Source organism: Aedes aegypti, chromosome 2, assembly GCF_002204515.2.
Source record: "Aedes aegypti strain LVP_AGWG chromosome 2, AaegL5.0 Primary Assembly, whole genome shotgun sequence".
In the NCBI taxonomy this organism is placed as follows: domain Eukaryota; kingdom Metazoa; phylum Arthropoda; class Insecta; order Diptera; family Culicidae; genus Aedes; species Aedes aegypti.
This window is the reverse complement of record NC_035108.1, coordinates 235288466-235423759: the sequence shown is the minus strand read 5'-3', so window position 1 is coordinate 235423759 and position 135294 is coordinate 235288466. Positions and strand designations below refer to the sequence as shown.

Genomic DNA, 135294 nt, shown 5'->3' with positions numbered 1-135294 from the left:
GAACTGATTCTATACGATTTTCATGGGTTGATGAAAATGGTGACCAAACTACAGTATTCTAAAATTGAACGCACATAGGTTATGTATAATGTTCCTATCCAATAGTGCCGATATGACTTATATACTCAAAACGACAATGGAAACTTATTTTTAGATGTTCTGGGTTTCCGGTACCGAGTATGAATGCGAGAATGGTGTAGGGGCAATGGGGCAATATGAACATACGGGGCTACATGAACCACCCCGGATTCGACCTCAAAAACAGTGTTTTAATGTCTAGTGTCATTATCATCTGCTAGATGATGCTCCAAACAGCCACTTCAATAAAAACCGTAAGAATATTTGTTTTAACACTCGAAATATTAACAAAAATGTACAAATTTGTCCTTTGTCATGAAAAGTCTATTATTTTGGCAGTTTTCAATTAAGGCTATCCATTGAAACCTATCCTAAACCTATTAAGGCTATCCAATCCATTGAAACCTCTGATAAATACTGAACAATTCATAAGGGGAATTAGATTTGTTCGTAAACAGAATTATTGGAAAACAGAATATTATTTGAGAAGTGAAGGGGTGCACACTTAGATTTTTCTCACGAGCTCGGCTGTGCGAATCTCGGTTTCCCGATTTTAACCGAGACTCAGCTAACAAATTGTCCGGTTGCTTAGCAACGAAGCACGATTTACTGATACTCGGCTTTTATTTGCTGAGATTCCAGGAAATTGGTTTGCCGACTACTCGGCTGTGCGGATCTCGGTTAAAATTAGTCGAGGCTCGGCATTCTAAATTAAGTGTGTGGGACAAATTGAGCTACAGATTCAAGCAAAACAAACGGTGTTTTGAACATAAAAATGCATTGCCTAAGTATACTATATTATTTTTTTACTGCATAATCATCTTGGTGCACCATTACAAGTGGAACACTTTGCTAGAAAATAGGTTGATCTAAAAGTCACAATTCAACACTAGAATGAAGTGTTCTGTTTACTATGTGTAATACATCTATCAAAAATAATCCGCTAGAATTAATAATTTCAAGCAAAGCTAATAAAATTTCCTTTCCAATATTGTACAGTTAATTATTGAGCAATTCTCGCTGAAACCAGGCCGCCATCGGCACCCATCGTTAGAATTCCAATTTTATGTCACTGGTCGCTAGCTTTCGATAAAACATAAGGGTGGTCCTTTTTGTTTTCTCAAATTGGTGGACCCCTCGTACGCCAGCTAGCTAAACAGTTTGCAAAAAAGCCCATTTTTTGATAAATCTTGGGTTTTTCTTCACGTGATATGTCTCATATTTCCCTTGGAACACATACCAAACTTAATAGCATGGTATAGAGAAAGGATATAGCTTTCATTTGAAGTTAAAAAAAATCCGGCGGCCATTTTGAATTTGGCAGCCATCTTGAATTTTGTTAGAAAAATCGTTTTTTCACCATTAGCGCACCGCTCGTTTTGAATTCTGAGATCACCATCAGAAAGCTGAGGAAAAATTGCGTAAGATAGGCTACAGAAACTAGGTGTGCAATGGTATTTACCCTATGAAATGAACGATTTTCTAAAACATGTTCCACGATTTTGACGTATATGGCGAGTGCAATCAATGCAAACATCATTTTTGTTACAACAAAGATACAAGTTTTCAATAGTTGGTGTATTTTTTGAGTCAGATGAAGAATAGGAGTATTATTTTGAGTGAAAAAATCTGGCGGCCATCTTGGATTTTGACGCCGTCTTGGTTTTAAGTAGTAGAATGAGTTTTCACCTTGATAACACTCAACATGTTGTGTTGGTGAGCTCATTTAATGCCTTTATTTAAAATTTGTAAAATTTGTATGACTCCACATTTAATCGTTTAGCGGAGAGACGTCAATGTGATTTTTCAACAAACTATGAATGGTTCGTCACTATTAGAGTCGGCATAAACTCTTATTTAAAAACAACTTTATACTTTATACTTTAAATTATTCGACACTATGAGTGTAGACTGGCAAAAGTTTTACTTTATTCAACGAACCTTTAATGGTTTGCCACTGTAAGTGTCGGCATAAGACTGTTCAATGATAAGTATCGTAACAATACAAATATTGATATTTTTGTAATTGTAATTGTAATTGTAATTTATTAGCAAAACGATAACATGTTAGTATTTACACTTTAAATCATGTCAAGGAACAAATTATTTCTAGGAAAATACACAAGGAAAGACAGTTAGCAAGATAAGTTAACTATAGGTGCTAATTGTGATTGGCTAGTTGCCTCTGTTCAGTGCTGCTTTAAGTGAAATTAATGTGGGTTGTTGCCTGACGGAAAGTGGTAGCGAGTTCCAGGTTGACGCGCCATACACCAAAACACTTTTACGAACACTGGTTGTATGGTGTGGGAGGATGAATGATCTGGCTCGCTCGTTCCGACCAATCGGTGTATGTTGAGTGATGTACTCTGGATGGTTACCATGATATGCTCCATGCATGAAATGACAGATACGCCGACGATAGTACTCAGGAAGATCGCATCCAACTATTGTGTGTCGTACCATTCCCGTTGTGTCACGTCTTCGTTGTGCATAAACTTTAGTAATTCTGTGACTATTTTTATTTCTGAGTGTGGCCGTTTTTTTAAATCGACTTTAAAGTTTTTTTTTTAGTGTAGAAATTTTTTTTTATTTTTACAATTTTTTTTCTAAAACTTCAGGAAATTTCACGACAGTCCCCCATACAACACTTTTTTGTAGGTCTTACCGTTTTTGAGTTATACGGGTTTATAAAAAAAAGTAAAAAAAAACTTTAACCTTTCCAAATGTTAGTCTAGATCGATTTCGAAAAAACAAAATATGCAAAGTATCTTAGTTTCACATACTTTTGACATCCAGAAAGTTTCATTGAATTCTGAAGGGGTGCTGCCAATCGCGTGTCGAGTTGGCGTGAAATCCGTCTATAAAACGGTATAATGGAAGATGTGGATTAAAAGCTTTCAATCTAAGAAAAAGGAACACGCAAGAAATACCAGCTATTGAAAACAATAAATAACATTGTTGTTCTCAATAAACTTGTTCAATTTGTTGTAGTATAAAAAATGCGTCGAAACAACAATCATTTTTATCAAAATAAAGCAACAATATTGTTGGATTTACTGGGTTCATTTTTAACTAGATTTATTTTTGAAACAACAAAACAAAATCTTTACGTCAAATGAAAGTTTATTTGTTCCAATTTACATCATTATTGATTCTAATAATTATACATGTAACAAAAAAATTGTTTCGCCATTATGTTGCTTATTAGAAACGGTGAAAAAGCGGATATTTCCGATACATGAAATTATGCTGAAGTACATGGCGTGGTTAAAATGTTCGTGCGATAGGCCATAGATTTTAGCGATACTCAGGACATAGATTTTTGTATTGAAGTAATCATAGATTGCCAGTTTTGTAGTAATCAAAATCACATTCAGAATTATATTTGGTAAGTATTAACCATATTTTCTAAAATTTTAATTCCACTAATGCATTCTCCAGTATTGCAGTCAACTCTTACACGAGCTGGTTATTTTATCCCGTCACTTTGTCGCGAAGTGGATAAAGAACATTCTTTAGTTAAATGGATTTTGGGCATGTACCAATACTTATACTTTCACGAAATACAAGTAAAGTAGACGTTTCAAAGCGATTTTCGTTGTTTATTGTTTATTTCCTAAAAAAAAATAAAAATAAAGTGATTGGGACCAATAAAAAAGTATTTTTTTTTTTCAAACAATAAAATTGTCACATCAAAAAACAGTGTAATTTAATTTAAAAAATGGAAGGTTTTATTTCAATGCAAAAAATTGTTGTTTCAAAAGATAAAATAGTTAAAAGAAAAAATAATTTTGTTGCACCCCGTTTAACGCTGCTGTCAATTTCAACAATTTTTATTTTTGAAATAAATTAGGAGTTGTTATTGAAGCAATAAAAAGCAATTATAAGCCGGCAAATAATACAGATATATTGTTGTAATGATACAGAATATATTTGATATTAAAATTGTTTTCTCTGCGTGAAGGAAAACATCGTGGAATGTCGAGGAAAAGCTACAAGTATAAAAAAATAGTTTTTGGTCTCCGCTTAGTAAATACTTTATCAAAAGATTACGTTTCAAAAAGTTATTGCTGTTCAATTTGTCGTTTGAAACGACATCATTTTCACTTGCCCCATTAGCAAGTAAAAAAATAATGATATGTTTTTCAAAATACATTTTCGTTATTTTTACTGAAGTTTTTCACAAAAATCAAAGGGGATGAATATTTTTTTTATTATTTTTCCTTTGAAGCTTACAAGCAATGCAACACCAGTTAAACCAGAATTTATTTTTGTTGAATTATATCCAAATTATTCCAATTTGTGTATGTTCCAATTCTAAATGGGCCACACCTTATTCTTCTTCGCTGGAAGTATTTATGATTTCGAGAACCTTAAGTATACGAATTTCCATACCCACTTGCCCCACGGTACCTTACCAGTACTCCCAAAATTGGAACTCACATGGATAAAAAATTAAACTGCACAAGCCCTTCATAGTTAAGCGAAGTATGCACGTCAACAGAAAAGTAATCGCCTATCTCGATGCGTGGGAAATTTCTTGCAAGAAATGCTCAAGAAAAGCATTTTTCTTTGATCGCAGTACGCAGTTGAAAAGAAATGTCATTTCAAATGGAGCTCACCGTAGGAAATTTCTTGACCATTTCTTGAGTAGAAAGTTTTACTTTTCTTGAGCGGAACAGCATACCTAGCTTTAATGTGGGAATTAGTATGATGCCGTTCATAAACCACTTGGTTATTTGTGGCGGGGAGGGAAGCGTAAGATCTGGCCAAAGGACATGGTCCATTTAAATTTTAACATGTTTGCATGGACAAAAGATCACACGGTTTATTGGACAGCCTCTATGTAAAACTTTGAATGAATATTGAGCAATCTCAGTTTTCAGCCAAATTAGCTCAAATTTTCTAGTCTGTATCTGTAATTGAATGAGCTGTATGGAATAAAACCATTTTTCAACAATTATTGTATTAATATTATATTAATGCCTAGTTTTCGTGCAAACTTTTCGCGATCGCAGAAACCAGTTCCACATGGACCGTAGGAATGTCGGTCAGGAAATGTCCTACGGCAAGATGTTCCCTATATATCCGAATATTTAATGCAAAAATCTCCATCTATTTATTTATTTATTTATTTCAAGTCGTCAATCAGAAGTAGACCATTTTGTTACAATTTTAAACTTAATATTATATAGTTTAAAAACGTTATTTTCTTAATCTAGTTCGAATTTTGATATGACATAAATTTTTGTTTTAGTTCCGATTTCGTCATAGTAAAGTCAATGGTTTCGCAATGTTTATTGTAAACAGACTTTATTTGATTTAAAGGCTCAAATTTGGCATAATTTGTGCGGTGATGATTTGTATAAACAATACTACGACTTCGCAGTTGTCTTGAAGGAGCATAAAAATTTAATTTTGACAAAAGTGTCATCGAGTCAATACGATGCGAAACTATATCGTTTACGAACGAGACCATTGCAAATTCGCGACGTTTCTTCAATGTTTGAATATTAATGAGCATGCATCGTGCTTCATAAGATGGTAGAGGTAACCTTTTCCAACCTAATTTTCGACGTGCGAACAACAGAAATTGTTTTGAACTGATTCTATACGATTTTCATGGGTTGATGAAAATGGTGACCAAACTACAGTATTCTAAAATTGAACGCACATAGGTTATGTATAATGTTCCTATCCAATAGTGCCGATATGACTTATATACTCAAAACGACAATGGAAACTTATTTTTAGATGTTCTGGGTTTCCGGTACCGAGTATGAATGCGAGAATGGTGTAGGGGCAATGGGGCAATATGAACATACGGGGCTACATGAACCACCCCGGATTCGACCTCAAAAACAGTGTTTTAATGTCTAGTGTCATTATCATCTGCTAGATGATGCTCCAAACAGCCACTTCAATAAAAACCGTAAGAATATTTGTTTTAACACTCGAAATATTAACAAAAATGTACAAATTTGTCCTTTGTCATGAAAAGTCTATTATTTTGGCAGTTTTCAATTAAGGCTATCCATTGAAACCTATCCTAAACCTATTAAGGCTATCCAATCCATTGAAACCTCTGATAAATACTGAACAATTCATAAGGGGAATTAGATTTGTTCGTAAACAGAATTATTGGAAAACAGAATATTATTTGAGAAGTGAAGGGGTGCACACTTAGATTTTTCTCACGAGCTCGGCTGTGCGAATCTCGGTTTCCCGATTTTAACCGAGACTCAGCTAACAAATTGTCCGGTTGCTTAGCAACGAAGCACGATTTACTGATACTCGGCTTTTATTTGCTGAGATTCCAGGAAATTGGTTTGCCGACTACTCGGCTGTGCGGATCTCGGTTAAAATTAGTCGAGGCTCGGCATTCTAAATTAAGTGTGTGGGACAAATTGAGCTACAGATTCAAGCAAAACAAACGGTGTTTTGAACATAAAAATGCATTGCCTAAGTATACTATATTATTTTTTTACTGCATAATCATCTTGGTGCACCATTACAAGTGGAACACTTTGCTAGAAAATAGGTTGATCTAAAAGTCACAATTCAACACTAGAATGAAGTGTTCTGTTTACTATGTGTAATACATCTATCAAAAATAATCCGCTAGAATTAATAATTTCAAGCAAAGCTAATAAAATTTCCTTTCCAATATTGTACAGTTAATTATTGAGCAATTCTCGCTGAAACCAGGCCGCCATCGGCACCCATCGTTAGAATTCCAATTTTATGTCACTGGTCGCTAGCTTTCGATAAAACATAAGGGTGGTCCTTTTTGTTTTCTCAAATTGGTGGACCCCTCGTACGCCAGCTAGCTAAACAGTTTGCAAAAAAGCCCATTTTTTGATAAATCTTGGGTTTTTCTTCACGTGATATGTCTCATATTTCCCTTGGAACACATACCAAACTTAATAGCATGGTATAGAGAAAGGATATAGCTTTCATTTGAAGTTAAAAAAAATCCGGCGGCCATTTTGAATTTGGCAGCCATCTTGAATTTTGTTAGAAAAATCGTTTTTTCACCATTAGCGCACCGCTCGTTTTGAATTCTGAGATCACCATCAGAAAGCTGAGGAAAAATTGCGTAAGATAGGCTACAGAAACTAGGTGTGCAATGGTATTTACCCTATGAAATGAACGATTTTCTAAAACATGTTCCACGATTTTGACGTATATGGCGAGTGCAATCAATGCAAACATCATTTTTGTTACAACAAAGATACAAGTTTTCAATAGTTGGTGTATTTTTTGAGTCAGATGAAGAATAGGAGTATTATTTTGAGTGAAAAAATCTGGCGGCCATCTTGGATTTTGACGCCGTCTTGGTTTTAAGTAGTAGAATGAGTTTTCACCTTGATAACACTCAACATGTTGTGTTGGTGAGCTCATTTAATGCCTTTATTTAAAATTTGTAAAATTTGTATGACTCCACATTTAATCGTTTAGCGGAGAGACGTCAATGTGATTTTTCAACAAACTATGAATGGTTCGTCACTATTAGAGTCGGCATAAACTCTTATTTAAAAACAACTTTATACTTTATACTTTAAATTATTCGACACTATGAGTGTAGACTGGCAAAAGTTTTACTTTATTCAACGAACCTTTAATGGTTTGCCACTGTAAGTGTCGGCATAAGACTGTTCAATGATAAGTATCGTAACAATACAAATATTGATATTTTTGTAATTGTAATTGTAATTGTAATTTATTAGCAAAACGATAACATGTTAGTATTTACACTTTAAATCATGTCAAGGAACAAATTATTTCTAGGAAAATACACAAGGAAAGACAGTTAGCAAGATAAGTTAACTATAGGTGCTAATTGTGATTGGCTAGTTGCCTCTGTTCAGTGCTGCTTTAAGTGAAATTAATGTGGGTTGTTGCCTGACGGAAAGTGGTAGCGAGTTCCAGGTTGACGCGCCATACACCAAAACACTTTTACGAACACTGGTTGTATGGTGTGGGAGGATGAATGATCTGGCTCGCTCGTTCCGACCAATCGGTGTATGTTGAGTGATGTACTCTGGATGGTTACCATGATATGCTCCATGCATGAAATGACAGATACGCCGACGATAGTACTCAGGAAGATCGCATCCAACTATTGTGTGTCGTACCATTCCCGTTGTGTCACGTCTTCGTTGTGCATAAACTTTAGTAATTCTGTGACTATTTTTATTTCTGAGTGTGGCCGTTTTTTTAAATCGACTTTAAAGTTTTTTTTTTAGTGTAGAAATTTTTTTTTATTTTTACAATTTTTTTTCTAAAACTTCAGGAAATTTCACGACAGTCCCCCATACAACACTTTTTTGTAGGTCTTACCGTTTTTGAGTTATACGGGTTTATAAAAAAAAGTAAAAAAAAACTTTAACCTTTCCAAATGTTAGTCTAGATCGATTTCGAAAAAACAAAATATGCAAAGTATCTTAGTTTCACATACTTTTGACATCCAGAAAGTTTCATTGAATTCTGAAGGGGTGCTGCCAATCGCGTGTCGAGTTGGCGTGAAATCCGTCTATAAAACGGTATAATGGAAGATGTGGATTAAAAGCTTTCAATCTAAGAAAAAGGAACACGCAAGAAATACCAGCTATTGAAAACAATAAATAACATTGTTGTTCTCAATAAACTTGTTCAATTTGTTGTAGTATAAAAAATGCGTCGAAACAACAATCATTTTTATCAAAATAAAGCAACAATATTGTTGGATTTACTGGGTTCATTTTTAACTAGATTTATTTTTGAAACAACAAAACAAAATCTTTACGTCAAATGAAAGTTTATTTGTTCCAATTTACATCATTATTGATTCTAATAATTATACATGTAACAAAAAAATTGTTTCGCCATTATGTTGCTTATTAGAAACGGTGAAAAAGCGGATATTTCCGATACATGAAATTATGCTGAAGTACATGGCGTGGTTAAAATGTTCGTGCGATAGGCCATAGATTTTAGCGATACTCAGGACATAGATTTTTGTATTGAAGTAATCATAGATTGCCAGTTTTGTAGTAATCAAAATCACATTCAGAATTATATTTGGTAAGTATTAACCATATTTTCTAAAATTTTAATTCCACTAATGCATTCTCCAGTATTGCAGTCAACTCTTACACGAGCTGGTTATTTTATCCCGTCACTTTGTCGCGAAGTGGATAAAGAACATTCTTTAGTTAAATGGATTTTGGGCATGTACCAATACTTATACTTTCACGAAATACAAGTAAAGTAGACGTTTCAAAGCGATTTTCGTTGTTTATTGTTTATTTCCTAAAAAAAAATAAAAATAAAGTGATTGGGACCAATAAAAAAGTATTTTTTTTTTTCAAACAATAAAATTGTCACATCAAAAAACAGTGTAATTTAATTTAAAAAATGGAAGGTTTTATTTCAATGCAAAAAATTGTTGTTTCAAAAGATAAAATAGTTAAAAGAAAAAATAATTTTGTTGCACCCCGTTTAACGCTGCTGTCAATTTCAACAATTTTTATTTTTGAAATAAATTAGGAGTTGTTATTGAAGCAATAAAAAGCAATTATAAGCCGGCAAATAATACAGATATATTGTTGTAATGATACAGAATATATTTGATATTAAAATTGTTTTCTCTGCGTGAAGGAAAACATCGTGGAATGTCGAGGAAAAGCTACAAGTATAAAAAAATAGTTTTTGGTCTCCGCTTAGTAAATACTTTATCAAAAGATTACGTTTCAAAAAGTTATTGCTGTTCAATTTGTCGTTTGAAACGACATCATTTTCACTTGCCCCATTAGCAAGTAAAAAAATAATGATATGTTTTTCAAAATACATTTTCGTTATTTTTACTGAAGTTTTTCACAAAAATCAAAGGGGATGAATATTTTTTTTATTATTTTTCCTTTGAAGCTTACAAGCAATGCAACACCAGTTAAACCAGAATTTATTTTTGTTGAATTATATCCAAATTATTCCAATTTGTGTATGTTCCAATTCTAAATGGGCCACACCTTATTCTTCTTCGCTGGAAGTATTTATGATTTCGAGAACCTTAAGTATACGAATTTCCATACCCACTTGCCCCACGGTACCTTACCAGTACTCCCAAAATTGGAACTCACATGGATAAAAAATTAAACTGCACAAGCCCTTCATAGTTAAGCGAAGTATGCACGTCAACAGAAAAGTAATCGCCTATCTCGATGCGTGGGAAATTTCTTGCAAGAAATGCTCAAGAAAAGCATTTTTCTTTGATCGCAGTACGCAGTTGAAAAGAAATGTCATTTCAAATGGAGCTCACCGTAGGAAATTTCTTGACCATTTCTTGAGTAGAAAGTTTTACTTTTCTTGAGCGGAACAGCATACCTAGCTTTAATGTGGGAATTAGTATGATGCCGTTCATAAACCACTTGGTTATTTGTGGCGGGGAGGGAAGCGTAAGATCTGGCCAAAGGACATGGTCCATTTAAATTTTAACATGTTTGCATGGACAAAAGATCACACGGTTTATTGGACAGCCTCTATGTAAAACTTTGAATGAATATTGAGCAATCTCAGTTTTCAGCCAAATTAGCTCAAATTTTCTAGTCTGTATCTGTAATTGAATGAGCTGTATGGAATAAAACCATTTTTCAACAATTATTGTATTAATATTATATTAATGCCTAGTTTTCGTGCAAACTTTTCGCGATCGCAGAAACCAGTTCCACATGGACCGTAGGAATGTCGGTCAGGAAATGTCCTACGGCAAGATGTTCCCTATATATCCGAATATTTAATGCAAAAATCTCCATCTATTTATTTATTTATTTATTTCAAGTCGTCAATCAGAAGTAGACCATTTTGTTACAATTTTAAACTTAATATTATATAGTTTAAAAACGTTATTTTCTTAATCTAGTTCGAATTTTGATATGACATAAATTTTTGTTTTAGTTCCGATTTCGTCATAGTAAAGTCAATGGTTTCGCAATGTTTATTGTAAACAGACTTTATTTGATTTAAAGGCTCAAATTTGGCATAATTTGTGCGGTGATGATTTGTATAAACAATACTACGACTTCGCAGTTGTCTTGAAGGAGCATAAAAATTTAATTTTGACAAAAGTGTCATCGAGTCAATACGATGCGAAACTATATCGTTTACGAACGAGACCATTGCAAATTCGCGACGTTTCTTCAATGTTTGAATATTAATGAGCATGCATCGTGCTTCATAAGATGGTAGAGGTAACCTTTTCCAACCTAATTTTCGACGTGCGAACAACAGAAATTGTTTTGAACTGATTCTATACGATTTTCATGGGTTGATGAAAATGGTGACCAAACTACAGTATTCTAAAATTGAACGCACATAGGTTATGTATAATGTTCCTATCCAATAGTGCCGATATGACTTATATACTCAAAACGACAATGGAAACTTATTTTTAGATGTTCTGGGTTTCCGGTACCGAGTATGAATGCGAGAATGGTGTAGGGGCAATGGGGCAATATGAACATACGGGGCTACATGAACCACCCCGGATTCGACCTCAAAAACAGTGTTTTAATGTCTAGTGTCATTATCATCTGCTAGATGATGCTCCAAACAGCCACTTCAATAAAAACCGTAAGAATATTTGTTTTAACACTCGAAATATTAACAAAAATGTACAAATTTGTCCTTTGTCATGAAAAGTCTATTATTTTGGCAGTTTTCAATTAAGGCTATCCATTGAAACCTATCCTAAACCTATTAAGGCTATCCAATCCATTGAAACCTCTGATAAATACTGAACAATTCATAAGGGGAATTAGATTTGTTCGTAAACAGAATTATTGGAAAACAGAATATTATTTGAGAAGTGAAGGGGTGCACACTTAGATTTTTCTCACGAGCTCGGCTGTGCGAATCTCGGTTTCCCGATTTTAACCGAGACTCAGCTAACAAATTGTCCGGTTGCTTAGCAACGAAGCACGATTTACTGATACTCGGCTTTTATTTGCTGAGATTCCAGGAAATTGGTTTGCCGACTACTCGGCTGTGCGGATCTCGGTTAAAATTAGTCGAGGCTCGGCATTCTAAATTAAGTGTGTGGGACAAATTGAGCTACAGATTCAAGCAAAACAAACGGTGTTTTGAACATAAAAATGCATTGCCTAAGTATACTATATTATTTTTTTACTGCATAATCATCTTGGTGCACCATTACAAGTGGAACACTTTGCTAGAAAATAGGTTGATCTAAAAGTCACAATTCAACACTAGAATGAAGTGTTCTGTTTACTATGTGTAATACATCTATCAAAAATAATCCGCTAGAATTAATAATTTCAAGCAAAGCTAATAAAATTTCCTTTCCAATATTGTACAGTTAATTATTGAGCAATTCTCGCTGAAACCAGGCCGCCATCGGCACCCATCGTTAGAATTCCAATTTTATGTCTCTGATCGCTAGCTTTCGATAAAACTTAAGGGTGGTCCTTTTTGTTTTCTCAAATTGGTGGACCCCTCGTACGCCAGCTAGCTAAACAGTTTGCGAAAAAGCCCATTTTTTGATAAATCTTGGGTATTTCTTCACGTGATATGTCTCATATTTCCCTTGGAACACATACCAAACTTAATAGCATGGTATAGAGAAAGGATATAGCTTTCATTTGAAGTTAAAAAAAATCCGGCGGCCATTTTGAATTTGGCAGCCATCTTGAATTTTGTTAGAAAAATCGTTTTTTCACCATTAGCGCACCGCTCGTTTTGAATTCTGAGATCACCATCAGAAAGCTGAGGAAAAATTGCGTAAGATAGGCTACAGAAACTAGGTGTGCAATGGTATTTACCCTATGAAATGAACGATTTTCTAAAACATGTTCCACGATTTTGACGTATATGGCGAGTGCAATCAATGCAAACATCATTTTTGTTACAACAAAGATACAAGTTTTCAATAGTTGGTGTATTTTTTGAGTCAGATGAAGAATAGGAGTATTATTTTGAGTGAAAAAATCTGGCGGCCATCTTGGATTTTGACGCCGTCTTGGTTTTAAGTAGTAGAATGAGTTTTCACCTTGATAACACTCAACATGTTGAATTTTAATGCCACCGTTACACTTACTATTCTTCTTGTTCTTCTTTTTCCTGACGTTACGTCCCTACTGGAATAGAGCCAGCCCCTAAGCTTCAAAAATAAATTAACAAGTAGAATTTTTTAACGCTTATTTGCCACCTGAATGATTGTTCTGCATATCTGCGAGTTGAAAAATAGCATTATTTCTTTCATTTATTTGGTCTAAAACCATTGATAGAAATGAACAATCTGTTGAACAGCTAAAATAAGATAAGAAATAAAGAATCTGTTTGTTTTTTAACGGAGATCTTTGATTAATTAAACATGAAGAGCGCATGAGATGGTAAAAAATCATTATACTGCTAAAAACTAAGATGGCGTCGAAATCCAAAATGGCCACCAGATTTTCCAAACTCAAAATGATTCACCTGCGTTTCGGCATTACGTCCACATTAGAACAAAGCCTGCTTCTCACCTTTCAATTTCGCTATTTTTCACATGCATGTTGGGTGTTAGTAAAAACAATACTTTATGATTCAGAAAATCAAGGATTTTTTTTTGCTTAAAAATTTAAGATTTCCATTCTAAATTAATGCACTTTTGGAAATGTTTTACGTTAAAACTACAGATATTACCACAAAACTTACTAATGTCCCAACGCACAATTTATAAACTTCATTCGATGACAAAAAAAGCATATGGTAAAAAAAAAATTTGTTTATTTCAATCAATGTTTTTGGACGGTTTTTATTCATTAAATTTATTTATTCATAATAACTGAATTCAAAGATATGTCGAAGAATTATTCTCTTTTTAAAAATCGTATTATAAAAGGAAATTCCTATTTAATAACCTGTATTTATAACTAATAAAGCTGAGTATCAGGCTCGGTTCCACAAGGGACGTAACGTCAGGAAAATGAAGAATAATAAGAAGAAGAGTATACGTAACCTTGTTTTTATTGGTAACCTCTAAATTCGACATGCTGAGTGCTTTCAAGGTGAAAAATTCATTCTATTAGTCAAAATCAAGATGGCGTCAAAATCCAAGATGGCCGCCACATTTTATCACTCTAAATAATACTCCTATTCTTCATCTGACTCGAAAAATACACCAACTATTGAAAACTTGTATCTTTGTTGTACAAAAAATGATGTTTGCATTGATTGCACTCGCCATATACGTCAAAATCGTGGAACATGTTTTAGAAAATCGTTCATTTCATAGGGTAAATACCATTGCACACCTAGTTTCTGTAGCCTATCTTACGCAATTTTTCCTCAGCTTTCTGATGGTGATCTCAGAATTCAAAACGAGCGGTGCGCTAATGGTGAAAAAACGATTTTTCTAACAAAATTCAAGATGGCTGCCAAATTCAAAATGGCCGCCGGATTTTTTTTAACTTCAAATGAAAGCTATATCCTTTCTCTATACGATGCTATTAAGTTTGGTATGTGTTCCAAGGGAAATATGAGACATATCACGTGAAGAAAAACCCAAGATTTATCAAAAATGGGCTTTTTTGCAAACTGTTTAGCTAGCTGGCGTACGAGGGGTCCACCAATTTGAGAAAACAAAAAGGACCACCCTTATGTTTTATCGAAAGCTAGCGACCAGTGACATAAAATTGGAATTCTAACGATGGGTGCCGATGGCGGCCTGGTTTCAGCGAGAATTGCTCATTAGCTTTTCTCTATATATTGTTTAAAATAAAAATCATACGATTGAATGAGGTGGCACATACTGCCCCACCCAACGCGTTGGGTGGCTCATAATGCCCCATATGGTTTGTGAACAAGCAGAAAAACGTAGTTTAAAAATTTGTTCCGAAAATAATTTTAAAAATTAATGTGAGACATAATATCGAACAAAACATGTTATAGTACAAGTTACTTGCATTTAATCGTTATTTTTTGCTGTTTCCTTTGCATTCCATGACGTTTTCCTTAAAAGACAATTTACACCGTCTTCAGCCAAAGGCTGCACAGACTGAACAATCACGAACATTAGGCAACGGACAACACAGAACACCCAGTAGCCCAGTGGTGAATTTTTCGTTTGACGAAAAGTTTCCACCGACTGGAGCGGGAATCGAACCCACGCTTCGTGGCACAATACGCCTAAACGACTGACGCCGCTAACCGCAAGGACACGAAGCCCACACACATAGGTGGCCCATATGGCCTGATCACCCTAAGCATCTTATCCCTGTACTGTCGTGAATCGCAAGTCAGTCCCATCTGCATTTTTGTCAAAATTTTTCAATAAAACTTCCAATGCTCTTTCAGCTGCAGAGTGTGTTTTGAAAAGCCCGAGCAAGCATAAGTTTAGTTATCGCGTCGTCGTCGATTTTGTTTTTCTTTCTTGATTTTCGCGTTTGTCGGGCAGTGCGGTTTGAAAAGCCCGAACAAGTGAGTGAAGAACTAGCCATATGTGTTAAAATTCACATTAATAAAGCAAAAAAAAAAATACCGAACAAGCATGAGTTTTTCTCGTGGTGTCGCCGATTTTGTTTTTTTTTTCTCGGTTTTCGCGTTTGCCGGGCAGTGCGGTTTGAAAAGCCCGAGCAAGCATGGGATTTTTTGGAGCGTCGCCGGATTGTTGCGTTGAGTGAAGCTGAAAGTGGATTGGGCTGCTCAGTCAAGGATGAAGAATCAATTGGTGAGCTCATTTAATGCCTTTATTTAAAATTTGTAAAATTTGTATGACTCCACATTTAATCGTTTAGCGGAGAGACGTCAATGTGATTTTTCAACAAACTATGAATGGTTCGTCACTATTAGAGTCGGCATAAACTCTTATTTAAAAACAACTTTATACTTTATACTTTAAATTATTCGACACTATGAGTGTAGACTGGCAAAAGTTTTACTTTATTCAACGAACCTTTAATGGTTTGCCACTGTAAGTGTCGGCATAAGACTGTTCAATGATAAGTATCGTAACAATACAAATATTGATATTTTTGTAATTGTAATTGTAATTGTAATTTATTAGCAAAACGATAACATGTTAGTATTTACACTTTAAATCATGTCAAGGAACAAATTATTTCTAGGAAAATACACAAGGAAAGACAGTTAGCAAGATAAGTTAACTATAGGTGCTAATTGTGATTGGCTAGTTGCCTCTGTTCAGTGCTGCTTTAAGTGAAATTAATGTGGGTTGTTGCCTGACGGAAAGTGGTAGCGAGTTCCAGGTTGACGCGCCATACACCAAAACACTTTTACGAACACTGGTTGTATGGTGTGGGAGGATGAATGATCTGGCTCGCTCGTTCCGACCAATCGGTGTATGTTGAGTGATGTACTCTGGATGGTTACCATGATATGCTCCATGCATGAAATGACAGATACGCCGACGATAGTACTCAGGAAGATCGCATCCAACTATTATGTGTCGTACCATTCCCGTTGTGTCACGTCTTCGAAGTCCGTAAACAAATCTCACAGACGATTTGAAGCAGCGGTTGAGTTGTTCTTTTTGCGCCGCTGAAAGCCCAGGATAAAAAGCAACGTCACCGTAGGAAAAGAACGGCATCAGCACTGCTCGAGCCAGCTTCATGCGAGTTTGAAGAGGTAACACTCCCTGGAACCGTCGAAATGTACGAAGGGTACAGTAAACTTTCCTGGTAATGTCGTTAACATGGTTGCTCCATTTCAAGTTGGAATCCATCGTAAGTCCAAGATTCGTTATCTCACTGGATAGTTCGATGATTTCTCCACAGAAACGGATATTGTCTTGCGGATTTATCGTACCCTCTTTACAGAAGACTATTGCCTTCGTCTTCTTGGGATTCGGAAACAGCCTGTTTGCTAAAGCCCAACGTTCAATCGCGGAGAGATCTTCGTTAATCAGCTGGACGAGTCTGTCGATTTCGTTTATTGGGCCAGACACGTAGATCTGTAGGTCATCTGCGTACAGATGGTATTCACATTTTACGACGTTTGGCAGGCTGTTGATGTACAGAGCAAACAGTAATGCACTGAGGCACGATCCTTGCGGTGTCCCTTCATTCAGCATACGAGGTTCCGAAGAGATGCTTCCCAAAACGACACGTTGGCTTCTCTGCTCGAGATACGATGAAAGAAGTTTACAAGCGGAGTCCGAGAATCGAAATTCGCTTTTTAATTTTTTTTTTGCATACATAGATTTGAATAGAACAATAAGATATATTGTTTTTTTTTTATTGGTAAAAAATTCGTTTTTTGTATTGTTTTGAATGGCCATTTGTGTATTGATTTACAATAAATAAACCATTCCACAAAATGCATATTGATTGGTTGTGAAAAGAATAAAAATTGTATTTTCTTTGGATTTTTCCCAACTTAACAAATATTTGTGGTAATAGTAACAAAAGAGTTCCAACTCCTATATAAAGGTACACGCAGAGAAAACAATTTTAATATCAAATATATTCTGTATCATTATAACAATATATCTGTATTATTTGCCGGCTTATAATTGCCTTTCATTGTTTCAATAACAACTCGTAATTTGGTTTAAAAATATTTATTGTTGAATTTGACAGCTGGGTCAAATATGGTGCAACAAAATTATTTTTTGTTTCAACTTTTTTTTCTTTTGAAACAACAATTTTCTGCATTAAAATAAAACCTATCGTTTTTAAAACAAAATTACACTGTTTTTGATGTGACAATGTTTTTGTTTGAATTAAAAACTGATTTTTTCAAATCCCAGTCCCCTGAACCCTTTGTTTTTTTTCTTTTTATAAAATAAACAACGATAATCGTTCCGAATAGCTTACTTTATTTCCACTTACGTAAGAAGTATATGACACTTGCACTTACATAATCCGAAGCAATTGGCGAATGAACTTTATCCGTTCCGCGACAAAAAAAAAGTCGCGTAGGAGTTGACTGCAATAATATAAAATACTTTAGTACAAACGAAAATGTAGGAAGAATGGCCAAAACTTACCAAAAATAGCTTTGATTATGTTTCTTGCCGCTGAAAACTAAAATGGCGGGACTGTTTTTATGCTATACGCATGATTAATTGAATCAACAAAGAAGGAAATTGAAACAAATAAAACTATCATTTGACGTAATGATTTTCTTTTTTATTTTAACAAATTTTCTAGTTAAGATTGCTCCCATTTAATTCAACAATATTTTTGATTTATTCTGATAATAAATATTGTTGTTCCAACGCATTTTTTAATTGCAACAAATTAAAAATGTTTATTGAAAACAATACGAATATTTATTATTTTGAATAGCTGTTAATTCTCTGCGTGTATAGATATTGTTGCATTCGTCCTTTAAAAAATACAGTTACAGCACGTCAGAAATAACGTGAATTTAAACATATATTTTATGTAATTTTATACGAGTTCAAAAGTAATAATGATATGAAGTGAAGTGAAAATTTTGCCAAAAATATATAAACGTTTTAGCTGAAAACATGAAAGTCCTACACAAAAACAAAATGTCATTCTTAATATTGGTTTGCATTAAAGAACGATTGGACGTTTATTCCTTGGATGAACAACTTGCCCGCACTACCCTAGTCGACATTTAGAATCGAATTTTTGCCTTGAACATCGAGTGAATCGCATTTCTCCTTCGGCCCTCGAGTCATACCTTGTATTATATACAGTCAACTTTCGTTCGTTGCACTAAACCTGTAGCCCACTTAGTGAAAGACTTTCACTAATCGGGCTGAGTTTTGAGCTGTCAAATAACAGAGAACAAAAGAAAATCAGAGCTACCAACATTGATACATTGAGTCTTATGTCAGAAAATGACGTTTGCCTTCGTTTTAGGTGGGCTGTAGCCCAACTAACGGGAGCCCAATTAAAACGAAGCCCACCTAAAGATAGTGCAACGAACGAAATTCGAATGATAAATAACTGGATAGTAGGGTGCAGAGCTACATGGGCACTTGCATGATTCACTTTGGCATGAGGGGCTTTTCTCGGCCAAATTGTTTGGAACTTTGCAATAAGAAGCACTTCAATATAACGTAGCAAAATATGGGCTAAGTAGCTTTCAAAGAAAACCCTGCCCAAGTGAATCAAAAGTGGCAAGAATAGAAATATTTTCAGGTGTTTGATGTATGATTTCTAAAGTGTTCTTTTGTTTTGAACATAAATTGTTCTTTCAGCTAAGAATATGTTACGAAACTCGTCACCATCAGTCTTCTAGCAATGATAACTGTCAATGGTTTAGTTGCATGCTTTTACAAAGAATTATAAAAATACGGATTTCGGATCAGCTGTATACAAATTGTAAGTGTATTAATAGATTTTGTGTAATTATTCTAGTTAAATATGAGTACAAGTTGTGAGTGGAATTGTAAACAGTGAGCTATCCTCTTAGGTTAAAACATTTTAATAAATACAATTGCAACTAAACTCAATAGAATTATTTTCGATTACATCAGTACACAGCCGGAAGCTCGTTCAGGTTCTTCTGTAATTGGCATCGATGCTACAGAACCACGGTCGCCGCTTTTTCCTGATGCCATTTTACGAATATTTTCCACCTCCAAATCAGAAACTGATCTAACGAAATTCCCAGCATGTCTAGGAATGTTAGCACTAGAGTTACTCGAACTAGTATTATTTTCGCCACTTCCAACGCTTGGCAAACGATCTCTTTTATTGTAGCTGATCTCTAGCACACTGTTGCTTTTCTTGTCTAACAGATGACGCGATCTTCCGTCCACCTTGTCCATTGCAGCATTCGGATGTCTGCTGCGGGAATTATTCTCAGTATTACCGGAATGCACCGATCCTGTCCCAGTTTCTGGAATGACACCCAAGTCCGATGGGATCGCTCCTAACGGGAGCTTATATTGCACACTAGTATTGGTTGTAGCAGTAAGTGAAGGAATTGCTTCTTGTTGAATCACAAATTTGTCCAGCACAGCCAGTTGAGGTTGCAACGCTATCATAAATGGGCGATAACCCAGACATTCATTAAAGCTCCATCTCGTCATATCTTTGAGCCCGTTTCTTAATTGGCGACAAACCACAAGAGATTTTGATCGTATCGCAGCGTTCGTTATGCGACAAACCGATGCAACATCTAATAAGAGGACCGACAACAGCAATGAAAACTCATAACAATTGGCTTCCGTAAAGATCTGTAACAAATATCGCATTTTGATCTCCAACTTATGTTGTTCTCTCTTGGAGTTGCCATTGTTCTTAGATATGTTCTCCATCGCTCTGTTGAAGCTATCTTCGATTTCTAGATTTAGGGAATTACAGCCATCATCTGACCAATTTGCCACGACATGATCTGATCGTACGCTGACATTGTCGTTCATTGGCGATAAGTTGGCTTCTTTAGTGTCGATGAAAGAAAGCTCCTTTCCATCATTGCTACCTTCTAGTTTTGCAATCGTCATTGCTATCAATGGATCGATTAAGGTTTTTGAGTCATCTCCTCTATCATTCATTCCTCCATCTGTCAGTCTGTTGATGGACAAACTATTGTATCCAGAATCTTCCGTTCGTTGGGCAATATCAAAGGCAGATTTATTGGACACATTCGATGCCGGAGACTCTGGTTGGTGAAGACTTGGACCATTCTGGATCAAGCTAAGATCTAGACAAGGTTTCGGCCAGTCTAGTTCGTCATGCAAGGTTTTCAGTGCTGTCACAAAGTCTTCGATTCTTGCTGCACGGTCTTTTTCCCGCGATAGATATCCAACTAGGTGGAAATCCAATGTGGCACTCATGCGACCCAAGTCTTCCAGTTTCTTTAGTTGCAAAAACCGTCTTGCATGCCGCTGCAGAATTACATCGATGAAAAAATCCTCCGCACTTGATGAATCCCTGAAAATGAAAAGCGAAACAATTTGTTACTTGAGAGTTTTCGAAATCAGTTCCAAATTATAAAACATACCTTTCCTTAGGAGTATTTGGCACACTTTTCTTTCTTTTTTGTACTACGGTGGTATCTACATTGTTGTTACTATTTGAATTGTTGAAAATAATATTTTTGTCCTTATTGATAATGGTTGCATTGTTGAATGTTTCATTCGATTTGGGATTCGCTGTTGTGGAAAAACTTCTACCCCTCGTCATACTGCTTCCCAATATGAGACTCAGATCTTCGGCATTTGGCGACACAGACGGCCCAGTTGCATTCATGCCAAATTTATTTCCAAACACGTATGAAGAGCGGGGTGACTCCACATCATTGGGATCGATCGCGCGGAGAAAACGCACCAAATCTCTCGCCAGCGACCAGTTCCTTTGTTCCAAAGCCGTATCAAGTAGCAATGTTGCATATTGTCTGCTTACCGCTGATGGCTCCAAGTTTTGCAATATTATCAAATAACTCGCAGCAGTTTGGAGCTGTTTTGCGGCCATGCATTGTTGGAATAGTTCTTTCGGCTTGCCTGCACTCGAGAATAAATATGGCCATAGAGCAATTTCAGTTTTTCTAGCGCATTGAACTACCGTCTCCAGATAGACCGGAAATTCTTGAATGAACTCTAATACACTCGGCAAAAGAGCATCCGGAATGGGATCTTTACTAGTGGCTTCCTCTTCAAGTACTTCATGCAACAGCAGCTCCAAAGAGTGAGGAAAGTAAGGTAGATTTGTACAACATCGAGCAATTTCCCATGCGTTATAGCCAAGATTTCGACGAATCAGCTGACGAAGTATTTGGTGTAAATACACTTGGCTGGTTCTCTTCAAAGCACAATACGGTAACGAGAAATACAGAGAAGGATCGCTGGTGTACAGTACGGTATCATTTTCTGCTCCCAGAATCATAGCATCTTCAAACAGAATCACTAGTGGATAGATCTTCAGAGTGAACGAAAGCATTATCCGTTTGCTCATAAAAGTATGTCTATGACTTCGGCTTCCGGTCTCTCCATTTCTCGGAAACACTGGCAACCAGACGCGCATTCCGTGGCCACCACAGTACAGCCAAAGAGATTCTTTTATATGAGTTTTGTTCGAGTCGGACACCCAAATGCATTCCACCGATGAAGCCAAGCAGGTGGATGCTAACTGCGACGTGGCGTTTCCTATGTAATCCGTTTGTACCATCAGCACGCGACCGGAAACATTCAAGATAAGAGTTTCCGATAGGCTGTTGTCATAGCTGCTTTTCACTCCGGCTTCGTTCCTCAGGTTTGTCATTAAAACCGAAATTACACACGCAGGATGAATGCACACATTCTTGATGTCGTAAATGTGCATCTTTTCCAGCTCCACTTGATGTCGGTCATCTTCCAGCAAAGAGAAAACTGTGACATGCCCGTCAGCAGTAAATACGATCTACAAAAAAATATGTTGCAAATGAAAATAAATACTTTTAATTTGTTTTTGGTTTCTGGTGGGTCTCTTTTTTATGCATGAGATCTCTTAACTTCGAATTTGAAGACCAACCTTGTAACAATTATTATTCATTTTTTAACAACTACCGGAAATCTAGATATTTGGGTTTTCTCTACGCGTGGCATGAGGTGAGAATTATCGGTCTTGTATAGCGACGTAACAATTCACGACTCGAGTGAAGTGACTCGCCGTGCAAATCAAATGCAGAGTGACTTCACTCGAGTCGAGTATTTCACCTCGCTATACGAGACCGACAATTTTGACCTTACGCCACTCGTAGAATAAACCGCATCAGGTATACTTTGCAATTTGGTCTAATGGTTAATTAAGAAAAAATCAGTACTAGCCACACAATGCACTATGGTTCGAAGGCGGTCAAAACCTCAAAAATCAAAATTGTTTTCTCCGAACGGTATTATTTTTCCCGACTATCTTAACATCCAAAATGAAATCCAAAATTTGAAGCAGATTCATTGAATTTTGAATTTTGTACAACTCTTTGAGTGGACCGTGGACATGATTTTTAAAGAAAATTAATAATTGCGATCCATAATTCACCAACTATTTATGAATTTAAAGAGAGCTCAAACCGCCATGAAGGGAAGTTGTTTGTAGATACATAAAGTACACCTGAATTGAATAATTGTTTTTTATTGAATTTGTACAAAGTAAATTAGACCAAAAATTCTTTAAATAACATATTATTTTTATATGAAGACATTAGTAGCCCATGAATGCCCGCAATGAGAATAAGTTCATTCGAAAGCTAAAAACAAGAGCTTTCAAGTAGGGTACAAATTGTTTTGCGAAAACTTGCGACACACTACTTTCGACGCGTTTGAAGGAGTGCAATTTTAGATGAATAATAATAATCCTGTGATACGCCAGTACGTGAATTGCAATCGTAGTAGCCATGAATGGCATCCCGAGAAGGAACGAATAGCTCGCACCTGTATTTTACTTCATATTCTTTCTGGCGTTACGCCTCAACAGGGACAACTGCTTTACAGCTTTTATTTCTTATGAGCACTTCCGCAGTTATTGCCTGAGAACTTTCTTTGTCGATTTTTGCATGTGTACCCGTCTGGTAGGTACGATGATATTTTATTATTTGCTGAATAGCTGCACGTTTACTGCTACGTCTCTCTGCGTCTCTATGCATGCAATATTTTGTATTATACCTTAATTAAATATTGTCCACACCTGTATTTGGTATTATTATGGTATTGAAGTGCTTTCAAAGAAAATTTAAATATGGTACTAAATAAATTTACCAAATAAAATAACAAAAATTATCTTGATATGGTCGAACGAAACTGTTTCCTTTAAATACAGCCTCCAGATAAAATTAAACAAATTGTAAAAATCATTCCCTACTTTTGCTTTTCTGCCAAAGTAAGTATGAAAACAGACTAAGGCTGTCCATTAACCCTCTCGTGGTCATTTGCCCATACAAAAATTTTTAAATTTGTGTGGACCGTGGTCATTGGCCAGAACCCCTTTTCCCCAATAAATGTCCACATGGTTTATGGACGACCCCTATAGACTTGACAATCATGCTGAAACTGAGGGAATTGATGATACTTGCATTCAGGAAGGGTTAGATCTGAGATATTTATCGATACATTTGCATGAATTTTCACAATTTTCCAGACTTCACATGAATTGCATCATATATTTTTGATTGATTCTTCTAATCACAGTTCACCATAGTGATTTTCTTTCAAATTTAAATAATCGGCATATTAAACAAATAAAATTGTAAATTTATACGAGATGAACAAATTTGCTTATGATGGTTTTTGTGTAGAGCTTCCATATTTTTGGATAAATCGTTTATAAGTTTTCGTCTAAAATTTCACTTTAGTCAAGTATAGTATAGTAGTTCAATAGTAAAAACTATTGAAGTTGTGCATGGAAAAATTACTCAAAAATATATGTTGAAATTTATGTTATGCCTGACACGCTGTGAAAATTTCATTTAAATCCGTATGTAAATAACTCAGAACTAGCCTGACCAAGTTAACCATTTTGTACGGAAGATTGAAAAAATGCAAATATATTGTCCAAACCTGTACAGTATGGCCCATAAAAAATGCAAAAATCGTCTCTGTTTTGCTCAAAACCTATGAGCTAGTATTGATATAAATTCTCTCTAACCAAAGAAACAATTGATGAAATCAAAAAACTTTTAGAGGTCTCCGTATTTATTTTATATTCAATTTCTACAAAATATGAAGGCATATCAAACTTATAAGACGCAAATGCCCTCAAAATTATGACCCTGGCAAAATATTTTATAGTGACCATGGAAAACACGTTCTCTAAAAACTCCGCCATCCTCTGATACCAAACAAACTAAAAGTTTATCACCAGAGTATACGATAATCAGACGCTGTTTCTATCTTTGAGCGGACAAACCCTTTAAACTTCTTCGCTTTATTACATTATTTAGGACAGTAAGAAAAATATGACAAAAATTGTCCTGGATAGCGAAATTATGTCAGAAGATACTACAATCATCAGAAATAACCTTCACTCGCAAAAACAATGAGAACAGAGCTTGTGGATGCACGTTCACGTTCAAACAATTTTCGCATTTTTTTATGGGCCATACTGTATATTCTATCAGTCCAAAACTTTAAGCATTTGAAAATAAAAGTCCATAATACTTAAATGTGGCATAAAATATATCAAATATATGATTTCAGCTATTTTCAAGAGAGTTTGAGGTTTTGGCCGACATTTGTTCTAGATCGAACCACTGTGCAATGGCACGCAATGTCCAATAATTTTGCCTCCAGTTTGTAAAACTGTCTATCGAATTGAGAGTCGTGAGTTTGATTATCACTGAGAAGAAGAGGACCCTTTTCGAAAATACCACCTCAAATTTGCCCATTTAAATTGCACAGTAAATTTAATGTCTAATTTTTCAGTAGTTGTTCAAAAAAAATAAAAATATTCATTGTAAATTAATCAATTTCTTACCAATTGATCTTTGAATAAGTTGATCAACATGACTGGAGCATTCATTTTCGTTATGCTGGCAAATCTGTTGTCCAATTTGTTCTCCTTTGAGTAGATGCGAAGTTCATCGTGAAGCCCGATTAGCGAGTAACATCCTGCAATGCAAGAAGAAATAAAAAAAAATGTGTTGAGCGAATATTAATATCAATACCTACCCATTATGACAAACTCATTCCACCACAAAAGTCCACCGGTAACGACGAAGTCTTTCTCTTGAGTTTCGTTCCCAAACAATTTCCACTTGCGAGTGCTGAAGGAATACAATGCCACACCAGTTCGGCCGGCCACTGCTACACTAGTTCCAAGGAAATCAATTGCGCTATACTGGAATGATAGATAGCAATTGCATTACAGTAAAAATTCAACTTGAATTGTGATTCTTGACAATAATTACTCTAACTGGCCAGTTGGACGCCGTATATGCCGTTGGAAGATTTAGTACTACCCAGTGTTTGCTTTCCGACAATATACTATTGACTTGCACGTACTTTTCCACATCTGTACCATCTACATTTCTCATATAATCTAAATCTGAATACAAAAAGAGTTAAGCGATGATGTTGGAAGAACTAAAAAAGAATATTATGCCTTACCTTCTTTTGACAACCCAGTATAAGGTAAATTGTTAGAATAAGCTTTTCCATTGCTATCATTGCAATATGCATTCGTATTATGGTAGATATTCTGCAAAACGTCCCCATGATTTATGTACAACTTATCGTCTCCTTGCAAAAGTAAATACGAATTGTAACTCTGCAAACAATATAAATGATGTTATGCCTTCAATATATGTACACATTTAGAAATACTCACCATGCAAGGATTAATCGTTAGGATACTTTTTACAAAGTCTAACTGAATGAGCATTGTCCTAGTACCAGAGCTATTAGATCGCTTCAACGTGGGTTTGTGAACAGATTCACTGATTTCTTTGCTGCTACCGGCGGAAGTGTTCGGACTCGTCGATACCAGTGATGTGGACGAAGCAGACTTTTCTAATTCGGATGGAATAAGTTCATTTAATTGACGCACCATGAACAGTTGATAACCTTCAGTAGACCAGTCCTGAAGAAATAAGATAATTAATATTCTAGATATTTTGAAGAAAACGAAAACTTGACACAACATGCTTACCATGCTAATAATATTGAAGGGATTATTCTTCGATAAATCCACATGTAATCCATAGTCCCAACCGAGCGAGCACATCAACAAGGACCCAAAGGTGCTCCACAAGGATATTCCGCCATTACTCCAGGCCATCATTATAGCACATCCGTCGGGAGTCCATTTGAGTTCGCTTACGTGGCCGGGTGATCCGGGAAAATCCTTCGCGCTTAAAACCAACCGATGCGACAACTCAAGTCCACCCGTTAGGTCGTCAATTACGTACATGTTGGCTTGTGAGTTGCGGCGTCCGAATGCAATCAGCCTGTACTTATGATTGATTACGGCACAAGTTGCATCATCCACATTTTGGCACCAAATACCTTGCACTTGCTAAAATAATGATAAGGTAATTTATTATTCGAAGACGAAATATTATTAGTAGAATCCAAAGTTGTAGCGTGACCTCCTGACGTGTTTATGGAAGGAGTATGAAATTCCCCAACACTTCTCAAAGAGTTTGAAACTGAAATCCTCTTAGATGTCATAAAAAAAGAATAGGTGCTCAGAATAGTTTTAAGTTTTTTTAATCAATAGTTAATGTCCTTGGGGAGACTAAATATTCCAAATTTTCCATTCTTTCCCATAAGAAAGCGGTCTGAGAATGGCTCATATTGTTCCTTAGGGTGGACCATTTTGCCCCATACAGTGTAGAACCACACACAAAAACGCTTTCTAAACCAAGATCTCAGGTAGGGTTTTTTTACATAATATAGCCGTAATATGTAATGAGACACTTTATACTACGAGTTAACCATGTGGTAAGATTGATTTGTGTTGTTTTTCTGTTTTAAGGATTGTTCATTTTATAAAATGGACACCTTGTACATGCTATTCATTTTTGATGAATGAAATCGCAATCGACTTTCTGTAGATCGTTCACTTATTATTGTACGATATAGTGATAATAAAAAGCCATTAAAATTATCAAATTGCAGTCGAAAAAGGAACAACGTGTAGAACAGTTGATTGTTGAAGGTTATCAAAATCAACGGTTATTAGAAATAAGGAATTCGACAATCTATATTTTGTATTTTCAAGAAAGGCTTGTCCTCAAAAGCATCATCTATAAGAAGACTAAAAATAATCAAGTTATTTTAGAGCAACAGTTGTCTAGATATGATAAATGTCATTTTCATGCATTTTTTAGAGAAGAATGTTTTAAATTTAAAGGTAACTGAAATGAGTAAATTTTTTAGTTTATAGTATGTTCTGACGGAAGTACTAATACAGTACATATATAAAAAATAACTTACGCCTTTTGTGAAGAATCACTATATATTTATTTATTTGAAATGCATCAACAGGCAAATTGTAGCCCCAGTGATGCCTAAAATATAAACTCTTAAAACCAAATGTATTTACATGAAAAAATGTCAAGTTTTTTTAGGAAAATTTTATATTTTTTCATGTAAAAAAAATCAGAGTTTTATATTTTTCTGAAAAGTTGAAATTTTAAGCTTTCATTCCATAAAAAAAGATTGGAAATCGGTTGAGCTGTTCAGAAGTTATGATTTTTTTTGTTAAATAAAAAATCTAATGCGCTGAGATCTACAGTGTGTGCCGATAAAAAATGACTGATTTTTTTATTTTCAAAAACATATATCTCAAAAACTAAAAAACATACACCGCTGAAAATTTGACAGTAAATGTAAAATTTTCTGAACTTTTATCTGAAAGCCGGATTCTTTGCGCTGCTCAAGCGCGCCTGAACAAATATGTATTCGAGTTACTGTTCGCGAGACGAACATGTTATGTTATTATGTTATCGACGTTTTCTACGTATTGCCACTGAGAACAACAGATATGCCGAAGAGCACAGATTGATAATTCAAGACCATCAATTGAAAAGGCCTCAAGTCCAAAATGTAAACAAATCGGGTTTCTGCTGATTTAAGTGTATAAGAGCCTATTCTTACTGTAACATACAATAGTCATGCAAAAATATGCATGAAAGTTGAAAAAATATCATTTTTCTAAAAGGCCCCATCTCATTTCCCGATAATTAGGATATTAATCGCAAATGCGGCCTTTTCCCAAAAAGGCCCCATTTCTATATTTCCTTGAAACCGAGTTGAGGCCTATTATACAAACATCAAAATTGCAACTAAAATTACGAAAAAATGTTTCAAATTTACTAAGCAAGTACAAGTTATACTTCAGCCGCTCCGCTCCATGTATTATTTTACACAGCGATAGTCTCAACGGCGAACATAATCAAATTTTCCGTCGGGTTCCTGTCGAGTGATGTATTTTGTATCATACCACCTAATAATACCTGTGTCAGCATGTCTGTACTACACGACTTATTGATAACAACACGATTTCGTTACAATTGCATGAAACATATTATTGCAATATGCAATATTATTTCAATTGAACAAATATTTCCATATAATTGCTCGACGACACTCTCGCTTAGCACATCCATTATCACTACACTTTTTATATTAAATTTTGGGAGGGATTATTAGAGTATGTTTAAAACTACAAATGAACTTTTGCAAAAAGTGAAGTGTTAAAGTTCATTAACATCCATTATGTTTATCGATGACGATGATTGAATAAATCACATATTTAATCGACCGCACGAATCTCCTCTTGCTGCAGAGATCCCTTGTACCTTGCTTTACCACGTAACACTCTTCTACACTTCAATTATCGTATTTTATCATGAATTTTGAATGATTTTCAAAAGGCCACATCTGAAGATGATGAAAAAACAAGCCACAACTAGAAGGCCTCAACACATTTTAGAGTAAACAAAGGCGTCAACTCACAGGCCTCATCAGCGTCGGCCGGCGTCTATGGGCACAAATGAAAAGGGCTGCACAGCTTTTGGTGAAATAAAAGCCTCATTTCCTTTGACTCGTTTTTTTAGCAGGATTTTTTGCTAAAATGATAGTAATGAATATTCATAGCTATAAATCAGTTTATCCATCGACTTTCTGGACGATAAAATAACATAAAATGCTTAAATTCATAATTTAAATTTGATTTATTGTTTGACAAAACAAGATTGCATTTTTCTCATTGTTTACTTTTTGGAGATGTGGCCTTTTGAATTGTTAGTCTTGAATTAATGAATATAAACTAAACACCGGTGAAAAATACCCTGTTTACACGGGAAAAACTGTTCCATTATGGTGCGAGAAACAGAACGATCCGACAAGCAACGATGTAAACAAACGAGCCTCAACTTACGCCTTCTAAGTTGCTTATTTAGTCCCAACGTCATATTTTAAGCTGAATAGAGAAAATATGCGTTATTTTTAAAAGAACTATCAAAGTACAATGAAAATCATCATAATTGGCAACACTGCTGTTAATAATAACGAATTTATTTTCCATGTATTATATTCAAAATATGTAATTCTGAGATTACCGATCAAAATGTTTAGAGAAAAACGTTTTCAAATTGCTGTACATTGGTAAATATGCGTACATGTTTTTAAAAGTATGAGATTTTTCAATGAAACGACCATGAAGAGTAAAATTAATACTTTAGAATGCGAATAAAATCCACACTTTAGCTATCTATTATGCAAATATAGTTTCTTTAGTAGTCTAAACTAATCTCGAACACACTTCTGGAAGTAAAATTTTGCTATTTAGGTAACATTGACCAGACATGAACAAATCACTAGAGTGACCTAATGTCAGATTTTGGTAAAATATTATTCGTGGTTTTAACCCTTTCTTTCCCACAGCTTTGTTCGACAATTTAACTGTCGAAATGGGGTTTCTAAAACAAGTGCTTGAACAAAAGTTGTTGCAAATGAGCTATATTATTCAAAATCATCATCAAAAAATTTGATTGTTTTTCAATAGTTAGTTGATTGTTTTTCAATAGTTTGACACTTAGGTCACTTATTTCGATGTTTGATGAGACAAATGAGCGTATAAGTTTATTCCAATCATTATCAAGCTAATCGTAGCAATTCGGTTTAGTTAGCGTTCGGCGAAAATCGGTGGATCACCTGTGCTACCATGGGAAAGAGAGGGTTAAAGCCCTTCCTTCAGTAGAATAGTGAAGGATACAAAAATACAGTATGTTCATAGAAATAACTTTGAATAACAGCTTTTCTTAGGAGTTTTTTTTTTTGGAAAATTGGAAATTAGTTCTTCAATCAGAAGCATTTTGTTAAATCTTATATTTTCATAACATCGTAAAATAATAGCAGAACGATGTACAGAAAACTAATTTTATTAATTAATAGAAAATATAGCGTAAACATATAATAGAAAATATTTAGCTTCACTTCATAAAATGAACAATCCTTACAAAAACTTTTTTCTTATGTGGCTCATACTGCTCTTAATAACCATACAACACATCGAAAGCTTCGTCAGACTTGATTCCGTTCGCATAATTCGCTCATCATGAATCCTAGAAATATTTCTTCTGTTTACAACTAAAAAGGGAGCCAGTAAGTTACTATTCTCTTTTTAAATAGTAGTAAAGAGGATAGGCGTTGCCAGCAATAGAATCGTTTCTTTTAACGTTGTCATCGTAATCATCGTCATCGTCGAAACTTCAAAAGCAATTTTTCTGTTCAAAACTGAAAATGTGTTCACTGTGTTTCGGTTGGAGAATAGAATAAAGTGAACACATTTTCCTGTAAGTTTTCTTGATTTTGAACGAAAAAACTGCTTTTGAAAATTCCGAAATCAATTACGGATCCTGCCCTCCTAATCTCTGAACTTGCTTTTGTCTTTTCAAATAGCTTTCCACAAGTAACGGAAACAGAAATTATATTGGATTAAGAAAGATAATGATAATAGCATGACAACCACTCTCATGACTATTTTATTAACAACCCAGGACTGTTGTTAGCAAATCTTAATTCAAACAGTAATTACACGAGGAATAAAGGATGTTCAAGAAATTTCCAAAGATTTCTTCTGAAATGCTTAAGTTTATTTTCTACTTATTGGCGTCCCCTAAGGGCCAACCGCACGCTATGGCACTGGTAGTATCTAAAGAAGGTTTATACTCACGTTTGGATCAAATTTTGTATTTCCAGCAGTTAAAAATGCAGCTCGTCCATCGTTCAAGGTAATGGCAAACCCACACAATAGAGGAGAATAGTCAATAGACTCAATGTAGGTGTTGTTCTCCAGTATTGGGACCGCTACAAATCGAAATGCATGTTTTACATGTGACACCAATTTCTCCGGATGAATGGTTTATCTTACCGTAGCTCACTTGCTGATTAATGCTGAATGGAATTCGTTTCAAATCAAGAGCATAATCACGCTCTTCTATGCCGTTCCAATTCAGGCGAATCACGCGACCGTTTTTGGTTGCAACCATTATCTGCGAAACGTTGATGCAAGAAATGCACGAGATGGGAACGTACAGCGACAACTGATGAGTCTGGAAAGGGAAGTAATAAGACAATTAGCAATACAGTGACGGACAAAGCCTCAAGACCGCTTCACTCAAATATTTCATTTTCTCGCGAAATCACTATATATTTCCGTTTAAGACATTTTCAAAACTCATGTATTACTTTCCCTAAAGATGCCTCCAACGATTTCTTATGATTAACTCCAGAACTGTCGTTTAGTTTTTCCAAGACTTCAACCAATAATTTCCATAAACATACCTCTAGAAATTACTCCAGAAATTCCTCCTATGATTTCTTCACAAGGTTAAGCTAAGTATGCTGTTTCGCTCAAGAAAAGTAAATAAATTCCTTGACTGAATGGGTCAAGATATTTCCAACAGAGAGCCCGATTTGAAATGACATTTCTTCTCAACTGCGTACTGCGATCAGAAAAATGTGATTTTCTGGAGCATTTCTGGGAAGGAATTTTCCACGCATCGAGATAGACGATTCCTTTTCTTGTCAGTAGCAAACCAGCCCTTAAGCAAAGAATTTGTCCAGGAGTTTCTACAGAAATGTCTCAAGGTACCAGTCAAGGACATTTTTGGACAAATGCCTTTAGAAAAATCCGGAAAGTATTGCTAAAAGAAATCCTATAATATGTAATCTCTGGGGAAACTTCTATAGAAATTCCTGATTATCTGTCTTGGAATATAGAAACTTCTGATGATGAGGTCTTGGAGATTTTTCTAGATGATTTTCAAAAATAATTACAGGTTACTTTCCCTAATTCCATATTACGTATCTCGATATCGAGTTAGAGAACCATAGTAAAAGTTGGTTTTTATGGCTAAAACATTGTACGAAATCCCTGAAGAAGCTTGTGTAGCAATGGTGGTTCACTTGAAAATTTCCTTGAGAATTGTTTGGTAAAACTGCATGACTAATTCGTGGATGTAATGTCGGAGAAATTTCTAGAGAAATATCGGGAGGAACTCGGCTTTATTGTAGAATTCCTGGAAGCGATCTTAATAGTTCCTACAAAAACTTCTTTAAGTAAACCGTAGAAGGATTCACGAAGGAATGAAAATGGCTAGAGAAATAACTGAAAAAATAGGCATTGGAACTCCTGTAGGATTTCTTATAAGGGTTCCTGAAAAAACGTTCAACTAGTTTCTCCAAACACTCTAGAATATACACATATACCTAAATTTTCTTGGAAGAGCTGCTGTAGGAATCTTTGTAAGATATGCTAGAGTAACTACTAGAAAAATCGGTGGAAAACTGAAATCTTGGACCAGCGTTTTAGATTTGTTTCATAGCAATCCATGTAGAAATTCCTGGTTAGATATTTCGAATCATAACTCACTACAAGAAGGAAAATAAGAAACTATTTTGGCCAAAAAGAGAGCTTTAATTAAAAACAGACTTTTTAGAGACTTGTCTTAAAGTAGAGACCAAGTCTCTAAAATAAGACCTGGACCCAGCCTTACTTATCTGGAAAAATGCAGTGTACTGCTACAAGATAAAGGATAATCTACAAGAAATCAGGTATGGCGTTCTGATCCATATAAATTTGGTAGAATGCTATTTTTCCAGTACTTTTTTTTTTTTTTGTCGCACGTGTTTTGGAATTAATGGAATTGTAATCGCTAAATCACATTAACAATATGCTAAAAACACAGAATTTTAACGAAAATGATAATTTTTAGAGAAGTGCTTCTCTGATTTTATCCGTTACTGTAGGTGTACTTGCCAGCAGTTATATCAGTAAACCTAATCTTACCAAAGAAAGCCTCAAGGAAGGAATCGTTTCTTTTAGAAACAGCTCGGCACTGTCTCTTCGAAGGTTGGAATAGGGCGAATCGTTTTGATTATAAACTCCCTTTGGCGCATCGCTCACTATTAAAGTGTACATAAATAAGGTTCCAGTCGTTGTGACCACCAGTAGCATACTGGAGTCCGGTTTCCACTCCACCGCTGTATTGTGGCCATGCTTTTCCAAACACTTGGGATCACGAACCTTCGCCGCAATTGGAACACAGGGCTGAAAAGACAAATATTTTGTTACACCCTAATGCTTGTTTACATTTGACGCGTAGCGCTAGCGCTCTGCAGCAATCTTACCTTCGTGTACCAAATCGCCAAAGTGTCGTCGGTGAGAATCGTAAAAAGGATTTTAACCCGATCGCATGATATTTTGCGTATGTTTTTGTACGAGCAATTAATCACTCGTGGCCATCCAATCGAAAAATACATCCTGATAGCATTTGATTTCTCTTTCTGTTTTCAGAGTAGCACTGTATTTTTTCTCCAGATCAACATTCAATTTTCTTCACTTCATCACAACCTATCAGTTTTATGTTTTACGGCATAACATACTCGGAATAACAAAGCACAGATTTTTAATATTTCTATACGCTGAAAATACACTATTTACATTAAAATTACGTTTTTTAAACCACAAAATAAAGAGGTCGACGACAAACACCCATTTTCCTTTGATTTTGCTGAGTTGACATCATCGTAATCATCGTATCGCCATCGATGATGACAGCGACTAGCGAGGAGTGCGTTTAGTAGCGTTTAGTGCACGGAACCGCAGATCACTTGCACAATGAGAAATGTCTGAAAAAACCTTATTTCATATCTGAAGAAAATCATAATAAAGTCGAACAAATTAATTCATAAATAGTGAACAAGCTTTCAATTTCACGCTCATGTGCAACTCTTTATTAGGCGCTCTAAAAGGAAAGCATCCACTCTAAGCAAATTTATAGATGCTGTTGTTAATTTAAAAAACTCAAAAGTTTTTGCCCCTAGTGAACTTTTGCCTATTACAATGGACTAGCTTGCAGTACCCAGAGAATTTGTTTATTATAGAGAAGCGCGAATTCTGAAACCATAGGTTCCAATCGAACCGTCAAACGTGGTTCCAATCGAGCAAATTCAATGAGACTCAAAAAGATGTTACGCAAAAGAAACGATGGATGTGTGTTGGTAAACAGCGAAACAAAAGTGACGTCATTGATAAGCTTGGTTTCTTATGGCGACTGGCAGGATGACACGCACACTAAAATTTTGTTTGAATGACCTCAATTGTTGATAGTCGTTGCAAATATTGTTTATAAACAAAGTCAAAATCCTCTCCGCGTTTCTCTAGCAATCATATTCTCTGGCAGTACCCATTGGAGCAGCCGGAAAACGTTCTTCGAGAAAAATGTGCTGTCCTGAAGCGATATTCTAAATCTCGCGTAACTTTTCAAAACGGCCTATCTAACAAATCACACATTTCGAGTAAATCGAGCTTGAAGGTTGTGAAAATATATTTTGAAACTGTATCAAAATGAAACAATTTTCCCCCACTGTGTTGCTTGTAGAGGGAAGCAGTGTAATAGAGTTCAACGTAAGAAATGAAATTTTGTCAATTTATTTGGAAATTACACTGAAATCTATAAAAACATCAGATAGGACGTTTTGACCAAAAATATGTACATAGGATAAATCACATAGGTCGTTCTGTTTCAACAATTGTTACATTGGACCAGGGGGTGGGAAACTCGGCTCATTGTGCCCGGCACATTATTCCGCACAGTTCCGCACATCTGGGCACCCTTCTAATCAGATTTTTTTTTCTTTTTTTTTTCTGATTTGATTTGACAACTGAAACTTTGTTGTTGTTAACCAGCAAATAAGAAAAATGGTCGCGGCTGAACCAGCTTCTTTCATCCAGATTTGGTAATTTTGTAATTTATTCATTCATTCAACGTAAGCCTGTTAGTTACAAACTTTTGATCAGGTCAAGGAAAGGTTTACAGGAAAATTTAAAGTGATCGGAAAAATTTGGTTTTGTCTAGAGAATTTAAAAGGGAATCAGTACAGTGGTTTGGTAAGTACTAAATGAAAAATGTATACGGTGTAGGAAGCCTTCTAAAGCCACCGAAATACATCACCCGACGATTGCCAATCTAACGCATGTACCTTTCTTTATAGATAGCCTCCAGCGAAAGGTGGCCATTCCGCAAAACAATCGCGGCGAGAAATGAAACATTATCTTGTTCACCGAGGGTCAGAAAATTCTCATCAACCAAATTTAAACCGACGACCAAGTTTTCCGGATGTCCGTCGCACCTTTGTGCAGGCCCATCCCATTATATTTGTGGACCGTTATTTTGTTAAAATACATCAACTCGACTAGACCGAAGCGGAAAGGTAAATTTGTCATCAGGGCTAACGAGTCTACTGCCCCACTGCAGAGATGCGCAAGATAAATTCGTTCTTGTATTTATGTGGCAGCTGAGAAAAAAGGTAAAATTATCAAATTAGTTTATAGTCGTAAATAGTGGTTCAAATATATGAAAACTAATGAATTCATGTCAGGATTCATGTTTATAATCTTGATGTCATAGAAGTCACATCCTAGAGGTAGATTTATTGGAAAGTATATAGATATCACAGATAAACAGACGTAACAGCTATTTTAATACTGCAGCGTGCATCATATATTGTTCCGTCAAAGCTATCACAACCATTTATATATTTTTTCTCCGGTAGCTGGTCTTTGGCGTACAAATTGATGTTAGGGTCCGCGATGGTAATCGATTTTTGAAACCCAGCTTCCACTAAGTAGCAATACCAGCGGCATTCCACGGTCACGAACAATCCCGATGGGTCACCTTTCAGCACATTGGTGCCGGCGTTGTGGATTAGCCAGTTTGGTCACGGAAACTCATAGAAACGACTGTGCCAGATCGATTCTCAACAATTTTCTTAACTGCCGCAAATGCTATTCATCTACCACGAAGCGTTTCAGCTCAACCGCTCTCTTGATCGCCAGCTTTGCCTTGGGATTCCTCGGATAGATCCTATAGTTGTAGAGTTGTAGTTAACCGTTTTACACAATCCACCGCCATCCATCAAACTACGTATTTGATCAAACTACGTATTTGATACATCCGTTGTCCTTGTTGGCATTCAAATCAAAGATAATTTCTGCTCGATTTCTTAGTCACTGAACTGAAATGTATGAATGTATCGTTGAAAACATATATAATTATATTATTCCTAAAACTTACCATAAATATGTTCAAAAATCTGAGAAGCCGTCTCCGCCAAGCAAACTCAACAATTTCGTTGATTTCAAAAATAAACAAAAACAATCTGTCATGTAACGATCAGAGTTGCCAGTTATTGCAGTGCAACCAGACAAATATGACATGGCGATTAGATCGCTCACTTCCGCACAGTCGGCACAAATCGGCACAATTTTAGGTGAGCCGAGTTTCCCACCCCCTGGAATTTTCCTAATCTATAATGTGAATTCTTAGAATTTTGACGACTAATTTGCTACAGTGCTCTAAACTGAATGGTTTACTGAACTTACGAGCTAAAGTGGTAAAATGTAATAACTAAAACGTAAACAAATACGTAAATCTGACTTAAACGTTACAGTACGGCTTAGAAGTACGGATGAACCACGATTATTAGCGAATCTCAAAGACTTACATTGGACTGCTCCACAAACTAGACATTGACTAGACTCAGGACGGAAAAGGGACTAAACGTAAGTTAAAACTATGACCATGATCTATGACCAATGAGAATATATACTAAGGTGTGGAAGAAGAAGCAATGGCTATGTATTAGTAAAGAGAAAAAACGTAAACAAAAATAACTACGTCACTAATTTACACGGCTTCTTATGGGAGCTCGCTCGCTTGTGGTTGTGAAACATTTTGCACCGTACACGAATGTCACGCACACTAAATGTCTTCTTCCCCACCTCGGTATATATTCTCATTGATCTATGACTGTATGATAACACAATCAATTATTGCACCTTAACGATATGATTAGTTAGATCAAATATTATATATGAAATGATTCGATATGCTTCGCAAGAAAATAATAACCCTTTCATCAGTAAATCCCATTGAACGGTTATTTCATTCTGGGATTATTATTTCGGAAATCATTTCTCCCGGTTGGCAATTTCCATCAATGCGAGAATTGTGGCTTGCTGGCGTGAAAAGCTGGATTTGTAAAACATCTTGTAAAAGGACTCGTGCGCAAATTTGTGCCAACTGTTCTAAGCGTGCATGATTCAGGGTTGTGTTTGTGCGAAGCCATGCTGCTTGTCGAACCCCAACACATCTTTGGAGATACGTTTACGCACACCATGTGAATGTGTGAGTTTTGTTTACATTTATTTACACGGAGATGGAATTCAACTCAATTTTGGGTTGTTTCAACGCAATTCCGTAGTTGAGCCCAATAACTCAATTTTGGCTAAATTTCCAAGGTCCCCACTAGGTAGTTTGGCTTTAATTTCATTAGAAAAATATACTCAATTTTGGGTTGATTTAACGCAAAATTGAGTTCTTTCGACCCAAACATAAGAAAAGTTGCATTTACCCAAATTTGGCTTATTGGGCCAAAGTACCCCCATTGGGTAGATGCAGCTCTCTCTATTTTTGACAACATTCGTGTGGGAGAAAGAGAAAACCGAGAGATTTTGGGTTGAAACTATAATCGATATACTTAATTTTGGGTAAAGTAAACTCAAAAATTAGGTAAAAATATTTCTCCGTGTATGCTTTACTCTTTGCCAACAGCCCACCCAGCCACCCACTTCACCACCCTCAGCCCACACAATGCTGTTGTTTATTAGTAAACATTACTGCTGCTCCACTCACTCTCTCGCTTGTGCTTGCGCTCTCAGCAAAAGAGCATTCGAGAGTGCTGAGTTACTGAGAAACCGTGATATGCATTCGATTTCGATTCCGATTCTGCCTTTTTCAACGAGTCGTCATTCATGAGCAAGTGTTCGTTCTGAACGGATCAGTGTTGTATTTTGCGGTAGTAAACGTGTCTCAATTTTGATTCATGGAACTATTAAAAACATTAGTGTAATTAGTATCAGCTTATCATGTTCGGGTCGTGTAATCTAAATATGCTCTGGAAAAGTGAAAAACGTGTTGGATTTAGTGTTTCCTCCTAGCTAAACGGTGGGCGAATGGAAGAACTTGCCCCCTCAAGTGAAAAGAGGAAGTGCCTACTTCTCATTCCAGACGTCTGCCATCAGTGAATAATTTGCCTTCAAGGTGCGTTTCTGGTGTCGAATCGTAAAAGAGTGTATATGAGTGTGTGTGAGTGCATAGTGGCTCTCTTCTTGTGGTTGGCGGCAGTGGTCGTCGTCGTCGTGTGAAGAAGCTGTCTTCGAAGCCGCCGCCTGCTATGTTCCGTTGCCTGGCACTGGCAGTATATGCGAGACAGATGACTGTTAGATGAGTGAAAAAAATCAATCAAATAAATCTTCATTAATTATGGTGTTACGTTTCCCTTCTCTCTTGCTGGGCTAGTTTTATTACAGCCAGCTAGCAGCACGGTATAGGAACAAACCAGCGTGACAAGAAAAAGTCTCACGTCACGTTCGCATATAAATTCTCTGCGACGGAAAAGTTTCGGAACACACGGCTTCGGAATTATTGAAGGAAATATGTTACAACAGTGAACATGGCATTTGATTATAAACCTGTGCTCTACGTAAGCTTACAAGACTTGACTTAGTGACATAAGATTATGGTAATAATAAATTTCAATCATATCTCCTTACAAAGTAATCTCGTTAAATAGACAGATTGTTTGCATTGGTGTGGTATGTGTTAATGTGATTTCACGATTTACTGTGCATCAAACATTGTAACACAGCAACGAGAGAAACAAAGTGACAGACGGTGAGTACCCAAGTGCCACAATTCTAAACAATAACAATTATTACCTCAGGTGTACAATAATATTCCTACTGTACAACATTTCGAAGCCAATCTGAAAAATTTTCTCTCGCTACAACGCAAAATCAAACATGGTGGACAGCTATCGATTTTCCATTAAATTCCTCTTTTGCTAGGAATAAAATAAACGAAAAGAACATAAAATATTGTTCTTAAATGATATGCAATTTAAAACTTCCACCCCTCGTAGGTACCAACCTATCGTTCGTATCGTACAAATCCGCTCCGTCTCTTTTCGTTTTTACAATGGTGCTGCCGCCTCTATCACTATTCGTGTGCGTTGCACAGTGGAATCAACGTAAAAAGAGAAATGGCCAGAATATGTTTCATGTATGGTGTTGAATGAATGATTATACATATCGCACGGGGCTCAGATAGCCGTAGCGGTAAACGCGCAGCTATTCAGCAAGACCAAGTTGAGAGTCCTGGGTTCGAATCCCACCGGTCGAGGATCTATTCGGGTTGGAAATTTTCTCGACTCGCAGGGCATAGAAGTATCATCGTACCTCATCGGTCAATTGGCAAAGAAAGCTCTCAGCTAATACCTGTGGAAGTGCTCATAAGAACACTAAGCTGAGAAGCCGGCTCTGTCCCAGTTGGGACACGCCAGAAAGAAGAAGAACATATCGCACGTTTCGTCTAAAATTTGTGCAGGGAATTTCACTAGAGGTCAAACGAGTGGATTGTCTAAAAGTTATCGATAAGGCCAGACAGTGGAGGACCGAATAATAAGAAGGTTTGAAAATTTGAATATAAAAAATTCGAATCCTTGTAAAACATTCGATACGGATCGAAACTTCTGAGTAAAGCTAAGTATGCTGTTTCTCTCAAGAAAAGTAAAGAAATGACTTGACCAAATGGGTTAAGAAATTTCCTACAGGAAGCCCTTTTTGAAATGACATTTCTTTTCAAATGCGTACTGCGATCAGAAAAATGTGATTTTCTGGACCATTTCTGGGAAGAAATTTTTCACGCATCAAGATAGGCGATTCCCTTTCTTGTCAGTAGCAAACCAGCCTTAAGAAAACAATAGTAGTTTACGCAACAAGGTGCAGAATGAAGATTTTTACAGCACGAGTCGTACGTTCATCCAACGAGGCTTGCCGAGTTGGATAATTACGAAAAGTGCTGTAAAACTCGAGTTCTGCACCGAGTTGCGTACAACATTTTTTGCAATTTCATGTAAGGTTACTCGAGGAATTATTTTAAAACTATTTCTCATCAATTTGCACATAGCTATCCGTAGACATGTTTGAAAAATTCTGGTCATAGTAGGTTGTAATGAGCAATTGTCACAATTCTTCAAGCCATCGTCCGGGTAGCATCTTTATTTGAAATAATGAGCGATTCCAATTCTGATGTTCCGATTGATATTGTGTCGGAAGCAGGAGTAGCCCTGGCTGGTCTCCTACCGGAGCGATCTAATCCCGGATTTCTGAAGCTACCTTTACCAGCAGATTACACACCGCAATACAGCAACAGAAACGTCGACAGTTCCTCACTACAGTTTTGCTGTTTCAACATTTGAGCCCAGCAGTTCCTCGGCTGCAAGATTGTCTGTTCCGAGTCCAGTGCAAATAACGACAGGGAATTTCTAGCTGAAGATTCCATAGAAACAGTGAGAGCGATACAGTTTCGAAGTACCAACATTTGCGCCCAGTACCTTGACTGAAAGTTCGAATGTTCCAAACCCAGTTCAAATTGATAATTTGATTACCTGTGTTATTGATTTTTACCAAAAATAAATAGGTAGACAATTTTTCAATTATATATGCTTATTTGAACTGATAAAAGAAGTGATTAGTTTATTTAATAAAAGAAGAAAAATTATTGAACTGTCTTTTTTGTTCTTTTAATGATAATTGCACAGATATTAAGAACAAAAATTCATAGTCCTCTCCGTTTTTCTAATATCATTCATTACGTACTTCTCATGCATTAGTTATATAAAAAATCGTTGCGTTATGAACCATTACGCAACTGAAATGCGTTGCATAATGAGTCATTACCGAACGCTTTTCAGTTAGGTAATAGACTCATACGACATTGCGGGAAAGTAGGCCATTGCATAACGGGTAAGCGTGATGAAAAACAGCCTATTACGATGAGAAATTGCAAAAAGTCATTTTTGATCTCACAAGCAAACTCACTCTTTACACATTAACCCTTCCATCCTCAAAAAATTTAGCCAAATTTTTCTAAGGTTGGACCAGTATCAATCTACCTACTCTACTGAATGTCCCTATAAACGATGGATACGAGCAACAGAGAGAGAAGAGTCATTTTTCCATTTTATGGCACTCATATTTTTCCTGCTCCAAAAGTGGACGTCCATCGCAGACACAGGCATCTGTGTCTGGGTCTCCGAGCTAGCTTTTGAACATTCAGAGGAAACAGCCAGCTGTAAACGGGAAGGCAAAAACGAGTGAAAATTTATGATTATTTGATCAGTGTTTTATTTTTTAATTTATGTAAATAATTTTTATTGCATGCTCAATGTCGTGCTTGCTCGCTCTCGCTCGCAGTACCAAATGCTGGGCGCAACGAAGAGAAAAGAAATTTTAAAACCTGAACATTCACCCAGTTTGGATCAAATCGCATAGTGTTGTGTACATTCCGGACGGTTTCGGTCCAGAAGTGTAGAGTTGCATGTGAGCGAGAGGATTATTAATTCGTTTATCAAACACTACCACAAGGATATTAGAGGCCTGTGGCGATACTTTAGGATTCTGTCATGGTTAAGAAAGGTATATCGTGTTTCGGTACAAAAACCTTCGGTGCGTAGTACAAAAACCTTTCTCTTCTGATCAACCACTTTTTAGTTGATCTTTGGAAGGGTGTTAAATAGCAAATCTATTTCATGCCTAATCTTGGAACACTTTTGAATATCGTTTCACCCTTCACTACAAAATGCCAACCATTGTATGAATGAAATAAAATATCTCAATTAGAGTAAGACCATCATTTTTCGATTCTTTCATGTGATTTGGCTTACTTCGTATGAAAAACCAAAAGCAAGGTATAGAACTGTTGAAGGACGAAAATAAGAGCTACTTTATGCTACATATTTTAGATCCTCGAAAGAAAGCTAGAGACTTAGAATTCCATTATTAGTGGCGGCTTTTTTCTCTAGATCTAGATCATATGACGTTTGCAGGGCCGTCTCATGGTTAAGGTTTCATCTTGAGGAAATTTGGTACTCTAATTCTCTTCTGCATAAGTTGAACAACCCAAAAAAGTGGTTCTCAAAATTTGAACCGCAACAGCTGTCTTCTGCCTCCTATGAGCGACCCTGACTTTATGTATGTTAGCATTTCCTTTCCTATGCTCATCAATGCATAAAGTAGAAGAACGTGCGCTGCATTACGTCTCATATTCCAACTGTTACATACACATGTGATGGTCGGTGGATTTATCCCGAGAGAGATGAGAAGGCTGCGAGAGAGCACGATTGAGATACCTTATACTTTGTTAATGAACTTTGTATACGGCTTTCAAGAAGGAATGTCAATAAAAATAATAATCATCTTTTCTCCCTCTTCCACGTATGTTCTCCTCTTTGTCCAGACCATACGAAGCACGTCTTCTCACGATATCGAATGTTGTGTGCCCGTCCATTATCGCCAAGTCAAAAACATCATTTTTTATTACAGCGAAAAAGCACAGGGACTGGACAGCGATGGCGCATTCAGAATTTCAAACTGGAACTCACAATTACAGCACTGGCTGTTTGATACCCGGTCCGAGGCATTTTGTAGCCTTATGCATATTGAACTACTTGCACACAGAAACCCGTATGTGCCGATGGACTAAAAATAGGAAACCCTCTTGAACGTCATCAAGAGGATAAACTTTGACGATGCTTTTAAGCAAACAAGTGTTGAAAACCTCCCCCTTTGGGTGCTCTACGCTATATTGTACCTGCTAGTATGACGACTCTCATTTCTCCGGAGCTGCCTCTAAGCACTGTGTATAGCAACGAAAAAGAAAGGGGTTAAACTAATGGCTTTTATCAGATTTCTGCTTTTGATTTGGCTTCAAGTTCTGGTCCGTTATCATCGTACTCCTATCGCTATATACCTACCGTACCTAATATTCAAAAGATTATTCAAACGAATAAATTATTACCAGTCAGGGTGTGGTTGAGATATCGATAACATGCTTTGTTCTAATGATAAATTATTAATGAATTATTGCAAATCTATCATATTTATGAGTACCTACACACTAAATCCAACACTCGATGCTCGGTACTTATAAGTTCAGCTTATACTTAGCTTTTATCTCAAGCTTATACTGAGAACTGTAAAGGAGGCTTTTTTTGGTCGATTATTTGTAAACTCATTTACTGAGTCCGGTCGAATTTATTGTTGTTATGTGGGTTAAATATTATATTATAATTATATTCTCATTTAGTTCATTTAGATAACACTGAATCAACAGTTTCACGCCCCAATGCTTGGTTCGTGGCCACATCTCGGCTCTGCTCCACGCTCGCCAAATCGTTGTGTGTACTTGGTTCGCCCACCTATCTCGTTGCGCTCCTTTCCCAAAGAGAAACGAATCGAGCACCATCTTTGCAGGAATGTTGTACGGCATTCTATCAAGATATCCTGCCTATCGTATCGCTCTTGCTTCACAATACTAAGTTCGTCGTAGAGGTTAGTTAGGTCGTGGTTCATCCTTCGCCATCACAGATAATCTTAACACGTGGCGTTCGAAACCTCTAAGACGACCCACTAAAACCAGCCCACTGTACATGAGCAATTCTCGCTGAACAGCTCAAGTGGTGTACAGAGTTCACCGACATTACCCTTGGCCTCAGACGCTCATCTCCCCGGAACCACCTTACGGTATTTCTTCGGGGAGGGGCAAGTGCATATAGCACAACATATGTAGCAGAAGTAGCCTAGGCAAACTGCTTCTCCTAGCCGACTTAATCAATGTTACAAGTGACCAGCCTCGGTAGGGCTAACCATCGTTTCCCCTCCGCATGTAGCGAGCATGCGATTTCTCACAACAATGAAACGGAGGCCATCGAACACGAAATGATCCGCTGTTTCCTCCACACCAGCACAATTGGGGCACGCAGGAGATTCTGAGTGCCCGAACCTATGCAGGTACTGCCTATAGCAATCATGTCCTGACAGAAACTGCGTCAGGTGGAAGTTCACTTCCCCATGGTTTAACACATTTGGTATTAGCTGATAAGTCCATCTACCTTTAGTAGAGTTATCCCATTCCTGCTGCCAACCTTTGAGCGTTGCCTCTTTACACGCAAACTCCTCTGGTAACTCTTTGGTTGAAGCATTGACATTGAACATCTTCCTTGATGATGAGCATGATGGACGTCATCTGGGCTATGATGCAAACGGCCTTTTTAGAAACCGTTCGGAATGCGCTTGCTACTCTTAAACAAATAATCCTATACGAGCTTTTCAACTGCTTTGGGTTTCTGCCCGCTCTAAGCGCTTTTGATCAGATTGGTCCTCCATACCTTAGTATGGATAGCGCCACGCTTGCCAGAAGCTTGCGTTTGCTGGCAATTACAGCAGAGCTGTTAGACATCATCCTCGATAGCGCCGCTATAGCCGTAGATGCCCTTTTACAGGCATATTCAACGTGGCTGAGCTTGTCATCGATCATTATCCCAAGATGCGTAAGGGATCGCTTGGACTCTATGGTGCAATCACCTACCGAGATAAGCGCCCGTTGCCCGAACTTGCGGTTGTTGACCACCTTAGTCTTTTGACGGGCCAGTTTCCTAGACTTCATCCATTCCTCAACTATGGAGATAGAATGCGCTGCTGTCAACTCTACTTCTTCCATCGATTCGGCATAGACTACTAGGGTGATATCGTCAGCGAACGTCATCGTACATCGCGTTCCATAAGATCGTTCCCAGAATTGAACCTTAAGGTACTCTCGAAATAATTCAAACGCTTTTCTGTCCCTTTTCTGTGTCATTCTGTAGAATCATACCATCAAAACAGCTTTATAGAAGCTTACACAATTGGACCGGTACCTTGAGGAGGTGAAGTGCGTGGGCTATCGCTTCCCAGCTTGCGCTGTTGAACGCATTCTTCACATCCAGAGTGACAACCGCGCAGTAACGGATGTCCCTCCTTTTATGCTCGATTGCCACCTCAGCAGTCTGAACAATCGACTGGACAGCGTCCAGAGTAGATTTACCTTTCCTGAATCCAAACTGGTTGTTGGACAGGCCGTCCGCACCTTACGTATACGGTACTAGCCTGTTGAAGATCAACCTCTCCAATAACTTGCCAGTCGTATCTAGTAGACAAATAGGGCTATACGCCGACGGGTCACCTGTTGGTTTCGCCGCCTTTGGTAGTAGCACCAATTTCTGTTGCTTCCATACGTCCGGGAAGATTCCTTTGATCTGTGCAGCGTTGCCTCGTGGTTCTGATTCTGAACATGTAGTAGGCCCGATTTTCACAACCGATGTTCCTCTGTATTTCACGAATAACGTAAGATGAACTCATCAACCACCTCGGAAATATCCCCGTTTATCGTTAAATCCTCCAGGCTAATTTTGGCGCGCTTGGTTCTTCCTACTAGCGTGTACTTTGCAATTGCTACAAGTCCGACTTTTGCTGCCTAACATATAAAGCGGGTGTACAAGTTTGTATTCGCGAAGCAATCAAATTGACTGGATCTGTTGTATATCGTTCCTCGGCTGTTAAACCCAGCTTTCCATTAAGCACCTACTAGCGCTTTATTGAATAACAAGTATGAAAGTCTACCTTGTGCCGTCCGAATTTTTTTTCTCATTTTCTTCTTCTTGGAATTACATCCCCACTGGGCCAAAGCCTGCTTCTCAGCTTATTGTGCATTGAGCACCTCCGAAGTTATTAATTGAAAGCTGTTGAATGTGTTTTTATACTTTCACTATTGGAACATCTATCTTCCTATCCTATCGCAAAATCCTATCTTCCATATCTTTTTTACCATCCTTACTATACCATAGTATACTTACATATCCTTACTATAAAATAGTGTACCGTGATATTTTCAGCTTTTTCGGTGGTGATTTAAAGGTGGTCCAAAGACGATGTAGGCTTATATGGAAATTACTTTGGAGAAGAATTAAAAAATGTTTCAAACACGTTAGTACTGTAGTGGAAAAGCACCATTTTTCGAACTAGCACTAATTTTCGACCCATTCATACGATTTTGGCCTACTTTGTATGAAAATCCTAAAATTGGCACAGAATTCTTGTGGGTCGAAAATTAGTGCTTTTCCCGAAATGTGAGTACAAACTTATCATCTCATATTGAGAACACGTCATTTAAACCAAAATGAAGCAAGGTAATGAGGAAATAAATCCTTTTTGTTCTAATATTATTTGGGATTGTTTCAGAACTTTTCAGGGCAAAAATTACAAATGGAGCTGAATAATAGCAAATATTTTCTTGTATATTTCTTCATCTATCCGTCAGATTGAATTACTCTAATCGGCAACTTTCTTTATTATGGTTTGATGTATGAGTCTTTATTATGGGATGATAACTTTAAACTTACATTACATTACTAGCGTGTTTGAAACATTTTTCTCCATAATAACTTCCATATAAACATACATCGTCTTTGGATCATCTTCAAATCTCCACCGATATAGATGAAAATTTCACAGAACACTATCTTTATCGTAAGGATGGTGAGGAAAATATGGGAGATCGAAATTTCAAAATTGTTTGCCTTCTGAACCGCCATAATCTACCATACACAAAGTTATTAGGATTTCTCAAAGTCGCTCAAAAGATTTTTTTAATAATTACGAACTACCCAAATAACCAATAAGCATTTTATTCCGCCCTGCGTGCTTATATGATGCTTTTATACAACTGACATGTCCTATATTAGCAGTATAATAGCCCTATAAGGCTAAAAAGGTGAATTAGTGGGCTAGTGGTTACTGGGGTAATCATAAAGTACCATTAGTAGTACCCTCTGATTAATTTCAGCTCCTACATTGTTTTCCGTATGGACGAATTATTGTCTTGAAATAATTAGCAAAAAAATGTTTTTAAATTCGAGAAAATATACTGGTATCAAGTTAGCCCAGTCTCCCCTTTGTAAAGAATTATGCTAAAACAAAAAATCATAACCAAACTACCTAAACCCTATTGATAATTGGTTGGTATTCATCATTCAAAAGATTTTATGCAAGGAAAAATCGTATTGACTTTTGTGATGGCGTTCCACGAGTTGATTAACGAATAGAATATTTTTAATAAATGTATTATTTATTAAAAACATTCTATCCGTTGACTCACTCGTGGAACGCCACTAAAAAAGTTTGTGCTTGGGAGAAAACCTTATTAGGTATATGATTTTTTGCCGGATAAAAAGTTGGAAGTAAATGATTCTAGAAATTCTGTTCTACAAATAAATAGTACAATTGTTTTTTATCGACAATATACGTTACCCACTAGCTCAACTACTGGTATAGTCCTTATGTATGTAAAAATGCTTTTAGATATCATAGGGCGAGTAACGGGTAGAGGAATAAAAAATCGCCAAAAAATAACAGTGGCTCGTTTCCAATATCTAAATACGCCATTCTATTCAGCATTTCTATTCTATTCAACGTGAAAAATAATCATAGAATGATAAAATCGTTGAATCTTTCGAAAAACCACTACCATTATTGAAACATGTGCTAGTAATAGTGGTATTGTTGACTTCTATTCCTAAAACAGTAGTTTACATTGATTTTCCATAAGACACTATTATATGAACGTACGTGATGCAAAGGAGCAAACAAGCTAAGGTTTTTAAAGGTTTTCTACTATTTCCTTACTAAATACCAAGTTTTTTTTACACATTCATTTTATTTTGACAAGAGCTATTAGCGGTAAATTCACAGGTCGGGTCGAAGATCTTAACGGCTAGGAAATTTTTTCGACTTCTGAAGCGTCTTATCACGATGCATGATATGAATTTTGATTATCTGTAACTTGTTGTATTCATATTTAACTTTAAGGTGAAGATAAATCGAAGCCAAACCTCAAATTTTCAAGAGCACGGATCTGGAGAACCAAACATCCGTTTGAGCTGAAAACTTAATCGATTGGTCACTCGCTGGTGTTGACCAATCGATTATGTTTTCAGCTCAAACAGGTGTTCGGTTCTCCAAATTTGTGAAAATTTGAGGTTTGGCTTCGATTCATCTTCACCTTAACACATTTATTTTAAAATCCCATCGAAGATATCTAGTGCAACAAAATGTATGTAGGGAGCCGGATCCTATTCTTGGCACTTTTAATTCACTTCGGCAGTGGGGTTTTTTGAAAGCTACTGATCTCATATTTGGCCACTCTACGCGTCTTACTGAAGCGCTTCTCATTGCAAAGTTTCAGACGATTCGGCCGAGAAAACCCACACATGCCAACGTGAATCATGGAAGTGCCTAAGTAGCTCTGCACCCTATAATGACAAAAAAACAGAATACCGAAAATTTTGTCTTAAACAAGCATTTATGTTACGTTTATAAAGACGTTTTCAAAATTTTACGAACGGTATATGCTAAGTGGAACTCCGTTATATTTTAATGTGTCAGCAATGACTCATATAATACCATCATTCTGATTTAAACTTCTTTTTTTGCGTCAGTAATTTATATTTAATTTACGGTACTCTATATCATTTTATATTATTATAAACTTTTTCTTATCTATTGTTTATTTGAAAAGTATTGCTTTGAAATTTCAATACTTTTTAGCTAGTAGTTAGCTAGAACAGCCTTTTTTTGCAGCAAAATACGAATGACAATGTAATATAATATAATAATATGAATAAGTGCCACTTTTATTGTCATGTTTTTCAGACCTTTTGGGCCTGTTATTAAAATTTTAATAATTAAACGACATCATAAGCTTCTGCATTTAGTGGACTAAGAAAAAAATCCTAATGATAATGGTTTGCAGTTGAAATATGCTAACCCAAATTATTTTCTGTAGTATCTACAATTACATCAATTATAATAGAGCTAAACGATAATACTTTTGTATGATTACAATAGAACGAATGTATCGAAGTTTCAAATAAACTAGCTTCGTTTCTGCTGATCCCAAGCTTATTAGGGCTGTTCACATAAATATTCCAAATTTGTTTAAAGCTTGCGAATGTGCTTGAACATCAAATACAGCAAACCCATTTATCAACAACTCGAAACGCTACGCAGTAATAACCCGATGCCAATACGTTCGAACGAACCGAAGGCTGTGTACCGGGTGTCGGGTGAAACTGGATCCCAGCAGAATATGCAATATTTGTTTGCGTATATCCAGACATTTGTGAACGAGCGATCTATGTTTTGGTTATACTGCGCAAACTCGGCAATTTTCTAGTAGGTGGCAATATTTGACAGATATTAATTGCTCAAAAGGGAACCCCTAATGGGGACTAAATTGAATTGTAGAGCAGAAATTGAATAATTCTGTGCGAGCTGTTGGGAGTGAAAATGGGAAAGATTTCGTAATTCTTTTATAGAATAATCAATAAAACTGAAGAACCGAGATATGGTGTATTACGGTAGAAATAAAAAATAGTAATTTTAACACGTTGTTAAAATATTCAAACGTTTTAAATATATATTGTGCACTCTTTGCAAATCCATGCATCATTCATGATGGCAACATATTTCTTCTATAACGATCGATACTCGACAGAGCCATTAATTTCCACAAGAGTTCAAATTAATGAATTCAAATAAAATTAACGATTTCATACAGCCAACCACCACATACATACTGAAACCCATTCAATGCCTACAAGTGATGATGCTACTGATAGTTGGACGTCATACAAAAATGTAATCTAACCACCTGCGTTTGCCCGAGTCTGGTCTAGTAGCCAGTGTAGGGTTGATGCTTGCCTGTTAATACAGTAGTGTTACGATTTTGACACTGTCGCTGTTGTTGATTATAATTTGTAGATTACAGTTGTTAGTTGCATTAAATATATTAGTTGAATGTATCCAGAGACTGCTCACGTGAATAAAACATTTAATTCAACATTGCATCAAATATTTTAGTCAATTTAGATAATTCACTAGATCCACTATAACGGGTCTTATACAATCATTATTATATAAAAACATTCGTTTCTTAGGTTGGTTGCACTTGTCTATTATATCATTACATATAGCAACTGTAAGCACTAAAGCGTTTGGCTACAGTTGTCTTCCTCTTCGGAAGTCTATAGCTAAGTATATTGACAGCTAAAAGGAGGAGCTGTCAAGAAACGTTCAGCCTGTAGAGCTTAGTGACATTTGAACACACGAACACCCGCTTACGCTCATCATATTGTCGGCGCGGTAAAAAGTTAGAAGTGGTTCCTCGCCGAAGTTGGATTTTTCTCAAAACCTATGGGAGATACCCTACTTCGGAAGTGGTCCATTCGATTCCCATCTTGATGCGCTCGAATGCGCCCTACTTCCGAAGTAGGGTATCTTGCATAGATTCCGAGAAAAATCCAACTTCGGCGAAATGCATTTTCCAACGATTGATCGAACTTACAATACATAGTTTGTTTTTGATTTCCCTCGAGAAACTTTCAGACGCATTCCAGACTCATCAAAATCCATATGGAAATATTACCCATTTTTCGAGACAGATTGTATATTATTTGCCTCTGAATCCTCCACATCTACACTAGGGCACCCATACCATTGAGCGTGATAACCACTATAGTGTCTGACTGTCTATAGTAGCAACGATATAAAGATGTTTCAAGAGTTTTGTTGTTGGTGAATTCATCTCCTCTCGCGAAATCTAAACATACAATATGAATTACCGACTTCAGTAGTATTATGACACGAAATTGGAAAAGACAAAATTTGCAGGATTGGTAGCGAGTCACCATAGCGTGTCAATAAAATTTAAACTGTTAAATTTTCTGAAAAAAAAATTCTGTTGAAATATAGTGCATTTTTTTTAGATTTCTTTATTAGTATCATTCCAAACATTACATTCATTATTTCTTATATCTAGGTATTCTGTGTTATTAGACAACACTACCATCCTAATATGGTAAAACAAATCTATGATGTTATTTACATTTTGTTAACAACATATTACATTTCATTTGCCGTAGCAGTTCCGATTTTTTACAGGTGAGTTGATTTCATCTGCTTATAAGAGAAAAAAAACGTTTTTAATATACTTAACCTAACTTAACCTAAACATATAACGCATTAATCGTGGCAATAGAAGATTGTAACGATTTTTGCCTGAAATTATTAATTATTTTATTTGACATTTGTTCCAATGTTTCAACATTGGATATTCTATGTAACTCATTGGTACTATACCAGGGAGGAAGCCTCAGAATCATTTTCAAAATTTTATTTTGAATTCTCTGCAGAGCTTTCTTCCTGGTACTACAACAGCTAGTCCATATTGGTACAGCATACAACATGGCTGGCCTGAAAATTTGTTTGAATATCAAAAGCTTGTTCTTATGACAAAGTTTTAATTTTCTATTAATAAGGGGATAGAGACATTTTACATATTTGTTACATTTAGCTTGAATGCCCTTAATGTGATTTTTGAAAGTTGAATTCTTATCTAGCATGAGCCCTAGATACTTAATTTCATCTGACCAATTTATTGGAATCCCTCTCATCGTGACAACATGTCTACTTCCAAATAAAGAGCTTTTGGTTTATGTGAGAATATTATTAGTTGAGTTTTGGAAGCATTAGGAGAAATCTTTCATTTTTGCAAGTATGAAGAAAAAATATCCAAACTTTTTTGCAATCGACTACAGATGACACGCAGACTTCGTCCTTTGGCGGAGAGGCCTGTGTCATCCGCAAACAAAGATTTTTGACATTCCTGAGGTAACTCAGGTAAGTCAGATGTGAACATGTTATATAAAATTGGTCCCTAAATGCTGCCTTGGGGAACACCAGCTCTTCCAGGAAGTCTTTCAGATCTGGAGTTCTGATAATTAACCTGAAGCGTACGATTTGACAGATAACTTTGAATTATTCTAACAATGTATGTTGGAAAATTAAAGTTTTTTAATTTTACAATCAAACCTTCATGCCAAACACTGTCGAATGCTTTTTCTATGTCTTGAAGAGCAAGACCAGTAGAATAGCCTTCAGATTTGTTGGAACGGATCAAATTTGTTACACGTAAAAGTTGATGAGTGGTCGAATGTCCATGGCGAAAACCGAACTGTTCATTGGCAAAAAATGAATTTTCGTTGATGTGGGCCATCATTCTGTGCAAAATAACCTTTTCAAAAAATTTACTAATGGAGGAAAGCAAACTGATTGGACGATAGCTAGAAGCTTCTGCAGGATTTTTGTCTGGTTTTAAAATTGGATCAACCTTAGCATTTTTCCATTTGTCAGGAAAATATGCTAATTGAAAACATTTGTTAAATATATCAACTAAAAATGACAAGCTACTTTCTGGAAGTTTCTTGATGAGGATGTAGAAAATTCCATCATCGCCAGGAGCTTTCATATTTTTGAATTTCTTAATAATTATTCTCACTTCTTCCAAATCAGTCTCCCAGGCATTTTCGAAAACGTTCTCTTGATTGAGAATATTTTCGAACTCCTGAGTAACTTGATTTTCAATTGGACTAGTAAGTCCTAAATTAAAATCGTGCGCACTTTCAAACTGCATAGCAAGTTTTTGAGCTTTTTCGCAATTAGTTAGTAATAATTTGTTTTCCTCTTTCAATGCCGGTATTGGCTTCTGAGGTTTTTTCAAAATTTCAGATAATTTCAAAAAGGGCTTAGAGCCAGGGTCCAATTGAGAAATTTTATTTTCAAAATTTTTGTTTCTTAATTGTGAAAAACGTTTCTTGATTTCTTTCTGCAAATCCTGCCATATAATTTTCATAGCAGGATCGCGAGTGCGTTGAAATTGCCTTCTCACGTTTTTAAGACGGATCAAGAGTTTAAGATCATCGTCTATAATCACGGATTCAAATTTTCACATATTGGAATTGCAATGCTCCTGGCTTCAACAATGGAATTTGTTAAAGTTTCAAGAGCATTGTCAATATCAAGTTTAGTTTCTAAAGAAATGTTAACATCAAGATTAGAGTCAACATACGTTTCATATATATTCCAGTCGGCTCGTAAATAATTGAAAGTGGAGCTGATAGGATTGAGAATCGCTTCATGGGATATTTGAAATTTAACAGGGAGATGATAAGAATCAAAATCAGCATGAGTAACTAATTCGCCACAAAGATGACTAGAGTCGGTTAAGACCAAGTCAATCGTAGATGGATTTCTAGAAGAGGAAAAACATGTAGGGCTATCAGGGTATTGAATTGAGAAATGTCCTGAAGAGCACACATCAAATAAAATTCTGCCGTTGGAATTACTTTGAGAATTATTCCATGACCGATGTTAGGCATTAAAGTCACCAATGACAAGAAATTTTGACTTATTGCGAGTCAATTTTCGCAAGTCAGTTTGGAGCAAATTAACTTGCTGTCCAGAGCATTGAAAAGGTAAATAGGCAGCTATGAAAGTATATTTACCAAACTGTGTTTCAACAGAAACACCTAATGTTTCAAAAACTTTAGTTTCAAATGACGAAAACAGTTGATGTTTTATACGCTGAATTATGGGCTGAATTTTGTCTGCAAAACGAAACAATTGTTCATGGGTTCTTCAACAGAAATTTCGAAGGGATTTCCAACCTACCCCTTAAAGAATTCGCTCCATAAATTTCTCTAAAATTTTATCTTGGTATTCAATATCAAATTCGGTCAAATATTTTGGTATGAATAATTACAGAAATTTAGATTGAAATTCCAGAAAAAGCACCAGACAAGAATTCTGACAGAAAGAATTCTCTTTTATGTTTTTTTTCAACAGTTCCATTCAAATAGGTTTATCAACGATATAAAAAAAAAAAACATTGATGATTTTATATAGGGTGACTAGCTGTAATTTCGACAGTTTTGTTCGCTTCGTCGTGAGTAATTTTTCGAAAGCAATTGGGTTCGAATTTTGCATCAACACTTTTAGTATATAGCGCATCTCCCTGTCGAATTTCTGACGATTTGGTCTATAAAACCCCCCATGACAAAGAAAAAAAAAGCGCAAGAAAAAACGTAAATTCCCCTGAGTAGAATTTTTGCCAGAATACATAATTTTACATTTTCCTTTGAACTCCATAAATTTTCGCGTACATCTTTTCGCACTTCTACAGTATTTAAAAAATGTTCAATACTTTGAGGGAAATAAATTGATGATATGATATGATAGATTATTAAATATTGCACGGGCTCACAACACGAGAATTGCATAATTTATGCTTATGTGGGTGCATAATTTCGTCTATTTTTTGCCTGTGAAACAATTTTACTTTAAAACATAATATAAGCTATAACTTTTTTTTAAATTGTGATATATTTTTAAGTTGTTGACAAAATCTTGATTATTTTTTTTTTTTTTTTTTTTTTTTTTTTTTTTTTTTTTTTTTTTTTTTTTTTTTTTTTTTTTTTTTTTTTTTTTTATCTTTATTAGTATCATTCCAAACATTACATTCATTTCTTATATATAGGTGTTCTGTGTTATTAGACAACACTATCATCCTAATTTGGTAAAACAAATTTAAGATTTAATTAACATTTTGTTAACAACATATTACATTTCATTTGCCGTAGCAGTTCAGATTTTTTACAGGTGAGTTGATTTCACCTGCTTATAAGAGAAAAAAAAACGTTTTTAATATACTTAACCTAACTTAACCTAACTTAACCTAAACATATAACGCATTAATCGTGGCAATAGAAGATTGTAACGATTTTTGCCTGAAATTATTTATTATTTTATTTGACATTTGTTCCAATGTTTCAACATTGGATATTCTATGTAAAAAATCTTGATTATTGTTTCAACTACTAAAGAGCTTATTTTGCTAGAATAATACCTGCTTGAGCAACAGAATCTGTGGAATTTGGAGCAAGTGTGCCAACTTACGCAAATTGTTCTCTAACTTTGTCCTAAGCTTATTAAAACCACTAATTTAGCCTTATGGCGTTAGTTTCTCATCTTCTCGTAAGCACTTTGCCATTAAAAAGGAAAGAGCTTCTCAAATATAATCCGAAATAGCGTATTTCTCTGCATAGCGTATTTCTCTGCAAGTGTGCCACCCATATGGGGCAAGACGGTAATCAAAAAAACATCGTATAATGTTCTACACGTAGTGACAATTTCTTGAATTCCTATTTATATTACTTAGAAAACAGAGGCTAATCAATTGATAAATCAAAACATGTTTTCAAATTTACCGTCGTAATTACGTACGAAGTACGCGAAGAAACAGAGCAGTTTTCAATCATATTTTGTTCATTATCTTCTTCTTGGCAATACGTCAGAGCCTGCTTCTTAGCTAAGTGTTCAATGAGCACTTTCACAGTTATTAACTGAGAGCTTTCTTTGCCAAAGTTGAAATTTTCGCAGTAGTATGTCGTGTTGCAGGTACGATAATACTTTATGCCCAGGGAAGTCAAGTAAATTTCCATTACGAAAAGATCGTGGACCTGCCAGGAATCGAAACCAGACATCTTCAGCATGGCTTTGCTTTGTAGCCGCGGACTCTAACCACTCGGCTAAAGATATCTGCATACGCATATTTTGCTTAACTATCAGGTGAGTTTTCTGATGGGTGTAAGTAGCTGTCCAATCAATTATCCTTCCCTGTCCCTTGGCTATTGCAAAGACGTGGCCAGGAATATTTTGGGCTGGGGAAGATAAGAAGAAGGCAACCCTCATATAGCGACCGAGGGTTGTACCACTTACGAATTTGTGAGAAATGCCAAATGTCAATGTTGCTACATTCCCTAATATAATAAGCACCTTTGAAATATTTGTTCAAAATATCGGTCCGCACCTGTACTGTATTCGAATTGTACGGTACAAACGAAGGATTACGAGCCTAGCTTGATATGCAATGCTCTCCACAGTTTGCTGCACATTACCTAACCACACGGTATCACGGCTGGTTGATGGCACCACTGACATAAAGTACGTACTCCTAAAAACACCACACAAACGAAGTCTTGGCCCAGGGAAAGCTTTTTTGAAATGTTTTTCTTCCATTTGTACTGCTATCCAACCAAGGATGTTATATTGTGTTGGATCGTTGCCGAGCGGTATACAGAATGGTTCCAAATTGGAAATTTAATGCGAGCCGAGAGGTATAAAGAGAAGAATAAATTTACCAACACATAGGGAGTGAAATTGGATTCAGAAACGGCTTTTGTGATCCATCGACAGGGTTCTTATGCCATATAAAAGGGAAAAACGGGAGAGAAGACTCTCACTGCTGCAATGTCTGCGTGAGTGAGAAATCTTTATTACCACATTGTGAGCATAAAAAGTGCATGTGCTCTGGTCTGAGGTAACAGATAGGGTAGCAACGAGACGCTGGTTGGGCGGCACAGGCTCATAAAACATGTGTTTAATGCGATGGCTTAAAACCGAGGAAGCTCATGCAACATGAGCCAAGTGGGGTTCACAGCAGCAGAACGCGCCTGGTCTGACCGGCGATATAGCACAGGAAGGTACGTACAAACAAGGCCCATTTGTTATTAGTTCGGGCAGATTCGACACGTTTGCGCTATAGTCTAGTCTACAGAAATATTATGTGGTTTGGTTGTACACAGCAAAAAAATATTACTATCATACCATGGTAGGCTTACCTTAGCCTTACGTATGCCACTATAAAGCAAAACCATGTTGAAAGTTTCCGGGTCCAGAATATTTTCGTTCAAGGAAATTCCTTGACTTTCCAGGAGACATTACGTGGCAAACAAATACGATATAATAATGAAGTTCCCTTTTGAATTTTCTGTGGTATTTCCTTCGAAATTTCCTATGAAGTGCCCTTCGGAATTTCATTCTGAACTCATTGAAATTTTCTTCGAAATTTACTTCGGAGTTTCTTTTTGAGTTTCCTTCGAAATTTGCTTTGGAATTTTCTTTGGAGTTTCCTTCCGAATTTCTTCTAGAGTTTGTTTTGGAATTTCCTGTGTAATTATCTTTGGAGCTTCCTTCAGAATTGTATTCGAAATATTATTTGGAAGTTCTTTCGAAGCATTGGAATTTACTTTGGAATTTCCTTCGAAATTTTCCTTGGAGCTTTCTTCGGAATTTCATTTGGGATTTCTTTTGGACCTTTGAAATTTAGTGCGGAATATTCTTAGAAATTTCTTTTACAATTTTCTTTGGAATTTCTACAGAGTTTTCTTGAGAATTTCCTTACAAATTTGCTTTGGATATTCCATAGAAAATTTCTTAGAAATTTTCTACGAAATTTTCTTTTAACTTCCTTTGTTCATTGCAATTTGCTTCGGGATTTGCTTTGGAATTTTCTTTGGAATTTCCTTAGAAATTCCCTATTGAATATGCTTTGGATATTTTTCAGAATTGTCGTCGGAATGTCCTTTGGAATGTGCTTCAGAATTTCTTTTAGAATTTTATTCAGTTTTTTTTTTTAATTTTTTTTTCGGGATTTCCCTTATATTTTGAAAGTTTCCATCGAAGTTTCCTTTGGAATTTCTTTTGGAGCTGTGATTTTTTCTTCAAAATTTCCTTAGAAATTCCTTTTTGAATTTTATTCGGAATTTGCTTTGAATTTTTTTTATGGAGTTTCCTATGGAGTTTTTGGAATTTCCTTTGGAATTTTCCACGGAATTTTCTTCGGATTTTCCTTTGGATTTTTTTCGGAATTTCCTTTGGAATTTTCTATGCAATTTTCGTCAGAATTTCCTCTGAAATTTGCTTCGGAAATTCCGTTGGATTTTTTTAGTTTCCTTCGGAATTTACTTTGGAATTTCCGTCGAAATTCCCTTAGGAGTATCCTTTAAAATTCCTTTGCAGTTTTCTTTGAGGCTACTTATCAAATTTTCTTCAGAATTTCCTTTGGAATTCCTTTATTACTTCCTTCAAAATTCTCTTTGAAATTTCTTTCGGAATTTCGTTTGAAGTTTACTTCCAAATTTGTTATAGAGTTTCCTCGGAATTTCCTTTGGAATTTCCTATGGAGATTTCGGAATTTTATTTAGAAGATTTGATTGGAATTTTTTACCGAATTTTCCTTTGGACTGTTATATGTAATTTTCATCAGAATTTCCGTTGAATTTTCTCGGAATTTACTTTGGAATTTCCTTCGAATTGTTTTTTCGGAATTTTCTTAGGAGTATCCTTAAAAATTCCTTTGTATTCTTCGGAACTTCATATCTCATTTACTTCAGAATTTCCTTTGGAATTTTTTCATGAATTTCTTTCAGTAAGTTGCTTTAGGAAGTTATTTTGGATTTCTTTGGAATTACTTTCGGAATTTCCTTCTTCAGTTCTTCAAAATTTTCTTCGGCGTTTCCTTTGGAATTTCTTTTGGAATTTCTTCTGGAATTGCCTTCGGAATTTCCTTTGGAATTCGCTTCGGAAGTTCCTTTGAAATTTTTTATGGAATTTCCTTTGCAATTTCTTTTAGAGCTGGCTCGGAATTTCATTTGGAATTTTCTGCGACATTTTCGTCCGAGTTTTCTTTGGAATTTGCTTCGGAACATCCTTCAAAAGTCCATTCGGATTTATTTTTATGGAATTTCTTTTTGAATTTGCTTTGGAATTTCTTTCGGGATTTGCTTTGGAATTTCGTTTGGAATTTCTTTTGGAGCTACCTTTGGGAGTTGATTTGGAATTTTCTACGTTATTTTCGTCGAAATTTACTTTGCAACTTGCTTCGGAATTTCTTCTGGAGTTTCCTTCGGAATTCCTTTTGGAGCTAAATTTGATTCGGAATTTCATTTGGAATTTCTTTTGAAGCTTTGAAATTATTTCGGAATTTTCTTCGAAAGTACCTCTATAATTTTCGTTTCCTCTGGAATTTCCTTCGGTATTTCCTTCGCAATTTTCTCTGAAATTTCCTTCGGTATTTCCTTCGGAATTTTCTCTGGAATTTCCTTCAGAATATCCTCTGGAATTTCCTTCGGAACATCCTCTGGAATTTCCTTCGGAACATCCTCTGGAATTTCCTTCGGAACATCCTCTGGAATTTCCTTCTGAATTTCCTCTGTAATTTCATTTGGAATTTCCTTTGGAATTTCCTTCCGTATTTCCCCTAGAATTTTCTTCGAAATTATCTCTGGAATTTCCTTTGGAATTTCCTCTGGAATTTCTTTCGGGATTTTCTCTGGAATTTCCTTCCGAATTTTCTCTGGAATTTCCTTCAGAATTTTCTCTAGAATTTCCTTCGGAATTACCTCTGGAATTTCCTTCGGAATTTCCTCTAGAAATTTCCTGCGAAATTTCCTCTGGAATTTCCTGGTAAATTTCGTCTGGAATTTCCTTCGGAATTTCCACTGAAATTTCCTTCAGAATTTCCACTGGAATTTCCTTCGTAATTCCCTCTGGAATTTCCGTTGGAATTTCCTTTGGAATTTCCTTCGGTATATCCTTCAGAGATTTCTCTGGAATTTCCTTCGGAATTTGCAAAACTAAATTGGAAAGGTCACTGAGGCTCAATGCTTGCATCTGAAATCACGAAGTAGCAAGCTGATTTTGTATGAGACGAGGACTCTGAACTGGTTCAGCTTAGTGGAGTGTTGCATTCCGAATGAAAATCACGCAAAACTTTTCAAAAGGACCTTTCTAACAATGAGAGGCTATCTAGAAAACTCTTTTGTTGTTAACTAAGTTATCTTTACATTTTTCGTCGAACATTACGCAAATATTATGTAGTAGTCCACACCATAATCTTTCGGTATGTAGATATTAAGGTTGAAATTTTTACAATTACACCATAATTAAGGAAAGTGGACGAGACTTTTTCGAGAAATCATGGTTTCAAACTGTACGAAAAATGATGCACCCTAATGGAAAATGAGAGAAACTCCCTAATGAAACATGTTAACAGTGTCCTACGATGATGTCGCATATCAAATGGAACTAGAGGCGCATGAATTCAGAGGAATTTAAAGCCTCTCTAAACAAAAATGAAGACAATGGCCTACGATTATAAAAGAGGGGTTAAAATACTAAAAGGATCAAATTCAAAATTTCTTGATTTCTTTTTATTTTCGGCAAACAGCAATGGAAAATAAGTGAGCCACCCTAATAAAATATCACGAATCTAATGAAGGAAATTCCCTACGATGATGAAAGAGGTGATAAAATACTATTGTTTTAATATCCCATTCAAATTATGATTTTTCGACAGAAAGGCCCACCCTAATGGAAAATATTAAATGTAGAAAATGGCTTACGATAATGTGAGAGATGTTCCAATACTATTGTCTTCAATATTCAATTAAAATTCATTTTTTTATTTTTTTATTTTTTAACAAAAAGGACCACCCTAATGGAAAGTAAATGAACCACCCTAATGAAATGTCACATATAGTATGCTTTCAGTGGCCAACAATGATATAGGATATGTTTCAATACTATTGCCTTGAATTTCTCAGCAATTGAATTCAAATCGTTCATTTCAAATCCAATTCACTCCCCCAACTCAAAAATTCAAAGTCCCAAAAGGTCGATTTTTTCAAAAAAAAAATTTTCCGAATAACACCAGATCTCGACGTTTCATGCATTTCTAAGACATCTGGCATAAAAAAAAATTTCGATTTCGGAAATTTCATGTACCCCCCATGTCTTTGGAGATTTTTCATGGGTCAAAAAAGCCAAAGTTTGACCGCTTTGGGGGTCCACTTAATGAAGTCCGATTGACCTCAAATTTTGCATGGGGACTTTTTTCGAGGAGACAAAACTTTTGAGCACTACCATTTTTTGAAATTCGAAAAATCGATTTTCATTGGCACCCTAGTGCCCATGCTCGCATAGTCAATTCAACAAGTTCATCGATTGGTCGGATAAAATTATGTATGCGTTTGCAGATGACAATTAAAGTACGTTAATTTAAAAGTCTCCCCCATTCAAATTTTGAATTTCAGTCTTTAGCAAATGCGCAGATTCTTTAACTTTCTTTAATTTTTTGTTGGAAGAATAAAGAATGTAGCTACCCGGGTAGAGAACAGCAAATAGCAAAAGAATAACAAAATTTACTATTAAAATAGAATACTTGAATAGCAAAATTTGTTCTTTGTTTGTTTGAAATAAGAGATAAAATAACAAAAATAATAACTGAGTTTGTATGGCAAAAAAAACTAAATCATAACATATTGTGCCATTGTAAGAACAAAATAATAGCAAAAGTATAGGCAACCGTAAATAACAAAATATGTTATTATTTTGATATTGATAACAAAATAATAACTAAATAAGCTATTCACGAGTAGAATAAAATAGCGGTAATTTTAGTTCTTTGACTTATTATCTTGATTAGTTAAATAAACTTTTAGTTTTCTTGCTAAAAAACTTTTGCTTTTTGAATCTTTTATGAATATCATACAAATAGTAAAATGAGCTATTATGGCAAAATTTGATATTGGGTTGTTCTTATGAATTATTTAAATAAAGTTTTCAAATATCAAAATAATGACATATTTTACTATGATGGCGATGTTTGTTATTCTTTAGATATTTAATGTTTTTAGTATTTTTGCACAAATAACAAATTTTACCATGATAGTATATTTTGTTATTGATTAGTTATTACATTAATTTAAAGTATAACATACCAATGACAAATTTTGCTATGATAGTATGTTTTTCTATTGATGAGATATTTATGTCATATATTGATAACATAATAATGGTTAAACTAGATATGACTGCAAAATTTGTTCTTATTTTACTATTATTTTGTTATTCACCTCTACCCGGGTAGGAGCACAAACACGAATTTTCAAAGCAATGATAGTGCTGCTCGATTCGATGTCGGCAAATATGATTTGGGCTCTACGCGATTTGTCTACTTGTTATTGTCTGGACTTTCGCTTATTTTTTTTTTGTTTTCAAGGCTAGCCAGGCGAATAAGCAAGCTACTTACAAAAAAGATCCATGCAAATGTACTGGCATAATATATAAAATAGAATAGGATATAAAATATAAAAAATGCGTCAGATTTGCTATATTTTTACGTTGCTGAGAATTTCCCGGGAAATTACTCCGTTTACCGGAAAAATTGCAAATAAATATAAAATTTTACAATTAAAATATAATAACTAAAAGTTAAAATTTGTTATTGCTTTGTTTTGAATAAAAATTAAAATAAAAACTTAATTTGTATGAAATTAAAGCTAAAATTATCATGTAATAACAAACAAAAGGCAAAAATATCGACAAGAGGAAATAACAAAATAAGTCATTATTGTGATTATTATATTCATCACAAAATAATAACTAAACGATTCCGAAATAAATGTGCTTAATGTACAGTGCTGTTCTGAATAATAGCAGCGCATGTCGATTTTCATACAAAATGCTCAATTTGGACATACTCTAGTTTTGTTCCCTTTCAAGCAATCAAGATAAGAATATAAATATGCTCAATTTTGTTACTATCATTTTTTTTCAGACTCTGCCGGAAAATAAGATACTAAGTAAAACATAAAAAATAGCATTTTTTGGTTTAGGTGTGCGTTTGTTAATCAGGTGGAGGTTATTCAAATTTTACCTAGTATTTTGTGTTAACAAAATTGAACATATTTGTGGATAAAATATCAGCTCGATTGTTTAAAAGGGAACAAAACCAGAGTATGCCAAACTGCGCTGCTATTATTCAGAACAACATTGGAAATATATCTGATTGCTGACTTAAAGCCGAAATCTTTAAATATTTCTATCAGAGTTACAAAACACAAAATACTGAAAGTTGTCCTGAAGCTTTCAGCAGAACTTTAATAAAACTAAGGACTGTTCATTTTATAAAGTGGACACCTTGTGCATGCTGTATCTTTTAAATTTATCAATCTGTTTTCTATACATCGTTCGACTAATATTGTACAATGTTGTGATAATGAAACATTCTCCAAAATAATTAAATTTCACACGAATATGGAACAACGTTTAGAACGGTCGATTTTTCGAGGTTATCAAAATTAATGATTGGTACAAATAGGCTGGAAATTTCGACAATCTCTATTTTATATTTTAAAAAAAAGGCTTGTTCTTCGAAAGCATCATCAATCAGAAGCCTGATGGAAAAAATCAAGTTATTTTTGGAGCAACAATTTTACAGATACAGGTCGGACTCGATTATCCGGAGTATCGATTTTTTTTTTCACTCCGGATAATCGAATCACTAAGAAAACAAATTAAACTTCTATAAAAGAACCTAAATATTATCTTTTTTCGTTGTTTTATTTAAATGATGCGGTGGCGTAGCCAGAAATTATTTATAGGAACAGTAGGAGTTTTTACAAGAAAATAAAATTTTTGATCAGTATTCACAAAAAAACACTTTTTCAGCACGAAGGAAGATAATCAACCAAAGCGAACATGCAATCAGGGTGACCAGGAATGCGCGAGCACAGTGGAAGAAGAGTTCATGAATTCGGATTGGAAAGTTTATAATACTAGGTCTAAGAAAAAATAGTGTAAATTTATCTCTCGACACGAATGCACCAAGTGGTGTAAAATGTCGTAAATAAAACAAAACAAACAAACAACTTTTTCAAACCCCCTTTTCCTTAAATACGTTCAAAACGGCAAAACCATTCATATTGTATATTGCAATACCAAATTATCTCAGATTAATGCATACAAATTGAAAAACAAGAACATCAAAAAACAAATTCCGGATAATCAAGGGGACGGACTTGGTGTAGTGGTTAGAACACACGCCTCTCACGCCGAGGACCTGGGATCGAATCCCATCCCCGAGATAGTCACTAAAAAATTCAGTGACGACTTCCTTCGGAAGGGAAGTAAAGCCGTTGGTCCCGAGATGAACTAGCCCAGGGCAAAAAATCTCGTTAATAAAGATAAAAAAAAAATCCGGATAATCGAGTCTAAAATTCCGGATAATCGAGACTCCGGGTAATCGAGTCTCCGGATAATCGAGTCCGACCTGTATAATAAAATCATTTTTCTCTGATATTTTTATAAAAAAATATTTTAAATTTGAAGGGAACTGATATGAGTAGAATTTTTTGGTTAAAAGTACGTCCTGATGGAAGTGTTAATATAGTATTAATATGAGAAATAACTTACATCTTCATAGAGTTACTTATTTAGTCCCCGCGTCACATTAAAAGCACAATAGATAAACAATTGCTTTATTTTTAGAAGACCTTTCAAAGTACATTGACAATCATCAAAACTGGCAACACTGCTGTAATAAAATCGATTTTATTTTCCACATATTATTTCCATAATATGTCTGCGACTACCGATTGAAATATTCGGAGAAAAACGTTTACAATTTGCTGTAGATCGATAAATATGCGTACATGATTTTAAAAGTATGAGACTTTTTAGTAGAACGACCATAAAGAGTAAAATTTATACCTAAGACTGCCGTTCAAACTCACGATTTTGATTTCGTTTATACAAATATAGTTTCTTAAGTAATATAAACTAGTTTTGAACGCGCTTGTTACTTTTCTCTTTTGCTGGGAATGAAAAGATGGTGTATCAGCAAATTTGGTCATAAATGGATAATTCACTAAAGTTATTTAATGTTAGAGAATGATGGAATATAAATGATTTTTTAAAAACTATACCTCTAGTAGAATAGTAAAGGATACAAACATACAATTTGTTCATAAAAATTAGAATTTTTGTTTTGCGAAAAATAATGGTAAACTTTGACGAACAGCTTTTCTTAGGAGTTTTTGGAAAAAACTATTTAGCTCTTCAACCAAAAGCATTTTCGAAGATCTTATATTTTCATAGTATTGTAGAATAATAGTTGAACGATGCACAGAAAACCATTTTATCAATAAATAAAAAAGATATAGCATTAACAAAGTGTCCACTTTATAAAATGAACAGTCCTTAATGCTGGTAAAAAGAGATCAAGAAAACACGAAACTTAAAAAAAAGGCTGAATATCTTGAATGGTTTAGCATCCGGTCTTACGGTATTTTCATCCTATTTGCTAATATAAACTCTTCTCTATGTATACCAATTAAGGCGCTGTTCACAAATTACACAGAGTTTTAGGAAGAAGGATGGTGTAGGTTCAAACGTTACGGCTCATTGAAATATTTTAGAATTTTCATACAAAATGTCTTACGAAAGGGGATCCTAAATTGTAAATGTTAGCGTTACTCAATGAATGGACGCTGCCTTATCAAAATAACTTTACGCAGCGTGATTTTAACAGACCAGTTATATTTATTAATCAACAGTTGCTCGGTACAATGATTCACACATTGATTTAATTTGTTTTGTATTTCCTAACCGACAGTCAGTCATTCACTCTCACTCAACGTGGTGCAATCGTTTTATATTCTACGACGAATCTCTTTCTCTTCCGGCAAATTTGGCACTCCTCGAGTCATTTTCTCGCTCCCATTTTTTATTCTTTGTGTTTATGTTTATTATTTATTTTACTTTGTTCCCCATTTCGAGCCATCCGTTCAAAAAAAAACGACGACGACCAAAGAAAATCGAGTCCTGCCTGTGTCGACGATAATAACACGCTAGCCGACCAACTTGAGAATCAGACCTCTACCTATCCCATACCACATGCAACGAACTAAAGAAAACTTTCAAGTCAGCGCTCCAGACTCTTGAAATCCACTCTGCTGCTGAAATATCAACAATAAATTTTCTCGGAACATCTGTCGTTGTTTCAGCCTGGTCGGTTGATAGACTTGCTTCGTTATTGTTGGAGCGAATGACGATGACGATGTTGATGTAATTATCGATAATAGTTGAGACGCAACAACTAATTGGATTTTTGAGTAACCCTTCAATGCCAGTTATTAAAAAATGTATACGAAACTATAAAAAAATGTATTGCAGCTGTTTTCTTTATATTGTGCAATTGGAACTATAACTCATGTTTGTAAAAACTGGCGGATTTCTATATAATGTGTCGTTTTGTCTAATGTCCTAAAATCTTAAGAAGCCTCAGTTCAGAATACAGCAAACATTATTTTGTTGTGTTCGTTAATCAAAACTGAATAATATATGTACCTACTATTCATGTGAAGCAGATTCTTTAGTTCGTTCGTTGCTTCAAAGCAATTTTAAAATCTAATATTTTTGGATTGTACATTCAAATTGCCTAGTTCTATTTCAAAATAGTATGTTTGGCCTATTCGAGATAAGACCAAAGCGATTTTTGAATTTTTGGGTCTCTTATGCTTAGGCGTTGTTAATTTTGGTATATTAAATATTGATGTTGAAGGGACCATCGAGTTAGGGAAATATCGAGTTATAGAACACAAAATCAGTAAAACTGCATTCCAAGGGACTATCAAGGTAGCCTTTAAAACCAACTTTTACTATGATTCTTTTATTCGATATCGAGATACAAAATACCGAGTTAGGGAGAGGTAATATATCCATTTTCAACTACTTCAAGTTTATTTATGGGTAGGGCCTTTTTTATGTGTCTTCTGTAATACGCAACACATTTTTACATATGTAAAACGTCGCAAATCAATCCCTAATAGACTAATAATTTTATGTTTTTTCTCTGCAAACAGTTTATTGTCAGTGTTATGGTCACCTTTATAATCTAGCTACGAATATCAATAATTATCAATACATGCCGACAGTAGCGAAACTCAGATAACTTCTCACACTTAAACCGTAATTTGTGGCGCAGATAAGTAGTTAGCGCCAGCCAGGTTGTTGGCAATTATCAGTATTAAACCCGAGTATGATTAAAAATGTGTTTTTTAAACGGGAATGGATGAGCCCCACGTATCGCCTTCCTCGACTAAACAAAAAAACAAGCACAAACGCTAGCCGGTCGAACCACGAATGTAATCATTTGAGACTTCGAGACATTGCCTGTGGGGTGCAGTTGTGAGAAAAGCCAATAACACAGAAAACAATGCCTCGAAGGGATTCTCCTCCGGTGCGTTCAGCTCTTGACTAAGGCTTCAGCAGTTCCTATACAGATTTGTGCGGCCAGTGAAGCTGCTCTGCTCGAGAACGGCACATTTTAAGTTTTCTCACCGTACATAATCAGCGCGGTCTCTTAAGGTACGTAATAACCATCGCCACCATCCTGCGTCTACAATCATCAGTGTTGATGTGGTTCCCATTATCGAAATGGAACATGGTGTCTGCTTCCTGTTTCTTATTGAAATGCACAGTTTCGAGAAAAAGGAGATGCAGACGCTCAAAATGGAGAATCCACCCATTTTTTTTTTCGTTTGTATATTGGGATTGTTTCATATTTTTCCGCAAAATGTTCAAACAAATGGTGTTAATTTATGAATTTATAGTATAGTTCAAAAAATGAAACAAGAGTTTTGCTATGGAAAAAAAAAAATTATTCCGAAAAAAAATCATTTTTGTACATTTACACTGCCTGCCAAAAATACGGAATCGCATCATCGAGTATTGCAACACTCGATTTGAATAGACAGACGAATTTCAGCGAAAAAAATGGTGTATGGAGTAAGGTGAGACCTAAGTTCGATCTGTCAAATCATACGCTTCAGATTAGTTATCAAAACTCCAAGTCTGAAAGACCTCATGTAAGAGCTGTTGTTCCTCAAGGTAGCATTTTGAGGCTTATATCATACAATATTTTCACACCTGACTTACCTGACTTACCTCAGGGGTATCAAAAATCTTTGTTTGCGGATGACACAGGTCTCTCCACCAAAGGATGCTTCTAAAACTCAACTTATAATATTCCCACATAATCCTCATTATTTGAAACCACATAATTCTCTTTATTTGAAACCTTCAAGTAGACATGTTGTCACGATGAGATGGATTCTAATAAATTAGTCAGATGAAGTTATCTAGGATTCATGCTAGATAAAAATTTAACTTTCAAAGATCACGTTGAGGGCATTCAAGCCAAATGACACAAATAAATAAAATGTCTGTACCGTCAAGCTACCATTCACCGTGCATTTAAAAAAACTGCACTTCAAAAAATTATACAATTTTCCCAAATAATTTAAAGCGAACTTGTATACCACTACAAAGCGTGCAATTATACCATAATTTAGGAAAAAATCTAAAATTAGTGATGCACAACAGAAAACTATTAAAAAAATGTGTTTATAAATGTCATGTTAAGGTCACCACGTACCGTTCTATGGGACCATTTACCGTGCACGCTAGTGCACCATTTACCGTGCGTCTAGTTTTCCTCATGATTTAATTTCATATCTTGAAAAATCGTTGTTGGTGGAGCAATTATGTTGCTAGTAGTGTTTACAATCTATCTATATAAATAAAAATGGAATGGTGTTTGTATGTCACGAAATGGCTTACGAACGGGTCAACGGATTTGAATGATTCTTTCTTAATTTTGTTCGTCAAGGGTTCCGACGTGTTTGTTTGTATACAAATCCCAGGATGTTCTCTTAGAAAGTTGAAAAAATCGAGCGCGAACGAAACTGTCATTTTGTATGGGACGATCAATAGCGTTTTCAACAGCCTACTTGATGGCAAGACGAAGTTTGCCGGGACCACTAGTTTACAATAAAAGTCATATAAAGTTGATAAAATGGCTTAATCATGATTTTCATTAAAATCGTTATAGAAGTTTTTACTGTAATTTCCAAACCATTTCCTATTCGCTCAAAAACTAAATATGAAGTAGTTAAATCATGCCATAACAGTAAATCCAATATTACTCAATAATTTCATGCCTTTTTAACTAATACACGATAATACGAACCATACATATTAAGGAGGGTCCATTCACCGTGTATTTGTGTTTCGACTGTAAAACAATAAAAAATTCTAATTTGCATAAAAGCTCAAGACTCATACGATGAAATACATCTTACTTGTAGTATCTACAGTGAAATCTTGTTGAAATTATGAAAAATTTTATACTCTAACGTTAAAATGAAATATGTGATTTTTTGGCCATTCTACTAAGAGTGTTACAGAATCTCATTATTGAACAGATTTCACATGATTTTGATTACATAAACCAAGTTTTTCAAAATCTATTGTGACAAAAATTACTTCATTTCATCAGTTTTATCTTATTTTGCCATCAATGTAATAATTTGTGAAATTGTATGAATATTCTGTAGGAATCTTTACACGTGCACGGTAAATGGAGGCCGCACGGTGACTGACTTAACGGTACAGGTCGGACTCGATTATCCGGAGACTCGATTATCCGGGGACTCGATTATCCGGGATTCGATTATCCGGAATTTTAGACTCGATTATCCGGAATTTGTTTTTTGATGTTCTTGTTTTTGAATTTTTATGCATAAATCTGAGATAAATTTGGTATTGCAATATACAATATGAATGATTTTGCAGTTTAGAACGTATTTAAGATAAGGGGGGTTGAAAAAGTGTTTTTTGTGTATGCTGGTCAAATTTATTTTTTTTTCTTGTAAAGACCCCTACTATTCCAAGAAAAAAATCTGACGACGCTACCGCATCACATAAATAAAATAACAAAAGAAGATAACATTTAAGTTCTTTTACCAAAGATTTCAATTTTTTTCTTAGTGATTCGATTATCCGGAAGATTCGATTATCCGGTGTGAAAAAAAAATCGATACTCCGGATAATCGAGTGCGACCTGTACCCATTTATTAACAGAAAATCAAAACTTTGTCTTAAGAACAAACTTTTGATCTTAAAACAAATCTTCAGGCCAGCCATGTTGTGTGTTGTACCATTATGGACTGGCCGTAGTAATACCAGGAAGAAAGCTATGCAGAGGATTCAAAATAAAATTTTGAAACCGATTCTGAAATGCAAGTATTGGAGAATCATGATTATGAGAATCAAAAGTTTTTTTTCTGTCTTTATTAACGAGATTCTAGTTCATCTCGGGACCAACGGCTTTACTTCCCTTCCGAAGGAAGTCGTCACTGAAATTTTTGGTGACTATCTCAGGGATGGGATTCGATCCCAGGTCCTCAGTGTGAGAGGCGTGTGTTCTAACCACTACACCAGGTCCGTCCCGCGTAGAATCAAAAGTTGATTCGACTATTTTGTACTGTAAAACGGTAAAACTTGAATATTTATGCATGCTATTTCAAAGAATCATAGATTATATTTTTACAACAAATACTGGCATCCTAGCTATGGATTGCAGTTGATAGATTGCCAAAAGATTTATTTTGAATGGATATACAATTTTTCATATAATCGAAAGTCGGTTTTCTGTTTTGGGGTTAAGCGAAGTATGCACTTCAACAGAAAAGTAATCGCCTATCTCGATCCATGGGAAATTTCTTGCTAGAAATGCTCAAAAAAAGCATTTTTCTTTGATCGCAGTACGCAGTTGAAAAGAAATGTCAATTCAAATGGAGTTCACTGTAGAAAATTTCTCGACCATTTCTTGGGCAGAAATTTTTACTATTCTTGAGCCGAAGCTGTTGATTTACTTTTCGAAGCCGAAGCTTTGATAATGCAACATTGAATGAATTACGTAACATTTATAAGGCATTGCATACCTTTAACGTTATAATGGAAATTTTAGACATAGATTACAAAAATGGTCCCAATTTGTGAAAATGCTTTTCGCTAAGAGATTTGAGACCATATTCAAGTTCTATGATAACCAGGCTGTCAAAGATAAGTAACCAACTATTCAAAACTACATCAAATAGTGACCGTAGTGAATATGCTAAAATCGTATCATTTTTCAATACTCGTATATAAATCCTCAAATGTTCTCGATTCAAATGAAAACAGCTCTTACATAAAGTGTCATACTAATATTATTTAGTTTTGCGTTCGTTTTACTTAACCGATTAACAGAAATTATGATATTTCGTTTAGTATGTGGTGGATAACGCACTACCAAAATTACCCGCATTATCAAAGATACCCCGTTTTACGATACCTTTTATTTCCGGCCTAAGCGCTTACCCCAGTAATGCTTGTAGCTGACACTGAGGAAGGCTAAGCTGTAGTTGAACTACGCGTATCTGTCAAGATATAAGCACTTAGGGCAATTCTCTTTAGTAAAACTATTGCTATAGAATGATATGATGATATAGAAAACCATGATCTATTGTTATAAACACATTTGTCTAATAGTGCAAACACGTACTTACCATTTTCAATAGCAGTGATACAAATAATACAGTGCAAAACGCATGCTATAGTTACCAACTATACCAAGCACTGAATGCTATGGCATGAATTATTAGCGAACGTTGTTTCTAATAAAATGCACTAAGAAGGAGAACGTGCATGTAAATCGGAACATTAAATCCCTCACTTTATACGTGTCCACTAAAACCACATACAAAGCTTCTAGGCATAAATTGAACGCCATACCAGAGAACTTTTCTCAACGTGTTTCTGTTTATCGTGCACTCACGTCGGACGGATTTCGATAGTAGTGGAGTGGTTTGGGACGCTTCTTGAGTTCGCATAACGTGATTATATCGGTTTTCGCTTTTATTTTTTGCCTAAATTATCCCAGTAGTACGCAACTTCCCAAGAGGGCCATATCCAAATGTTATCTCATGGAGGTATCATTCCTCCTTTCTTCCGTCCTGTTGGTAGAAAATCGTTGCTCTGTAGTCTTTGCGAACCCACAACCGCACACTGCACCAGCTGTATGTTGTGTCATAGGTATTTTTATTATTATTATTGCCATGAAGGGGGCATACACCAGCACTTTTGAACGTGATGCTGGTGAACAGTGCTTGTGCAGAATTAAAAATTGGCAAAAAGCACCCGAGCGATATACGCACGTAAGTTGATGTTGTTATACAAAATGTATAAAACTAGTCAAGTCATTTTAAAATTAAAACAAAGACTTTTAAGCATTTTTAAGTTTGAATTTGATGAACTTTAATTTTATTTTTAATAAGAGCTTTGAGATTCAAATTTTACAGTACTGGGTCCTGACAACAAAATTTCAAAACTCTCTGACTACGCCATTGTTTGATCGATTTCGACTAAATGATCAGCAAAAATTACAAATGGATTATAAATTTGATTCGCACAATAATAATTTTGAATTCGAAAGTATTTCAGAATTTAGGTCTACGTTACCTAGCGTTCTTTAATATAAAAATTATTTGTAAATTGTCTGTAGTTCCAGTAAAACTTCAAATACCAATTTAAAATCGGTCACCTTGACAGGATCTATTCTTTCATATTGGAGATGAATGTGGTTCTAGAGATACCCTAATGAGATGCTTACAAAATATCATAGGGGCTGTTCATAAACCTCGTGGCTTTTTTTCTATTTTCAGAACCCCTCAACCCCCACATAGTCGTTTGTTCATACAATACGGACCGTAGTCTTTGGCCAGACTACCTCCCCTCTTCATATAGATAACCACGTGGTTTATGGACGTCCACATACGACGGATTTCACGCCAACTCGACAAAGGGATTGGCAGCACCCCTTCAGAATTCAATGAAACTTTCTGGGTGTGAAGACTATGTGAAACTACGATACTTTGCATATTTTGCTTTTTTCAAAATCGATCTAGACTAACATTTGGAAAGGGTCAAAGTTTTTTTTTACTTTTTTTTATAAACCCGTATAACTCGAAAACAGTAAGAACTACATAAAAGTGTTATATCGGGGACTGTCGTGAAATTTCCTGAAGTTTTAGAAAAAAATATTGAAAAAATAAAAAAAAAATTCTACGCTGAAAAATAAATGATTCAAAACTTTAAAGTCGATTTAAAAAAAAACGACTTTTTCAGATTTTGATTATCCTTAAGCAAAAAGTTTCGTAATTAAATTTACTAAAAGTCGTCCATACATTGCAAATTGGGTATATTTGAGGGAAAAAAGTTTTTCTAACATCGATTTTTTGAAGTTCAAAATGAATTTTTTATTTTTTTTTTTATTTCGCTTTAAATAGTCTAGTATGATCATATTTTCAAATGATAAATGAGTTTTAATTACAATATAGATTATATTTGTTTTATTGGGAGTAGTTAGAAGAAATACATAAAACGGAGTTAAACAGAGTTTTTTTTTTAATTAAATACAATTGATCTCGCACCAAACCGCTGATGAGAAAATCAACTCCGTCTAACAATCCGATGGGTTTTATGGTTGGAAAGATATCACAATAATATTTCATTTCTTATTTGGTCAACGCCAATCTTAACAGGTGTCTGGAAAGGGTCAATATTACTCCTTAAAACAAGGTGAAATACTGGTAATTAGCGACTCTTCTGAAAATTATAGTTTTATCATACAAAACGCTGCTCAAGGACTCAAGGACCGTTTTCGAGTTATACGGGTTTATAAAAAAAAGTAAAAAAACTTTGACCCTTTCAAAATGTTAGTCTAGATCGATTTTGAAAAAAAAAACAAAATATGCAAAGTATATAAGTTTCACATACTTTTGACATCCAGAAAGTTTCATTGAATTCTGAAGGGGTGCTGCCAATCCCTTTGTCGAGTTGGCGTGAAATCCGTCATACACTAATATCTTCGGCTTAACACTCATAATTATTCAGATACATGAATAAGTGCACCAATTATCTAGTGATTCTGACTATTTTCAGATACTCGGTACCTGGTTCCGATAGGGTAGCTGTTTCCTTCGAAGACAGTCTTCTATAGTCACACTATTGGCTTTTTTACGGTTGTTTTTCTATAAATAATTGCGAAATCTATGTTACCATAAAGGTCAGGAGCTATATATCTACAATAGGAACAGAAATTATAAATAATGCTTGTTACGGTGGATAGCAACGTCCCTTTGGATACCCCTCGGTCTGACACGAACGTACTGCGCTAGCTTTTGACATCTGTCATTACTCACGAATCTAGGTAGACGTATCAAAGAATGAAAATAGATATCAACACCTCTATGAATCAGTTGCTCCTAGCTAGCGAGAAGTTATTTCAACGTTTAATTCAGTTTAAAAGCAGTTTTTGGCAAATAATATTGAATTTTCTTTATTGTAAGTAGTAACATTAAAAAATATGAATATTTTGAATTCAATTCCGAATCTTATGTAGATTTTTGAGCACTTATAAAGACAGCATAATTCTGCAAGTTAATAAGCGTGGTTGTAACCTAAAAGTATACATTGTACACCTATTAAATGACAAGCAATTAATAGATTGAATTTTAGGGCGAAACTCAGCAGAATAACTAAAACTATATTTTTTGTTGGTTACAAGTGGGATAGCGGATCAAATATGTAAGTTTACTGCGTAATTATCCTAAAAATGTAACCAAGAATTAATTAAATGAACTTAGCTTTTAGCGCTTATATCACCAACATCATCGGTCTTATTGCTTAAAAGAAGCCGAATACCCTACGCCAACAGTGCTACTATAAGCACATGTGTTCCTATAGTAGCACAGATGTAAAATAATACCACTGGCTTTATCGTTCGATTTTATACAAATATTTGTTCTTAGCATATCGTTCAAAACTCTTTCAGCTGCACTAATGAGATAATATGATTTGTTCGAAAAAATTAGGAAAAAACAGCAAGTCAAATTGTCCCATAATGTAAAGTAATCGCATATCAGTCCCACTACAGATTTCCGCACCGTGTAACACAAAAATGAACCGCGTTTCGATCATCTTTATATTTTTCTCTGGAAGATATCGTAGTGAAAAGCGAATTGTGAAAATTTCATTAAGATTTGAACTTGTTCCAATTTTCTGGAATTTTTTGAATACTCGTATGGAAAACGAGTTTGGAAACTTCACAGCCCATTTTCTCAATGCCTACTTTTTACAGATGGGACGGACTTGCGATTCACGGCAGAGTGTTTGGCAGCTTCATTGGAGAACAAAAAAATGTATTTGATTGATATTGTTTCTGTTGCCATTTTTTTTTTTGAAATTTAAACCGTTAGAGGAGTTTCATTGTTTTACATATAAACAGTATTGATCAAAATAGACTATTTTAATAGTATAGTTATTCTCTAAAATGTAAGAAAAAATAAATTTTGGAAAATTCTAGAATACTTCTTTATCTTGATACCAGATAGTCAGGAACTTGTTACTTCAGTAGTTTCTTCAATATTCACTAAAAGGAAGACTATTAATTATTTCATAGAAATGTATTGCTGTTTTCATTCTTTACTTATTGCATTTTTTGCAGGTACCATTATTTTGCCACTATTGACAGATTTGTTCCACCATGGTTATTCGACATCATGTACAATCAGCCGAACATAATCGGTGCCAGCGGTTTTTACGACCTTTATCTTCGAACGGGCAAGCGCTTGGAAACGTGCTGTTCCCGTTCTACGACTCTTTTGCGCTTGCTGTATTGGTTCGATTGCAAATGTTTGTTTTCAAAAGTTTCTTTTCTAAATGAATTGTAAACATTGACTGCGCCGTCGCAGTGCAGTTTTACTTTTTTATTACCGGATTTTCTCTCCCTCACTATTCACAATTCACCGTCCGTCGTGCTGTTAGGACCGAACGTTGCCACACACTTTAATACGAAATCCGATCAACCGATGACGACGGCAACGACCAGTATGGCTCCCGCTGACTCTGTTCCACAGCCAGAGGTTCCCAAGTCAATGAGAGCCATGATCGAAAGTCATACGTGAAAAGTCATCGGTAACAAATGTAGCACATCAAACCGTAATTGTTAGGCTCGGCGTACCAATAGCCGATCTATAACAAATATTTGTATAAAATCAAATAATGGAGCCAGCATTAGCATTTTTACGTTATCTAACAGCTGTTTATCTTGATTTTGAAGGAAAAATATAAAAACCACGGTACACTGTATTTGCGTATTGTATATCGCTTGTGCCACTATAGGAACACAGTTGCCTATAGCAGCGCTATTTCTAATTTATGTTCCTATAGTGAACAAGTGCTCACAACGCAGGCAAAACTGAAATCGAAATCATATTTGACAAAGCTTTTTTTGTTGATCCCATGATGAATAGATCAAAAGCTTTCGATTGATATAGAAAAGTTTTTAATTCTCCCTAAACTAAATGAATTATAAAAACAGGTTTCTTTCAGTAGTGCAACTATAGGTGCTTTAGGGCTACTATTGGTACAATAGTACTGCTATAGGTACAATAATTGTACTATAGGTGCAAGTGAGCTAACAGTGTAATCAAAACTAATTATTTCAATATTTTTTGGACAAAAATCGACCTGTAAATGGTAATTAGCTTCCGGTTTCAAAGCAAACAATTGTGTTCTACGGTTTATAGCAAAACGGCCGTGAGAAGCCACAGCTAGTGCGGCTATAGTTTAATGTCCTCCATGAGTCGATGTTCCATGACTCGATATCGACTCATGGAACCATACTAAAATCAAAATTTCATGGTTACTACGATGATCCCTTCGAACAGCTTTCCAAGTAATTTATGTTCCATCACTCGATATTTCCATGAGTCGATGGTCCCTTCAGATATCGACTCATGGAGGCTTGACTGTACCAGTATAATTGTGATTTTATCTGACTAATTATTAGTTTTCATTTTATTTAATGAAAAAGTCAGTCGTAATGTTATGGTGCGGTTTAAATGTTGTTGCAAAGTACTCGATGGAAGTTCATACTAAAAGAACTGAGAACACTACATCACAATTTCTCGTCAAAGTGTAGCCAATCAGCCATCAGAAGCTTTTGGCTACTATTAGGTCATGCAGTTTCGCCGGAAAATCATGTAAGTTGGCATTTTGTATAAAGCTTGAAATTTTAAATCTGCAATTTCATTATAAGAAACTGAACAAAATCAAATGTAATGTCGTTAAACAGCTTTATAGTGTTTTTTTTAATCTTAATACGGAGTACCGATAAAATGTACAAAATTGATCCTTCGACAACAGACAATGCAATGCTCTTTTCCTTTCTAAATTGTTACTAATATACTTACACTATTTTGGCAGTTTTGTTGTTTTCGCCATGGAAGGTTCTAAATCGTCTTAAATTCAGTAAATCAGCTTTCAATGGGGAAACACTGATCGAGCCACGACTACGAGGATGGTGGAAAACCACACCGGGTCAAAGCAAGAGCATGAAAGAAAATTGAGATAGGAAGGAAGGAAACACGGAAGGAAACTCCACAAAGCCTGATTCAAGAACGATCTGAAGGGGGTTGCTCTCACTATCATCATCCTCGCTGCTCGGACCGGCTCTCGGGTAGCCGAGTTGTATACCTACTTTATTATTATTAAAAAGCAATATTAGTGCCATACCGACTGAGCACGGAAACGGTTTGAACTGAAACGTGTCTTGGCGCAAATGGAAAAGCGCAGCCTAAACTATACAATCAAATGGTGAATTTATAGTTTGTGCATTATGTCATACAAATAAGCTCTTCCGCGATTCTCTAGCTTGTTCGTGGTGAATTCAAACATATAAAAGTTTTGTAATTAATTAGATTTTTGTATGAAAGTGACTCTCGTCTCAAATATTATTTAACATTAATAGGCAAAGAGTAAGTTTTACCTGTTTCAATATAGAATGTGTATTTGTGTCAGGGTGCTTTATCTCTTCATACTAGAGGATTCAAGTGTAGAGTGAATCTATTTGCTGTTTTCTAAAAATGCAGTCAATCACTAGAAAACCCAGCAATAACCATATATGTAGTGTGCTCACTGCTGGTACTTCTCGAACCAAGGATACTTTACCTTTTCAGCTATGCTCTACATTCAGGCAAATTCAGATTCGTTAATTATGGATATGCGTGATTTATTTATTTATACTATTCACTTTTGCCAGCCAAACACGTTCGTGTATATTTCATGCCTAGAGCCCGGCGATGCAAGAGCACTTTTTGCAAGGAACAGCACAGCTTGACCTGCAGCGCCATAATCCCTAGAGTAAAAAGCGAAAAGTTTTCATAGAGAGGCTTTAAATATTTTAGAATGCATCAGGCGGTTCCGCAATTCAATTCATTTTTGGTGTGTTACAAATTTTAGAACCGCAGGTTTAGCTTAAGAATATAGTTAGGGAACAAAGTGTGTAGAAAATGCAGTAATCATGGTGTATATGTATAATTAACTAGTTACTCCAACAAATTATGTATTGCCAAGCATCCGTTCTCTAGTCATCTCGCGACATACAAACGACATTCCATTGTGATGATTATACTTCATAGTTTTACAAAAAGATACCATAGGTAGTAATTGCCAACTTACGATACTTTACGGCACAAAACTAACCTTTACGCGTGTCTCAAAGATCGTATCATGTCTCCTTTTTCTTCTTAGCATTACATCGCATCACTGGTACAGAGCCTGCTTATAAGCTTAGTGTTCAATGAGCACTTCCCCCTAAATGACCACGTGGTTTATGGACGATCCCTTACCAACTTCATTTATTCGTATTCTTCTTTTTTCTGGTATTACGTGCTACTCTTCTTATGAGCACTTCCACAGCTATGAACTGAGAGTTTTTTTTTTTTGTCGATTGACCATTTTTGCATGTGTTTATCGTGTTTTTTTTTTTGTTTTTTACAAGGGGGAAATCTGCAAACAGATCCCCTGAGAAGATAACTCAGGGAATGCGGGGATGACGCACCAACGACGACCCGCTAAAACCAGCCTATGCACTGTGCTTGAGCAATTCATTTAGAATTGCTCAAGTGGTGAACAGTGCATCGACATGACCCTTGGACTCAGACCCTCATCTCCCCGGAACCACCTTACGGTATTTCTTCGGGAAGGGACCAGTGCATATAGCACAACACGTGTAGCAGAAGTTGTCTAGGCAAACTGCTTCTTCTAGCCGACTTAAACAATGTTACAAGGGACCAGCCTCGGCAGGGCTAATCCTCTGCAGCCAACTCTTGGTCGGCGCGCCATAGACGCTGCAATTCTAACATAATGTGAGTGACAGCCGTAGTTACTGCATTCCAGCACTCGGCATCCGCACACATTCTCTCTATAATATTGTCGGGGGACGTGTCCCCTCCGCATGTAGTGAGCATGCGACCTCTCACAACAATGAAACGGGGGCAATCGAACACGACATGCTCCGCTGTTTCCTCTACACCAGCACAATTGGGGCACGCAGGAGATTCTGAGTGCCCGAACCTATGCAGGTACTGTCTATAGCAACCATGTCCTGACAGAAACTGCGTCAGGTGGAAGTTCACTTCCCCATGGCTTCTACCATACCAATCTGACACATTTGGTATTAGCCGATGGGTCCATCTACCCTTAGTGGAGTTATCCCATTCCTGCTGCCAGCTTCTGAGCGTTTCCTCTTTACACGTGTCGCGGACTCCTCTGGTACCCCTTTGGTTGAAGCATTGAACATCTTCCTTGATGATGAGCCCGATGGGCGTCATCCCGGCTATGATGCACACGGCCTCTTTAGATACCGTCCGGTATGCACTTGCTACTCTTAAGCACATTATCCTGTACGTGCTTTCCAACCGCTTAAGGTTTCTTCTCGTTCTAAGCGCTTTTGACCAGATTGGTCCTCCATACCTTAGTATGGATAGCGCCACGCTTGCCAGTAGCTTGCGTTTGCTGGCAATTACAGCAGAGCTGTTAGACATCATCCTCGAAAGCGCCGCTATAGCCGTAGATGCCCTTTTACAGGCATATTCAACGTGGCTAGCGAAGCTCAGCTTGTCATCGATCATTACCCCAAGGGGTAATCCTAAGGGATCGCTTGGACTCTATGGTGCAATCACCTACCGAGATAAGCGCCCGTTGCTCGGACTTGCGGTTGTTGACCACCACCACCTCAGTCTTGTGACGGGCCAGTCCTAGTTTCCTAGACTTCATCCATTCCTCAACCAGGGAAATAGAGTGCGCTGCTGTCAACTCTACTTCCTCCATCGATTCACCATAGACCACTAGGGTGATATCGTCGGCGAAGCCAACAATCTTAACACCCGTCGGAAGGGGCTGCCTCAGTACGTCATCGTACATCGCATTCCATAACAGCGGGCCATAAGGGATCGCTTGGACTCTATGGTGCAATCACCTACCGAGATAAGCGCCCGTTGCTCGGACTTGCGGTTGTTGACCACCACCACCTCAGTCTTGTGACGGGCCAGTCCTAGTTTCCTAGACTTCATCCATTCCTCAACCAGGGAAATAGAGTGCGCTGCTGTCAACTCTACTTCCTCCATCGATTCACCATAGACCACTAGGGTGATATCGTCGGCGAAGCCAACAATCTTAACACCCGTCGGAAGGGGCTGCCTCAGTACGTCATCGTACATCGCATTCCATAACAGCGGGCCCAGAATTGAACCTTGAGGTACTCCCGCGGTAATTCGAACGCTTTTCTGCCCCTCCTCTGTGTCATACAGTAGAATCCTACCATCAAAATAGCTTTCTAGAAGCTTACACAACTGCACCGGTACCTTGAGGCGGTGAAGCGCGTGTGCTATTGCTTCCCAGTTTGCGCTGTTGAACGCATTCTTCACATCCAGAGTGACAACCGCGCAGTAACGGATGCCGCTTCTTTTATGCTCGATTGCCACCTCAGCTGTTTGAACGACCGACTGGATGGCGTCCAGAGTAGATTTACCTTTTCTGAATCCAAACTGGTTGTTGGACAGGCCGTCCGCACTCTCCGTATACGGTACTAGTCTGTTGAGAATCAACCTCTCCAATAACTTGCCCGTCGTATCTAGTAGACAGATAGGTCTATACGCCGACGGGTCACCTGGTGGTTTCCCCGCCTTTGGTAGTAGCACCAATTTCTGTCGCTTCCATACATCCGGGAAGATTCCTTGATCAATGCAGCGTTGCATCGTGGTTCTGAACATGTCTGGATCCACGTTCACTGCCGCTTTTAAGGCAACATTCGGGATACCATCGGGTCCCGGTGCCTTGTTTGACGCGAATGATTTCAGCCAGCTCTTCGTTCGTCACTCTGGCCACTTCTTCTCCTTCATCTGCCGCATACGGCGCTGGGGGCCATGGGCTTATGGGATGGTGCGGGAAGAGTACATCGATTATCGATCGCAGCAACTCGGGTGATTTCTCTTGGGGCGCTATGGCTCCTTTGGTCTTAGCCATTACCACTCTGTAGGCGTCACCCCATGGACTAGAATTGGCACTCTCGCATAGACTTTCAAAGCATGTCCGTTTTCGACTCTTGATTTCCTTTTTGAGAGCTAACTTTGCCTCTCTGAATGCTGCACCGCGTTCCTCTCTTTGTGCTTCTGTGCGTGCGCGTTGCATTCTTCGTCTAGCCCGAAGGCAGATTGCTCGAAGATTTGCAATTGATTCGCACCACCAATACACCGGCGGCCTGTTCTCTCTAGGAGGGGCTTTTCTCGGCATGGAAGCATCACACGCTCGTGATATCACAGCAACTAGCTCTTCACCGTTTAGGTCCAGAATGTTTCGTTCGCGCCTCAGGGCTTCAGTGAATACTTCGCCGTTGAAGCGCGCTGTTTTCCATCCTCGGGCTTGGGTCGAGTTACATCGCGCTGCCTTTCGCCCGCCTGGTATTATACTATAGCGAATCGATTGATGATCGCTATGAGTATAACCGTCATCAACGCGCCAGTTCATGGTATCTAAAAGGTTAGGACTACAAAACGTCACGTCGATGATCGATTCTGCACCATTTCTGTGGAAGGTACTCACTGTGCCCACATTTGCCAGCTCTACATTTAATGCGGTCAGGGATTCCAACAATAGCTGGCCTCTTTGATTGGTGCAGCGGCTACCCCACTCCACTGCCCATGCATTAAAGTCGCCAGCTATCACTACTGGCTGCCGATTAGCTAGTTCGGCAATCATCCTGTCAACCATGTGGGAAAATTCCTCAATCGACCACCTTGGGGGCGCGTAACAACTGCAATAGAACACGCCGTTGATTTTTGCTATCGCAAAACCGTCATTTGAGCTAGAGACTACTTCTTGGATTGGGTATCGTCCTGTCGTCCCTATAGCTGCTAGCTGTTGAGACCTATCCGCCACCCAGTTCCCGTTGTTGGCTGGTATGCGGTATGGGTCCGATAATAACACCACGTCAGTCTTGGTTTCCGAGACTGACTGCCAAAGCAGCTGCTGGGCTGCATCACAGTGGTTTAAATTTAACTGTGTTACTTCCGTTTTGGCTGCTTTGATACTCCGCTTGTGCCCGGACATTTGGGTCCGCCCGTTAAGTGTCCGTTGTCTGCTCTGTCGACACATATTAGGCACTTAGCGATTTGCTTACAATCGCTTGCCCTATGGCCTTCAGCGCCGCATTTTCTGCACATCTTACTTCTGTCGGGACCATTGCAATTCCACGACTTATGGCCCTTCCCGAAACACTTGAAGCAAACTTCAGGAGGCTGTTGTATGCTCAGCCAGCAAACCGACCAGCCTACCTTGAGTATGCCCAAGTTCTTCGCTTTGTTGGCCTCTGCGACCGGCAGCCTGATCGCCGCCACCTGGGTGCCCTGTGGGCCCTTTCTAAGGTGGATGGCCTTACTGGCTACGTCGATGTCACACTGCTCTTTGAGGGCAGCCGAGACCTCCGCTGCATCGGTGACCTCATCCAGATTTTTACACTGGAGAGTCGCTTCAGCAGTAAGGGATCTTACATCAACCTCGTCACCAAGTACTTCTTGTGCCAGTTGCTTATAGACTGCACCCTTTTCCTTGGCGTCCTTCTTTAAGACTAGGATCATTTCACCAATCCTAGTTCGCCTTATGCTTCGCACGTCTGCGCCCAATGGCGATAGCTTCTCTGTGCTTCGCATCGCCTTCAGAACCTCGGCGTATTTTGCTTCCTCCGTTTTGATAACGAGGGCTTCGCCTAAATTCCTACGTTTCGCTGTTTTCGGTTTAGCGCTCTCCTTGGGCTCCGGTTTCCTCTGTTTTTTCTTATTTCCAACTCGTATCCACGGGTTGCTGTTGCCTTGCGCCCGTGGTTCCTGTGGATGCACTGCCTGGTTCCGGTTAACCCGTGGCTCCTTTTTCTTGGCTTTCTTGGCCTTAGGCTTGGTGTTGGCCTCTCCTTTGTTGCCATGTCCTCTTGATCGTGGGGCTTGGCTCGTGCCAGCTTTTCCGCTCTGGAGGACGGCCGCGTAGGTCACTTTTCCCTTAGCAACCATACGTCTTTTTGCCACGTATTCATCCCCGGAAGCTTCCCTCTTCCGCATCGCGTATCGAATAATATCATCAGATATATTCGCGTTGCCTGTGAAGGAAAACACTTCGGTCTGACACGACCTAGTGTCTTTTTGGCCTTCTACCTTGCCAAGTTGTTCCTTGGCTTTCTCGTAGTCCTGCTTTGCAGCTAGGACTGATTGTCGCAATTTCAGTAGACTTGTTTTCAAGTCTTTGCTGATATTTGTTTTGCTCTTAACATACTCGATGATGACATCGAGTTGCTCAGCAGCTACCTGCATCTTAGGGATGTACTCCCTATTGCGATCCATGGCCTCGATTAGTCCCGGGCCATCGGTCACCATACATGTTGCACTGGAGTGGCCAGTGCCTGCCGTCGTCACAGTATCTAGGCTTTTGCCCACACTGTTTTCAATAAAATTGGTCGCCTCCTTCCTTGGCGGGAACCTTAGCCGGTTACTGATAGGTCCAGAAGCCTCTCCTTCACATTCCGCTATTTGTTTGTTTTGGTTGATCATCTCTTATGGGTCCCCCTAAGAGCCGCTATCCATCTCCGCTGGAATAGTCGCCTTTATAATCCCATGGTTATCTATGCAAGCAGGGAGGCCATGCTAGGGTTGACATAGTCCTTTATGGGGTACTATGTTCAGAGCCGGATCGGCGCAGGTCAGGTAATGGCATCTGAGCCTACTCCCGCCCAGTTGGAACAACCAGGCGACGGATTTGGAACGTACTCTAAGGCCTGCCACGGTTTTACGGGACGGGGGCAGCCTGCGCCATTAACCCACTCGCCGTTTCGGGACAGTGTCACCCGACCCTACTAAGGGAGTGGAATGTCGCCGCTGTCAGCCTCAAAGCATATTATCCAGTACGTATACCGTTACTTGTCCTTTGTCGTGCGCTGCCAGTATACATAATTGGTGCCGTACTGGCGTTGGTCCCAATGTGCTCGAAGCACTCCTACTCGTAATTCCATTCCTTGTCCGTTTTTATCGCGACCAGTATGCCATAATCAGGATCTCACTGGCATCAATCCTGATGTGCCGGTTGGCACTCCTGTTAGTTTGGGCTAGGGTACTTTAAGCGGCACCGGTCGCTGTGACAGAGTTGCATTCGGATTGTTGTGGTTTTTATGAAGGTTCATCAGAGCCCACTGCGAACTTCACCACATCCTGGGCAACCCGCAGCTCGCAGAGGTCCTGGGGGGGGGTCCGTTAAGCCCCTGGACTTTCGTCCCTGCTGCCCCAACAAAAAAAAAACGCATAATGCGAAGCCATAAGGGTGAAAAAATTAAACTAATTTACAACATCCTTATAATCCCACCCTTATTTAGCCTCAGGTTTGAGACTGAAGAAGGGAAGCCGATTGTCTCGGAGAAACACAAGGTCACCTGCACCATTGCTCCGGGTAGCACAGGAAGGGCACAATACTGTAGAGGGCGCCCTGGTACTCCACAGGCTCCGTTTGCGGTTAGGTTTTTTTAGACCCCCCTAACCATTCATTCTTAGGCACGGTAAGCTTAAAGCGACATGAATTAGGGGTCACCTGTGAGATGGACTTTTACCACCGGAACAGGCAGTCCGTAGTGTTAATTCTTAGCCAATTGAAACAACCGCTACCGACACTACACGGCTATCTAGGCTGTTCGGGAAAAGGAAGTTAACATTGATGATTAACTCCTGACGTGCCCAAACAGCCGTCTTGTGTTTATCGTGTGACAGGTGCCGGTGGGGTTCGTACCCACGATCCTCAGCTTGGTCTTGCTGGTTAGCTGCACGTTTACTGCTATGGCTATCTGGGCACCGTACTCTCTAGCACCTAAAACGGCTTTCTGTAGTAAATTAACTCTGTAAAGGCGTAGACGACTTTGTCGCACTCTTTAGCTTAGAAATGTACGGTCGTGATTTCGACACGCTAAAAATTATTATACAATTTATGTAACACAAAGACTGCCAACTGTTAAAGAATTGTTGTGCTTGATCCAAATCATGCATAAGTCTCCAATAACTGCTCAAAATATGTTCCTAGCTAACATACGGCCAGAAACTTTCTGATTTAGTCTATTCATTGGGTTCATTTCCTGCACTGAGCTGATGGAGCTTTATGTAAAGTATTTTAAATGTGCATTTTGAATGTGGTTTCCTACGAGACAAGCAAACACACAACGGTTAGCACTCGTGGAAAAGATTGTGTTCAATTTGAACAACCTAAATCTTCGAGTCCGCACCCCCTAGGTAAATCCGATATGAGTTTTGACGCTAATTTATAGTTTCACCGTTCGAGCTGAAAATGTTTACAGTTATTAAGGACCCAAATAGAATCTAAGTGAACTGGAGCAAGAATCATCCACTAATATTCACTAACATATGACAAAATATAAGGTTGTTTAATGAACTTCACAGCTTTGACTGAGTGTATAGCTCATAATAGGTATTTTGATTCAAGATTTCCAATCATTTTGACGATCATGAGTTTATTTTACCTTTATTAACGAGATTTTTCACCCTGGGTTAGTTCATCTCGGTAGTAGATTATGAGTGTTAAATTATATGTATGTTATTCTGTTATTGTAACAATGAATAACTGAATCATATAGGGTAATTTACGGCTTCGGCACCATTCAACTATTATAGGCAACCAAATTTCAAACGCCAAATACACAGTAATTCTCTATCAAAACACTCCAATGAAAACATTCAGATGATTTTTTGTTCAGCGGGTAGCTGCCGCTGACGAGATTTCCGAGACTGAACAAAAAATTTCGCCAGATGTCATTAATTCAAATGAACACGCCTCAAAATGCGGCTGATTTGGAGCTGCCCAACATATTCACTAGCAGTTTTTATGAGAAAGCTGCCGGAGAGAACGAGGCTGCCGACAATAAGATATGTTCGAAGCGTTTCCGAAAAACTTTCAAACACAAATCTATAAAGGATTGAGCAGCGCATAAACAGACAAAAATGCAATTTGTCTGCTGATGTCCGAGAAAATTACAAATGAAGCGCGGCATCGGCTTAGACTGCCGAGAATACGTAAATTCCCCTATGTAATCTAAATTAATTGTTAAGTTCAATGTTAAAAACGGGACTCTTAGTTCAAAGTTACCGTAAATTCGGGTGAAATTGATAATTTTTAACGGATTTTCTTATATGTTTTATATGATGTTGTCAATACCAAACAACTAAATGCAGTAAAACGAAGGTGAGCCTCATGTACCAAAATATTGTAACAAATTTTACTTAGTGCGAATAATTATCTCTATCATAAAAAATCGGGGGATTCCATTTCGGGGTGAAAATGATCACTTGTCAATGCAATTACTGTTAGTTTTGAAACTTGTACTTACCTAATTTGAGCTCTCTGAATTCGAATATGCTTGCTGAATTGTTAACAGTATCATGTTTATGAAATAAATTATCAAATTTCAAGAATACTGTACAAAACGCCTAAATGTAGGTAATTTCCAAAGGAATTTCAAACTATCTAATATAAATTCAATTATTTTAACAAAATGAGTGAATTAGTACGAGTTTTGATGATAAAATCTGTTTTGGGGATATATTTTAAGCATCCCCACAAACGTTTAAACTGACATCATGTTCAATTCTTGTTATTATATATATAAAATCCCAGAGTTGTCTGTCTGTCAGTAACGCTTTGAAATGTTTCACCGAAAAATGTAATTGAGCACTACAACAGCAAGTAAATCATTATAACAGTCAATTTTAATATTAGAACATTACAATTACAAATTGAGGAGCACTAGAACAGCATATTCTAGAGTTTTCGGGAACATTGTTTTTCACAGTGGAATAGGAAATTGGTCGATGATTTTAACGTAAACAAACCAACTTCAAGGATTGTAGTGCGGTCGAATTTGAATCGGTCTGGTGTTGAAAATAAGATTCAGAACGGGATTCGCCAAATCCAACTCAGGTTTAAAAACGAATTCGACATATGCAGACGACATGAATGAGATGAAAGTGCGCCAAATATTTGATTTTTTTTCTGTATTTCCAGTGAAACCTCCATGAGTCGATGTTCAATAACTCGATATCGTCTCATGGATGCATACTAAAAACCAAATATTATTGTAACTTTTATGCTCTTTTAAAACAGTTTTCCAAACTATTCCCGTTCCATGACTCGATACTTCCATGAGTCACTTCACTTCGCAAGTTGATAATAAATTTAATAGCATTGCCACAGCTATTCAGCTGAATATTGTAGAAGTTTCAGCAAGATTCTAGGCAGCGTCCATTAATTAAGTAACGCAAAAAATGGACATGCCCCCCTCCCCCTCTTCATAACGCTTTTTGTATGAAAAATTTCAAATTTTTGTATGAGTCGTAACGCTTGAGCCTACTCCCCCACCCCCTAGAGCGTTACATAATTTGTGGATGCCGCCCTACTCCTCAATTCATAGAATCTTGTGGAACTTTTGAAATGTTTCACAACAGATGGAACACTACAACGGCACTCAAGACATTCAGATCAGAACATTACAACTGCATTAAGGCCACGTGCTTCCATGAAGTACGGTCAAAGCATAAATTTAGGCGATTTTGCGGTCATTAGAGTCATGCGCTTTGAAAGATTATGCATAGCTTATTACGTTGGGTAAGATAGTTTTGAAATAAAAGTGGATGTCTGTCAATACCACACCGAACATTTTTTTTCATGGAAATAAATATTCTTTAACACCGAAAACTTCACAACACACAATTTGAAAATAGTTAAGACAAAAAGCAACTATTTGCTACAGATTCCATTAATATTGGTGCTCGATTAGATATAAATAAAATCGTGTGACACAATAATTAATTTCAACTTACGGATCAATTTCATCCGAATTTACTACTCTTATTTTTCAAAATTCAAGCTTAAAAATTGCTGTTACGTGAATGAATCAGAGTTTTTTTTTGTTGTTATCAAATCGTAAATTTTAATAAAACATAATGTCCATAATATTCAAATGTCCCAACTCTCTCTTTTGTACTGCGATTACTCTTCGCCTCTCTGTGTGTATGACTCAGGCTGTTGCCTTGCTTATGTGCGTCCATCTACTCAGTATTATAATTCACGTGCGGTGATAAATTGATTTTGTTTATATTTCTCATAGTTCTTTATTATTGCTTGCTTCTCTTTCTGGCACACGGTGTGCATCTCATTTTCTCTTATTGTATTAATTTCTTTGTACTCTCTCAAGTTACCGGTTTGTTGTTCCTCTTTCGTTGCTGGTGGTGAGAGCGGTTTTTCTTTCGTAAAATTTTTATTTTTATTATACAAAGCTGTTACTAATCCCTATCTCCTCTCTTTGCCATCTCTTTCAGCTACTCTGCATCAAAACCGACAAGAAAGCCGAAGCTGGTGAACAAACAGGTTACACTAAAACACAAATTCATTGTAATTGAATCATCTATATTCGGATAAACTGACACGAACAGACTGCTACAGCTACAGGGGTGCTCATCTACGACCACACTGAGGGGGTCCATCATTGAGTAACATTTTCAGCTTATGTCTGCTGTTAAAAAAAATATCCATCCATAGTAACGTGTGAGAGCAAGAGAGTGAGCTCCACAAGTCATCCATGCAATCCTCCCAACCGATGTGAGCTAACCGGAGGTAGCAGTAAGCATTAGACGATGACGAAGGCCCCTTAGGTCGTCTCGAATGCATCACACATAGACAGGGTAGGGTATGCAGGGCAACATAACAACTGCTGAACCGAATCCCCCGTGAAGAGGAGGAAGTTGGAATCACCATCTCTCAACACACTGAGCGAGCGAGAACCTCTTCTCTCGGAATAATGATGTCGAATACGGAGGAACTTCAAACGACCAACCTAAAGGTGCAGCAGTTTCCTCTGAGCAACCTTACAGTGTAGAGCACATTTGCTGTTTGTCGTTTAGCCCGTAAAGTGAAGTGTAATTAATCATTTAAATTGCGATCGTTTTATATTAGCATTGATTTCCTCAATTTACTGAAGCGAAGGCTATAGTTATGATACGGTGAAGTGTTGCTAACTCGACCCTCACGGTCTTGATATAATAACTAGTGGTGAATAACGATTATCAGTGTGATTTTGATGATCTGCCGAAACATGCTCTGCTGTGACAAATCGTCGTCCTCTGGTGGCGTGAACTGTAATCGAACCGCGAACGAGTCATCTTCGAGAACAGGTCCAAGTGGACCATTGCGGCAACCGGATAGTTTGTTGGATACAACAGCCCGAATCGTAGCTCAGAATGAACCGTTTCAAAGAATCGAAGAACGTTATGACCGAATACCCGAGCCTGTGCAGAGAAGGATTATCTTCTGGTCATTTCCACGCAATGAAAAAGACATCTGCATGTATAGTTCTCTATCCAGGTTGGTAATTTAGCTTATCTGTAATTGTATAATTATAATTTATTATGCTTTATAACACAGCGCATTAAACACATAGAATTGCTATGCTATGGAGAATTTGATTACCATATCAATGAATCAGAAATATATCAACAATATTTCATGCTGCATTCATACTCGCCCTTCCGTGGGAAAATTCAAACTTGGATAGCCGCGTAGAAAATATAATGGTTATTTGCATGTGATTCAAAATAATATGGTTGAAAAAGTTCAAAAAAGGTATTGCTCTGCCATTGAAACATAATGGTCGGCCAACAGTTACAGAAAAGTGGAAAAACATTTCAGGTTAAGGTGACCATTGGCCCGGCTTACAATCAAGGAATTTCAACAAAAACATGTTCGGCTATGTAGTTTGTGTGCTTGATATCGCTCTTTGAATTAGATTTACTCCATTTGATGCACGAGAAGTGCCTCTGCAAATGACTCGAAGTTTGTATAAGTGATTAGGGTAACTCGTCAAATGTTAAACAGTTCAATTTCTAATTCTAATTGTTAAAAACATGACAAAAACACATGATGTTCAACATTACGATGAGCAATTCAACCGTTCAATAATTAACGACTTTACTCAAAATGTATGGGAGAAATCGTTGTTTTAATGATTCGTTTCTTTGTGTCGCCATGATTTTCCATTGAAGAATATATAGAGGAGGTTTTGTTGCATAGCTAGTATTCGAAACTTTGATAAGATCTCATATTACTTCACAATTTCCTATGTATCGACCACTGTTATCCCCCCAATAAAGACTCGAGTAAGGTACCCCGGGGCAAGTGAGAATACGGGGTAAGTGGGACCTTCCATCATAGCTCGTTTAGGAAAAGTTTTTCAAGGGGGTATTCTTCTAGATAGTTGAAGATACAATAATAAGGAACGTATTTAGTACAAAACATATTGTTGTTTTTATTACCATGTGCTCCTTGTAACAGTTGTCAGCTCAACGCCATTTTAAACTTACATGATAAATTGTAACACGTTTCAATTGCATTTCGATTGGTAACTTATAAATGATATATTTTGAACATATTTTATACCTCTTTACGCTTTTTGTGAGAAATTTTCAGTTAAAATAAAATGCGATGTGACATATTAATAAATGTAAGCTTTCTTCCTAAAAAGTTACGTATTTTATGGTTGATCCCTTATGTACATGAACTATGCACTCAAAATAAAATATATATGATTTATCAATCCTGATATTGCAACTGTTGACTTACAGATGTGGTTTTACGCACGAAACTGGAGTGGGACACTTGCTCCGTTTAGCGAGGCAACTGCGTCTAAAAACTCATTGTACAGTCGAATTTCGTTTGTTGCACTATCTTTAAGTGGGCTACGTTTTAATTGGGCTCCCGTTAGCTGGGCTATAGCCCACCTAAAACGAAGGCAAACGTCATTTTCTTACATAAGACGCAATTTATCAATGTTGGTAGCTCTGGTTTTCTTTTGTTATATGTTATTTGACAGCTCGAAACTCAGCCCGATTAGTGAAAGTCTTTCACTAAGTGGGCTACAGGTTTAGTGCAACGACCGAAAGTTGACTGTACATCTTTCTTCTAAGGTTTTGACAATTTCGAAATTATTCGATCAAATTCATGCACACCAGCAAATATGTTGCCAAAATGTGACCGTGTTGTTGGATTTGCAAAATATTGACATTTTAAAATTATTCTGAACAATTTGTTTGAACTATCGTTTTTTTATGTCCCACTTGCCCCGGGGTACCTTATTTGAAAATTAGATTACTGCCCTTCTACGCCAATTTGTCTCATTTCAAAAGCTCAAAAGCTGGATAAGTACAAAAACAAAGTACGCCTCTCCGTTTTCTCATATGATGTAAATTTCCACTCTTGGAATTTAATGTTTTTATGACTAAAATAATCAAAAATCTATTGAACTGCGTAGCACATCATATCTTTGAAGTATTTATGATAAGAAGATGGCAATTGAAAGTGTTTTTATCATCTAAATTCTTAGAACAAATTATTTGAATATGTTGATTCTTTGGGGGTAAAATGAATCACTCGAGATGGGGATAATATGATCACCATGGCAGGACGAATACTACCGGATTTTATTCAGTTGCCTAGAGTTTTCCAGAGAAAATACAAAGACAGACATGGACAGCCATCCAAATGGTCGCGGCTAAACGTTCTGGAAACGGATTCTGGAGTGTCGGTGGGATATGCATTGATCATGTACCAGATGCCGAGAATCATGCCGCAATCCGTTCAATTTGAGTGGTGTTCATTTTACCCCCAGCATGTGTTCATTTTACCTCCATGGACCTGTGCACGAGTTCATGAATTTGACGTTTGAGCGGTGCCGAATTCACTTGTTGCCATGGTCACGTAAATAACACGGCACCGCTTAAACGTCAGATAGTGAACTCGTGCATCGGTCCATGGACCAATGACGTTTGAGCGGTGCCAAATTTACTCGTTGCCATGGTCACATAAATAATACGGCACCGCTAAAACGTCAAATAGTGAACTCGTGCATCGGTCCATTATCCCCGTTACATGTTCATTTTATCCACATCTTTGGAACATTGATTCTGTGGAAAGAAATTTTCAAAATTATAATGTTGATAAAATTCTATTTCCATCACAATATTTCAACTTGTTATATTGCATAAACATCCTTCTTCAATTCTGAGCAATTGGAAAAGAATCTGACAGCTTCATAAGCAAGAAAACATGAAAATTGCTTAGGTTGTTCCCCCAGTTCCCCTATTGCTTAGCAATTGATCCGGCAATTACGTTGTATTGCCGTGCAGTAGGCAAAGCAAAAACACCTATCAAAATACCCTACACGCAGTTGGTTTTTGGAAGGGTACATATCTATTTTTTCTTGAAGAAGCTTTGCGAAAAACCACTTGATTTAGATGAAATCGAATTCAGGTTGCCTTCTGCGTTCATGGGTTCTCTCGTGGTAACGCGCCCTGTCTAGCGATTTGAGATTCTAGCGTTCGATTCTCACCGAGAAGTCGTGTAAGCTCTTCGCAAATTTCACTTCAATTTGGTCGGGCTTCTGCTAAACCGCACCATGTGCCACTTTTTTCCCAAATTGAGTTTTTTACACCAGAGGACTCAAATAATCATAAACTTTCTACCATTAAAATAACGGGTAATTTGAACAGTCCCTTGTAATCTTAGATCACAAATTTTCTCTGGAAGGATATGTAAAACTGTAATTTTGTTCAGACAGAGTTAATGGTAACCCAACGCACGTCATCAGAGGGAATTCATTGTTCCGATATAAAGCCATATTTTTTTCCATTTCCTTGTAAACCTTAGAATTTATCCATTCCAAGTAACTCATAGAAACAGATGCCAGTGAATTTGGGCAGCAATTGACTAATTAAAATTAAATATTGTTTCGGTGGTGTTGATCTATTATTTTCTTAAATATTATCCAGCCACACCGCACTAAGTACTGTTTATCTTAAAGTGACCAGACGTCCCGGATTATGCGGGACAGTCCCGGATTTGAGCAACCTGTCCCGCATCAGCAAGCGTCCCGGAAAACGTCCCGGATTGTAGAAATAGCCAAAAATCATGAAATTTCTACTTTAAATATAAACAATGAAATGCGGTTTTCTCCATGAACCAACAAACTTCTAATCCAGATTCTTACAGGATCCATACAGATTGATGTAACTATTTGATTTCTGATCGGAATTTATGAAATCTACAAATTTAGCTATAGTCAGAGTCCTAACACAATTCTGGCGAAAATCAGAATCTTCACAGTAGGTGTTCATGGGTAGACATTTACACAATATTTTAGCCAAAGTTGATCAAAATGTTTACAGGATACGGAACAACATTTATCATATTTTCAGCTCATGATTTAATTCAGGATGTTCTCTTGGCACTGTTGAAAACTTTTTCTTGATTCGGTTCAGAAAATTCCAATAATTTGTGTTTGTTCTGTTCTCAAGATATTTTTTTTTCTCAATTCCTGCAAAGATTTTGCCCATAATCAATTCTAGATTCTGGGGATTTTGTTTAGCATACTAACTCACCGAATCTAAATATGAACCATTCTAGATTTAGATTCTTACTTTTAGAATATTCAGTCCAGAATCTTAAAAGGATCCAGTTCAAAAAAACATACATTTTTGCCTCAATGTCTTTGAAACTGGTTTAAAAAGCTGACAACATACTGGTTGAAAACCCTTCAGAATTCTGGCTCGAAAATAAAACATAATGCAGATCTCAATTTATACTTGTTTTGTTATTCTTTATTCATTTCATTTATTTAGTTAACATCTTAATAGAGAACACTGAATCAACAATTTCACGCATGTTATTCTTTATATATTCAAAATCTAACAAAAAACAGGATTTGAAAAAAAATGTGGAATTTTGATTAGAAGTGGAAAAAGTCCTGTACATTGAGTTTTTTTTATTTATTTTAAAAAATAATAATAATAGGAAATGAGTAATGTTCAATGTTGTTTACACTTATTTTCCAAAGTTTATAATTGTGTCCCGCATTGAAGTCTAAAATATCTGGTCACTTTGGTTTATCTGAAAATCACATTTTGCATGCAATAAATAGTTACATTTGCTTGTTACATAATATGTTAATTAATCCACGTAGGAGCCGTAGTGAAATAACGAACTTGATGCGTTTTAGTTTTTCAGAAAATAGCGTTATCGCCATAAAACCCCGTCAGACAGAGCGCACAGAACTTGTTCCAAGTTTATCACCCTTCATTCAAGAAGTCCAGATGACCTAGTGTTAGCGCACTAGATTATCACTCAGAAGGCACGAGTTCGAATCCCGATGTATTTTTTTGTGTTGTTTCTGTGGTTATTTTTATATTGCAGTAAAACATCAGCAAGTTAAAGTACAGCTGAAGTGATGGTCATTCCTGGTGTACACTTCACGCATTGAACTGTGAACTTGTTCAGCAAAAGTGCACCAAATGGGAGCGACTTGGTGCGCTTTGACAGAGCAAATTCATGGCTTTCTTCGATCAAAATAATTTTGAAACACATCACTACTGTTGTCTCATTGGAATCTATGTATGAACGCGTGAGGACCTTGATTCAATACATATGCATGGTGATGATAAGCATAATTTGTATCCAAAATACCAAGAACTATATTTTTCGATTTAGGTTCAGTCAGATTGAACTGAGTGCTTCGTATTTTTAAATAAAATCCCAATACATCGATAATTTTTGATGATTTACTTGTATATTAAATATCGGGTTACTTATTGGACATTATTAAACGCATGTGAGCGAAAAAAAAAAATTAGTCGTCCGCGATCATATAGTACACGATAAGACTTCAAAGTCGAATATCTCGAGATAAAGTTTTTGGCACTTGATGCGCTTTAGCAGAATCCCGACCATTTGTCCATTTAATCCAATTGCAAAGTAGGGTAAAAGCACCGGTTTTGGCCATAGCAACAATTTTAGACATAGTGTATCCACTAAGGTGGCTCAAAAAATCGGTTCCGCTCCACAGCTCATTCAATTCTAGATCAAGTTCTGAGTGCCCTCCAGAAATTTGAATCCATTTGGATGAACTGCACAAGTTTGCATGGGAATTACTATGGGAAAAACAAACAATTCATTCAAGCGGTCATACCGTTAGCCCATGTGCTCTTGAGGGTTAGAATTAGAGCTACGCTGATACTATTAGATACATTCGACAGCTACAACTTTGCTGAAGACCGTAATCAAATCGGACGCCTCAGTAATCAGTTATTAGACGCAAACACAATAAATCATAATTGAAAAAGTATGCATATAACATTCACAAAACAACATACAACATACAGTGAAACCTCCGTGAGCCGATATGGAAGGTACCACTATCGGAGGGAAATAGCGATTCATGGATCAGAAATCCTTTTTTTTATTTCTTTATTAGTATCATTCCAAACATTACATTCATTTCTTATATATAGGTGTTCTGTGTTATTAGACAACACTATCATCCTAATTTGGTAAAACAAATTCAAGATTTTATTAACATTTTGTTAACAACATATGTATTACATTTCATTTGCCGTAGCAGTTCAGATTTTTTACTGGTGTATTGATTTCACCTGATAATAAGAGAAAAAAAACACGCTTTCAATTTACTTAACCTAATTTAACGTATATAAATAACGCATTAATCGTGGCAATAGAATATTGTAACGATTTTTGCTTGAAATTATTAATTATTTTATTTGACATTTGTTTGTAACTTGCAGGCCGTGTTACTCCCAGCCTAGATGAGACCCCCGTCTCCAAGCCTCAGGGTCGGCGCTTCGCTCGTGACACTCCGCGAAAGAAAACACTTACAGATCGGCTCTAGTAAAACTCCCTCTATTTCGTGGTCTATGTGCACACTTATATTTCCACTTCCTTGACGTCCTACTTCCTGTTCTACTCCTGACCCTCTACTAATCTTTCCTTCTCTTTACTTGCGTCCGTCCTCAACACCGGACGACGCCTCCCACTTTCTTATTCTATCCTACCTTACAATTCCTTCACTTCTTCGGGGCCCCGCGCACTGCAGCACCTTCTCCACTCCTCTGTCGACCGCTTAAACTTCTCCTTCTCTCCTGGCCAGGGGCGGATGAATGGTCCTTCACTACTCTCCTGCTTCGGCTGCAGCCTCTCGTGGACCTCCTGCCTGTCCCGTGCGCCCCTCGAGTGTGGTGACGGACTCGAGGCTTCAGTGATCCGTAGATTCACTGGGAAACCTGGGTTTTGTGGCGCACTTGAAGGTCGAACTTCAGGGGTTTAGGGACACACTACAGGTTCTTCGGTAACGATTTTGAATGAAAACCGCGATGGCGATTTCAAATTAAAACCGCGAGGTCCTATGGACATGACGAGGATGTAAAATGGTGGAAATTAGAAGCGGTACGGTCGGGCTAGGTTCGGGGTTATTTGAGGCCGGAAATTTACCTGGATGTCCAGTTTCACTATCACTTCCTTTCTCCTTTCTTCAAATTATCTTCTCGCTAAAACTTCTCCAAACTTTTTCTTATAGCTTTGTGACTTTAACTTTTTCCAAAAAGCACTACTGCTGTCTTCAACGATCACCAGGCTTATGAAGTGGCTTGCTGGTGAACGTTGACCCCGAACCTTTGGCCGTTGACCCATGTCCATCGATGACGTAATCCACCTCATCATGGCCACCCATTTCGCCACCCCCATGGCCGCCCATTCGTGTGGTTTAGCGCCGCCCTGGTGGTAACTAGTGGCACTGCCGTCGTCCTGATATAGGGTGGAGCTGTGTTGGCTGCGTTCGTGGGAGCTTTCGGGACATCTTACTTAAACCTATCTACAAACGTTTTCTTTTTATCTCTACAATACATTTACGAAAATAAACGCGACAAATCTCATCAACACTAGACATCACACTGACACTGGTTACACTCTCCCCCCGCTCGGGTAAAAAAAATATTAGTGGAACTAATATTTTTTTAATTTACACACTCAACACTCTGACAACTTAACACGTACCTCTGAACCTGAAATTCACAAACTTCGTTGACAGACACTTATTTTTTTACAATGAAATAGACAAAATCTTGACACACTGCTCCACTCCTTCAATTTCAAAAATCCACCTGGGTAAGAGAGCATTTTATTTTAGCATATACATGGGACGGGGTCATAAGGTATCATCGTTGACTTAGCCAACTCCACGCAATTTAAAGGTTCAACCTTCTACTGACCATCACCGTACTAAGACTCCGGTCTCCAACGTACCCAAGATACTATATTTCATTGACCAACATTGATGAGAAACAATTTAAAAATATTTACAACAAATTAAAAAAATACCTATCACCAAATAAAAATGTTGCCTATACAACTTTAAAAATACTACACAATCTACAATTGAAACTACATGCAAAATAATCAAACTAAATCCCGGAATTATTATTTACAAAAACAACGTTGCAGAGATACCCTCTACTATGGTACGAAACATTTCGTTTAGTATTTTGCAATATTTCTCAGTGTCGGAGTTCACTGTCGATCGGCCGATCTACTATTATATACGCGCGTTATCGTTATCATGATCAACTGTGTGCTGTTCGGGAAGATCGAGCTATACTTATGGACTGCATATGTGGCTATTGTTAGGACGTGGTAAGTATCCAATGTGGTTCTAGTTAGGATAAATTTGTGAAAACAGGCATTTTAGAGCTTTTTTATCATTTTAATGACATTTCGTCGACGAAAGTTTGGCCAAATGATCATTTTGATGGTTCAATTTTCATAAAAAGGCCTAGTTTTCCAGGTTTATTCCTGACTAGAAGCTCATTGTGGTGCTTGCCATGAGGCATGATTCCAGGTAAGTACCTTTAATTGTACTGTGCACCGTCAAACTATTGTGAGCGATTAATTGGTTATCCTAAATTTGTTTGTCTATTGATGTGTTTCCTACAATTATTGTGGTAAGAGTTTATGTGGCTCGATCTTGCCTACCCCATGCTCTATGGATATACTATTTTCCATGCTCACTCTCATCTACCACTAACATAGCAACCTTAGACTGGTCCATTTACAAGGAAGCTAGCTAAATGATAAAACGTACTTTGCATTTGAATACATATTTAATTCTATAATTTCCAACACTTTCCAACACGGTTTAAAACAAACAAATTAAAAACAAAAAGAGAAAATAACACATAAAATTTTACTTCACAAAATTATTAAAATATTCTACGGTTTCCTAGGATTTTTGAATGGATGCGATGCCTCGTTCGTTAACGATGGGCATTGATGAATGAATGCATCTGCAGCTGCACACATTTGAATGTGTCCGTTTGTTCCATCCTCGAATTGAGCTTATGCGAATGGTATCTGACGTGACTTCCTGATGAGGATTTTACGGAAAACCTGTCGTCAACCGATTCGACCGCTCGATTCTCAGGAACAAGACGTACCATGGAGAAATTGTTGACTACGCCTTTAAATCTGCCGATGAAAAGACGCCGAGAGATTTGCCATTCATATCGGAGACTTCGTATGAGCTGGTACCCTTTTTGGCAACAATGATGCAGGGAGTGTAGACTGGGCCGAGCTTGGCGTTGTAGTCGTGCCCAGCTGAGGATTGTCGGAATGACCTCTTATACACTCGCTGTCCTACATCGAATGTTGGTGAGTACCTCTTGTGCCGTAAATCGTACTGCCTTTTCGTACTCTCGTGTGTCCTTTTTAGGTTTTCTACAACCATCTCCCACACCTTTTTGGACACACCTCTCATCTTCTCCATGCGATCTTCATCGCTGAGTTCCTCGTTACTCTCTAAACGATGATCAGATCCACGAGTCATGATCTCATTTCCGAACACGATTCGATGTGGAGAGAATTTGGTTGACGAGTGAACTGTGTTGTTCAACACGTATTCCATCTCCGACACTTTAGTGTCCCACAGACGTTGATCTGATCGGACGTATGACCTGATCATCGCGTTGATTGTACGGTTCAAACGTTCCGCAGGATTCGCCTGACTCCTGTGACGAGCATTCGTCCAGTGTTGAATCTCGTACTTTTTTAACAGACCTTGGAACTCTTTCGACAAGAACGTTGTTGCATTGTCGGAAATCAGATATTGGGGCACCGACAACTTTCGCAGCCACAACTCTTCCACGATCTTGCACAGACTAGCGGACGAGATCTTCTTCACCGGGACAAGCAGGCAATACTTAGAGAAAATGTCAAGAATGACCAATAAGTGTGCATTTCCCTGCTTGCTCCGGGGTAAAGACTGAATGTAGTCCATACAAATGATCTGGAACGGTTTGGTTGCGATCCGTTGTTGGCCCATTTGAGGTGCAGTAGAAATTGTCGACGGTTTGTTTTCTTTGCACGAAACGCAGTTGCTTATATACTTTTTTAGGTTGGTACTCATTCGAGGCCAGTAATACCGCCTTTTGAGTTTTTCCACACATTTTTCGAAGCCGATGTGCAAGTTATCATCGTGCTCCTGCTTCATGATTTGTGGACGAGATGATTCTGGGACGCATTCCTTCCACTGGAAGCTGTAATCCAGGACATCTGATCGGGCTGACACAAGTTTGTACAATTTGCCACCGTCTATTCGGAAATCCATATAATTTTCGGGAGCTTCTTCGACAGCATTGTACAAATTTTTGTACCACTCGTCCTCATCCTCTACTTCTAGAGCTTCGATTGATCGGGAAAGGGCATCCGGTACAATGTTGTCCTTCCCTTTCCTGTGTTTCACTTCCATGTCGTATTGCTGTAGCGTAATACTCCACCTGCTCAGACGTGAAGATGACCTCCATTTGGCCTTCATTATAAAGGTCAAAGCTGATGAATCGGTCATTAGAATAAAGTGTGTGCCCTCAATGTAGCACCTGAATTTATCAATGCAGCGTAAGGCGGCTAGTCCCTCCTTTTCCGCTGCATGATAGTTCAGTTCTGCGCCCTTTAACTTCTCGGAATGGTACGCAATCACCCTTTCCTCCCCATTCTGGACCTGCGTAAGAACTCCAGCGATTGCCGTGTCACTTGCGTCTGTTTGGACACAAAAAGGCAGACTAAAGTCTGGGTTGGCCATCACAGGCGCTGATATCAGCCTCTCTTTAATGGCCTTAAAAGCTTCATTTGCTGCGTTGTTCCACTGCACTCTCTTCGGCTTGTTTTTAAGCAAATCGGTGAGAGGTGCAGTGAGTTCACTAAATTTATCGATGAACCTACGGTAGTAGTTGACCATACCGAGGAATCGCCTTAATGAACGCACCGAGTTTGGGACCTCAAAACCCAATATCGCTTGGACTCGATCTGGGTTAGGTCTAAGACCTGCTCGGGATAAAATGTAGCCCAAATAGGGCAGTTCTTGGCAGCAAAAGTTAGACTTCTCAAGGTTTATGTAGAGATTTGCCTCCTTGAGACGTCTCGCAAGTTCTCGCAGTTTTTGGATATGATCCGCAAACGTATGACTGGCCACTACAATATCATCCAGATATACAAAAATGAAGGGTTCCAGGGCACCATACCCTAAAACACGGTCCATAAGTTTGCTTAAGGTGGCTGAGCTGTTTACCAGTCCAAACGGTAAACGTGTGAACTGATATAGACCCTTCCCTGGGACTGAGAATGCCGTAAATTTACGAGATTCTTGCCCCAAGGGCACCTGTAAAAAGGCTTGGGATAGATCTATAGTGGACAGATACTTAAATGGTCCTAAATGGCTTAAAATGCGATTTTGGTGGGGGAGGGGGTACGCATCCCTTTTTGTGCGCTCGTTGAGCTTTCTAGCATCAAGGCACAACCTTACTTCTTCGCTATCACGTTTCTTTACTGGCACTACAGGTAGAGCCCAGTCAGATTCAGAAGGTTCGATGATGTTGTCTTGGAGCATTTTGTCGACGGAATTATGAATTTTCTTCTGTATTTCTGGACTCCAGGGGTACGGATTCTTCCGAACAGGTTCCGCTCCCTGAAACTCCTCCTTAAAATCTATACGGTGTTCAATAAGATCCGTCTTTCCAAAATTCCCAGGACTGGCTACCAAGAACAACTTTTTCACCTCCTCTAACTGTTGAACCTGCTCTTCGCTCAACTGTTCTTCTTCTTCTAGATCCCTGTTAGTGTCTTCGTCAACGGACTCGACAGACTGGCTAAACGTCGGACGAATCCCAAATTTTCGCCAAAAATCGTACCCTAGGATGCATCTACGATTGAGTTTTGGAGCAATCACTACGGGTAAGATCTTCGTTTCACCGTTGAAACTAATTGGAATGTCTGCTGAACCAATCACCTCTAACCTTTCTCCAGCTGCTGTTCTCAGATTTGTGTTCGTGGGTTTAATTTTCAGTTTTAATGAACTAATCAGCCTCCTACTTCCTACACCTAATACAGTCCTCTCCGCACCGCTGTCTAACAAACCTAACACAGAAATACCTAGAATCTCAACCTTCGCAAATGGTCTCGGATCGTTGCTCAGCGTGACAATGGTTGCGATCTCTTTACTTCCCGAGTTCTCACCGAGTACCTGCTCATAGCCGAGTTGGTTCAGTATTTCTGGAGGTTCTGACGCGACAATTTCGTGAGGACTTTCTACGTTATTTGGGAGACTGACTTGCCTCACTGAGCAGTCTCGTGCATGTTTTTTGATTGACAGTAAGGGCAGTTTTTCAATGTGAATCCAGGGAATCCACATTTGAAACAAAACATATGTTTCTCCTTAGGACATTCCTCAAAACTGTGATCATATTCATGGCAGTTGAAGCAAATGCCCTTCTTAATTGGAATGTAAGCCTTGACAATACGCTGTAAGGCACTACTTCCACTCGGTCCCGGAGTTGGACTTTTCTGTCTATGGGGATTGTGAGTTTTGTTATCTGATTTCTCAGATTTCTTGTACTCATCCCTTTTTTGGTTTTCTTCACCCGAACTGCGCTGCTTCCAATAACCTTTCTGCCCATTGCCTTTATTGAAATTCTGCCTGAAATTTCCCGATTCCTTCCTCCTATCTGGTTCATTTTTGTTGTATCTATCCGGTCTATTTGGGAAATTCTGTCGGTGGTAATTAATCTCATCTACCCGAATTGGCCTATTATTAAAGAATCTTTCATTTCGCTGGTATAGTTGCCAGTTGATCGCATCAAACTTCTTACCGAATTCTTTCATTTTAGCTACGTCGGTCACGTTGGCAGCAAGCATGGCGATACGCACATCCTCACGCGTATTGCGAAAGAGCACATCAAACTTGCGCCTATCATCCCAGGGGTTGGACATACCTCGGAAAATACGGACCATGTCCAAGTAATAGTCTTGAAACTTTTCCTTGGCGCCCTGTTTCCGATTATACGCCTGTCTTTCGTAGACGTAATCGATGTCAATCGGTAAGAATTCGTTTTTAAGTTCGCGAACTAACACTTTCCAAGACCCTAATTCGTAATCACCATTCACCTCCATGAACCAAGCTCTGGCTTTGTTAGTGAACAGGTGATGAGCACTCTGAAACAGTTCATCTTCAGAGAACCCTTCTGAACGAGCATTGAACTCAACCTCCTTCACAAACTCATTCAGGCGTTTACCGTTGTCCATGCCGTCATACCGAATCGTCCATTTATGCACCGGCAAACGGTTGCTATTTACTTTCGACCATTCTCTCTCTGACGATTTCGGTTGGCTAGGATCAACCACTACTTTTCTTGGTTCTGCTAACTGCTCTGAACTATCCATTGAACTGTTCCTGTCTTTCAACCACTCCAGAAAATCTGTCGGCTTTGGCTGAGAAGATTTTGGTGGAACCTTCTCAGTTTCGCCTAAGTGGGTGCTGTTGAACGTTTTGGCTTGTTGTTCTTGTATCGCTTGTTTTGGTTGCTTAGCCTCCAAAACTTCGATACGTTGAAGCAACTGGCTGACTACTTCTAACAATTGCTTGTTTTCGGCGGACAGCTTTTCCTGTTCTTTCTTCAACTTTTCTACATTTTCGTCTTCCTCAAGATTTCCTTCAACGGCATTTTCATTCTCATCTACTCTTTGCGTCATTCTACGCTCCTGTTCTCCTACATTCTCATCTCCATCTAAGTTGACTAGCTCTTCTATTTCTTCTTCAAGCTGTTGATTTCCTTCAACTAACTCGCCTCTCATACGATTTAAACTTTCGTTTACAATCGCTAACTCGGCTGCTCTAATCTCCGGGAGATGTGAGGTAGCAGAAAAGTATGTGTTTAACAATCGCAAGCACTCTCCAGCAATTACAGCCAGGCTATTCATACACTCTTCGCTCAACTCCCGATCTTTCAATCTTTCCATACGAAATAGAATGTGAAATAACCTGCTCTTGAAAACCTGGTCTGGAGCTTTCTTCGATCGTCTGTTCTCCAAAAACGCCTTGATCGAATTCAATTTATCGTCACATGTTTCTAACTCTTCAACAACATTTACTTTGGCAAAATCGTATGTAACATTTGACTGACTATCTTCTTCTTTCAGACGACTACGCAACGCTCTCTCCAAACTAGCGCGAGGTGCGAGTTTGTCCATACGACGGATTATCAACTCATGTTCGAGTTCATCCACGGTGAGGTGGGCAGTATTCAACGTACTGTACTGTGCACGCAGCACTGACATCTCCATGATTGCAGCTCTATCCACCGGAAATCAGTAGAATTAAATTAAAAAGAAACCTATTTCAGCACAAAGCTGTAAAATTTGAAAAAAAAAACCTAGTTTTGTAAACGCTTTCGTTTTTCGAAAGCTAAATTAATTTGAAAAAGTACCTAAAATCTGTTCACGCTTCTTAGCAAAAGCTCTAAATAATTTGAAAATCCTAGAAAAATGCTGACCAAGTCTAATTGGTTCACTCGGTTAAAAATTGAAATATAGTTCCTAGATTTGCTCGGTGTTTCTCTACACTCTTCTCCGAAACACACAGGTCAAGATAACTTCCGGAATTCTATCGCAAAATTTTACAAATTACTCCGATTCTGTTTTAAATTCGTTCTCAACAATGATTGGTAGCTATCTTGCCACTTGGGACTTCCAAGACCTCCGTTATGGTAACAATGATTACAAGTTCTGAACAACTCCAAAGTAGTTCGTGACGTCAATTCCGTAAGTGACTTCGGGATGTTTTCCCAGAGACCTCCGCAAAGAAAAGTTATCAGAATCTAAAGTGTTTCCCTAGCACGGAATGCCAAAGACAATTCACGTTGGGTGCCAAAGTGTAACTTGCAGGCCGTGTTACTCCCAGCCTAGATGAGACCCCCGTCTCCAAGCCTCAGGGTCGGCGCTTCGCTCGTGACACTCCGCGAAAGAAAACACTTACAGATCGGCTCTAGTAAAACTCCCTCTATTTCGTGGTCTATGTGCACACTTATATTTCCACTTCCTTGACGTCCTACTTCCTGTTCTACTCCTGACCCTCTACTAATCTTTCCTTCTCTTTACTTGCGTCCGTCCTCAACACCGGACGACGCCTCCCACTTTCTTATTCTATCCTACCTTACAATTCCTTCACTTCTTCGGGGCCCCGCGCACTGCAGCACCTTCTCCACTCCTCTGTCGACCGCTTAAACTTCTCCTTCTCTCCTGGCCAGGGGCGGATGAATGGTCCTTCACTACTCTCCTGCTTCGGCTGCAGCCTCTCGTGGACCTCCTGCCTGTCCCGTGCGCCCCTCGAGTGTGGTGACGGACTCGAGGCTTCAGTGATCCGTAGATTCACTGGGAAACCTGGGTTTTGTGGCGCACTTGAAGGTCGAACTTCAGGGGTTTAGGGACACACTACAGGTTCTTCGGTAACGATTTTGAATGAAAACCGCGATGGCGATTTCAAATTAAAACCGCGAGGTCCTATGGACATGACGAGGATGTAAAATGGTGGAAATTAGAAGCGGTACGGTCGGGCTAGGTTCGGGGTTATTTGAGGCCGGAAATTTACCTGGATGTCCAGTTTCACTATCACTTCCTTTCTCCTTTCTTCAAATTATCTTCTCGCTAAAACTTCTCCAAACTTTTTCTTATAGCTTTGTGACTTTAACTTTTTCCAAAAAGCACTACTGCTGTCTTCAACGATCACCAGGCTTATGAAGTGGCTTGCTGGTGAACGTTGACCCCGAACCTTTGGCCGTTGACCCATGTCCATCGATGACGTAATCCACCTCATCATGGCCACCCATTTCGCCACCCCCATGGCCGCCCATTCGTGTGGTTTAGCGCCGCCCTGGTGGTAACTAGTGGCACTGCCGTCGTCCTGATATAGGGTGGAGCTGTGTTGGCTGCGTTCGTGGAAGCTTTCGGGACATCTTACTTAAACCTATCTACAAACGTTTTCTTTTTATCTCTACAATACATTTACGAAAATAAACGCGACAAATCTCATCAACACTAGACATCACACTGACACTGGTTACATGTTCCAACGTTTCAACACTGGATATTCTATGTCACTCATTGGTACTATACCAGGGAGGAAGCTTCAGAATCATTTTCAAATTTTTATTTTGAATTCTCTGCAGAGCTTTTTCCTGGTATTACAACAGCTAGTCCATATTGGTACAGCATACAACATTCTTCCTTCCTTCTGGCGTTACGTCCCAACTGGGACAAAGCCTGCTTCTCAGATTAGTGTTCTTATGAGCACTTCCACAGTTATTAACTGAGAGCTTTCTTTGCCGATTGACCATTTTTGCATGTGTATATCGTGTGGCAGGTACGAAGATACTCTATGCCCTGGGAATCGAGAAAATTTCCTTTACGAAAAGATCCTCGATCAGTGGGATTCGAACCCACGACCCTCAGCATGGTCATGCTGAAAAGCTTCGCGTTTACCGCTACGGCTATATGGGCCCCACAGCATACAACATGGCTGGCCTGAAAATTTGTTTGAATATTAAAAACTTAATCTTAAGCCAAAGTTTTGATTTTCTTTTAAAAAGGGGATAGAGACATTTTATATATTTATTACATTTGGCTTGAATGTCCTCTATGTGATTTTTGAAAATTAAATGCTTATCTAGCATGAGTCCTAGATACTTAACTTCATCTGACCAATTTATTGGAACCCCTCTAATCGTGACAACATGTCTACTTGAAGTTTTAAATAAGGAGCTTTTGGTGTATGTGGGAATATTATTAGTCGAGTTTTAGAAGCATTAGGAGGAATCTTTCATTTTTGCAAGTATGAAGAAAAAATATCCAAACTTTTTTGCAATCGACTACAGATGATACGTCCTTTGACGGAGAGGCCTGTGTCATCCGCAAACAAGGATTTTTTACATCCCTGAGGTAAATCAGGTAAGTCAGATGTGAAAATATTGCATAATATTGGTCCCAAAATGCTGCTTTGAGGAACACCAGCTCCTACAGGAAGTCTTTCAGACCTGGAGTTCTGATAATTAACCTGAAGTGTACGATTTTATCAGAAATCCTTTGGAACAGCTTACGAGGGACCATCACAGTAACCATTTAATTTTGTTTCTAGTATGCCTCCATGAGTCATGTGCTACCTTTTGGACCAGAAAATACAATGTTGTCTGTTTAAAAGAATTATGTACACTGTTCAAGAGTTTCAGTTTGAAAAAAAAAAACAAAAACTAATTACAGAGACTTCCGATTTGAAAACGGTCTTCGACAAAACCGTAGCTGATAAATGTATCTGATTCAGAGATGACCTGATTTTAGCAGCCCCTTTTTCAAAACGTTTTTCAGCTTTCATTCAAAGTTTAGCAAATTATCAATGTCCTTTCTTTACTATATATGCATATTCATTGGTACCGTAATCCGGGGTAACATTGATCAGAATATTTTTGAATATTTTTTAAATATTTAATTTGCAAATGCAAATGTTGCACGTTTTATATTTTTAAAACAAGTACTGCCACCCATAGCTCGCGACTTTATACTGTATTTTGTTTTTTGAAAGAAATAAGCATGTTTAAAAAAATGTTTTAGGCGGTTTTTTTATTTAACTGATATGGGGTAACATTAATCACCTACGAAAACAACGTTTGGTAATATTTAAAATGTAGTTACTTAATTAAATCATGACTTCTGATGCCGAATATGAAGGCCAAATACTTACAAGTCATTTACTTTTTGAGATATTTGAAAAATAAAAACACCTCGGACCGCGGAATACGCCTAAAGGTAGGCAATTTCCTAAGAAAGTTCTACATTCTTTACATTAATTCGTTAATGTTGCCTAACTGAACATTCTCATCACAGTTTTGACATCGGAATCGTTTTCGGCGATGTTATTTTTAGTGAGAACCGCATTTTCCTTGCTCATATTGCATGCATAACTTATGTGAAACATGAATCTTCGGTAGTGTTATACTTATCCATTGAAATCGTTGTTTCGAAAAATTGATAAATTTACGCATGAAGTAAACGCAACTTTCACAGAAATGTTAATGTTCAATAGCTTATGAACATAAGCAGGAGAAGCGCAATTAATGTTTTGGAAATGTTCCATTAATAAATGATGATACGAACTTTTTACGAGATGAGCCATTTCGATTAATGTTACCCCGCTGATCAATGATACCCCGGATTACGGTACTTGCTTTTCTGGAACGGTGAGAATCAAAAGTTCTCTTTAAATGGGGCTGACAAAGTCGGGTCATCAGTACTGAAGTGCCTAGAATTGAATGAGTGGGTTGGAGCAAAAACGATATTTTAACCACCCTAATGCTTCCGGTTGCCGTATTGCACGTTATAATAGTTATCAGTATAAAAATTAGTTTGTCCTATGATGTTATAGCGCCATGTTACAATTTAAAAATACAATGCAATACATATGTGTCTTATGTTTAATTTCTAGGTTCCTATTAATATTTATTTTTTTGCAGGGTTTCCTCCATAAACTCCGTCGAGCCTCAAAGCTTAAGCTTCTGCGCCGGTTTAAAGTTGGTCGAGTCCGGATGTGTTGAGGATGTATTGCAAGTTGGTTTCCATCTTAGTGGGATTGTGTGGACCTATCCACCAAATCCCAATCAACGACAGTCATCTTCATCCGGGCCAACGTCAGCATCGAACAGCAATCGACATGACATGCCGTACCAGTTTCCCGGCATCAATAATAGTCACCAGCACAACTATATTGGAAACAATAATCATCATCATAATCCCCATAATCATCGGCCTTTGACTCCCCCGCCTTTACACCAGGCACCGTTAGCCCCAGGGCCTCCCATGCCACCAGGTGGGCCGGTTATGTTTCCGCCACCCCCGGGAATCGCACAACCAGTACCACCACAATATAACAATAATCCAAATATTGATCGCGATGGATTTAACAATATTTCAACCTCGTCATCTTCAGGCCAGGCCAACATGGAAGAGAACAAAAAATTCAAAGTGTCAGTCAGCTTTGATAGGTGAGTGCGAGTAATCCTGTAAGCGCAAAAAGAGTGTAGCCTTCTGGCATCAGAGAGAATGAGTGATTGAGAGGGTGTCCTATAGGTACTGAATGATTGTATGGGCGAACAAACTGTAGCATACGAGAAATAGATTCCATATAAAAAACCGATTCGTTCTACCGCCGATTTCCGAAGAGTCTGCCTATTGGTAGCGGAAGCGCAGAGGAAAAACAATTTGACATACGTGGCTAAGCATGGCACATATCTATCAAATTGACAGAAACTCAATATGTTTACGACAGTAGTGCTGCAAACGATATATGATCTGCGTTATTTTTTTTTTTCATTTAGTTCTATCTGATTGAACCGGTAAACCACACATTACAAGTTAAACAACAATCGCAACAATTTTCAACTTCAATGCTATGTGGATAAATAATTTAAAAATCCAAAAACAATCTGGTATCCCAATCGCCTCGTAAATAATACCATGCGGTGTTTATTTTATTACAATTTAGTTTCCTGGGATCAGGAGAGACAGAGAATGTGCATTTTTCATGATGTCCCTTATGTGGGGTAACATGCAACACGCTGTGCTACCTAAAGGGCAACTATCTAAAACATAACCAATATTGTGTAGTTTTTCATCATTCAATAAATTGCTACAATAAAAGCATGACAATAATCAGAAATAAGGTACTTTACTCTTTGATAACTAATTATTATTGATTGAATTTTGAGTATTTAATCTATTTGGTTGAAAAACCGATTGATTTTGTATTGGGTGTCCACGTGAAAATTAATGTTTGTTATCTGTTTATGCTATGACTTGAAATAACCTTGGCCTTTTGATGTAGCTATCATATATATCTGCACGAAAGTTTTCAATGGAAGATTTGCAAATTACCATCAACACAGATGTTTGAAATTCATCATAGTTTGCGCAAAGAAAAAAAAAATTCCAATCATAATGCGCTTTATGCAACTTTTCTAATATTTTGTACCTACACGTTACATGTACCTAATTGTTGTTTGAGATACAACAGTTTTGTCGTAATTGTACACATAAATGTTCACTTTCGCTTATTCATGTGGTTTTGATGATAAATGGCAAGAAACATCTAGCAATAGAGATAGAAATTGCTGTTGCAATATATTCCACCAGAGTAGTCAAAGACGTTTTTAAATTGAGTCTTTAAACGTAAAATTAACAAAACTTGTATCTACTTCTTTTGTACACTATTCTCTAACTGATAGCAAATACCTAGAATTACTTTTTTTATCCTTTGTACGATTTTTAGTCTTGTTTTTATTCATTCAAACGTGTGACAAGATTTTCACCTCCAGCAAACCAACTCAAGTACTTGCCAAAATCATCTGTTTTATGTCTAAGATTTATAACTGTTGTAATAAATTAAAATAATTTTACTTAACGCTACCGAAAACGTCAATTCGGTTACTTGTAAATGTGTTGCAATAAGCTACCCCCATTTGATGGTACTTCGTAGTTATTCATATGGGTCGTATGGTTCGTTTGGCAATTGCGAAAAACATTGAATTTGATCCAATTCCTTCCATTAAGGTAAAGATGAATCGAAGCCAAACCTCAAATTTTCAAGACCACGAATCTGGAGAATCGAACATCCGTTTAAGCTGAAAACCTAATCGATTGGTAACTTGGGGATCGTTCAAATATTACGTAACGCAACAGGGGGAGGGAGGGGGTATTGCATAGTGTTACGGTCCATACAAAAATTTAAAATTTTCCATACAAAAGCTGTTACGTGGGGGTGGGAGGGGGTCTAAAATTGACAAATTTTGCGTTACGTAATATTTGATTGAACCCTTGTTGGTGGTGAGCAATCGATTATGTTTTCAGCTCAAACGGATGTTCGGCTCTCCAGATTTGTGCTCTTGAAAATTTGATGTTTGGCTTCGATTCATCTTCACCTCAACCCGTATAGGCCTGAGTGAAAGAAAACATACCAAAACTCCCACCGCTCAGCGAATACTTAACTGATTTCAATATTGTTTTGTCAGTATACTTAGTATACCCAGTTTCTGAAGATAGCCGAAAGAATTCGGGAATGTTTCTGTGGCCGGAGTTATTTCGGTGGGTCACTGGGTCAGGTAAAGTGAAAAGGGATCTGTTCTTTTGTGCCCCTGTAGTTAGGTAAATTTCAAATCACAGATATTTTTCGGGATCCGCTGTACACCATAATGTAAAAGAATTTTAAGAAGAACGCATCAGTGTAAACCGTTTGAGAAACAATAGATTTGGGAAATCATGTTTCCTGCATTTGATTGATCCTACAAATGACCATTTTGGCTTCCCAGGTACTTCTCAAATTTACTACTATCTAAACTGCTTTGCCAAGCTTTCAGGGCCATTCCCAAGTATCCTCTAGCCCACTAATTCACCTTTTTGGCCTTATAGGGCTATTATTGGCAAATGATGCCCTACATTAGTTAGTTAAGAAATAGCCTTATATTAGCACGCAGGGCGAATTAAACTGCTATTTGGTTACTTGGGCTATTTGATTATTTCCGTTTTTTTTCAAAAGTGTGTCTAACGCCAAAGATTTTTCTTCTTCTTCTTGGCATTACGTTTCCAAGAGCCTGCTTCTTATCTCATCCGTGTTCAATGAGCACTTCCACAATCATGTACTGAGAACTTTATTTGCCAAAGTTGCCATTTTCGCGTTCGTATATCGTTTGGCAGGTACGATAATACTCTATGCCCAGGGAAGTCAAGGAAATTTCCATTACGAAAAGATCCTGGACTGACCGGGAATCGTACCCAAACACCTTCAGCATGGCTTTGCTTTGTAGCCGCGGACTCTAATCCCTAGGTAAAGGTAGGCCCCCAGTGTCAAAGATATGCTACGTTATTGAAAAAAAAGAAGAAACATCATATCTTATGACGCATCTTATGGTTCCAGATATTCGTGCTTATTCTGCGCGGCGTGTGAGTCGAGAAGAGTCGCTCTCACCGCGAGTGACGTGAGACGACTAATGTTAATCAAATGGGAGCGAGTCGACAATTGTCACCTCATTCGACTCGTGTCACCTCACACGCCGCGCAGAATAGGCACGATTACCATACCACTGCAGTGTCTTCTTTTTTAAATTGTGCCAAACGACTGTATGACAAATAGCATTATGCCAAACGGGTTATACCATATTCATATGTTGTTTTATGGTTTTAGTACCGTCAAATGAGGTAACTTGAAACAAATCGTATTGTAATTTATTACATCTGTTTTAATATTCAATAGTGTATAAAGGTAGTAATCCAATAATACGTAGTAAAAATCACTTTAGGAAACACTGAATGTTTAAAATTTGCATTCATATAGCTTCAAAGTAGAAAAGTGTTGTTACCAATGTAATGATATGATTTCTAGACAAACATGTATAAGGGGCAGAATAAACTGCGAATTTAAGCTTCTCACGTGCAGCAAGTAGAGGCAAATAAGATCTACCTGTTAAGGTTGAAAGTTTTCTCAGATTAGTCGAATTGTGCCTATTGTGAACGGGTAAGCTTCCGGTTGGAATGGTTAAATTGACACTTTCAACAATAAAGCCTCTGATGATGCAAGGGTGTGCGTCTATACTCATCCAATTATCATAGCAAAGGTTCGTTAAAAAAATACTATTTTACGATAAAAAAAATAACTGGAGCAACTCGAAAGCAATATTTTTTGGAAGTGATATCAAAAATTGTTTGTTCTGCAGAACCAGTGCAGATATCACACTAAAATTACATTTATTTACATTTAGAAATGCAATAGGTTTGACCATGTAGCAACATTGAATAGGTACTACTTAAAACAGTATCTTTCACATTATTTATTGGCAATTTCTCTTACATGTCAGAGTGCAAATGAGTGAGTGTGGTGTTGTGTGGTATCTAAAAATATTGGAATGTTTGCTAATTTTCGAGATTAATGTATATTTTTACATTACCAGGTGCAAAATCACATCAGTGACGTGTAGCTGCGATACTAAGGACATATTCTGGTGTCATCATGTAGTAGCGTTAGCTTTATACAGGATTCGCAATGCAGAAACGGTCAAATTAAGGGTTCCTATTTCAGGTAATATTATTTGCTTTATCATTATTGTCTTTACTGTATCAATGTTTATATAATTTTAGAAACGCTACTGCAAATGAACCGACAACAGTTACAGAAGTTCATTCAATATCTAATCTCAGAGCATCATACCGAAGTTTTACCCACCGCTCAAAGGCTGGCTGACGAAATCCTACAGCAAAGATCAGAGATTAATTCTATATGTGGAGCTCCTGACCCGACGGCTGGTGCTTCGAAAGACGATGATCATTCGTGGCATTTGGACGAGTCTCAAGTTTGTGAAGCTGTCAAGACGTACCTAGGGCAAGGCAGTTACTATTACAGTAGCAAACATTTGAATTCTCTGTTTGGAAAAGTTCGAGAAATGCTGCGAGCACAGGATTCGAATGGTGCAAGAATGCTAACGCTTATAACCGAACAGTTTCTGAACGACCCTAGGTTAGTACTATGGAAAAACCATGGAACGCCAATGACGGAAAAATGTCGTCAATTGTGGGACCAGCTCGGTGCACTGTGGGTTTGTATAGTGTTAAATCCTAAATCCACCCAGACAGAGCGACTTCATTGGAAAGCCCTTTTGGAAAAATGGTCAAAAAGCGAAGTTTGTCCGCAAGAGGATCCGGATTTGAGAACCTCTACGAGGGAAAGCATTCGAGAGCGTTCGAATCGCGAACGAGAACGAGACAGGAATCGTTTCTTTCGAGAAAACAATCTAAGAAATATGATGTATTATAATCAGAACAATGTTCATCCAAATGATCATCATAGAAATTATAACGAAAGGAATATAAACGGACAAGGAAATAACAATATAGGCCACAACAACATTCAAAATGATAATTACGATAGTTCAGAATCGGACTCTGATTCTGATGAAGAAATGGAAGAAAACAATGATGCGGAGAATGGCGAAGGAGAAAATAATGTAAATCCAAACGTTGCTAATCAAGTAAACCCAGATCATATGGAGGAGGATGTTGATCAGGTGCATAACATATTGCAAGACATCAATTTTGGCGTTAACGCTGAAGTTAGCAAACCTGAGGATAATGATTATATGAACCTAATAAATGAGAATAGTAGTCTTAATCCAATTCTCCCGGAAAACGATGATAGTTCCAGAGAGTCTATGGATAATGACGCTCCAATGCCCGGGCCAAGTGGAATTGCAGCAAGTAAAACTATAAAACCGGATAACTTTTTTAGAAATAATCCTTGTATCTGTGGAGAAGAGAAATGCGAGTGTAATCGACCGGTATTTTTCGATGAAATTAAACCTGGGAAATTCTTTGATTGCGAAGCTTCTAACTTCATGGTGACTGAGGATGCCAATCAGGGCTGTGAGCCATTGAAAGTTAATGAACATGAGATATCTACTGTAGAGCTGGAGACTAGCGAGGATAAAAATGAAAAGCACTGTGATATTTTAGAAAAAGGAAATAATTTAAGTTCATTCGAAGATCTTGCTGTGCCTGGACCATCAGGCTTGTCAAGATTATCTCTCGCTCCAGTTTCAACCGCGCCATCGACAACCACGTCTTCAGTGGATTGCAAATGCCACAATGATACAGATGAAATGACTGGTGCATGTACTAGTAATAATACAACAGGTAGTTGCAGTAGCAATGCCGAAAAATCCGACAAGTCTGACAACCTCACTGAAACTAGTCAATCTAATGAAGAAAGACAATCTTCGGTCTTGAAAGATAATGAAGCCAATAAAGTAAACCAAAACGAAACAGAACCAGATGATCCTCAGCCTGGTCCTTCGCGTGCTGCGGATTGCAACGGAAAACGTCCACAACAAGCTGCAAATGATCGCAATAATGATAATAATGGACGGCCCTGCAAACGTCTTAAATTGAACAATGGTAATTGGGTAGGGAAAAATGTCAACAAAACTCCACGTACTATTTTTCACAAAGCATTAGATGCTGTGAACATGACTTGGGATAACGATCATCTCAAGTTCATACTTGAATCAGATAGTTATTCTATTTCGAGCCAAAACTCAGTACAAATTGCTGGATCAAGTAAATCGTTCAGCAATAGCCCAAGTGCAAAGTCTAATTTTAATGCGGTCGGACAGCCGCTGTGGCATGAGCAAATATCAATGACTGCGGCACGAATTGACTCCTTGCGTTCCCATGGTCATATTGAGGCTGCCCTAAGACTTTCCGTTAGCGTTGTAAGAACGATGAGAGAAATTCAAAGAGATGCCCAAGCCCTGTGGCATCGTCATAAACCAAAGATCGCCGATGTTAAAATTATTGAACCGGTGTGCAGCTGTCAAAGTAATCCAATAATTTCTACATCTTCGTCATCATCGTCCTCGTCGTCATCAACGGGAGCATCAAGAAGTAAGGATACAACTTCACAACAAATGCCTCCACCTCCAGTTCCTGGACCGTCATCAAGCTCTTCCACGTCCAGCAGTAACAAAGTTTGTCATTGTCCTGCTCATCAGCACCACATGCAAGTTCCTCACCCACCACCACCCCCTCAGCAATTCCAACAACACCCACAAATGAAAAAAGACTGTTCGAAGTGTCTACAAATAAAATGCTATTATGAGTCGGTCGGCTCCACAGGACATGGTTCAAGTTCGTCGAAACACAATTATTATAACAATATGATCAGGAACAGCCGCGGTGGTATGATTTGCCATTCAGCGAAATGCAATCCGTTTATTCCACCACCAGCCGAAATGTTCCGTAATCCACAGCCACATTGCAGTCGAGATTATCGATACATGAAATTTAATATGCCTCCAACGCAACAGCATCAACATATGCATCATCACCATCACCATCAGCTAGGTGTACCAGCTTTACTAGGTCCTCCTCCTCAAGGTGGACATCATATGCACCCAACTGGGCATCCTATTCCACCACCACCCGCTATGATGCCACCTCAACATGTATCTAATGAACATCCAACAATGCCACCGAAGTGTAATTGCCCAGTTCATAAAGAAGAACGTCACGATTCGCATCAACCTCCTACTGGATCATCTAATATGGCTCCCCCTGTAAATGGAGCCGGGCCAGGTCCATCCTCTTCGTCAGTAAATTTACCGCCTCCTCAGCCACCACCATTGGCGCCATTTCACCCACAAGAAGTACTCCAAAAGCCGCATATGCCATGCTCACAACATGATAAAAATCAGTGCTGTATTAAAAATATATGCTGTAAAATGGTCGCACAAGCAAAACATTTAGAAAAGCAATATAATATGGGACATAATCCAGCAGCCGGAACATCTACTTCAACGCAATATATGCCACCACCATGTAACTGTGGGATGCATTCTAATCCACATGGTTTGTACGGTCCTGTTTACAACAATAATGGTCCCGGTCATGCTATTCAACCCGGACCAAGCACATCTCGTTGTGCGATGAAGCCATACGATCGAACCCATGCAGTACCCTATCCTGAATGTGATGCAAATGGAGCGGCTGCGTGTTCCTCAAAATCTCTCCCAAAAAGTACTCATTCTAACGCTATGCAGCATTGCAATATGGAAACAGCGGGGCCATCTAACGCCGCACCCGTATCTACATCTTCTACTGTTCCTATCAAAATCCATCAACCGGATTGTGTCCTCAACAAGAAGTCTGTAGATTCAAATAACATCAGTTCAAAGTCAAAAGTAACTGCCACAAACAGTTCCTCGAAAGCTTCATCTCTATTGGATCCTATAAAAATTAACCGAAAACCAAACTGTCTATCGAAATGCATAGACTGCAGCATTGGTTGTGAAGTAGAATTCCCTCTAGATGCGATAGCTTGCATTTTCGATTGTTTAACCGAAGCCTGTATAATGCCAGAAGCAATGGTTAATGAAATGAGTCGCATGGCCTATGAAATCGGTGCCAACGGAAGTGGTCAAAACAACGCTGCTCCAGAAGATGTTAACATCATTCCACCTAAGTATCGCCATATTCCGGTGCCAGGAAGCAAAGATAAGTATGAAACATATTTAACGTTGGCATTTGAGGCAGCTATCTTGGCGTTAAGCAAACAACGCATTATGCCACACGGATTGTATGCACAGCATGTTATATGCAAACAACAAGATCAATTGATATCCCGCTTGAGAAATATAGATCTCGATCAAATGCTAATTGACGTTTTGAAGAACCTTAGTATCCAACTTCTTGACGGAGGCCCCACAAGTGGCCTTGGAGAGATGATCCATCCGGAGTCAGTTCCTATGCATACCCTGGCGAGATTCCTGTTTGCTTCTCTGCTTAATCAGTATTCGGATTTGGCGTTTAGCATCGGGCTACGCGCGATGCGTTTTCCCATTCTTGAAAACATTACCGAAGGTTCTGTAAATGGAATTGAAATGCAACACAATAACTTCATGCATTCGCCTTATCCTCGTTGGTGGACACTTGGACACCTGGAGACACAACAATGCTCGCTTAGCTCAACTATGCTGAGTGCCGCGAAGGGAGATACCAAGCGTTTGTCATCAGTGTTGGAGAATGCTCGCCGAAACATCCACAGTTCGTCCCATCTGTTCAAGGTAAGAAGAAGTAATATTTATTAAAAAAAAAACATAAACTAAGATTTTTTTGTTTCAGCTGGCGCAAGATGCATTTCGGTTCGCTACTCCTGAGAATGGTCCCCGTAGTCAAACCCTGTTGGGCGTTGCGTTCGAGTTGGGTCTTCAAGTAATGCGTATGACATTGACGTGTTTGAACTGGCGTCGTAGAGAGATGGTGCGATGGCTCGTAACGTGTGCCTCGCATGTCGGGCTGGAGGCACTGATGTCCATCATGCAAAACTGGTATGTATATGAGAATGCATTTTGTTGTATGTTTCTTAAGGTGAAAAACTTGTTTAGCTTAGACTGGCTACACATAGGGTCGATAGGGGCAGTATGGTCCACCTAAGCAAAATGTCTTGGAAAGCAAAGAAACACAATACAATATAATCGTTCCATAAGTTAATTTGTAGTTCGAAGTATCTCCTTTAATACCACAGTTGTATTTTTAAAAAAATAGTTACTTAAAATTTTCTTGTGAACATTCTTCAAAAACATTGTTTTGTGTGTGATTTTACACTATACGGGGCGAAATGGTCCCCCTACGGGGCTTTATTTATTTATTTGTGTAGGGGTGATCGGGGCAATATGGGCCGCCTAAGGAAAACGTCATGGAATGCATAGAAACACAGCAAAAATTATGGTTTAAATGCAAGTGACTTGTACTATAAAATGTTATCTTCCATGTTACGTCGATAATTAATGTTAACATCAACTTGAAAATTATTTCAGGAACTTTTTGGAAAACCATGTTTTTCTACGTGAGCCACCCTACGGGGCAGTATGAGGCACCTCATTCAATCGAATGATTTTTATTTAAAACAGTATAGAAAAGAGTTAGTGGTGAAGAGTACATTATTGGAAAGGAAATTGTATTAGCTTTGCTTGAAATTATTGATTCTATCGGCTTATTTTTTAAAGATACATAATACATAGTAAACAGACCATGTTATACTAGTACTAAATTACGATACTTGGTTCAACGTATTTTCTAGCAAAGTGTTCCACTTGTAATGTTGCATGAAGATGACTGTATAGTCAGTAAAAAAATAATCTGGTATATTTAGGCAATGCATTTTTATGTTCAAAACATCGTTTGTCTCATATTGCCCCGTATGTTCATATTGCCCCCATTGCCCCTACGTCAAATCAACAGGCTCTTTTGGCCCCAATGATTGAGCCACCATACTAAATCTTATTATTTTAATATGAAAAATCGTTTCCAAGGCATAATATAGAAAAAGACAATATGTATGAGAGAGTTTTGTACAAAAACTGTGTTGGAAGTTTGATTTGAATCATGAAATTGTATGTTTTGCTGACAATTCAATAACCTCACTTTTTACCTGTTCTACGAATCTAAAAATGGTTCATTCAGCAAAATTAGATTATAAACCAAACAGTAAATTATCGGAATAGTCCTTTCTAACAGATCTCTTCTCAATAGATGCAAATTTGTTGCTCAAATTCAAGAATTTCTATTCATGGAACAGGTAGATTTAAGGTTAGGGAATCGCTATGCGCCACTGATTTTTCAAACATTGTCGTTCAAATAATTTTAATCAGTTTTCAAATTCCAGTTTTAATTAAAATCACGTGCGGCGATGATATTGAAATGGCATGTATTGGTTGCCTATTTTCATGATAAGATAGCTTTGACCAGCTATGACCATACAGCCCCGGCATATGTATATCAAGATACACTATGCCCTGGGAAGTCGAAAAAAAAAGTCCAACACGAAAAGATCCTCGACCGGTGGGATTCAAACCCACGATTCTCAACGTGGTCTTGCTGAATAGCAACGCGTATCTGGGCAAAAGAAAACAAATGTTACACAAAGAGCTAAATTTTTCGACACCAATATTGTTTATCAATATATTCACTATTGACACAATAAGATGACAGACAGATTTATCTGATGAGTATATAATTAATAATCATCTTCTTAACCATACCATGGTATTCAAGAGCTTTCAATAACGCAGGCTGGAATAAGGGGCGCCATCACGAATACCACTCACGGTGACAAACAGGTGAAGTGATCACTTTCCTATTACGGATATCACCTAGGGATAGTCGGGGCGGTTTGGCCAATGGGGTGGAATGAGCACCCCCTTAAAACTGCATAAATTCTTTAAATTTCATCTGAAATAACATGCAACCCCAAAGCTGATGAGGAAATGAAGCAATAGGCATGTTATAAGTCAATGTTCAAAACTCAAATAAAAATAAATAAATAATGTTCGAAAAAACTGTCCATATCGCCCCGAATGACTCTTAAATTTCATCATTTCAGAATGATGATGTTTGACTGTTAGAATGTTTTTAAAAAATTACATCTTCTTGCACGGAGTATTTATAAATACTAATAACTTTCAAGTGTAGTAACAAAACATTTTAATTTTTAGATTATATGAGATTATTTTGCAATCAAAAATGGGGTGCTCATATCACCCCATCAGTAAAAAATCGACTCGAAAAATGAGAAATTTTGAAAAATCAATCATTCATCCGTGAACTTTATAAGACAAAGGAAATCATGCGGATCTAGTGTATTCATCTAAAAATGGTTGGAAATCATGCAAACATTCGAAAAATTTATATTATTTTCAGCACTTTTATCGACTTTTCCTTAAGGTGGCCAAACTGCCCCACTTTCCCCTAAGTGAGAAAATGTGGAGAAGTTCATCGCATCGTGATAGATCGCATGAACACGAGCTATTACGAATGGCTCTTTGTGTATGAATATTCCGTTTTTTGACTAGTTTTGTGTTTAAAATAATAAACTGACCATAGTTCCAATTGCTGATTACAAAGCATTGAGCTAGGTCTTCTGCAGAGAATTGATGTATGCTTCGTTGATGTATACATATTTGTAAAGCGTACACAAAACTCTTGCTTATAATTTCAATGGCATATAACGCTTGAAGGAACAAGGATACAATTCTTTAAAACTAGACCACGATTATTTAAATGTTTAATCTGATATATGTTCAAGATGATTATTATTATTTTTTTTGTCAGTAGCGATAGGGGTAGTACTGGAACTTTTAATCTGCCCTAAGCTCCTGCCCAACATTTGCTATTATAAGCCTCTATTACATTCATCACACAGACGTTCCTAAGCAATGTTGCTCAAATGGTCACTGTGTACCCTAGCAGCAATCAACCCTTGCCGTAGTTTTGCAGTCTAGTATTCCAGACTAGTATAAAACTTTGATAAGACTTGAAATGCTACCAGAGTGGTTGAAGTGAAGAACGAAATAGTTTTATTGAAAGGTCCTCATTCCCCATTTCATTTCATCAGTCACTGTCACATAATTACCACACTTTTGCTGTCGTCACTTTTGTTTCTAACACTATCACTAATAGCACCGATTATCACTCATTAACTTTCGTAAAACACATCATATATGTATACTATCCATTATATCACTTCACTTTTACAGCTACAATTTTTATCAAAATTTCATCACACTACTTTCATAATAATTCATTTTTGTTACCATTTACCATCTAACCATCATTACTAAATAATTTAAAAATAATCAAACTACGATTTAGCACTACGATCAATAAAGTTACAGTAGAAAATAAAATCACTTTGATAAATTTTACTGCACTCCTTATGAACACTCTTGTCATGAATGTGTTAAGAACTAGGCAATAGTTTTTATACTCAGAGGAATGATTGCAGGATATATTATAACCATCAATAATCTAGTAGCATAGACTAACAGACGTACCACTGAGGGTTCATATTAGTATTATTATGTATGTATTTTTACAAAACTATCACAATCACTTTCAATGCAATTTTCAAATATTTCCATCATCACAAATTTCTTCAAATATCGTTATTAGCACCCTCACAATCACTAATTTTAAAACTACGAGTTCAACGCACAGTTCTACCAAACGCCCATTCTTATGTTGCATTATAAAACGATTGATCACACGTTAGCTTTGAAACTTAACCACCATTACTGATTAGTACAAAGGATGCTAGAGCTCGTGTTAACGAACTGAAACATCAACAACCAGCACTGGTTTATAAGTAACTACTAATCCCTGGCGGTCCCTCCGTTCGAAGAGGACCTGATAATATGCCGAAACATATTAACAGATCCTCAGCCTGAATGCAGCCGTTCCATGAAAATCATGAACCGTTAGAGGTGTGCCAAAGTATTGGGAAGGTGATATGTTTCACAGACGAATATTATTATGGTGCACCTTCTACTTTGGCACCGTCAAACCCTGTGATCGTGGCCAGGGGTGTTCAAGATGATTAATTGAAACCAATTAATCATTCGAAATATAATTGGGGTAATCTGATTTCAATTTAATAGTTAAAACTGAATCCGTGCGAATATCCAAATCTACTTTCAAAATCGCGCCAAACGCCTGTATTCTAAACTTCATGTAATTCTTCAAGAGTCTACATTCAAAATTCTACAATTCTAATTATTTAAACTAAAAACGAAGACATTTCTATTCTACCTTTTCATGTTCAAAAACCATGCTACGCAACAAGTGACTATTCAAGGCATTTCACTATAAACAATGCTATAATGAATACCACTTTACTGCAGTTGTCACTCCACTGAGTTAATTCTCTGTCACTTCACCGTCCGTGACAACGGAAATAGAGCAAAACAAGTGAAGTGACTGGAAGGTGAAGTGCAAGTGAGCGTGAAGAGATATTCAGAATAAGGCCCAATATTGACCATTTTACCGCCTCAGATCTCCAGTGCAGTTGTGTAAGCTTCCAAAAAGCTATTGGGATTCTACTATACGATACAGAGCAAATGCAGAAAAGCGTTTGAATTACCGCGGAAGTATCTCAAGGTTCGAACCTGGGCCCGATCGATGGCATATTGAGGCTGCCTCTTCTGACGGGTGTCAAAACTCAAGATTATTAGTTCGCCGATGGACCACCTTCGCAGTCTATTGCGAATTGATGGAGGCAGTAGAGTTGACCGCATAGCTGAACAATGGAGGTCTAGGAAATTGAGACTGAGGTAGTAGTGACCAACAATCACATGTCAGAAAAACGGGCGCATATCTCGGTAGGTGATTGCACCATAGAGTCAAAGCGATTCCTTAGGCATCTTGGAATTACAAATTCAGCTTCACTAGAAACGTTGAATGTGTCTGTAAAAAGGCATCTACGGTTGTAGCGGCGCCTTCGAGGTTGAGTTCTGCTGTAATTGCCAGCAAGCTTAAGCCCATGGCAGCCGTGGCGCTATCCATACTTAGACATGAACGAACAGAAACTTGAAGTGGTTGAGAAGCACCATAGGCTTATGATGCTTCAACCAAAAAGATTCCGCGAAGCGTGCAAAGAGACAAGGCTTAGAGGTTGGATGCAGTAATGGGTTAACTTCACTGACGGTAAATCGATCGATACCAAATGTGTCAGACTGGTATAAAAAACATAGGGTAGTGAAATTCCGCATGCAACCATTTTTGTCATGTGATGTGTAGGCAGTACTTGCACTGGCTCGGTCACGCAGAATCTTCGATTGCCCACTAGGAGTCGGCTGGAGAGGGTACATACCGCTTTCTGAGGAATACCTTCTTGTTGTTTGTTACCAATGAATAGAAATTTAGGACGCTCTGCTGACGGACACTTTTCGTCAGTTATTTTATGTCTTTTTCGAACGTTTATCATACTTTCCTTTCAATGAAGATTAAACGGAATAATCTAGAAACCTACTTGTTATAAAGGGGACCTTCCTTAGCCGAGTGGTTAGAGTCCACGGCTACAAAGCAAAGCCATGCTGAAGGTGTCTGGGTTCGATTCCCGGTCGGTCCAGGATCTTTTCGTAATGGAAATTTCCTTGACTTCCCTGGGCATAGAGTATAATCGTACCTGCCACACGATATACGAATGCAAAAATGGCAACTTAGGCAAAGAAAGCTCTCAGTTAATAACTGTGGAAGTGCTCATAAGAACACTAAGCTGAGAAGCAGGCTCTGTCCCAGTGAGTGTAATAAAATGCCAAGAAGAAGAAGAAGAAGAAGAAGGTTGCTATGCGAGTCGGGTGCGGTGAGATGAGTCGTCTGGGGACATTGCATTGTCGTCTCATTTCACCCGGAGCGAATCAACATGTCACACCTAAAGCCTGATTATTTAAAATTGCAAAATTTGTTCAACGAGAAAATTAACAATGATTTTTGTTTTCTCCAGGTATCATCTTTTTACACCCACGGAAGCGACGGGTCCTGTTGCAACGACGATTATGTCACACTCCACGATCATGAGGTTAAATTTGAACTTTCGACAGCAGGACGAGCTGTCGAACTGTGCACGAACTCTAGCTCTCCAATGTGCAACTAAGGATCCGCCTAACTGTGCTCTGAATGCGCTGACCTTATGTGAAAACGATGCGATGGCCTTCGAAACTGCCTACCATATTGTAATTGATGCAGCAACTCACATTATGACTTCCAGCCAATTATTTACGATTGCCAGGTGAGATCAAAAACTTTCTATTGATTTATACTTATTTAACTAACGTCATTGTTATCTTTAAGGTACATGGAACATCGAGGCTATCCTTCGCGAGCGTACAACTTAGCAATGCTAGCAATGAAAAATGTGCAACTAGCGTACAACCAAGATACCCATCCGGCCATAAACGATATTCACTGGGCATGTGCTTTATCACATTCTTTGGGAAAGGCAGAACTATCCAAGATGATTCCACTAGTTATAAAAAATGTGCAATGCGCTACCGTTCTCTCGGACATCCTGCGTCGTTGTAGTGTTCCTACTCCGGGAATGCACAATTTCAGTGCACATGGTAAAAACACGATTCATTGGTTTGCAAAAGAAACTACAAATTGATCATTTTTTTATAATTCTAGGTAACAATATGCGACAATGCATGAAGTTAAGCTATGACAGGGAACCTCTTAATCATCTCCTGGAGGCAGCGGTTTCCGCCTACGTTAACACCACTCACTCAAGGTATAATCAATTACACTTAATTGTAGTTTATGTTTATTCATGTGTTTCCATTTTTTACAGGTTGTCTCATATATCTCCAAGACACTACAGTGATTTTATCGATTTTCTCAGCAAAGCCAGGGATACTTTCATGCTAGCACGTGATGGGCCAGCTCATTTTTCCCGTTTGATTGAAAATATCACTATTGCATACAAAGGCAAGAAAAAATTGGTTCGTCAAGTTAGGCAAAGATTCCAATTTGTCTAAAAAAATCTTGTCTTTTGCACTGCATTATTCGAACCTAATGCACTGCCCATATAAAAAGACAAAAAAAAAACTAACTCAAAGTAACATTCAAAAACATAGTTAGAATAACAAATTAATAAGAATGTTCTAGTTCTGAGTTTACGTTTGTTTTTCATTTCGAACATGTTATTCACACAGTAACTCACAGTATTAACATACAGTAATAGTGTTCTTCCACTTTTGTTTACAAGATTTTTGTTGTGGTTGCCTGTTTTGACCTTCTTTTATAGGTTTTTGGGATTGACTTATCCCATATTTGCCGTTAGGTTTTGTTTTATTCATTCATAATTTTTGCTTAGCAAAGAAATGGAACGTGCAAAAACTGTTGATGTGCAAGTAAAGTGCGCTCTAAAATCAGAAATGACAAAATTCTCTATTATATAAAAAAACAGATACTGTAGTGAAGTGATGTGTAGAATAGACCAATAAACTTAGGCCATGACTTCCATTTTATAACTAATGCAAGCATAATACACAAATGACATTAACTACTTACATAATATTATAGCAAGTGTAATAAAATATACATAGAAAATTATCGAACAAATCAATAGATTACATGAAATAATCAAATAATAAAATTAAGAAATGAGTTACTATTGCTACCAAACCAGCTGATATGTGCGGATACTTTTATCATAAGGCAAACATATGTACGAACTGATCGCCGAAAGGTCCTAGTAGATAAACAACAAAACAAAATGTAATCATCAAAATTCGGTATCGTAGTAAAAACAGCTAATATTTTAGCCGAGCCAGATGTTCTGTGTTTATATTTTTTAAGATTCTCAACAAAACTTGTGCCACCATATCTGTGCCGAATAATTGACTTTGATAGATTTCAGTTCGAATGAAAGACAAAGTAATGTTTAGTATAATTTCGCCAATTTAGTTAAAATACCTCAACTATTTATGTAAATTGATTGCTAGATAAATTTACAAAATTGTATTTTAGTTCATCTTGTACTATTTAATGCTGGAATAAATAAAAACACGCAGATAACGAGAGCATGAAACTAAATTGAATAGGAATAGAATCAAATTTAAAACATAATTACCTGTACGCAGAAATAGCAGCCTACATAAAAGAAGACATTGAAACATGAAACCTGTTAAAAATTAGCTGAAATAATCATTTCAGCGCATACACAAACATCATATGCAAATATTTACTGCCAAACAGACAAACTAATCAAATGAAGATACCAATTATGAAATAAATTAAATCGAACCACTGTAATTTAACAAATAAAATCCGTAAATAATCATGTCAGTATTTCTAACTAAAACTAAGAAAAAAGAAATTATTGACGTTTCATGAGCACACTGCTCCATATAACGTTTTTATTGAGTTCAATGCATGACAAACAATTAAGTTTGGAGATATTGTACCTGTCTTTGACGATGTCGATGGTCTGCTATAACATTTGAACTATTTTTTGTGTTATGAATTTTTCATTTTTTTTTTCTTGTGAAATGCGTTTTTCCCGACTGAGGCGAGAATCGAGCTCACACTCCTCTACAAAACTACTAGAATATGATTCTATGCATTCTATGTTTCAAAGATTATTATAGTAATCAACTAATTGTTTCAATGGTGAAACTATTGATAAACAACAAAAAAGACGATTCTGAATACAACAATTATTTTATTTTACACACCATTTTATTTCGTGCTGCAAATCTAAAACTACCCATATCGTCAAAGGCGGATGTGGTATCTTTAAAAAAATAGTCATGCTAACTAATATCACTGCTGTCGCCCTTTTCCATACGTAATTAATTTGGACCAACTAAATCAAGCTTCTTTTTCGTTATATGTTGTATTCCTTACCTTTGTTTGGCAGCAAAAACATCTCTTTTCATTTATTATTTTGTTAGGACGCGAGTTTTATCTCAGGTACTGTAAAGTTTAATTAACAAACAAAATAACACGTCGGTAGACACATTAATGCGACAAACCTAATTATATAAATATACGAATATGAACAATTTGCTGTGTACTGTTCGATATCACAGATCCGAAAGCATATGATGGGGCAAAAGTTGAAGTGGGTGTAAAATTTGTAGTTGAGTGAAATCGTTATTTTCAAATGGGGTTCTAAAATGTTTAATGAAATATTGTTTTTATTAAATAATTCGAAAAAGCTTGTTTTTGTAACTACTTAAGCAATTTTTTCAGCAAAAATGACGGCTATATCATATTAAAACTTTTATTTAAAAATGGGTCCAAATATTGACACTTTTGATCATGTTTGACGTTCATCTATATAGTCGACAAAACCGCCACAGTGGTTTTAGTTTTAAGAGTGGGGTTGGAACACAAAATGCACCCGAAATTTGAGTTTGGGCTTTAGGACCATATTGTTATCCTTGTCGATCAAATGCTATGAGCCAATTTACGCAGGTTAAATAACAGGAGGCATGGTACTAAAGTTTACCTTTTCGATCATCGTCAACAGTTTTCGCAATGGTAATGATTGATAACTGTGCTCATTCCCAGCGTAGCTTTTTAAACAACAGAAACATAAATTGAAAATAAATATTGAAATGATTCTGATCATTAAAGCACCTTTTTATATGCATAATGGGTAACAAAAAGGTAGCTGATACAATTGTACTATAATCATCAGTACCTTCTGTCAAAAACGCGGCTGTAACAATGGCTCGTGTCCAGCTGCCTGATCCTGAGGTGGACATTCTCTGATCTTTGGGTTTATTCTACGACTGGCGTGACATAAGAATTGTCGGTCTCGTATAGCGAGGTGACAATACTAGACTCGAGTGAAGTGACTCTCCATTTCGTTCTTCTTCTTCTTCTTCTTTTCCCTCTTATGGCGAGTCCACTTGTCAAACTATACTGCCAAGTTGTGTCAAATATCATGAAGCTTGTTTTGGGCATCATACGCCTCTTACGTTTATCGAACGGATTCGTTTTTATAACGTCTTGTCAAAGTCGACATAAGTGCACCAGTCTTTCAACTGGTGATTGTTTATAAACAATTAGTGTTGTTTTTTCAATCTAGAAAAAACATCATTCGCGAGTTCAAATTTGAATACGGTTTTCTTTAATGAATTTGGCAATATCTCGGTATGTTTTAGTGTTTGCGTTTTTTAGTAGGTCTTCAGTGTTATTGCAAGTCAACAAGCAGCTGTGTTTATACCTGCTTCCCAAGTATTTTTTACATGCGAACAAGACATGGTTAACATCTTCCCTTCTATCACATTCTTCACAAGTGTCGTCGTTTTTAAGCTTCCATTGGTATAGTTTGTCTTTCGTTAACGTGTGAAATGTTCGTAGCCTTCCTATGCTTATAATTTCGTGTGTTTCTAAGGAGCATCTGTAGAACCAGGGCTTTAATGTTGGTTTGTGGTATATTTTAAAGTGTTTTTGTCCTTTGTCTTGAGAAAGTATTGTGTAGTTTTGTGTCCATTCTTCTAACGCTTCTTTTTTGATTAAATTAAATGTATCTGAAATAGGCAATTTTGTGTATATTACATTTCTACTGTTACAGCCTTGCTTTGAGAGTTTATCGGCCTTTTCGTTCCCTAATATTCCCTTATGACCAGGAACCCATTGTAGTGATATATCTTTGGAAGTTTGACTTAATTTCACTAATATTTCTTATACCTATACCGCAACTGGTAGATGTTTTAGAACCATCTGTGTAAATTTTAACGTAGCCTTGATATTTATTGTAGATGTATTCATTTGTGATGGCTCTTACTGTAAATTCATTCATGTTTTGTTTTACTAATTGTGGAATTTCAGTTTCTATTTTAACTGTCTCTAGTTCTTCTATAATAAGCTTAGTTTCTAATGTGACAAGTGTATTATTGGTTTGTATAACTATGTAATTATTTGTGTATGTGATTTGTTCTAGGAATGTGTGTTTTTTTGGTAGGTCAGTTAATTCCGTAAATTTACTTAAAATATCCAAAATTGGTTTATTGTAGGCAAAATTTTTCACCGTTTTTTTTTTGTTAACAAATTTGCTCTTTCTTTTATAGGTATTTCTCCTGCTTCGGCATACAGCACATTGATTGGCGTGGATTGTAGCAATCTTAGTGATGTTCTTAGTCCTGCATTGAAAGTTGAGTTTAGTTTTTGTAAATTGGTTTTGGCTGCACCTCCATACACTGTAATTCCATAGTCTATTTGTGACCGAATTATTGCCTTGTTTATTCTTAATGCTGTCTGTGGATGGGCTCCTTCCTTTTTCTTAGATTATTTTTAAAACGTTTAATCTCTGCTTAGCTTTGTTTGTTATGTAGTTTATATACGGAATATGATTTAGTTTTTGGTCTATTATATAGCCCAAGTATTTGTGCTGTTCTACTTGTTTAATGTCCACTCCTTCTAATGTAACTTTTATGTTTTCTTCTTTTCTAGGATTAAACACTACTATTGCTGTTTTTTCTGGATTGATAGCTATTTTTAGGTTGTCGAAGTATGTTTTGATTCTGCTCATTGTGATATTGGCTGTCAATTCGACTTCTTCTAATGTTTCCCCTAATATAGTAATTGAAAAATCATCTGCAAATTGTTCTAAGATAACTTTTTCTGTCGTTATTTCATGTACACCTGCTGTATAAAGATTAAAAAGCAGCGGTGATAGTGGGCAACCTTGTGGCAGCCCTTTATTTAAGTCTTTGCTTAGGCTACCATTTGTGGTCTCTAAAATAACTGTTCTATCATTTAGGTATGCATTAAGCCATCTAAGGATTTTGTTTGGAGTAGCAACATTGTCTAGTTGTTTTAATAGTATGCCTATATCGACCGAGTCGAAGGCTTTAGTCAGGTCTATAAAAATAGTAACTACTGTCATTTTGTTTCTTTGCGCTTCTGTGACGGTTGAAATCAAGTAATTAATGCAATCTATTGTTGAGGAATTTTCTTTAAATCCGAATGAACGTGATGGTATTAGATTTTTTTCTTCAGCAAACCTATTCAATCTTTTCTTAACTTCGCAATTTATTATTTTCAGGTTAATGTTAATCAGTGCGATAGGTCTATAAGAGTTTGAGTTACTTTTGTCTTTTTTAGGTTTTAATATGGGAATTATTTTACTGATTTTCCATTGTTCAGGTATATTTTCTTTTCGCCACACTTCGTTTGTAATTTCTAATATTCTGGTCAATAGTTCCGGTTTAACTCTTTTCAGTAAGTAGTATGACAGTTTATTATATCCTGCAGCTGATGTATCTTTTCTACTGTTAATGGTATTTAACATTGCTTCCTTGCCTATATCTCTTGCATATCGAAGTTCATCGACATTATTGTACGTCGGTTCGAAAAGTTGTCTATCTTCCATAACAAAGTTATTTGTAATAAATTCTTTCGCTATCTCTTGGTTATAAGTTAGTTCTGAATTATCCTTATTTTTGAAATTCCCTGAAATACATCTGACTATGTTCCACATTTGTTGAATATTTGTGTTTTCGTTGATTTCTTCCAACTTTTCTTCTCGATATTTGTATACAGCTTTTTTAATTTCAATGTTAAATTCTCTCTCGGCTTTTTTGTAAATGTTTTTGTTTTCTAACGATAAATTTTTGCGAAATTGTATGTGTTTTTTTTATTTTTCTCTTCGTATAGCTTCTTAATCTTATCCGTCCAATAAGGTTTGATTTTCTTTTTGCTATTTGGAAAAATTTTAAACGTTGCCTTGTTTAATGCATTCTCAATTTTTCCTTCAAGGTCATCAGCATTTTGTATTTCATTAGGATTGATTTGATTTAAGTAGTCTAAAGCCTTATTTTTACTAATTACAGTGTATGGTGTATTATTATTAAACTTGTTGTAATTATCTATTTTACATTCAATTAATTTGTGGTCTGATCCTAGATCTTCTTCACTAACTTCTCAGCTTACGAATGGTGCAATATCTGTAGTTGTTAGGGTTATATCTATGGCCGAGGCATTGCAGTTTAAATTTTGCCATCTTGTTGTCTCACCTGTGTTGTGAAATACTATATCATTATTTTCTAATAAGTCGCTTATTAATTCTCCTCGCTTATCAGCTCTTGTCACCGTATTGTCCCATATGGGATGGTGAGCATTTATGTCACCTCCCAAAAGAACGGATTCTGATCTACTTTTTATGAAGTGAAATAAATTTTCAAGAGGTTTTTTAATACTGTCTATTGTACTTTCTGGGGGAATATAAAGAGAAATAAAAATGATAGGATTCTTAATGTTTTTGATTTTAACTGCTATTACTTCTAAATCTACATTAGGTATGATTATTTCTTCTGCCATTAGGGTAGGATGAACAAGTATACCTGTTCCACCGTAGCCTTCGTCTCGGCATTTTTTGAAAAAAATATAATTTAAAAATTTGTATTTTTCTGAATCTTTGATCCAAATTTCTTGTATCAAAAAAATGTGAACATTTTTGTTTGTAAGATATGTTTTAATACTTTCTCTTTTCTGAAATGATGATGATGATGATGATATAGACTACCATCTATTGTAGCAAGGTATCCACCGGTAGCAATGGTCTTTGCTGACGAAACAATTTGATCAAGACTGTACGACTATTTATATTCAATCATACTCCTGTCTGAAGGACCAAAAGCGAATGGCGGACCCGTAAGCATAGACACTTACGCGAAACCCGCAAGGGACAGAGAATCTCCTTCCAGAAGTAAGTTCACACAAAAAGTCGTACAATCAAGCCCTTGCTTGCCAGAAAGACCCAATAGATGGGGAGAAGAGCCCGCCCTCTTTCCACGAAATGTTAGCGATAGGAAGTTGACAGTTTCACTCTTCTTATCCATCTCGCTGTAATCGGGTGCCCTGTTGGTTGTTATTATTTTCATTATAGTCAGTTTCAATAGGCAATACATTAAATTGTTTAAATCGCTTACCTTACTGTTGAATATATATGCTGAAACGAATGGTTATGGTTATTGTACTGGTAATGTTTATTGTTTAGTAACGGCAATGGTTCATCTTTTGTTATATTATTTATTCCGGTGGTTTACGACATTTATACCCATAGACATTTTCCATCAGAGTAAATATAAACATTCAGTTTCGTTCTGATATTTAGCGCTTACTAATTCATTGTCATTCTTACTCGATTAAACAATTTAATTATTTTTTTTTATGTACTTGTTTGAATCAATAAAACAAAAATCGGTGTTGAGAGGTGTCTGATGAGTGTAACATTTCTGTTGGCTATATTTAATCGGAAAAAGTTCTATCCATTATTTTTTAAAAATGAAGACATCTGTAAAATGATATTTAATTGGGATTAAACTTTTGATTTGCAATGAAACGTCTAACCTTTTGAGTGTCATTGCCAAATTTTCCTTAAATTATTTCATAAAACATATACTGTGTTCTTTATGATATTTTTCTTAGCCCTATTAAAGACGCATAGTTAGTTTAATCGATCCATTTTTTTTTTACGGCTAATTTTTGACTACACTCAAGCTATCCTAATTTCATACTTTCTCTTTTCTGAAATGGTCTTAAACTGTGTATATTGATTTGTGAGATATTGAGCGTTGGAATTACAGGGGATGTTATGTTGTGATTGGGATTGCTGTGTTAATTTTATCTATTATTTTTTGTATCATCGAGCCAACTTCTATTACTAGGAGATCCGTGCTTGGATCTGAGTCCGGTTTGTCATTAACTTGCAGGACTGTCGAAAAAAAGTCATGTAGTTGTTTGGACATTGTCTGGAGTCGTTCTGCTTCGGAGACTGCGTGCGGGTTATTAGTGATGACACTTACTTGCTCGGGTATCTGCTCTATCTGAGGGAAAGTGTTTTTGACTATTGTTGGGGTTTTCGCTGGTTTTGATAGTTGTTCGATGATTTTGCTGTAGTCTACTTTCCTGTTTGGTCTTGATGGTACTTGACGGAATCCAGCTACTTGTCTATTTGGGCGTTCCAATCCAGGGAATTCGTCGATAGACTCCAGGGCTGCAAACCGGTTGCTTGTTTTCGGGTACATTTCTTCAGCTTCGGCAAACGTCATTTTGTTGATCGTCATAGCTGCGTTGATCTGTTCTCGTCGTTGTCGTTCCGGGCATTGAGTGTCGGTGGGTAGGTGGTTTTTACCGCAATTTTTGCATTTCGCCGGCATATTTTGGTTGCACTGTTGATGATCTTCGGAGATTGTTTTACCGCATCTTTTACATGATTCTTTTCCTTTGCACGCTGCTGCTTTGTGTCCTATTCTCCAACATTTGTTACAGATCCTCACTGGATAGATGTATATTTCCGGTTTGGCCAGAGCTCCATAGAGTTGAACAACTCTTGGAAGTTCCGAACCCTCCACCGTTATTTTGACCGCTCGCGTGTTGACCAGTTGATCGTCTTTTTTGCGTTTTATCCTGTCGACTCGAATTACTTTCTTACTGCAGATGATTTTTTCGAAAATTTCTTTTTCCGTCAGGGAGATGGGCACGTCCTTGATAACGCCCGTCGTTTCTGTCAGCATCTTCGGGATGAAAGCTTTGTAGTTGTTTTCCCTCAGCTGTGTGGCTGAGTTGAGGATTTTTTCTGTGTCTTGTGGTTTCCTGTAGGTGAGTTTATACCTGTACTGTCCTGCCCTTTTCAGTTCGGCAAACTGGTCCAACTTCATTTCGTGTTGGAATTTTCCTACCTCCATCGGTTCCAACAGCACTTCTCCTTCTTTAATCGTAATTGGCTCGATGAAAATTACGTTGTATGTGTTATTTTTGATCTTGAATTCATCATTAGTGTAGGTTCCTGGTCTTTGTGTTTGTTGGGTTCTGTTTTTGCTTGTGTGGTTTGTGATGTTTTGAGATTGTGATTGTGATTCGTTGATTTGTGTTTTCAGTGTTGGTGTGCGTGTCGATGAAGTCGTCTGACTTAGTGTTTGTGTCTGGTTTTGATTTTCTTTCGTGTTGTTTGTTAGTGTGTGTTTTGTGTTTGGTTGATACTCTGTACCTGATTTTGTCTTTTTCTTGTCGTTTTCTTTTTTTGATTGTTCTTCGCGTCGTTTTCTGGTCATAACCTGATTTCGTCTCGTGGTCGTCTCGTCGAAGCCCATGAATTCCGTATCCATTGGGTCTTCATCAGAAGATGGGGGTAGGGGCGTGTTTGGCCATGTCTTACCTTTATCGGGGGGCTCGGTGCCCCACTCACCTGCCGAATTCATGCTTGGGAAACAAGCATGAACCACTGTCCGTCACTTGTTTTCACACTTAACCTAGTTTTATTTGCTACACTTAAAAATACCGGTTTTTTCTCTCACTTAATGTACTAATTAATTTAAAAAGATGTTTTTTCTCTATCTACTTCAACTATTCACTTTTGTCAATTTTTCTCTACGCTATAAAAGTTTTTAATAAATTTTCACTCCACGCGGTTAACCGAACAAAATGGCTTCACTCCATTTGACTTTCACTTGGCTTGCAGCTATTGTGGTACGCTCTTCTTGGCGGTTCGAGGGCGAATGCCATTTCGTTCACACAGCGAACCACTTCATTCGAGTCGAGAATTGTCAGCTTGCTATACTGGACCGACAATTCTCACCTCACGCAACTTGTAGAATAAAGCCAATAGAGTTCGTTGACATTCCTCTTCACTTCCGCCAACTCTGACTGACATCCCTAAATGCACGTCGTCTTGAATTCCCGGACTTCGGCGTTAACATTTGACTCGGAAAGCCTGCATTCCACTGCTTTCCTGGTAGCTCACTGGGAGTGCTGCTTCTGTTTGTGTTAGCTGCGATTTTTGCATCTTTCCGCTTCTTGTCAATACTATTGCATTTTCGTTTCCTTTAGGGGAAAGGTACCAACATTTGACACATCCATGCGATTTTGGATGTATGGCACATAATTCTTGTAGGTCGAAAATTAGTGATTTTTCCCTACTAGATGCTCCATCCGAACAGATGATTTCAAAATAAGATGAATGAATAGATGTATAGGCGTCGCAGGAGAGCAAACCATTGGCAACCAGTGAGCATCCAAACTTCCTATACTTTGTCTAACTTTTCTACTAGATATGAAATTACGCAAAGCTGTGGACTTTACTACCAACTCAGGCAGTCAGCCAGAAATGTTACTTCAGAGGCTACTAATTATCGCGGTTGGTGTCAAGTTTCGAACCTACCCAAAAGTCCACCAAGGTTTTATTCGGACGAATGCAGTCTCCACATAATCCTATTCGCTATTTCAAGTCAATGGCAGCAGACGAATTGTCTGAAATCTACGAGATTCCCTGCAAACGTTGTCCAGCGGTATACATTGGACAAACCCGTCGGAAATTTAAAATTCGTTTGAGGGAACATAGAAACGCCGTGGACAACGAAAAAGTCCACGAATCAAGTGTGGTAGCACACTC

General features: G+C 37.3%; 2 protein-coding genes across 6 annotated transcripts; one reads left to right on the top strand and one right to left on the bottom strand.

Moving 5' to 3' along the window:
• Positions 1–19377: 19377 nt before the first annotated feature.
• On the bottom strand, positions 19378–34509 carry LOC5574370 (guanine nucleotide exchange factor subunit Rich). Its single transcript, XM_021844501.1, has 12 exons — positions 34112–34509; positions 33771–34031; positions 31851–32031; positions 31653–31786; positions 26619–26984; positions 26298–26549; positions 26078–26237; positions 25879–26015; positions 25640–25808; positions 25446–25579; positions 21004–22397; positions 19378–20933 (listed from the first exon to the last, which is right to left on the bottom strand). The coding sequence occupies exons 1-12, from the start codon at positions 34241–34243 to the stop codon at positions 19523–19525; spliced, it is 4731 nt and encodes a 1576-aa protein (XP_021700193.1). The 5' UTR covers positions 34244–34509; the 3' UTR covers positions 19378–19522.
• Positions 34510–38796: 4287 nt separating this feature from the next.
• On the top strand, positions 38797–126952 carry LOC5574366. Of its 5 annotated transcripts, none has more exons than XM_021844497.1 (11): positions 38996–39087; positions 39346–39720; positions 89141–90182; positions 108533–109060; positions 113015–113142; positions 113202–117676; positions 117735–117940; positions 123892–124176; positions 124239–124507; positions 124572–124674; positions 124735–124973. In XM_021844497.1, the coding sequence occupies exons 3-11, from the start codon at positions 89899–89901 to the stop codon at positions 124919–124921; spliced, it is 6465 nt and encodes a 2154-aa protein (XP_021700189.1). In that variant the 5' UTR covers positions 38996–39087; positions 39346–39720; positions 89141–89898; the 3' UTR covers positions 124922–124973. The 5 variants fall into 5 exon arrangements, with proteins under 5 accessions (XP_011493583.2, XP_021700189.1, XP_021700190.1 ...); XM_021844498.1 differs by having other exon boundaries at positions 39003–39087; positions 39604–39720; XM_011495281.2 differs by lacking the exon at positions 39346–39720 and having other exon boundaries at positions 38797–39087.
• The last annotated feature ends 8342 nt before the right edge of the window (positions 126953–135294 follow it).

What these genes read in the sequence shown, in the direction of transcription:
- LOC5574370 (XM_021844501.1), bottom strand. Translation starts at nt 34,243, where the DNA reads ATGTATTTTTCGATTGGATGGCCACGAGTGATTAATTGCTCGTACAAA. An exon ending in CTTCCTTGAGGCTTTCTTTG is followed by an intron (nt 32,032 to 33,770) that starts GTAAGATTAGGT and finishes TTCCCTTTCCAG; the next exon opens with ACTCATCAGTTGTCGCTGTA. An exon ending in CGTCCAACTGGCCAGTTAGA is followed by an intron (nt 25,809 to 25,878) that starts GTAATTATTGTC and finishes CTATCATTCCAG; the next exon opens with TATAGCGCAATTGATTTCCT.
- LOC5574366 (XM_021844496.1), top strand. Translation starts at nt 89,899, where the DNA reads ATGATCTGCCGAAACATGCTCTGCTGTGACAAATCGTCGTCCTCTGGT. An exon ending in ATGTATAGTTCTCTATCCAG is followed by an intron (nt 90,183 to 108,532) that starts GTTGGTAATTTA and finishes ATTTTTTTGCAG; the next exon opens with GGTTTCCTCCATAAACTCCG. An exon ending in GTTCGTCCCATCTGTTCAAG is followed by an intron (nt 117,677 to 117,734) that starts GTAAGAAGAAGT and finishes TTTTTGTTTCAG; the next exon opens with CTGGCGCAAGATGCATTTCG.